Below are 135,182 nucleotides of genomic sequence, written 5' to 3'. Positions count from 1 at the left end.
TATAGTACAGTATCAAGAGGTCGTTATAGCATTCCAGCCCTACCTGGTAGTATATGTATAGAGTCAAAACAATGTGAAGCAGATGACGATACATGTATCAGTGACCAATGACGATACATGTATCAGTAACTAAAGAAATATATTAAAAGTCTCTATCAATATGATATTCGACACATTAATATTTGACAAAATCACAATTAAACTTTAAAGTATGCATTCTCTCTCTGCTTATAATGATTGCTGAGGATTATATAAACCAAATATTTCTTGTAACTAAATCTTTCCTAAAAAGATGAACAAAAATGTATATGCAAATCTAATTTATGATACATTAATTAAAGCAATAAGTATCTATAGTTAAAAGTCGCATAAAACATAGATCTGTCCATTGTTTACTACGGGATGCTCTCTATACGATGTGAGAGTCCCCCCTTCCGCCCAAGCAATGCTGGACTAGGCTGTCCATCAATGAGTGGGCATGTTGATGACAACCGGCCTACATATATATACCTGTATATTTACACCATCAGGGCTGTCCATGCTGTCACACGTGTACCGGTACATCTAATTAGTGTCAACCGACCGATTACAGCAGTATATTACAATAATTGATTGTAACATATACCTGGGGGGATATTTATCAGGGTAAATCAGCTGAGTAAACTAATTAGTGTGCCATAATACAGATGTATATGGTCAATACTTGTGAGATAAAACACTACATACTGAGATATACACTCTATAATATATATACAGTTAAAGATGTCAAGAACAGTAACTCTGATACTTGTAAGCAGTAAGAGTACAGGAGTTATCTACCTTGCAGTGTATTACTCACCTATCAACAGCAGATTGAAAGAAACCAAGAGAACCTTATAATAGACAGATACACGGGTAAATCAATGGTATAGTTTATCACTATGGTGTAATATTTTACCAGATCTATGATAGCAAACAAATAAAGTTATGGATCAGAAACTTTTAATTCTTAATTGGATGTGAAACTCTACATGAGTGAGATACGAACCAGAAAAGGACTAAAGGGGGTCAGCGAAGGTAAGAGTACTGTAATTTTGGAGAGGTCAACAAAGGTAAAAATATTATTGGAAAGATCACAATACAACCTATATACAATCAATTATAACTCAGAGACAAACATGTATGGTACAAGATGGTTTATCTTTCGACATCCCATAACAAAAAGTAATACACAAAATAGGATTGCTTTATAAGTGCAGTCCTTACACTTAACAGACACAATGACAGGTGCCCCCCCCCCCACCCCCCCCCCCCGAGTGATTGAAGATCCGTCCGGTCAGTCAAGGTACCGGTACATCTGTGATTGCTTCATGATGACTTTAGCAATATCAATTCAACAGGAGGATGGTAGGAATGGTGGAGGTATTCTACTGATTGCTACAGAATAACTTACCACCAATAATGGACCAAAAACCTCTTACATTGTAGACTACTATGAATGACTTAAATATCACCATGCAACTTTAAATATCTATGAGCAATGACTACAGTACAGCCAGTAGAGTGACTTTTTCTCAGGTGATGAACATTAGATCACTTACATTTACAGCGGAGACAATGTTTGTACAGTCCCCAGATGAAGTCTCCGCACTCGTCACACCACGTTGGATTGGACAGCTGCTGTAGTACGAAATCGTGTCCCTTCACCAATAGCTCCACGTGGCCGAAGTGAGCCATCTCAATGTCGTCCCCAAACTCCACCCCTGTGGCACTGATATCCACCGCCTCCGGAACCTCAACACTCTTCCGCTTAGCCCCACCGAACGGAATCACTTCCATGAAGCTGGAGAATACTCGGCCCCAGTTTCCCCACCCCCCACGGTTGAAGAACCCCTCTCCCCCGCCATCGCTGCCATAGGCTGGGTCGGGTTTCCCCGGGGCCTGCTGACTGCCTCGCGCTGATGCAGCCTGCTCCATCTCGAAATACAACAAAGACTCCAGAAAGTCTCGAGCCATACAACCTTACATGTTGGCAGACTGTTGCTGTTCCGTTATCTGTGAATAAACAATATATACATTTATAGTTATTATATTAATTTTTTAGCTATGAATTATGTCAAAATATGTGAAACCTTTATAAGAATTCGTCACGTTAGTGGGACACTGTGTGTATGTAAGAGCATGCCTGTTTATGCATACTCTGTTTGAACGAGTGAATTACTGCTCTGAATTATAAAACTGTAAATCAACTTTTATCAAATAAAATAAAATATCTTTGAATTTGCAAAATCCTCATTGTTGCTAACACTCGTGGCCACAAATTAGTCTTTTGAGATTTCTGTTTGTTTTCTTCACAATCTTTCATGGAAGTTGGTTGACACATAGTTCTTGATCACTAGTAATCATGGTATACACCTAATACACCTTGAACAATAATTCTCATAATTAAAATCACCATGTATTTTTTTTCTTATTTTTAATGTGTTAAAAACTAAGAAAGAACATTGCCACTAGACATCAACATATGAAGAATGTTCCCCGCTGGTCTACATCTTGGACTATTCTAAAAAGATTTCACACCAAGATACCAATGTCATGTAGGAATGGGCAGAGTTGTCTCTTAAAGTTGAAGTAGAAGGAAGAAATAAACAAGTAGATCGGGGGGCCTGGGGGTGTAGCTTATATTTAGATTGTGTTTGAAATGCAATAATAGCCGGGTAAGTAAGGCATTATAGGTGGGGGAATTCCTCACCAGGTCTTAGAGACAACCCTGAATGGGTATATACCAGAACGTAGTGCACATGTACGCACAACGCATGTAACACAACATGTACATACATGTGACATACATGTACCACATCTAATTCTATCAGATCTATACATGTATGTAAGCATTTCAATGCAGGTCACAGAACGTTATCACTAAAACCATGTATGCTGGTCACAAGCTCAAGATGTTATCATTATATCGTGTTCCTACATGTAATGCCTTGTTCAACAAAGCATCTCTGTTAAGCTATTCCAAACAGGAAATCTTGTCAATTTTTAGCACAACAGCACTTCAACATCCCTCCATTCGGTGTCAACAATATTTGACAATATCATAGTAGCCTGGCTTGTTGAAGTAGAGGATGGATAAACATATATAGTTTATGAGCAGTAAATCTTAGTTGAACTTCATTATCATGGATGAGGATGATAACTATGACTATATATATTTTACAAATGATTTTAAATTAATACTTGTGGAATAAAACATGAAATCAGCTAGCCTTTTCTCTAGTAACTTAATTTGCTCCATCTTCCTAGCCTTTTTAAAAACATAAGCTTACAATCTTACTAGTTGCAGAGTGAATATAGATAAAAATTCTTAATCATTAATAAATAATAACTAAGAAAATTCTTAATCATTTGATTGAAAATATAAGCTTCTTCAAATTTTTTCTGATTTGACTTTACCCCTTCCAAGCTAGCATATTTTGCTCTCTCACTACATTTTTGGGGCAGGGGCCATCAAAATTTGAAGAATTAGTGACAATTAATTCAGAAAAATTTGATAAAAATCATAATACATTAAACTTTAAAGTTTGGGTTTTGTTTATTTTTAAATCATATGAATGCTTTTTTTTTTTAATATGCTAGATATGACTAGTGTGTAGAAATTTTAGTTATCATTTCACATATATATTATGTGTTCTCAATTTTCGGGGACTACAGTAATTTGGAAAAATTATTTCAAGTTTTAAACATATTTAATTGTATATATAATATACAGTGGGATTGAACACAATACAGTTACCCATGCTTTCACCCTAATAGAAATAATTTACAATTGTCTAAAAACATGATATATAGAACAAGAAAGGTAACTAAAGGTAAAAATATGAGAACAATTAATATATGTTATACTCATGTATTATAAATTTGCAAGAACTGGTTATGAATTATCAGGGGTGTGCAATTACAAAAATTGGCTACTAGCCCAGGGGCTACTGGCAGTAGCAAAGTTACTAGCCCAAAGTTAAAACTTACTAGCCCAACATTTTCAAACATGTCAAATGGATAATGCAAACAATATATATATAGTTTTATCGACATCACGATCAGTAGTATCCAACTGCTGATTATTGTTGTCATCAAGGCGATCAAACGAATGTTTACGCTTACTTATCGTCAGGTACTTCTCCATGTTTGAAAACAAAGCGTCATTGTCATTGCAGACCAGCGATTAGTACGCACAAATGCACATACATTAAAGGGAATGAGAGATCTTGATTTTGCATAACAGTTATGTCGTACATAAAATCAGTCGACATTATAATGACATTTACGGCAGTCTGATTTCGTTTATCATCGTTATTATTTACAAGCCTGACGGGCTACCACAGTGAGGATTTCTGCTAGCCCGACCTCTAAAATCGGTAGCCCCGGGCGTCGGGCGATGGTCATTGCTCACCCCTGAATTATGAATTTTTGCACAGCGAAAAAATCTAATATTATACCCCAAAATAAAACATAGTACAATATCAGAAAATTAACATGTTCAGTTATATGAATATAGACATGGTGAACAATATTGTGACAGCTAGAGGTCTTTAATGACCAAACTTAAAAAAAGTTCAGGGCCCTGTAAACTCGAGGACATAAAAACTTGAAACTAAAATTTTCAGGCATTTGGTTTTAATCTTTTTGATAATGACACCAAGTAGGCTTCAATCGGTAATTCCTAGTTAATATACAGTTAAAGTTCGATATCTGGAACACCGATATTTCGAATACAATGGATATGTCGAAGTAATTCTTTAAGTCCCAACCACTTATATTTAAAATATTTTACCCTCGATATCTCGAATAATCGAATATCTCTAAGTTTTTTAACAGCCCCATCTAGTTCGAGATAACAAGGTATCTTTATAAGAAAATATATGATATCCCTAAATAAAATGTTTCATGAGATCCTGTGGCATCCATTAAACAGGTCCAGTACAATCTCCAGATTTAGCTATATAGCTTGAAAAAGCTATATTGCTTTATAAAGCTATTCAAAATAGCTTAATAATGCTATTTATATGCAGTTTTTGAAGAAAATATCAATTGTAAGAAATGGACGAAAAATCGCAATTAACGTGCTACTCATATTTGCGCCACTGACCATTATAAACTTGACCCAAATGTAAGATAGTTTTAACACTGCAGCTTTTAAACACTTTTAGGCAAAAAAATATATTTCCATTGTTTGGGTAACTGTTCACCCTTTGTGTGCAATGAGGCGTGGATATGTATGATTTCTTCTCATTGTGATAAATTATTACCAATCAATTATCTTGTTTACCATAACTGACCTCCTTTATATTTCATTCAAGAAGTAACTGTGTGGTCATGAATCAGTTGCCCCAAAACTTTTAGTGCAAAGTCTCTTAAGGAGACGCAAACTTTTGAGTAATCTTTACATGCATTGTTTACAGAACAGTTCAAAGTTGAAAATTATCACTGCACTAAAGTGCGATTTTTTATACATACTGAAAAAATTAAACATTTAAGAAAAATGTATGACAAAATAGCTAAATGAAGCTATTCTGAATAGCTTAATAAAGCTATTTAGCTTATTCAAGCTATATAGCCAAATCTGGAGATTGTGCTGGACCTGTTAAATACTATTTTTGTTACTGCGATATTACTTGCTTATATTCCAACATGCCCCTTCTTATGTCATTTTTGCTTAACTCCTTTTCTATAATGAACTTTATCAATCATATGGCATGAGTTTTAAGGAGACTGGGTTTTTTGTGTTTTGTGTGCCTCCATCATTTGGACTTTTTAGTGGCTGATTTTATATTTCAAAGATAAGCACAAGTCTTATTGCTTGTTCATTAGGTGGTTATTTTTCCAGTGTAATGAATATAATACTGATAACCTCTTGATATTAATAATTGCATTTTGGTTTTAAGTAAGTCACACATAGAAAATATTATAATATTATTATAATATTTTATCATAAAAAATGTCTTAATTAGGGTCTTCCGTTTCCAACGGAAGACCCTCTTGTTATTCTACGGTTTCTTTTTCTTTATTCTTATTATTCTTTTTTTTCTTTTTCTGACTTTTTTGGAGCGTTATTTCTCAAAAACTACCCAACCGATTTGCACGAAGTTTTTAGGAGTGATAGAACATCATCGTCGCTACATATTATTTAATTTTTGCATGATGACGTCACTTCCGGTTTCAGATATAGATGATTTTGTAAATTTTTAAGGGTCATTTTGTCCACGCATCTCCTCCGAAACTAAACAAGATGGAAGCTTGAAATTTTCAGGGGTTGTAGATGAATGTCTGTAGATGTACCCCCATGCTTCCAATTATGAAATTTCTCAAGGCCTCGAAGCTCGCCTGAACCTGAAAATTAGCACAAAATTTTTCCACGAAATTTTTGCACATTTTCTGTAATACCTTTCGATGTGCACATAATTTGTTAAAACATGTAATGCAAAAGTTGTTTCAATTTTCACGAGCTTGCCTTTGATATCAAGAAAAAGGGGCTGACCCCTCAAATTAGGGGCCAAGGGGGCTCTAAAGTCTTCTTACAATAACTCTTTACTGAACAATAATTTGTTATTATTATATAAGCAAAAATGTTTATTGTACAGCTGTTTATCTATACAGTATCATACTTAAGTCATATGTTACGTAATTAGGGGTTTTAAGGGGCCAGAAGTTCAAAACTTTGATCATTAATATCTGAAAAAGGAGAAATATTTTTAAAAGCATTGTAGAACAAAAGTTGCTTAAAATGGTGTTCTTGTCAATATGCTACCTTAAATGCTTTTGTTTATGACCCCATTTAGGAGTTAAAGGGTCGGCCCCTAAAACACATTCGTACAGATATCTCAAGAACGGTTAACATTTCATGAAAACTTGTTGAACAAAATATGTTTAAATTTGCAAAACCTTAAATTTGATATCAAGAAAAAGGGGCTGGCCTCTTAAATTAGGGGCCAAAAGGGCTCTAATTTCTTTTAACAATAACTCTTTACTGAACAATATTTTGTTATTAATTATAGAAGCAAAAATGTTCATTGTACAGCTGTTCATCTATACAATACCATACCGAAGTCATATATTACGTGAGTAGGGGTTTCAAGGGGCCAGAACTCAAAACTATGATCATTAATATCTGAAAAAGGATAAATATTTTAAAAAGCAATGTAGAACAAAAGTTGTTCAAAATAATGTTCTGAACAATATTAAACCAAAAGTTTTGTTGTTAGTGGCCCCGGTAAGGGGTTAAAGGGTCGGCCCCTAAAACACAGTAGTACAGATATCTCGAGAACGGTTTACAATTCATGAACACATGTAGAACAAAATATGTTTATATTAGCGAGACCTTTTATTTGATATTAAGAAAAAGGGGCTGGCCCCACAAATTAGGGTGTACAAGGGCTACTAAGTCTTTTTATGATAACTCTTTTCTGACCAATAATTTGATATTTATTATAATGCAACAAAGCAGCTTTTATTAAGCTTAATTAAAAACTGAAATCCGTTTTTAAATCAGACGATGCATTACAGAGATATCGGAGTTTAAAAGTTGATTTTTCCGGAAATTTTGTTTCCGTGTCCTTGGTTTAAAAATTAGCGTAATATTTATAGTAAAATTAACTCGTACCAAAAATAATTGTTAAGTCGTACTAAAACACAATCGGATTTTTTTTGTTAAGTCGTTCTTGAAATGAGGAAGGTTTTTGTTAAGTCGTACTTAAAATCATTTGGATTTTGTTAAGTCGTACTTAAAATCATTTGGATTTTGTTGATCGTACCAGGAATAATTCGATTTTTTTTATCTTTTTATTTTAGTGACACTTGTTATTGGTTTAAGAGCTCTGCTTCTTACAGGAACTTCCAGCTTTACTTCCGACATTAACGGAAGACCCACTCGTTGCTTTGCAACGAGCTTTGCTCTAGTTCTAGATAAAATTTTACTGCTTTTATATAGAAATGTTGTGAATTCTATGGTGCACCATATGCGCATAATTACACCCATGTAACAATTCATTTTATTATACTTTCATGTTAAATACTGAATTCTGATTGGTTTAGACTCAGTTGGTAATCTGTTTTATTACCCTCAAAGCTAGCAACACACCTGGCAACGGGTAACACAACAAATTGTTACATGCGCGTAAATTATGCGCGTACGGTTCGCCGTAGAATTCATGTCATTTCTATATAAAAGCAATTTAAAAATTCTCTAAAATTAAGACATTCAGGATAATAGAATAAATAGTGCCTGTTCCGGAGGGTATCAGTTGAAATTGACACCCTTCGAAAACCATTGTCAACCTCCGCTTGGCATCGGTTGACAATGGTTTCCTCGGGGTGTCAATTTCAACAGTTACCCTCCCAAACAGGCACTATTCAAATAGTGTTACCCGTTGCCAAGTGTGTTGCTAACACTGAAGGTGCTAGATTATCAACATCACCAATGTCATGTCATTTTACTGCCCCCTCCTTCTAACTTCATTTACCGGTAATTTCAATTTAGCTTATAACTGAGCAAATCTACAACTGTCTGCATTGAAAACTACAAGCAAGACTACCTCTTAGAAAGTTAGCCAACAATTAATGCTCCTGAGTAACTACCTTAAAGTGCAAAAAAATCAACTGTTCCTTTATTCTATGTGCCAGCTGGTACTTTATTGCCTTACATGGAAAGATTCAATGGTTTCTTTGCTAAATGACCCCCTTACTTAAGAACAGAGACTAAAATTAAAAAGTATATATGTGGTAATTTTCCATTGGAAATAACCTAAAAGTATCTTAATGATTATGTTGGGATTTAATGCAAATTGTGCTAAAAAGTTTCCAAATGTATCAAAAATGTCATTTTTAGCATGTTTAGAAACATATCAAATCTCTAAAATGTGACAAGAGTTTTCTTTCATTTTTGTCTGACATTGTCAATAACTAAAGCCAAAGGGGAATCTTTTTTTTTTAAAGAAATTTGTCATGAAGTGATGCAGAGATGTGCTGAGACTGGTACATATAATTTTTTTTAATTGTCAGCTTGTCAACTTGTGCTATCTCTAAACAACTGAATTTGTTGTGTAATTACATCAGTGCAGTAACATATTCAGTAAGTCCAATTCCTTTCTATAACCTTTTGCGTACTTACGTTGAATGTTTTATCATCGTTTCTGCTGTCAAGTTATCACATGGCGAAAAAATAACACAGGGGCGGTAACTCTAAAATAGAGCAGAAATTTGTGTCGTCATGTTGGTTATATTTAAATCATACATATTAATGTTATGGAGATTCATTTTGTCATTATTTAACAGAGAAAATGTAGACTTTGTGACAGAATCAGAAAATGAAACAAAGAACACGCCAGCAATATGACTCAAGTCAACTTCCGTTCTAAACAAGACGTGTCCATGGTCTTTATTTCGACTAAAACAGGAAATAAACTTCTTACTCTCAATTCTATTACAACAGTCATCTAATTCGTAAGGTTATGAGACATATCTAAATCAGGTTTCTTGAGTATTTTGCCAAACATTTGAAAAATACTTCGTACCTAAAAATTCCACTTCCTGTTCGCCATTTCTCCTTCCGAAAATCACACCTCCTTTTTGGAAGAGTTCCGCGCACCTGCTAATAGCGGCAAAATACGAATTTTTTAAGATGTTTGATTTGTTTGTATAAGAAACGTATTATCATAATGAAAGTATATGCATTTACTATCTCTTGATGTATTGAATTGTAGGTTCTGGTTAATAGCCTTGATGATGTAGATTTCCTTCGAATTTTTTTGATGAGGAAAAAGCAACTGGCAGTCGGAATACAAATTGAGATTTTTTTTAAAGAGGGTTGTTTAACCACAGACACCTGAATTTTTATCAATCAGTTGATTAATAAGTCATATATCGAAAAATTCTACCCCTACTATATATAAATACACACATTTGAATACTAATGTTATATATGAATATCATGTATCGGTGCATATTTTAAAGCATTTACATGTAAAAATACATGTATGCATATACAGATGTTCTTGTCTGTCTCCTTTCAAACATACAACTCTTTTCTTCTAGTAAATGTGTTTATTGTGCATATTGTTTATTTACATATCGTATAATCCCCCCTCTTCCCGAATGACCTTAATTGGTCAATGAACAAATTGTTCTTGAATATAAAATGATCCACGTCATCTAGACTTATTTTTTTCTATCGATGAATGTGTATTTTTTACACATATATTTATATGTTTATTTATTTTCACACGAAAGTCAGGTATATTTATCCTTATACATGCGTGGCTAGCGTGCATCTATAGTTATTCCGGTCCATACACCGTAAATACGTCACGCGTTACGTTTTTCAATCATGAACTGCCTGGCACAAATAAGATTTGCGATTAATCATTTGCAATAATATAACAGAGTTTTAATCCATTTATTTTATACGGTCTGTCAAAAAATTGTGTATTCATAATTTCATTTTTGCACACGATCTAGAGAAGTTCTAAACCTTGTTATTGGTCCTACTGATCAGCTCCCTACATATAGTAATTACATTACATGCGATAATTACATTATATGTAATAATGCTAAAACAGGAATCTTATATAAAAAGATTAAAAACGTATTTGTTGGTTACGTATTCAAATTATTTAAAGCCCAAATGAATTAGAACACAAGTAAGTAAAAACGAATAAAAGATTGTATACATCATGCTGATGACAGAAGTTCACCGGCATCTTTAAATTAGATTTTTTGTTTAGTTTTCTAAAATAAAATCGAATTTTACGCATAAAGTAAAGGTAAGGTAAAGTAGCATGGTGTTAAAACTCGTGTTTATATGCCCCAATTAATGTACAGAGCGAAAAAAATCGAACTTTTACACATTGATATTTCCACTTATCTTATTTCTCAATTAAAAAAAAAATACATTAAATTGTTACCAAGTAAATTTAGATTTTACAATACAGTCACGTAGCATTGGGGGGGGGGGGGGGGGTTATCATGGAGTTATACACCCTATTCCACTTTTATGGAACATGTAAAAAATTGAGTTGAAGCGAAACTAACGAAATTGATTTTAAGTTAAAGGTACCCCCCCCCCCTACACGCACACACACACGGATTAGGATTATGTCAGCATCCTCAGACTTTGTTGAATCAAAACTTACATTCAACTGCATGACATATCAGTTGAAAATGCAGATATTTAATACATGATGCGGTTGCAAATGGAACATATTCATTGAGGGAATTTTGTGTATCCGTTTAAGGAAAGAGGAAAAGGACAAATGACCAAAAAAAAAAAACAAAGATGGAAAAAGAAACAAGAGATATTGACCATGACCTTTAGCTTTTGACCTTAAGAAACATTCTTAAGTTATAGAAGTTTTACACCTCAGGTTAAATTCAAAATCTTTATGAAATAAATAAACAACTGAAAGCTATATGTAAATGGTATTCGGGGAATTTCTTACCTCCGCCTACATAGTACTCAGTATATTGCCTGTAATGTTAGACCCTTTGACCTCGAAATTAATATGAGACCTTTTAAAGAAGTTTTTATTTATATAAAAAGGTAAAAGAAAGCACAAAGGGGCATGGTCACGATTTTGGTCAAAAATTATTTTTCCGATTTTAATGTTTACAATTCTTCAGTCAGGCATTTCTAATAGTCAACCAAAATTTGAGTGTCATTCATTGAGTTATATAAGCGAGTTACAGAGCTTAAAATTCTTTGCTATGTAAACAAAGAGTTTGTTTACATTTTGAATGCTGAAGTGAAAATTCCAGTTTTAAACCAAAAATGAATGTGTTAAACATAAGGAACTGATTATCTATGATTAAAATGAATAAAAAGATAGACAATTCAGCTTAAAATATTTTTAACTAGCATATTGAAATTTTGTAAACAAAAACAGGATCGACACGAGGCTTGTTTACATGACAAAGAATTGTGAGCTCTGTATCTCTCTTATAACTCCATAAATTACTCTCAAATTTTATTTTTATCATTAAAAATGCATTTTTAAAGCATTGTAAATAATAAAATCAGAAAATTAGAATTTGGCCAAAATCGTGACCATGACCCTTTAAGTTAACGCATTGCGTTATCTTGAAAATGGTAACAGTGTCATGTTGTAAATTTTGTATTTACTGCCACCCGGTAAATTCAAAATTTACAACATGACAACAGGTTTGTGAAATTTATAACATTGCTTGCCTTGACATTTAAAGTTTTGACCTAAAAATCAATAAGTGTCGTCTTTTAAGGTACCTCACTACACCCAGACATATACTTTTTAAGACACTACGTCACAAGATGGCGATTTAAATGTTTTGTTAAACTGTTTATATCGTTTGATGCGGTTGTATATCGTCGTAGATCAGTGGTTATAGTATTGGGCTTCTGCGGATCAGGAGTACGAATCCGCTTGAAGCTTTTGTTCATGTTTACTGAATTGAATTTTCGAAATGTAATTTTTCATAAAAAATTGCACATTTTTTTGCCTATTTGACTAAAATCTTATCCATTATAATATCTATCATAATCAAGTAAATTTCTGCCGATTTGATAAAATATTTCAAGGTGTAGCGAGTCACCTTAAGCCATGGGGAGTTGTTCACTGGCACCTAACGTTATAATTTTGGTTTGTTCCCGTTTTGCACACATTTGAAAATTTGGTATCGAAAAAATGTGTGCGAAACGGGAATTTGACCAGGTGAGATAATTGCTTAATTGCTATAGTCTATATCACAATTCCTGCGAGGGCAATTGACAATAAAATAAATAAAACATATCCACTCGCAATTGATATTTACATGTATTTTATGTTACAATATAACTTGCATAAAAGCACATTTACATAATAATTTACACCCATATTCATGAATTTGATTTCAAACATCAATTTGGTCATGAACAATTTCATTATATTTTTTAAACAAGAAAGCTTAAGATTATTGCAAAAATGTTGAATATGTAGCGCCTTTGTTTAACTTACTGCCTATAGGAAGTACATGCTAAAGGTTTGAAGAGAAAATATCATATGTTAATATTTAATTATTGCTTTTGCTGACACAAATGGAAGAAATATGTCTCGTGAAAACGCTGCTAAATATTTTTCATTTATGTTGTGTTATATCTTCAATAATCGAAGAAAATAGACAAATTGTATGATGATAAATCGGCAATTTTATATGCTTCAAAATCTGTAAAGATTATTTCACAAAACCTATCAAATGTAGACCTAATTCATGCATTTTCAACCTTTTTCAGTTTGAGGCATATCGAATCAATATTAGAATATTATTTTTGTCAGATTGTTTATGTATTTAACCTCTGATTTGAAAAACTAGAAAGTGGCCCGCCATATACTAAAGCGGTGATGTCATAAGAACTACTGTCAAGGTCGCTACTTCAAAGATTCAAATATTTTGTGATAAGATCTGTTTTCTTTCATGATATTCTTTCTGTTGATACCAAACAATCAATTATAAACATGCGTTTTACATAATTTGCAACTCAATTGTAAAAAGAGACATGGAGTACCCCATATGACTGTCTCTGTAGTGTTCCCCTTCATCATATAATTATCCATTGAATCAGCTTCCAATTGGCTTTGGGCCATCAATTTTTCCTAATTCATTTGGTTTCATATTTAAATGAAAATAAATACCTAATAATTAGGAATATGGTATTTATTTTTATTATGAGAAAAAAAGAATATAACGTCGGGTGCCTTTGGAGTTGTGATATCTCTCACTATAAAAGTTCAAATGCCGAATAAGGTATCGAGTGACGTTTGGTCTCGTTGCAAATCAAAATGATTCCTTTCTATAATAAGTTCTGATATTTTACTATCTACATTTCACAGCTATAGTGATAAAAACGTTGTTCGCCGACATAAGCACTTACACATGTACAGCAACACGGGGAGGGGGTGGGTTACCTCCACATTTGTTCAAAATAGACATCTTTCTTTTTGCATATCTATAGGGAAATTAATTTTCAACGAACACTACCTTCCCCTCACTTTCTGGGGGAACGTGTAAAAATGTTTTGGTAAAATTAAGATACAGACCGATATTTTAAAGATAGGACGACCCCTACCCCCCGGATTAGGATTTTGAAGATAGGAGTAGTATTGGAGGTTGTTGTATGTTCTGTTTTGATTTTTTTTTTTAAATGTTTGCTTTTTATGCCGTGGTATATGTACCCCCCTCTTTATAAAAACAGTGCATGCGTCAGCTATTGAGTTAAAATACTTCAAGTTTTGCAATATAATTGCCGACTTTCGAAAACGAACATTAATTTAAAAAATCTAATTTTTCATTGTTACTGAATTTTGAACCTATGACACAATCCCTTTATATATCTTTCCCCACAAAAACCAAGCAACAATCACAAGTTTTGATTATGTCATTAAAGCTGTTTGTACGATCCACCCTCTTAAACCACAAAACGGCAGGTGTGGATTGGCCAACTCTTTACGGAATTTTTAAAAAATATTTGGATTATAGTATTGAAAATTCTAAAATTTTAAGGACATCTACATTTTCTATACACCTAAATATTTAGCTTTTAATGTAATCGTTAATGTAACCGTTCCTTTTGAACATACAAAAATACATAAACATCATTTTTTAGCATTTATTTATGCCAATTCTTTACTTGACATGAATTGTTCATAAAATATAAATATGTTACATTAAAAGTTTAGACTTTATCAAGTTAAATTTATCTATGACAGTCTAGTTTAACTTGATAAAGTCTAAACTTTTAATGTGACATATATTTAAAAGACCATTATCTTATTGTTTGAAGGAATTTTGGGTATTTTACGAAGGAAATTCGTTATTCAAATATTTTTATATGTTTGTTAAAAATTTTTGCCCCCACCTCAAAAAGAAAAAGAAAAAAATAACCCTAAACACTAGTCTATGTGTTCGTCAAAGCTAAAGCTAGTAATATGTTTTAAACTGAAATTTCCCTTCACTATACATAATTAATGCTTGTCAAACCGACTAGTTAATAATCTATAGATTTTTATTCTGCCACATTCATTGAATCTATTTGCAAACATATTTAAAAGTTATAATTTTTTGAAGCTCAGCAATAAAAACAACAAAACCATACTTCAATTCTTCATTTCTTTAAAGGGACCTAGTCACGATTTAAGATGAAAATTTGGTTTTTGATTTTTATGTGTAAAATAGATTCCTTTTGTATTTTGAATGATTCACAAAAATTTGAATGCTAGAAGTAATTTACAAGCGAGATACAGAGGAAAGAAGTCGTTGGTATGTAAACAAAGCTCGAGTCGTATAATTGTTTACAAATAATGTAAAGTAAAGAAATTTCCATTTCTTTGCCAAAATAACCTGTGAAAACAAGATAAACTGATTCAATGTGTTAATAAATAATTTCATCAACAACAAAAATAAACATTAGATTTAAACTTATGCCAGTACAACACATATGTAAACAATAAAAGGACCCGGGCTTTGTTTACAAAACAAAGAATTCGAACCTCTGTAACTCCCTTGTAGTCGATATTTGACTTTCAAATTTTGCCAAAGCAATAAAAAGCAATAAAAACATCCATATTGAGAATTCTAGAAATTCTTAACATTGAAAAAATAAATTTTGATTTTTTTTTTAGCTCAAATCGTGCCTAAGTCCCTTTCAGCTTTACAGCTTATCAGTATTATAACATATGTATAACATGAGGTGGTAGTGTATTTACGATACAACCATTTCTAGTTATTCGTCAACCACTAAATATTCCACCCCTACATCCATGCAACCCCCCCCCCCCCGAATTATAATCATCCCCACACCCTCTGTCCATTCATTGAATTGAACGTATTTTATTGATAAAATCAAATGGATTAGACACAATTTCTAAATTAATACCTTATAGGTAGTCTTCTCCTATATATAACAATGAATTTTATAAATATATAAAAATAATATATATAAATACATATATAAGATATACATGATTAAACAGTCTACTACACATAATGTATATAATATTACATTATAAATTTAACCATTTTTGAGAAGCGACCACATTCACTCAAGAAAATTTGTACAGTCTTGAAAATTTCATTGTTTTGTTTACTAGTCAACGAATCATCCCCTCATAACAGTAAATGTGCATCTATAATGTGAATAAAATGTAATGCCAATAGCTCATTCGTCATAGAAATCCGTGACTTTGCCCACCTTTTACAGACAAAAAATTCATTCATTCACCCATCCATGTTTACGTAGTACGTTTATATTCATATATACATGTACATTTATATATTTAGAAATAGTTCAAATAAAACGCTGGTCGTGTCAATGCTCTATGACATAATTTGTATTAAATTCTAAGAACAATATATCGTGTGATTTTTTTAAAAATTTTTTAGAGCTTCACCCCCACATTTCACAATTGGAAATACCAAGAAGGCATTTTTCAAGGCGGCGTGGGTGTTTAAAATTCAAAAGACAATATGAGATATGCCAGGGTTCTAAAATCCCAGATACATGGCTATGTGTGTAAATGTGACCCACCTTCCCTAAACTTGCCACCTTGCGGCTTCTTTGCAACGTGTGATATAATATCATCAGAACATTGACAATATACAATCTATTTATAGAAATTACCTAACGGCGACTCGGAAATGATTGGTTGAATTTAACCTTTGCAGAGTTCATTGGTAAACATAACTTTTTTATTCGAGCGAAACGTGACGTCAATATTGTGGGAGTTCCCCAAGTAAGAGTCTCGGCTTCCGGGTCAGGATGAGTCTGATTCACCTCACCGCATTCCGTGATACGCATGGTTGTCTGTGAGAAAAAGAGAAACTCTCCTGTTCTTAAAAAAAACTCTATTAATGGACTTATCGTATTTTAATTATCCATTATAGTAATCAACAGGCAGATCGATTCTCGAACCCGAACTGACCGAGTTATTTTGAGTGGGAAGACAGTTTGTCCGTAGTGCGGGGGGATTTGTTGATTTCTCCGTGGGAGGGGATTTGACCCTGTATCATATCACTGGACGTCTGGAGGTTAGTAACAGTGATGTTGAAATCTGAATTTACAAAACTGTTAACAATAACATCACGTGATACATCTTATGATTATATACAGTAGTACGTAGTTTTTGTGTATATTGTAAATTTCACATGGAGAGAGAGAGAGAGAGAGAGAGAGAGAGAGAGAGAGAGAGAGAGAGAGAGAGAGAGAGAGAGTAAGTATGTATTGTCCTTTACAAAAATTTAGATTTTTGAGAATCAAAATTTGTACAAGTTATAAGTCATGTTGTATATTTTATTTGATAAAATGAAATATATCGGAAAGGACAGTATGTACATGTACACATGCGGAAATAGTATATAATTCAGTTTAAGAAGGTTCCAATGACGAAGTTTTCCCCTTCATTTTCCCCGGGGTATGTACATGCTAGCCTCAGTGGCTTTATGTACACACTAGGGGGTCGGATTAACACGAGTGTGCCCTAAAATCAAACATTGGGCCTATTCAATATTCACGCTAATGTTTCCGGTTATCAAGTATTGTCAAGGTTTTTACTAGCTACCCGCTTTACAGTCTGTCCTCTGGAGTGTGAAATAGCGACCCGCCGGGAATTTCTCAAATATTTGAAATGTAGGTTTTAACTTAAGACATTTTATTCTGATTAAATCATCCAGTTATTTGTATGTAGACATCAGCAGGGGGCGTATGTAAGCTAGCTTCGTAGGTCACTAGGGTAGTACCCCAAACACAATATCGCATCAAAGGTATTGATTCGTACGTTCATTACATAAACTCACGCGCTTGTTGCTGTCAAACGTAAACAGACAGTCTTATCTTTTTTTGTATAAATATACAGAATGTGTCCGGGTTCTCTCAGACGCAACACACAACAATGGCGTGTTGGTGATGTTTAGACCTGTGCAGTGTCACTCAAAGAGGCGATATTACGCAATCCTTGCGATGTGTTATGTAGCGATTAAGACCTGCAGTTTCCTTTCTATTTAGTTTGGGTTTTTTGGTTAGTTCCTTATAGAAGTTAGAACTCCTACACATCGTGTTTTCATTGTTTTTATTGATGAGCCCGTACAGAGAGAGAGAGATAGAGAGAGAGAGAGAGAGAGAGAGAGTTGTTTAGGTTCCGGGAGCTATTTATACCTGTATTTACGTGTATAATATACCGTTATATACGACACACAACCCAACCCAAGATTGCAGGTACAAATGTAGTACAGTACTTGACAGCAAGTCTCTCTCTCTCTCTCTCTCTCTCTCTCTCTCTTTCTCTCTCTCGCGTATCTATGCTTGGAAAAGCCGTGTATATGAATATGTCTGAACATTGTAATGTTTATGTGTTTTCATCAAGTGGTATTTGACCTATTTTACTGTTTAATGAATGACAAATGACAGGCGTCGTATATAGTCAGCAATTACATTACACAAATTGATTTTGTTACATGAATAATGTAGAGCGTCAGTTTCTGTAAAGTATAGACTTTATTGGTTACATCACATCCCTATAGACTCTCCACGGCAGTCATTGCTGGGTTTTTTTTGTTCAGAAGAATCAGATAACTTCTGTCACCAGAGTGGGGTTAGCTCTCGTTGTACCAGCAATGAAATAGACAGAGCTAAAACAGGTCATAAAAAAGAAACCTTCTACACAATTCAAATAGATGTGCTGTTTTCTGAGCATTGACTCTGTGCCGACTCTACATGTACTAACTCATGTATTGGCATTGTACGGCATGATAAGGACTATATATATATATATATATATATATATATATATATATATATATATATATATATATATATATATATATATATATATATATATATATATATATATATCCATAACCCTTAAATTCATTTATGTTCCGTCATCTCTCTACACATTATAGATAAGGATACATTATAGTGATTTTTCCTGATATAAACATCGAACCAGTACATTTGATATGCTTTTAATATTTTAATATCATCAGATCTCATTTATTCAAGATATGGTCATTTCACTTTTATCGGATATTCATCGACTTAAAAGTTTTTTTTATATATATTTTTTTGGGGGTGGGGGGGGGGGGGTGTTGAGTAAAATAGGGAAACCTGGTATAAATATTATATAAAATGTAAATGAATTTAATAGTTAGAAGGGGAAATGGAGTTGCGTCATCTTAAAATCTAGAACAATTGATTTAGTGGCAACTGGCAAGAATATATATAAAAAAAATCCAGCAAGTCATATAATTGCATGTACACATACATACGAAGTGTTAGCACTTAGATAAAATAAGGAAGTATTCAACACCGGAAAAAGGGAAATCACCATTGCTAAATGAATACCATTCATAAAGTTGAAGATCCACACACAAGTGTGTGTCTATCCCACCAGCTGTGCGTTTTGTAAGTCTTTTGTTAGATTTAAAGGTCCTCAATGTATATTTTTTATCTTACGTATGTGTGCTAGTTTTTTTGTGCTGCGTATGAGGAAGATTATTCCGGGAAATTTCCGGCTACACTGAGCGGACCTCGCTCACACGCCGAGTTTAAAATCACGAGAATTCAAAGAAAAGATTAACTTCATTTTAATTGTGACTTCAGCGAGTGTTAGTTTAACAAAAATATATATTTATTCTTTTTAATTTTTTTTCTCCAGGAAAGCCAGTTTTAAAAAGAGCCAGCTCACCGTAGCATGGAAGGTATGTTGCATATATACATGGCTTATTTATATTTATCGATTTATTTATGTGATTTAGAATTATTTGCATCTCCCAAAATTATTTATTGCCATAAGAAGGAAATAATAATTGTCAAACATACTGAGATGATAGAAGTTTAATATTTTTAGTAACTACATGATATGAATTACTATATGTTGGTAAACTGATAATACAAGTTTTCTCTTAAAAAAAAAAAAAAAAAAGAGCAAGAAAAATTGTTTCCATGATCAAAACGGCGGCCTCCAGTTTTTAATGATTTCACCGACCTTATCATCTGAATTGATGTGAAACTATGCAGGAACGTTCAGCTTTCTGAGAGGGAAACAAAAAATTCTCCCAAGCGTTCTGCGTCATTTGAAGAAATCTGATACCGTCCTATACACTTCAAATAATCAAAGAAAAAAATCTAATAGCAATTTCAGGGAAAAATCTTTTTTTCTGGTCTCTGGTAAGATACGATTTCTCTTCCCTTACGATTGAGCACTTGAACTTGGATCAGCGGCTACAACAGCTACAAATAAAACGACGAATATACTCCCATGCTACTGAAACCCAATTGCAGATTTCATTAAAAATTTAGAGTGTTGTAAGACCGTTCCGTACGATTCTCCCTTGACCCCCTCCCCCGTCTTGGACCCCCAGGGTCCCCCATTCCCTCCTGGGTCCCCCATTTCCCGCACGACAGCCGAGATCCCCTTCCTGATAAGAAGAACATTTTTCGCAGTCCGCGGCGCTGAGTCGCTTTATTTCACCAGAGCCTATTCGATTTCAGCCTCTTCTCTCTCTCTCTTTCTCTGACTGCTATGAAATTATTTAAAGAATGTGTAAATTCTCAACAGATGCGGAATCGTAGATATGGGGGTTTTATTTTTACTACACCAATTTTTTTATTCAAATCACAAAGAAATTTGGTGATGTAACATCGATGACATATATTCGATTTTGGTTTGGATATTGTACATGTAGATCCTGAAATTGAGAGTTTATTCCTGAAGGTTAGTCCAGTGCTTACATAGAGTGCATGAAAACAATTGGGTCTTTGTCAACAATCTCACGTTCTTGTATGGTTTAATTTTTGAAAAAAAAATTGTATTTTGGTTTTCTTCTTGTGATTGATCATGGCAATTTCTCCCATTATTTTCCTGTATATTGCGCCAGGCGGTTACAACTCCATGAAATTAAAAAAAAAAACCGAAAGAGATTGAAATATTTATAAGCATACACTGAAAGAGAGGGCGTTCCTTTTATCTGATGATTATTACTTCCTAAAATACTTCACTGAAATTAAATCTAATTTAGCATCATTGATTTTTTTTCCTTCTCTCGAATGATCCTGCATCCTACAGGTACGTGATTTTGTGCCACGAATTAACATTTCATAAGGAAGGCTGAAATTACCAATAATTATGTAATTAGCTGACGTCAGAAAGGAGCAGCGTCACGTTGCATTATGTCGTAAGCTCGGTTATGACCCGCTGTAACAACAGGGCACGTAGAATATGACGTCACTACGTAATTATAACTGAACATCTTAAATATCAAAGGAGAAATCCCCCAGAGTGCTCAAAAAAGTTCCTTTATCTCTTGATCTCAATGTCTCTGCTTGTGGAAGTCTACTCCTCTCCCGCAACCGATACCTCAGACTTGCCAGTAAAGTGCATTGGGGGTGAGTGATGTGGCATCGTGGGTTATTTGGGGGGTGGGGTGGGGGTGAAGGTAATCTTACTGTTTCGGTCTGTGTGTAGGATATTGTTGTTTGTTTTTTTTTACATTGGGATATTCTGTGCTATTTATAGATGCCCGATCGTGGACGGCGTCCCCCGATCTCTCCGATTCGTCATCACGCCTGTCTTCAGACGCTGGGGAACCCCCTAACAAAAAACTCTGCGTAACTAAGCAACGAGGTGAGTGGCTTTTTTATTAAAGATTTTTACGTTTATTTGAATTCAACTCAAACTTTCTGGGATATTACGCTAAAATATATAAACAAAAGACGATGCATACTAGCGAATACAGTTGTTTACAATTATAACTTGTATGAATATTCAAGGGTCTGCAAGCGCTTGGCATAATCCCAAGTGTGGTACTAAACTGTTCCTCCATTTGGATGAATGATTTCCGGCTCATATATAGTTGGTATATGTTTAGCTTTCCGCTTGGTCGTCAAACTGGGTTCTCAAAATAAGTCTTCCGCCATTGCGAACTTCCGTATTTACTTGTCTCTATGAGGGAGGGGAAATTTGAACATGAAGGAAAGATAAATTTGTAAGTTTACCGGATAAGGCAGTATAACTCCCTATTCTAAATGCATCCATAGTGCACGATCGCTTATTATTAATTCTCACCATATCTGTAAGTTACGGGATTTTCCCAACAGCACTCTTCGTCATTATCGTCTGTTTGACTCAATCAAACCCAGAAAAGGGCCAAAAACAGCAAACAGAGACATATCCATGAAAAATTAATTCTAAAGTAAACATCGAGGAAAAATATGAACAATAATTAAAGGGGAAATCCCAATTTTAATAAATTGTTCTCTTGAGGGCAACATGTCCTTAAAAAGCCATCTCCATGGGTAACAAATTCTGTCGCGTGCATGTATCTCTGCCACGGTCGTGTCTGATTGCGTTAGAGAAATTGATGGAGCGGTCGTCGATGACATTTTAGACTTAATTATGCATAATAAACACATACAAGTTAATAGTACACGTATTGATATATCATTGGTGATCAATCGTCGTGGTGTAAGCGGCCCGTGAGTAACGGTGCAGAGTTTGAATTGAGTGAATTGTAGATGTCATGTGTGGGCTGTTCTGTATGATCGATGTCCGCTGATACAAACGGTTCTGTTAACAATGACGCCCAACACAGAACGATGATCTAACGTGATAGCAATAACGTTAATTTGTTTGATATCATGAATTATGATAATTATTGATTAAACTTCCTGGAAACTTCTTGCACTCTGAGTTTTTTTTAATTTATATGTATTACAATATTGATAAAACTCTCATCGTAACACCTTCTTTTTTGAGATTTTCGATTGATTTCATGCATTTTATGCATCGAATCAACTATATTGATTAACAAAATTAAACGTTTAATATTCTGTCTTTTGAGTTTTGGGTTTAAATCATGCATAAACTCATCTTCTGGGTTTTTTTTTAAATATTGATTTCTTGCAATTTGATATTGATAAAAATCCCCTTGTAACTTCATAATTATTTTGATTGGCAGGGTCCGTGATGGACACCAATGTGACGCTATGGCAGTTCCTACTGGAGCTGTTGGTCGGGAACCAACACTCAGACATCATCCAGTGGACCAACACGGAGGGAGAGTTCAAGCTCATCAACGCTGAGGAGGTGGCGAAACTGTGGGGACTGCGCAAAAACAAGCTCAACATGAACTACGACAAGCTCAGCCGAGCGCTGCGCTACTACTACGACAAAAACATCATCAAAAAAGTGATGGGACAAAAGTTTGTGTACAAATTTGTGTCTTTTCCAGAGATTGTTAAAACGGAAAACAAAATTTCTTTCCATGCGATGATGGAAAACATGGCTAAAGGGCAAGGGTGTGTGATGCCGCATTTTGCGTCATACGACGCTGCGCGGATTAAGTCGTCTGCTAATTTCGCGCTCAATCAGGGTACCACTGCAGTGTCTACAGTAAAAACTGAAGCATCTGCCCTCAGAAACTTCAGGTACGCAAGCGCGACCCCCACATCAACGATGGTGATGTCTACATCCGGGCCCCCGTCAGTAATTTTAATCAAATCTGAGCCACAGTCAATGCCATCGCCTCCTCTTCCCAAATCTTCATCTTCGCCGTCGTCTTCCTTACATCACCACAAGATGTCATCTTCATCGACGACGCGCCCCAAGCCCACCCCCCTCAGTCTCCCTATACACGACCCGTCTCCCTTGCCAACAAGCGTTCTCTCCAGCCTCGCAATTCCAAGTCCGAAAGTCTCCATGTCCACTGGCCTGTCTACCCCCCTGGTTCTGGCTAGCCCGGTGATCGGCCCTAGGACGCCTTTCCTCCATTTTTGGAGTTCTTTGAGCCCAATAACAACGATGAGTCCCCGCCTCGGCGGTTCCGCATCAGCTTTTCAGTTCCCCACATTCGCCACCAATCACATGACACTGTCTCCGATGACGGCGACGTTTTCTAACGTCGAATCGTTGGCTACACCCGCCTTGACATCACCAACGAGGTCCATTCCCTGTGTGTTATGACCATTACCGAAGTCCGAGCACGATTTCAAATTCTGATCGGGCTCGAAATATTCTACGGTGCTATGTTTGGGACCAATATTCCAAGTTTTGTTTTTGTTTTATTTTAAATCTTGAACAAACTACAAAGTGTTGAAGGTCAAAATGATTTGGAGAAATTTTTCTCTCTCTTTTTTTTTTATGTGATATAAGCATGATTTATTTTTGTACTGAAACAAAAGCAATGAGTTGATGTTTTGAGAAGTTCTATTATACTGTATTTGCCTGCACCCTGGCGGTGATTTTGTATGGAATTTAATAGTCGCTTGATTATCATAACACTGTACATATTGCTTAGATTTTTCTATGAACTTACTAATGGTCATCCATATCACTGAGTCCCATGGAGTTAAATTATGTACATTCTTTAATGAATTCTTTTGAATTGCAACCAATAACGTTTTATGTTGTTTTTACTACACCATACATGAACCTGCAATTAAGAAATAAACAGGAAAATAAAAGGTTCATCGGAATATGAACTTGGTTGGTCACGTGATCAAATCCTATGACACCCTGTTTTTACTATATCATACATGAACATGCACTCTGCTTTGAATATGCAGTGTAACATATTGAACCGACCGCTATCTTCCCATCCCTATACATGTATATTCTAAGTAGGGAAAGTGTTTTATCCATTTATAGGCAGTCTTTCTTTTGCATTGTAAATTTAAATTGTTTTGCGAGTTTCATTTTAAGAGTGTTCTATGATGGCGGACATTTATAGAGTATTTCAATTTCCTTACGAAGAAGAGCTTTATATAGAGGAACAGGAAAGTGATCAGGATTTCTAGATTTTTTTCTTTACTAAATGTTAGTGTGTAGCCAAAAATATCATATGTCAAAATTTGATAAAGATCTGATTGGTAAATTGTTGACACCCCCCACCTCCCTCACCCCCACACCCAACCTCCTAATTAACAATTTATACACAGTAAATATCTATGACAAGTAACGTTTATATTGATCCTCTTCTCTTTCCAATGAATAAGTAAAATTTCTTAGAAAAAATGCTAATTTTATATAATTAATGTAATAATCATATAAAAAAAAATTATGAAAACACTTTCACCGTTAAAAGGTTAAAGCATCAGGTGTGGCGTCAATTAGAATAACCACGGGTTTTTTTTGATTTATTTCTTCCTACTATTTTTTCCTCAAACGATAAAATCCATGGATAAATTTCTTCCACCTTTTAATTCAGACTTGGCCTTTATCTAAATTCTGTTGACACTTTGACGGTTTCGAAGAGCCAGAATCAGATCTATTCGAGTAGCTCTAAAGAATGATACAGGTATTTCAAACACGATGGACACTAATTTGTTAACATCAAAATACAGAACATAAAGACATCTTCCTAACTATATTTATGAAAATGAAACAGTGGTTGTCGTGTTCAATAAAACTGCGCGTAAAATGTGTATATATTTCCTGCATACGGAACATATTCGCTCTGTAAAGATACGTGTAGTCGTCTGCGTAATTTGTCTCTATTTAGAAACATTTACATCTACCAAGTATTATTCCCTCTATTTCTTACGAAAACTTAAGTTAATTCATAGCTCTATAGAAACAGCCAGACTGAAATCTACACGCCCCGTTTTTCGATTGGTCGAAATCTACAGCGGCTGAAACTGAGAAGAAATTGACATGTCGGAAATTGACACGCCCTGTTTATCGATTGGTCTAAACCTACAGCGACGGACTGCACAAAATAATCATGATGATGTCAGACTCAAAGTTTCACAGAAGACGATTTGGCTGTTTCTTTTAGCTAACGTACTTATGTATATTAAGAGTAATTTAGTGAATTAAACTTACTTTTTATAATCAATTTATTAATTAGTTAAAAGAAAGATGTTAATATAAACAACAAAATGCTTTCTTTGACGATTCATGCGGGTTATGAAGGTAGGGATCACTGCAGGAAAAATTACATAGACCGCTAACGCGGGTTATGTATTTTTTTCTGCAATGTCGCTACCTTCATATCCCGAATGAATCACCAAAGTAATCATTTTATTGTTAAATAACTCGAGTCTTCAAGCATTATAAGTTAATCGGTTTTTTCCGCGTTAAGGAATAATCTCGCTTCTCTGGAATATCGTCGTTCTTAAACAATTGATTAAATGCATGAATCTAATACTTTGTACGTGTATTGTGTTTTATAGTGTTTATTTAAGGAATGGATTCAATATTTATTTGTTTTATACGATATAAAATGGTTTGGGACACTTAACTCTTTATAAACCGCGAAGCGGTTTATAAAAAAGCGTAAACTGTTTCAAACCATTTTACATCGTACAAAACTAATAAATATTGAATTCATTGCTTATAATTCATTTTTTTTACACTTCACTGTAGATAAAAACGGTCATTTGACCTTTAAATGACTCAAAATTGTACAAAATTCAAACGTATCGTCGGGCTTATTGATACGTTATTGACGTAAATCTTACTATATGACGTAGGCAACATTCTTTATACGATAAAAAATAATTTTTTAGCCAATCAGAAAGCGCGTTACAGCCAGAAAATTAAATTATTTTAATATATGGGCTGGTTGTTAGTACTTTTATTACTTTGATTTTTTAGAACAATTTGAAAACGTGTTTGAATTGCTTTCTATAACGACACATGACTGAGCTGTTGGTCCTTAGAAAGTCCCTTGAAATTACGGATCTATAAAATTATACACTTTGATTCATCGATATTGAAAATGACATAAGAAAAAAAATTCACAGCACCGAATTAAGGTACAATGTAGGTGTAGGGCAACCTAATTGTTCACTTATTTACGTATCTAAAAAACTATAGATACACCTATAATATTAATTAACCTTATATTTTTCAACCTAAATTTAACCTTAATTTATTTTGCGCGTTCTTTGATGAATTAAAAAAGTATTTAGAGCGATTTAGAAAATGCTGGGTTAACATATTTGGTTGAATGCCTGTGTATGGCATGTGAACCGCAGATTACAAGTTCGAATCCGCTTGGGGTTTTTGTCCATATTTATTATTTTAAAATTTTGAAAATCATAATTACATCCAAAAATGGCACATTTGTTCGCCTATTTGACTTTTTCACTTTTATGCTTCACATCTTTAATAATCAGTAATTTTATGTTGATTTAAGAAAGTGTACAGTGAGATGTCGACTCACACCTATCTTCGCTAACCAGAGGTTTGCGATCTACTCTGCTCCTCTACAAGAGGCTAGCCAAGATGGGAGACAACTTAATAAAACCTTAACAAAATTTTAAAAACACAATAACTACACGTACGCCTTGTTTTTATAACAAATATTTTGAGCTCTGTTTCTTGCTTGTTGTACAACAATTCTAATGAAGAAAAGTAATACGAAATTAAAAAAAAAAATTACGTTTGACTCTGCGCACATGTGGCTTTGTGCTTCCTTCAAAATAAGATCTACATGTCATACTGATGACTCCATGATATATATTTTTTATACAAAAAAGGGAAACCTCCGCATGATAAGTATCGTTTAAAACTGTTAATATGTAATTTAAAATGAATTTTAAAAGAAGGAGGAAAACTGATGACTGCATAAAATCGAATTTATTCAAGAACAACCTAATAACTAAAAAAAAAAAAAGTTTAGCTGGTACCCTTTCTGCTGAAAAGAACCAACTAAAACAATATGGATGCCTAAGAAAATTATAATTTTCAATGCAAAATGTTTCGGGCATTATATAAATACTCGGCAAGTACGAAGAACTTTGACTTGTCTTTTGAGGCAGGCGACCAATTCACTGACCTAGAAAAACCGGAGAAGGGCTGGCTATTCGTGCAGAACGGTTTTGGCGAAATTGGCTATGTGCCTGCAAGTTACGTTGAAAGAGAAGATACAGTAAGTCATCTTTGCACGATACGATTCTTATGCGGCACATTTTATTTATAACCATATTTGAGACTTCAAATTATATATAAGGTCAGCTCATATAGTTTGTTATGATTTGCATCAGAAACGAACAGCATGCATTTGTCCTATTGACCCATAGAATGTTCTAGTAATGCCACCCGTAAATGTGTCAATAGGCAACCGTTCATAATCGCTTTAGATTTAGAGGAGGTGGTGTCTTTTTGCCACTTTGTTCTGCCCAGCTTTTGAAGAGACAGTAAAGTGAATAGGAACACACCTAGCTGCAATAATGTAGCCCTCTCCTGATTTTTTTTTTTTTATTGGGAGAGGGCTACAACTCCATAGGATCTCCGTATTGGTGGAAGTGTAGGAGTGATTCACTCTCGCAACGATTTTGGCTCAAATCTTATATAAATGACAATAACACTCGCATTTCTTACTTGAACTTAAACATTGTAGTTGTGTATGGCATAAATTAATCCAAAAATATCAAGTATATAAGTCCATGTATCGGTTATTTTACGTGTATGTCAACAACGCAAGTTGAATTTGTCCGCCATGTTAACTGACCTTGATTGGTTTTATTTTGGGACAGCCAATGAGAATTCAGGAGCGGATCTTGAACTGAATGTAGGAATTAAGTTAAAAGTATCCGGAAATAGACATGTAACACCCCCCAACCCCCACACATAAAATATAAAAGCTTCAGAAAATAATGTTAAATCATTTTATTTACTTACTCAAAGAAAGATTGAAATATATCAACTTGATAGTCTGTTAATGTCTAACATAACCAAGTTTCTTTGAAAACACATGATAATCTTTGAGTCAAAAGTTATACACTTCACCCATTTTCTCAATGTCAAAGGATGAAATCATAAGAGAGAGAGAGAGAGAGAGAGAGAGAGAGAGAGAGAGAGAGAGAGAGAGAGAGAGAGAGAGAGAGAGAGAGAGAGAGATCTTCTGAAATAAGCATATGAAAAGCTTAAAATGTGAACAAATTTTTGTTGTATTCTTTAGACAACTTTGGCTGAGATACTGAGTTCCATAGATAGAGCAATACAGAACATCCATTATCAAGCTGCTGCCTCAGGCACCTACACACACACACAGCGGGATAACCTCCAGTAAGTATGTACACCAGGATAACCTAATCTACACATGTACTCCAGAAATAAACTCAATATCTATCAAAGTTATACGAGTATAACCTGAGTTGGGGCAGTTTATGCTTGATAAAATACGAAGCCGATTATAAAAACGCATTTATTGCTCCAACCCAGGTTAAACTCGTATAACTTGGGTAGATATTGAGTTCATTCCTTATGATTTAATTTTCTGTAACTTACTATACACAAATTGAGTGCGTTTTACTTTTAAATATGATGTTAATCTGTTCAAAATTCAAATGTAATGTCAAGCGGATTAGTACGTTTTTGACATTGATGCATTGTGATGTGCAAACCAGGTTAAGCAAATTAAACTAAATTTTTCTATCCAATCAAATGTCGCGTTACAAACAGAATTATATTATGGTGGGATACCCCTCAGTAGTCATGTATCTCTATAAGCCGTACAGCAGGATTTAATGTATCCTTGTCTCTTAAGTTCAACTCCTCCTATTCCTTGCATCACTAAAATCAAAATTGTTTAAGGCTATTTAACCAAGAATCATGCAGTGGATAGAGTTTGACCTATTCTGTTTCCAGTAAACTAGGAGTGCACAGGGATCATGTTTTGAAGGAGCATGGACCCCAGGCCAACCCCGAGCATTACCTGTTAGAGACGGACAGTAGCTCGGAGACGTCGAGTCACCACAGCGAGCATAGTGAGCACAGCACTCCAGAAAAACATCACCACCTACTTGGTGAGTCAGACCCCAAGCTGTTAACTTGTAGAATGATGTGACCTTGTAGGCCAGTAGCTGTGAAGTTATTGAGTATGAAGCTGTAAACCTGTAGAAAGATGTGCACAACCCTTTTCACCCGTAACTTACTGATTGATGTGAGTTTCTTTAACGGCAGAAGAAGGTTAAAGAGTTATGTGACTTTGTCTACACTTTTAGCCGTAAACTTAGTTATAGTAATATGATTTGCTGCTGTAGACTAACAGTGCAATGTAGCTTTGAGCATAATTTTAGCTATTAATGAGTATATGTTTAAATTTATGTCTCATTAAGTAACAATCCCCACTGATCCAAGTTATTTGATTATTTTTGTGCTGTAGATTTTCATATCAAGAAGAAGCACAGACCAGCCCCCCCTCCCCCCTCAGTGCCTGTGGATCAGTCTCCCTGGACCCCCGAGGCTCAGGACCCCTGGCCCCACCACACGGGTAAATCTCACGCCTCACAGGAGTCCCTCAAACACAGGGGTTCTCACTCTACAGCAGACTCAGCCAAGCATTCCAGCCCACACTCTTCTTCAGACTCACTCAAGCATAAAGGTAGCCACTCCTCTCAAGATTCACTCAAGAAGAAAGCAGCTCACACCACAAAACACGCATCGCCGCATCACTCAACAAGTGTGGATGAGAAGGACAACGGTTGGGTGCATGTGGAGGACACAGAAACCAAGCACCTGCTTGAGCCAGGGCGACAGAACATAGGTGGTGAGGGTGCTTCCCTTGGGGTCCCCAGTGACAGTGCTGTGTCCTCTGACAACTCCAATCTGTTGTCGGTGTCAGACAACAAGATGTTGAAGTCAGAGAGTGTGATATCCCTGTCCTCCCGCCTCTCTCTGTCTAACAGTCCAGTCAAACAGCTGGACAGACCCACGATGATCAACATCAGCACCATTCCCCTCCCCTCCAACCTGGCCACTGAGCTGGTGGGGGAGGTGAGGCGCCACACCAAGCTAAGCTATGACAAGTCGTGCCTGGCAGTGGAGGTGGTGCTCACTCACATTGCCAACAAGATGCCACAAACTGCCGGATTGATGGAGAAAATCCTGTGTACATTCCAAGAGGTACGTGTACTAGGCTTGTCCGTTGATTGGACATAATCACATGAATCAGCGTCAACATAACAGCTTCATTGAAACCTCGACTTAATCTTTTTATCTCCCCTGTTGAGCAAAGGCCACTGTCATTTTTTTTCAATAAACAGTTTGGCTACTTAGAACCTTTCAAACCCTTTCTTTTTTTCAATTCTTTAATTCAGATTTCAAAGATACAATTACCGGTATCTTAATTTCACCATCAGATCAGTTTAAAAAATACAATCTTTATTTCATTTAAATTTTTCTATTATGTCAGGTTAACACAAGTTTTCCAGATTATAGTGTTATTTGATGGTGATTTCGCTGTTATTTCTCCGTTAGTGTTACCGGTATTTGATGGTGATTTCGCTGTTATTTCTCCATTAGGTCAGTACAGCATCAGAGGATGACCTGAGTCACGACCACGTGAGGATCAAGGAGCTACTTGACAAGATCACCGAGTGTAAAGAGGACTCGCAGCAGAGGAGCTGGGCCCTCCACGAGGACCAGCACACTATCTTATCAGTCCTCGAGGAGTTGTTATCCATCTTGGTATTGCAATGACTGTCCTCTTGATAAGCTACTGAAGAAACAGATAATATTCTGGGGTTATAGTGTCGTAGATTTTGTAATCAAAATGGTTTTAATTTTTGAGGGATTTTATTTCATTGTTCACAAAGTATCAATAATGAACAATACTATTTGCAAAAATAAATATACATTCAGAAAGACATATCAATTGACATTTTGTAAGAATTAAAATTTCATTGATAACATCAAAACTTATCCTTACAAAATGATGTCAAAATGATAATGAGGTTTAATCTTTACGTTAACTAAATTTTTTTGCTTTTACAGATTATCAGAGAAACTTTGATTGTGAAATAGATAGTGTTTTAAAGAATTTTTTATGCATCAGTCAAACTCTTATTACTGTAAATTCCTTATTTTACGCTAGTACTTAATTCTGCGATTCCGCTGTTTTGTATCAAATTGCGGGATAAAATCGCGATCTTTGATTTTTTGTTATTATTTCGTTTGCTTTAAAACTGTTTAAAAAATAAATTTGAGACTTTAAAATCGGTGAGGGTTGCTTCTTGCAATTTTACGCTGAAATTAATTCCTCGCATTTGATCAGGAATCTACAGTATTTTAAAAAAAATATATATATGTTTCCATGTTGGCTTATATAGATCATAATCTATGTATATTGTGTTTTTTTTTACAAAGGAAAATGCCAAGGCCTCGACCTGCCGCCATGCTGTAGCCTCGGATGGCTATGATTGTATCCATAGCTTGGTGCAGTATTATCAAATGGTGAGGTGAAAACAAGAATTATCAGTAACTTGCTTTAATTTCCTAGAATTAATGACTGAGCCAATCAAAAAAGAATATTGACAAACATGTCATTCAATATGTGCCTAAACTGCTCTCAGTTATTCTGACTTTGACCCGTCCATCACTTTGACCCGTCCATCACTTTGACCCGTCCATCACTTTGACCCGTCCATCACTTTGACCCGTCCATCACTAGACAACATAGTCTTACCTTATGGTTTTCGGGCATGTTAGTTCTGACTTGTTTTACTAACTCTACTATTTCTTTGTGTTAAGAACCTTAAACTTCTTCATTTGTTCTGTGTAATTACAGTATGAAGGTTTGACTGCAGTTACAGTTTTCTTATTAGACTAATAGTGCCAAGCTGTATCATTAACTTAAGTCATTCTCTCTGTTTAAGGAGGTTTCAACTGCCTTTAAGGTTGTCCCTCCTGAAGGTGTTTGGACTAATAGTACATTTACTAAGCTGTATTACTAACTTTACTCATTCTCTCTGTTTAAGGAGGTTCGCCTGCCTTTAAGGTTGTCTCTACTGAAGGTGTTTGGAGCTCTCTGTGGCCTGGAGTCCTCAGTTATCTCCCATCTCCTGTACTCCATCCTTCCACTGGAGCTGGTGTCTGAGATACGCCATCATAACGAGGGTACGGAGCAACCTTTGGCATTGTGGTCCTCACACTGTACTCGACCTTCTGATAATCTGTCCAACAAAAATGAGAATCTTGTATAATCTAAAGATAAAAAAAAAGATAAAGAATTCAATATAAATTTTTATTACCTTATCAAAAGGATTTTGTTGTTTTATTACAAATTAAATATTTGCGTCTATTTTGAACTGCCGGTCAATAGACTGCTATCTATTAGACCGCCGGTCAATAGACTGCGATCTACTGGACCGCCGGTCAATAGACTGCGATCTATTGGACCGGCAACGAATTTCAGAACGCGGGTATGTTAATGTTACATCCTTTCGATAGTTCTCAGGGAATGTATATTCTTTTACATAGACGCTGTTTTTAGTACTTCGTGAAACCAAATTCAATGTTATCAAAATGGAGTATCAAATAATCAACAGTTTTAAAGCCTCATATAAGGTAAAAAGACTACATGTATTTAAAATCTAATGGGTTGAAGACTCCCCCTTCTTTGTGTAAACTAATATTAAATTGAGATGTTGTAATGCATGCAACAGGTTTTGTGCATGTAAAAGATGAAAAAAATCTTAGTAAATTGCATAATGGCACGAAAACCATCTGCAATATGCAAATTGTAAACCCCGAAAACTAAAAAAGGAATTAGGTAATAAAACAATTATTTAATGCTTGAACAGTCAATAGACTAGAATTTTTTTCCCTTGGTGCAGAGAACAGCTCAATATGATCTATTGCCCTCGGCCGTTGGCCTCGGGCAATAGATCATACTGAGCTGTTCCCTGCACCTCGGAAAAAATATTCTGGTCTATTGACTGCTCAAGCATTAAATAATTGTATACTATTGCACTGCATGAGTTTCAACAGGGTGTGTGGTAATACATTGGATTCTAGTAGGAGTATTTAGAAATAAATTATTATTCAATATTTGATCGATTCCATGCTATCAATATTTTTCTGTAAAGGTCAAGGACTCCTGGATTTCTGTTGTGTTTTAAAACTTTTTTTATTTTTTTTAGAGGCTTGATATTAAATGTGGTATATACTTTTACTTGATAGCTCATGAACTTGAAAAAGTTTCGCCTTTGATTTGTTTTACAGAGCCTCAGAGACTGAGTTATGTAACTTTGGTCCTCACCATGATCTTCTGTACCGCAGAACCAATACCCTCCAATCTACAGGGTAAGACAGTTCATTAACAAATTATTTTGCCATAATAATTTCTTCCTAAATGGTGTGTGTTGATAATGATCTAGAAGGAGATAATTACCTGATTCAAAACCAAAATCAGCAATACAGATTGTCTGAGATGGTTTTAACAATTTAACCACTGTTAAAAAATTGAATTTGGAGAATTATCTAGTTTTTAATGTAAAATTAAGGTATTCTTCAACTCGCCTGTCATCTTCTTTACACCATATTTGTGGTGGCTAGTTTTTGTAAATTTGTTCAAGATTCAGTAGGATGTATTTTTTTTAAAGGATTTGCTTTTATTATGAATGAATACACCTTGTTTTATATACTGCCTTGGGGTGTTAATTTGGAATAAGAAGTTCTATGAAATCCACAAAAATTAAGCCCCCCTCCCCCTCCACTTATACTTATGATTTGCAGTAACCTAGACTGTCACTCATGTACAATATGTTAATTATTTGTATTAACAGAGACTGTTGATGAGGAATTTCTGGACAAGGTTCTGGATATGATAGAAAGCCCAGCCTCCATGGACCACGACGATCAGTGTACCGACCCCCTGGTGAACCTCTTACTGGCCTATAACCTTCACTTTCCTTTCCAGGAGAGCAACGACATCATGTCTGTCCTAGCAAAAAAGGGGACTGTAAAAGTCTTCACTGAAAAGTTACTGGAAATCTTCAATAAAGGAGGTAAGAGAAAGTAAGATTGAAAAGCTATTAGAAATCTTCAAGAAAGGAGGTGAGATAAATGAAAAGTAACCAGAAATCTTATTTAAGGAGGTAAGAAAAAGGAAAGACTAAAAATTTACTGAAAATCTTCAATAAAAGAGGTAAAAAAGTGATGTCTCAAAATAGAAAAATTCATCGACCAAATAAAATGCAAAAACTTCACTTGAATGATCTGCAAAAGAGGTAAAGGGCTAATTTGTAAAAATGGTTGATGCATGATATTTATTCAAAAGTACAAACAATGTAGGCTGTATTAGAATAATTTGGCTTTCAGAGGACCCAGTGAAGATGTTCGAGCACCAGTCCTATCCAGTTCAGTCCCAGGTCAAGTTTATGATTGACATGTTCAGTCACCCAGGCACCGCCTCCCTGCTGTACGTCAATGATGCCAAGGTGTTGATAGATATTCTGATCAGAAATCTGACGGACCTACAGCCTGGCGACAAGGTGAGACTTGTTCTTATTGGTCAATCAGGGGAACGAGGTGGGACCTCTCATTAGTCCACTTGTCCACTGCAAGTCAGAGAGAAGAGACACTGTTTGTACACTGTGTTAAGATTATTTATGATAACTGGTAGCTGCAGGTCTGTAGGTCTCAGTCTGAAAAAATTCGGATGGACGACCTGGGAGCTACAGTGCCTCCCGTAGTAAAAAACTGCAATTTATGGCACGCAAAAAAAATGCGCTAGTTTTGGACTGATTAGCCTTATTTTCACACAAATTCTGTGAAAACATTTAGAACCGTTAAATTCTTCAGACAATTTACTACTGATATTGTCACTTTACTAGCCTCAGACTTTCTCTGAAATATGCTAACCGACCTCGGAAAATAAAGTATATTAGTTCACATCGACATCGAGAGTCACCATTTTTACATGTAAACAAACTGCACCACTTCACTTTACGGGGCTGGTGATGGTGTTTAAAAGAATATCAGAGGCAAGTGAAGTGACGATATATGTAGTAAATTATTCGAGGAATTTTTTGGAATCAAATATTTGTATAGAATGTGTTTGCAAATGAGATTAATCACTCCAAAACTAGCGCAATTGCAGTTTTTTTTTACTATGGGAGGCACTGTAGCTACCAGGTCATGCATCTGCATTTTTTTAGACTGAGAGCTACAGACCTGCAGCTAGAGAACTGGGTGGTCTTGACCTTTCTGAAACCATTAAAACCTCTAGAAAAGGAAGAGTTCATGCTTAAAAGCAGGGACGAGAAGTCAAATAGATAAAATTTAAAAGTTTTTATCTTTGAATTTTTTTTGCTAAATAATGATCAAAGGTAGTAAAAGTGGAAGTTTATGGATGTGTTTTGTATGTTGTAGATGTAATTCAGGTCTCACATACCTGTTAACCTTTCAAAGCTGCTATGTGGGAGAATCTCCCCCTTACCAACTTGGCTAAGGGGGAGATTTTGCGTAAACGACGTTTTTTCACGTGAAATGCAAATATATATTAAAAATACTGTTAGATACCTTATTTTACCATTGTTATTAATGCATTTGCAATCATTTTAAATTTTATTATTTCTATGACTATACCAGTGTGCAATTACAACTTGTGTTGCTGTACATGTTCAGAAAACTATTATTTTGTTTGCATGGTACAATACAAGAAGTCAATAGTGCCACTTTTTATATTAAGTCTTCTTATTGTTCAGTATTGAACCATCACTGCATGCTGACATCTAGGGTAAACACAGAAAATTTATTTTGCGTATTTTGAATTTGCAGTGAAACCCAGTTAAGAAAATACCAGTAAATTATATTCATTAAAATTATTTTTTGCCTTATATATAGGATAGATTTTTAATTCACAAAACAACATTAAATTAAATTAATGCTTTTACATGCACTTTTTCCTCGAGCTTCACTTTTATCGGTAGCTTGTATAAACACTCAGTGTTCCAAACTCACTTTGAGTTTTACCGACTGTGCTGGCCAGACAGAATTAGTCACGCCTCACTGCACGTAGCTTGGGTGCTTTACCTGTGCACCTGTTAAGTGACACCACTGGCTGTGTATTGTTTTCTTTGGTGTTACAGAGTAAAATCAAGATGTTTTAAGCTTTTACTTATTTTTTATAAGGCCTATGCATAACTAAATACGTAACTGATTTAAGTCAAAACCGGAAGTATAATCGTAAAAAGTAAACTGGACTATAACATGTCATACTATGATCGCGGTAGACAGTACTTGGATGGATTTTGATATATTCAAGCTACACAGCAGCTTTTGAGCTCAAAATCAGAGAAAAACCCACAGTGGTTGTTGAAATTTGCATGTAAAGATTAAGAATTGGGGGGGGGGGGGGTATGGGGGAGACAAATACGATTGCGGGAGAAATTTGTCTCCCGTGCGGGAGATAGGTTGGATGCGGGAGATCTTAGATTTTTAGGCCGTTTTGCGGGAGTCTCCCGCGCAATGCGGGAGGGTTAACAGGTATGGTCTCAGTTATGACTTTGTTTGTTTTAGATGCGTTCCTCCATCTTGATCCTGGTGAAGCTTCTTCTACAGAACTCAGACTACTTTGAACACCAGCACAGAATGACAGAACTGTGTGAGTGTGTGCTGACCATTAATAAAGAGGAAGAGGAAGTGACGGTCCAGGACAGGAAGGAAGCAGAGGTCATACTGAAGGAACTCAACAAAAACATGTAGACTAAAGAGGAAGTTAACTACTTATGTAAGTGAAATAGAAAGTGTAGAAGAATGTATAAGTACACAGAAGAAGAAAAAGGAAGTTTAAAATAACAGAAGAGGAAGGAAGTTTACCAGACAGATGAAGAGGGAAAACAGACATATGAACATCAAGGAATTTTAAATTCATGTGTAAAATTAAGTATGAATTTAGGAAAGTATGAACAGGTTTATAAGTAAGGGCATTCATGAGGAATAAATGTCAACTTAATAAGCAATAAAGAAACAACCTGACACACATCTAAAGAGGAAGTTACTTTGTATTCACATGAAGAATGAAGATTAAAAAAATTTAAAGCTGCATGCATGGTTAATTTTCAAGATACTAGATGAAGTTGTTGTATTTATTACTGGTTTTTATGTTTTGCATCTAAATCATTGTCAGCACATATTTACTTAATCAAAGAGAAAGGGGACAGAGAGGAAAATTGAACACCTAGTGTTAATTGTGAATTTTGGCTCTATTTTATTACCTTGATATTTTTTGCAAGAAATGTATTGACGAATTGTTGTGGCCTTTTAAGGCAGTATTATAAGAAACTTGTACATTTGTTTGTGAAGTGCCATATCTATCTTTGCTAGTGTTTGGGGAACATTCAATGTTGTCAGTAGTTTTTAGGATTATTTTTTTCTGCTTTATTTGCTTGTGTGAAAGTACATTCGACTGTGGCTTTCTGAAAACACTCTGTGAAATTTCCAAGAACTTTGACTTATTCACTAAATATACACACTTTTGTTAGACACAAAACATGGTACCTTGTGACTATGCAGTATACTCTTTAAGAAAAAGCAGAAATTGCAGGCATGTAAAAATTTTTTGATTATTTGTACAGTATTAGCAAGTTAGCTAATTAGCAGGGTGCTTAGGTTAACCCATAGTTGTAATAGGGCAGTTGCTTGCTAAAATTTTAACCACTGAATTTTTACCATGTAAAGTTATGGAACATGTCTTTTAATAAAATTCTGCCAAAAGTTTTTTATTCTGTATCAAAAGATGCAAGTAACAGTTTACATTAATGTTACATATTCATTAAACAGTATTCAGAAACTACATGTAGTGGATATTTTGGATATAGTTTCTGGTTATGGTTAGTTCAAGAATGGATAATAGACCAAGAAGGTTCAATGTTTTATTAAGAGAGTTTCCATTTTACAACTTGTGGGCTTTAGATGTGTTTTACGATTTTAGGTGTGATATCAAGACAGTGACAATCCTTACTGATGCATTTTTGAGCATTGAAATGATATGAGCCCATGTTTTATGTGTGTGTGTGTGTGTGTGTGTGTGTGAGAGAGAGAGAGAGAGAGCACGAGAGATTTAAAAAAAAAATCAAGAATTTTAATGGCCTTTTGTTGAAGAATATATATATATATTTATGCATAGATGTTTAGGAAAAATCAGATTAATCCAAAAAAGTCAGAGAAAAGGGTAAGCTTTGATATTTTAATCTTGTACAAAGTTGTATTTTAATCTTCTAGAGATGCTGTAGTTTTGTTACTCTCATAAGATGTGAAACGGTAATCATCCACTATTGCATGATTTTTGTCCTGAGCCAGAACCAGTGAATCACAAATCAAAAGTCTGATGTACTTGTTGTCTATGGTTATAAATAATTGTGAAAATATTCACAAAGTTCATTGGTATAAAATACCTAATACATTATAGATACTGTGGAATAAGTAAAACTCATTGGGGTTCAATTTTTGTGGTATTTATTGGTAGCCATCCCCCACAAAGTTACGTCATAGACGAAAACAAATCTAGAAAGATTTATCATTTTTACTGAAATTAAAAACTGACACATTCACAAAATTGCATTCCCATGAATTATAGGAATGAAACTTATTTTTTGGATAAGCAAAAATACCCACAAACCAGGAAAACTAGCCCCCATGAATTTAAAAGATTCTACAGTATAAGATACGATTCAGTATACTTTTGAAGTTGTACCACTATTTTGTCTTTTAAGAAATACTGTTTACTTTTAATTTATAATTTTCTCATAGAATAGCCACTAAAGTAATACTCTAAGTATATGTATGTATAAAAACATGTCAAAAATGATGGATTCAGTGAAGTGTCCCTTTAGAACAGAAACACAAGTCGCCGAGAAGGACATCTCCGTGACTGGGTGCTATAATGTCTAGTTAGGACACAGAGAGGGGGAAGCCAGAGTCTATTTACCCGGTAAATGTATGTGAAGAGTGATCCTAATATGAAGTCAGGAACATGTAACATTTAGCCAGAGTTGTGTTTTGTTTGTTTTGATGTAAACAGATGTTCGCCTAGTTCTTTTTTTCTTAATATTTTGAAGGCATTGGAAATGCCACAGTGATATTATCAACATGGTCTGTTTTGTAAATCTGGGGTTATGGTTTTATCACCAATGTGTTTTTGCAGTGATAAGGTTTTAGCTTTAATTCCTATTTGCGATGCTCTTTTACAATTTTGTTTGTTGTCTTCTCTTTTTTTTGATTCATATTCATTAAGTTTTCATTGCATTAATTTTGATATCTGTTTTAGGTTTGCAGCTGTCTGTTTACAAATAACATCTGTCTTGTTAACTTTACAAACTCTGATCTAATTTTTTTCAAAAAGAGACCAGAGGTCATTGTCAGCTTAAAGGTCATGGACACTGATAGAGGTCAGAGGGCCAATTTGTTTTCTTAAGCTTTTGTTTTTGTATGGACATAGTGTTTTAAAAACACTTCCTCTTCCTCTTGCACTAAGTAGACGGAAGTGATAAATTGTCTTGATCACCCAGATGTTTGTTACAGACAGGTATTGTCTGTCAAGAACACATTTAACTTTATAACGCAATTGATTTATGTGGACCACAATAACTATATGTCACTGCATATTATATTGTATTTAACTGGTGATTATACAGAGGCAGATGTAATTAATCTGTGTGCTTTAATTTATATGATAAATATTCTCAAATTATCTGTCGTTGTTGTTATATGTCAGTGTGGATTTAAAAAAAAAAATAATGAGGCCAAGTAAAGTTTGATTGCATTTGAGCAGCTTTGTTTTAATTTTTGCAAGTGTTAGTCCTTAGTTTTCATGTGTAACTCAGGAAGCTGAGGAAAAAAGTATGGTTCGCATGCAAATTTGAGGCAACCATGGAATTTGTTTTTACTCTATGTATAAAGAATTTGTCTGCAGAACATAAACAATCAAAATAATTTCTTTGCAGAGGATGAACATATTGGAATGAAATTTAGTATACAGGTTTATCATGATAATATCTAGGTCAAGTTCGATATTGGGTACGATCGAGCAATTTTCAACAGAGTTATGGCCCTTGGACATAGAAACAATTCCAGTTAATTGCAGTTTCCGCTCATTTTCTTCGCAGAGGATGAACATATTGGAATGAAATTTAGTATACAGGTTTATCATGATAATATCTAGGTCAAGTTCGATATTGGGTACGATCGAGCAATTTTCAACAGAGTTATGGCCCTTGGACATAGAAAAAATTCCAGTTAATTGCAGTTTCCGCTGATTTTCTTCGCAGAGGATGAACATATTGGAATGAAATTTGGTATACAGGTTTATCATGATAATATCTAGGTCAAGTTCGATATTGGGTACGATCGAGAAATTTTCGACAGAGTTATGGCCCTTGGACTTAGAAAAATTCCAGTTATTTGCAGTGTCCGCTCATTTTCTTCGCAGAGGATGAACATATTGGAATGAAATTTGGTAAACAGGTTTATCATGATAATATCTAGGTCAAGTATGATACTTGGTACGATCGAGAAATTTTCGACAGAGTTATGGTCCTTGGACTTAGAAAAATTCCAGTTATTTGCAGTTTCCGCTCATTTTGATATGAAATTTAGTATAAATGTTTATCTAAATAATATCTAGGTCAAGTTTGATTTTGGGCATGATAGAGCAATTTTCGACAGAGTTATAACCTTTGGACTTAGAAAAATTCCAGTTAATTGCAGTTTACGTTCATTTTCTTTGTGGATGTTTCCAAGGGAGGGGGGCATAAGTGTTTCACAAACATCTCTTGTTAAACTTTACACTACACCGTTAATCATTCTGTAGCCTATTTGTCTACAACATTGTAACACTCTACAGTGCACTGTTAATCATTCTGTAGCCTATTTGTCTACAATGTTATTACACTTTACACTGCACTGTTGATCATTCTGCCGCTTATTTGTCTACAATATTGTTATACTTTACAGGGCTTTGTCTACCATTCTATTGTTTATTTGTCATGCAACAACATTGTTTCACTTTATAGAACTGTCTACCATCCTGCATGGAATAAGCGAGGTATTGTTGTGTTCAATTTATATATCTTTTGCATTAGACATCTTTAGCAATAATATTTTTATCAACAACTTTTCCCAGAATTAAAAACTATGTAAGAAGATAGAGAAATCAACACAACCCTTTCTGTGTATGGAGCAATCACAAGAACAGCGGGGAGTTACCCTTGTGTCACCTGATCAATTAAAACCTTGTTTACTATAATCAATCAACATTTAGTGTGGTCAGTTGTTCGAAACAATATGTTGATTAAAATCAAATGGTCAAATTAAGATGTTCCATATACTGTACGTCCATGTTGTAACAACGTAAGTTTTGGTAACACGTCGGGACGCGCGAACAATTGCGTTTCTTATGACGAATTGTTCCAAGCACCTTAATTAAAAGCACCGTGAATGTGGATTGATCATGGTCATACAAAGTTTAAATCGGTAATAATATTTGATTTATAGTCATCTGTGCGAAAAATGGACAATTTCATATTAAGTTTTCCATGATAGAAATGTTATAAGTAAACATTATTTCAATTTGTAGCTGGTTTGAAAATTTTAATGTTCTGGTATGTACGCGGTGCAATATGGGTGAATTAAAAACGTAAACAATATATAAATCATAATTCATTTTATACCACGTTTTTATCACCCAAGCTTGTCAATTGTCTCTCCAATAGAGCCATTGACACCCCATTCATCGACGTTTCTCCAACATTCTGCAGGTCTTTTTTTTTCGATTGCACTAGAACCGAAATGAAGATATCTGAAGGAGCTCCCTATCCTTCTTGACGCCCGTCCAAGTTGAGCAATAAATGACCAAATTATCTCAAATCAAACAGCCAGTGATCTTAAATCAGGTGATTACCGCGGGCAAAAACAAGCGGGCAGGTAAATAAATCCCATTGTGGGACTTCGATCGTTTTTGGTTTCATGCCGATAAAGAACAAGGGAGTTTCTGGGGCCATTGTTCACGTGGACCCGAAAGTAGAGCCCTAACCAATTTACAGGCAGAAGGCAACTAGAATGAGGTAAGTGCAGAATGAACTCATGGATGTCTGAGGACATCTTTCTCTTTGGTACTTACTTATATTCTGCGGTCAATCGCTATGAAATACAAGTAATTCTGTTTTTGTATTGGAAAAATCTTTTTTGAGTTGTTAATTTTTTCCTTGATTTGACGCTGTTACCTGTATGTTCACAGTGAGAGAACAATTAATACAGTACAAGAATATATATTTTATTTTTCATATTGAGCTATATTATTCTGATTGTATTATATGTATGATTTTTGTTTTTTTGCTTTTTTGTTTAGTTTTTTTTTATTAAATCTTTTAAAAAGATCGAAATCGATGCTTAACAACCGTAAATTTATGGGTATTATGTTTGAATTCAAAGTGAGGAATTTAGTTATCTTAGTTCTGTACACACTGTATAGAGAAAGGACGCCTTATCCACGTATTATTTATTTGTCTGATCAAACCAAAAGAACAAAAAACGAAATCAGCCAACATCTGTTCCGCAGATTGAAAATGAAGTTTTTAAATTCGCTACACGGTATAATGAATTAACATTTCAAAAGCTTCTTATCTCGTAAGTTCATTTGATGTCGGTTTTTATGTCTTTTTACTTGTTAAATGAACTAACAGACCCCTCACCCCCCCCCTCTCTCTCTCTAGCATCACCATTTTTGTTTTCAATTTTAAAGCTGAATGGCGTCGTACGGGTACCATGGTTACAAGGATGACGAGGCCCACAGCGTCTCTAGAAACGGAACTCCTCGTATGTGTTTTATTCCTTGAATTGTCTTTTGAGGTCATTGGTGCATGTATGATTTTCAGTATATAATGCGATAGCAGCTATGAAATTGAAGAGTTGAATTGAAAAAAAAATCATTCTCTGAAAACTAAAAATCTTTTAAAATATTGGAATTTGCGAAACGTGACCCAGTTTCAATTTATGTAAATACATGTATATTCGAATTTCATTTTCCTTTTTTTTAAAGACCGAGTTTCCCATGCAATCAACGAGCTATCTCAAGATGAAGGGAGAGAATTCCAGGAATTTAGGAGAAGCATGGGGTAATTTATTAGTCAGTCTAAGTATATATATATTTATTGAATGAATAAAAATCAAGGGAATTGGAAAAAGTACCTACAACTAGTTTCTCTCTTAATTATTTCAAACTTAAATATTGAAGTTTATCATGCAGTCATTATTGAGATAAACATTTTTTATTAGTCAGCATTCTAGTAGTTTTTATTCCTAATTCCAGTTCTGGTTTTACTGATAGGATTGTTGGGAGTTTCACAAAACAAATGGTCAAACTAGCGGTGGAGCAACTGAAGCCGGAGTTTGAAAGAATGGCGCTGGAGGCCGCGGGAAAAGCGCTGGAAAACAAGATGGTTACCATCAAAGAAATGCAGAACGAGCTCAACAGAAAAGAGCAAGAGTTAAAGAGATTGCAGCTGGAGAAGAAATTACTGCAGGCGAAATTTGAGAAGGAGAAAATCAATCGCGACTTGGCGTCCATTGTTGATAACAAGGAAAAGGAGATTAAAAAACTTGAGGCGGATATCGGAGGCCTGCGCGGGAAGTTGCGCAGAAAGGCGGAAGAATTGAAGAAAGAAAAGGACAGGGCAACGGAAGAGGAACAAAGACGTGTAGAGATAGAAACCAAATTCCAGACGGAAATTGAGAAACTGAAAAGGGAATTGGATCGAGTGAAAGGTCAGCTCGGACAAATAAGGTCCGCCAAAAATGTCGGAGATGAAGAAACCCGGAAGTTGCGTGATCGTGAGCGCGAACTGTTGCAGGAACTGGAAGACATCAAGAAACAACAGTCGCTTAGATTCCTCAGGAAAAAGATAGGAAACTAGTGTGAAGCCATATGCTGATGCAGGGCAAAACATTCAAACACAATCGTCTAAATGGATAATTGTTAAACATAAAAAATAAATGCATTTCTTTTTGAAATTCGATATGTGATCATCAGACATGTTTTGATCAGGTGGGCTGCGTGTATGTTAAGGATATTCTGCTATTGTTCTGGCTGTGTGTGGCTTAGGTGGCTACTTTGTTATGTGTTGTTTTTTCTGTGGATAACTTTAAATTATTGCTTTAACTGTTAACGTTGGTGATCTTTTTTTTTTAATTTTCACAGGTCATTTAATTGTATGATTATCACATTTACTTTATGACATATTACATGTATAAAATAAATGTAAAATTCAAAATTGCCTTTCTTCTGGTTTACCTTTTAATTAAACTAATGAAAATCCCTTTCTTTGTTTAAATCACTTATTTACACAAACACGAAGATAGCGTAGAGATATCCTCATTTATCCGAGCGGATTGAGATACCAAAGTCAATTAATTCGGAAAAAAGTTATTTATTTTGACGGATTTGTTTGTCTGCACTGATAAAGTATCAACAGAGACTTTGTTTATTACATGACAATAACCATGGAATATTACTTTTTGATTCAAACTGATATTTATCTGTCTTTTTCATAACTAAAACTGCTATTATCATATTGAAGGAAAACTTCATGAACCTCTTCCGTGTCTAAAGACAGGAAAGTATTATAAAATGACCACTAATATTAAGCCTCATTAATGGACCCCGCAGCTCTGGACCCTGTGTGTTTGGTCCTGACAACATGTGGTATTAATTACTTGTAAATACAGCACCGCGAGGGATTAATTCAATGTGTTGTCATTACTTTTCATACATGTACCTGTTAATTAATCTATTCTTCCGCTGAGCTTTTACTGTACCTTACTACACTTGTAAATGTATTTTTGTTAAATTGTTTGTATCAATCTATTTGGTTGAATATCGTTATAGCTCAGTGGTTAAGGTACATGTATCGGTAACGAGTTCGAATCGAAATGGGGGTTTGTTCATATCAAAATATAATTTTTTTTTATCCCACTTTATCCAAAATTGCATATTTTTCCTCTATTTGACTGATATCCTTATCATTTATGCTATCTACCACAATCAAGTAATTTTTTGCTTATTTAAGAAAGTATTTCAAGGTGTAATGAGCCATCTTAATGACGCTCACCGGAATAACAGATGATTGTGTAAACTAATAAGTGAAACAAAAATTCGACGGATACTTTTTAAAAATGGATGCATCTCCATAACTTTTATTGAACACGACGGTTTATGATACAATTGACTGAATTTTATTTCTTAGAAATTTAAATACAGAAAAAATATTCATTCTAGAAATACTCCAATGAATCTCCCATTGTTTTTCCAATCTGCACCTCAACCACGTGAGCCTCACCCGTGAGATCGGCGTGAATTCTCACGTGAATGAATCGAAGTGGTCCAGTCTCTACCTGCAATTCAATTTGTAATTTACAGTTTTTCCACTATTTAAACTATAATTGATCTTGCATCTAATATAATTGGGAACACATTTATTGCTTTACATCATAAAAAAGCAGAACATATGAAATTATTTGTGTAATTTGATACAGGAAAAAAAATCAAAGACCCTCTTTTTAAATAAAAAAAATTAAAATATATATATATATATATATATATATATATATATATATATATATATATATATATATATATATATATATATATATATATATATATATATATATGCGCGTGCATTTGATTCTTTAAAATTGAATGTCTTACTCATGAATATTAGTTGATTTCTGAATGTACTCACCTTAACAAAGAAGTTTGTTCCCGCGACGACCTGTTCCCTGTATAAGCGCGCGGTGAATTCTGGGAGAGGTTTCTCCTGGTCGTACCCCAGGGGGAGCTCGCTAATAATTTCTTCTCGAAGCTGTGAGTTGAAATATATTATAATTGATATTTTGTCTATTTAGCAGGCAAAGTGAATACAATAAATAAAACATAGATTTTTAGACCGATTAAATAAAATTATTTGAAAAATAAAACTTGTAGAGAAAAACATATCTCAGCAGTGGGTGTATCAATTTGTTGCATATTTCAACAACTGTCCAAGCAATACATTTCTAATTAGTAAATCAATTAAATTAAACGCACACATGCAGATCTACATGTTGTTCTTGAAAATTAATTTAAAAAGAGAATGAAAAATAGGATGAAAGTGAGGATACGTAAAAGAAAACAAAAGAAAGAGAGAGAGAGAGAGAGAGAGAGAGAGAGAGAGAAAGGAAAATACCAAGTCGACAAGGTCCTGGACCTCCTCGGTGGCAAACTTGGTGGGACCAAGCCCGCCAACTACGTATGTGTCGTCTGCTCGTACAGACACACAGACAGACATCCCAGCAATCAGTAGAACCACGGCGTTCATTGTGTAAAGGTCGGTGTGCACTTGAAACAAACCGCTCTTCTATTTATAGTAAGGTATTAAACGTAACACCTTTGATATACATGGATAGAGCATATGTTGCAAAATGACCGCGCCATCTGCCCAGTAATGAATGAAAAACTGATTGATGCTTATATTACAGAAAATGATCGTAAACCTAATAAGTGTGGTTATGCATCATTTCAATAGAAAATAGCAAAATTATTGTCAAAAATGACACGTGACAAGAATTCTATGTGGGTAGGGTCCACTAATGCATTTTCCATAGGCGGTAATGTTAACGTAAGGATTCATTCGAGGGACCTCTTGAATGAAAGCTCATCAAATTGTCTCTTTCATGTTAAAATTTCGTGGTTTGAAGTCAGATTCGTTTTCCGGCAAAATGCGTCTGTATTGAAAAACTCTGAAAATGAAAGAAAAATTAGGGAATTTCTCAGTTTTGGAAAGGGTGTACATCAAACTATTTCAATTCTTTTTTTTCAAATCATAATTCAATTTTGACACTTGTTTTTAAAATTGCAAATCCCCTTTTCTGACATGTGTCAAGCATTCTGGTTTAAAATGTCCAAATAAATGTACATACTCTCTGCAAGTATAGCTTAAAGGCACTACTTTGTTGTCCTATCGATTCTAAAAATAGTAAGAGGGATATACCCATGTGTATTAGTGCATTACTGGCAGTTCGCATCGAACATCATCAGATATTTGATATAAAACCATGGATTATATCGTCTCTGAATATCGATTTTAAAAAATATATATAAAATTGTATCTTTTGTTAAAGAATGATACGCTCGTTGTAGATCGTTGAGTTATATAATTATTCATTGCCTTAAAGTGTTTATATTTATGATGTTATCAAATAACTATAACTGCACTCGTCAAGTCTCGGTTATTAAGAGACCTGCTGTGTGGTCTGCAAATTAGCAATCACACGTACCTTATGAATGCTTAGGTATGATTTTATAAGAATTAAAGTAGTCCGAGTATCGCACTACGTCATAATACGGATTTTACAATATTGGTTCGACTTTTACAAAGCGTTTTAGATACCCGGTATTGATTTTGCTCTACATCGCTGTTGTAAACTATGGCAATAATAAGCGATTAGAACGGTAATATAATATATTCTATGAGAGATAGAAATGATTAATGTTGAGAAACTCGATTGTGTTAAAGTAAAATGAAAAACGAAGTTTCTGATTAACCAGGATCTCAGGTTTGCTTATATCTTCTTTGTTTTGATGCCCCCCCCCCCCCCCCCGAAATTTTCTTTTTCTTTTACTAAAACCGGTTTAAATTAAGAGACAGACGCTATTTCGAATTTAATCAATCGTCAATTAATTAATGTTTAAATGATATCTAACATTGTTGACAGATCTAGGCAGAAAACTGTGGCAAAATGTGATTTTTACGGATTTTTTCGTCAGGGTCTACTTGGTTTAGAGCTTATAGCGTGAAAAGTAATCCGTCAACATATAATTTATTTTACCAAATCTTTGTTCTACGATGTCAATCTATAGAATAAACACCATGAATTAAAGTTTGAGTCCATAAAATAGTAAAAAAATTACCAAACGCGATACTAGCATTGCATTTTTTGTATTCTATTTTGATACATCAGGTCCATAAAGCGTACTTACTTACAAAAATTTGCGCAAAATTATTGATGAGATATGGCTTAAATAAATATTTATACTCTATTTTGTATGTTCAGTTCTAATTTTCCCAAAATTGGTAACTATTTTTAGGAAAAACGGACGGGGTACACCCGTCTGAGAGGTGATAACAAACAAACTAGCATGTAAACATGCGTATTTTCTTTTGTATATGTATTGCTAGAATGTATATTTATCATTTAAAGCTAAGCTTTTAATGATTGAGCCCATTCAGTGCCGAGTATAGGACTACCATAAACTGTTATCAAGTAAAGAAAAAATATATATATCTTTAGCTTTAAAATCTTACATCTTTTATTTAGAGCTCTTTCTCGTTAGAATATGAATATAGTCTGAAAATGGCCATAGCAATCCAGCCATCTTAAACGGATATAGTCAGCAATTTGGATTTAAAATATATACATGTAGAATGAATATCTGTATGTATAAATTAAGGATAGGACAATCTTATAGCCTTATAACCATTATAACTTGTGTTTGTGGTAATGTATTGATATGACTTTTAGCAATTTAAGTTATGAAAACCACGTACTGTAATATTTTATATACCACAAAAAAAGCGAACATAAAGAAATGTTGTTGTTTTTTTGCAAAGAAAATAAACATATATTCAATACGCCTACAAGCATTTGCACATTTACATGTATTATCAATCAATAAGCATGTACAATGGTTAAAAGTTTAAAAATTGATATGTTTATGTATTAAATATGACCACACACTCATTTTTTAAATATTTAAAACGATTGAAGATTAAGAAAAAAGACTACTTCAATGCATGTTTTTTTTATTTACTTTTCTAGATTCCACAAAACATATCTTCAGAATCGTTAAATACATTCGATAAAAATTCACAACACCAGATCATTGGTTTTAAGTTTTATGTTCATCATATATGGAACGCCATAGCTGACTTATGGTCAATTTCATATTATATGAACTGGTATTTCATTTATATGCAATAGTGATATCATTATATGCAGTGGTAATATCATTACATGCAGTTGTAACATCATTATATACAGTGGTAACATCATTATATACCTTTATTTTGCCATTATATTCAGAGGTAAAATCTTTATATGAAGTGGTAAGATCATTACGTTATGTCGTAAGATCATTATGTGCAGTAGTTTATTCATTATTTATGCTATTAATAAATCTTTATATGATATATGATAGACTCATTTCATAAAGAGCTAAACTCAATCGTTATGTTATATGGTACACTCTTCATGTGCAGTTGCAATTTTTATTTTTTTTTTACTAAATTGGCTTCTATTACGAATTAAAGATATCGATGAATTGAAATATATTATTTTAAGGTGGCATGGGACACCTGTCGATATCAATATGTTTTAAAGTTAATCATAATCAAATTACTTTCACTGCACCGGTTTAGCATTTTTAATTTTTGCGATATTTGACCAATCTGTTTTGAAATTGTTTTGACATGTTTAGATTTTAAAAGTTTTGGAGAGGTTAAGATTTTAAAAGCCCAAGCAGGATTCGAACTCATGACTTACAGAATCGTAATAACGCTCTCACCTATTGCGCTACGCAGTTATGCAAATTTATTGGTAAAAAAAGAAATTATAGAATTATACATGTTTTCATTGTTAAACTTTACTTCGATAGGAAGTACGTCACAAAATGGAGGTGTCCCGTACCAACTTTATCAGTAAGGTTATTCATTAACGGCTGCATATTTTGAATTTTCAAAATTGCTTGTCATAGTCATATTTTATTTCGGAGTTAAAGTCACCCATACATATCAAAATTACGAGGCATTAAAAAATAGATGTTCCAGCGATGATGAAGATGACATTCAAACTTTTTTTGAGATTTATTATGATATTTGTTGTAAAAACAACATGGGATTTTAGATATACCGTATATATAACTGCGTTTCACTAAATTCGCGAAAATGGGGGAAACTATGTAGCATTTTTAATTTGCGTCCGTCATTTTTTTGCGATTTTTATAGTTTCTTATAGAAATAAATACAGAAAATAGATAATCGCCAGAAATACCGGATATACGGTACATCAAATGAACACCAGGCTCGAAAAGACTATCCGCTTTTGCTGCGATTATAGGACTTTATGGAACATTGAATTCCTAGATCCTTAATGCAATATGTCATTTTTGTTTCATTTTTTTCAAAACGTCTGTAGCTGAACTTGTATTTTATCTCCCCTTCTAATAAAATGTGAACAATAAAGCATTGTGATGGTATTAAGCTTGATTACATATTAGAAATCAAGTCCTCTTATTCACATAGTTGGAAACTCGCTTTTTCAGATAAAATTATGATAGACCTAACAATTTTTTTTTTTTACAAAATATGTTGATTAAAATATAACGATAAAAGCATCTTTTTTAAAGATATTTATTTTGAGTTAAGATGATTTCTGCATATACAAAAATAAAAGCGAAATGAGCCACACATTTTGTTTAGAAGTATTCAATAGGGTCAGAGAGAGTCTTCTCTAACTGGACACTGGTGACGGAAGCACCACCTCTCAGGTCTTTGTAGATCCTGACGTGGATGTATCTGTTGAATCCGGTCTCAACCTGAAATACATTGGAATTGATGACGTATGTAGGTGGATTAGCGAACAATTGTTTCATTTAACTTTACACATTTACATTCTTTAACGACGAAAGCTGTTTTTCAGTGTGAGTTTAGGTCTTTTTCATTTGTTTTAAGTAATGAACAGATTACTAAATATGAAACGCCAAAAAAAAATGTTTTGGCCAACCTTGATGAAGTAGTTCATTCCGGCGACGACCTGTTCTCTGTATGACACAGCGGTAAGCTGTAGTGGCTGCTCTCTGTCGTACCCCAGAGGAAGCTGACCAATAATCTCATCTCGCAACTGTCGGCAGCAATACAGGGAATTCATTACAATATATTCACAGAAATAAGATGTAAAGAAATTTAAACTTTCCAAATGTAATACTCACTGAGTCCACGAGTCGCTGGGTTTGTGGGGTGGCGTGTTTTGTTCTACCTAGTCCTCCAGCGAGTCCATCCCTCCTGCTTTCGGCCAAACAGACAACGGACAAGGCAACAGCAACAAATACGAAGGTCTGCATGTTTTACAATGTTGAAGACTTTGTGCAGACTCGATGAAATAACGACGCTTATATAGAAGTGTTGAAACAATGGATGTATTGTTTGCCACTGGCCACCTGTTGTGTGTGATTTCTAAATGTATAGAGCACCAAATGTGTGTCCATAGAAAAACGTGTTACAGTTTATGATGATACCAAATTAACAGTACAGTACAAGTATATTTATAATAATGTCTCAAAGCGTACATGTAGCTGGAACTAAATGTAACATTTTACTTCTGTGAACTCGATGTATTTGTAAACATGCATAAATTAAATGCATTCTTATTGTTTTGTAACTTAACTTATAATCAAAAAAAGTTAAATAAGAAAAGTTACACACGCAAAATAAAAATAAATCTACTAGTATATAAATAGCGATGAAATAAAACATGTAGTTTAACCAGTAAGAATAAGAAATGAAGATAATAGTTTTTCTATTGATCGACGTATCAAAGAAAAAACTGACCGGAAAACTTCATCAATGCATTGATGTTTTCCGGTCAATTATTTCTTTGATACGTCGATCAATAGAAAAATTATTATCTTCATTTCTTATCATTTATTAAAACATTTTCAAATAAAAAAATGTGAAGTGTCATTGATCAAAAATGTAAATAATGTAAATGAAGCGGCGCGTATGAATACAAAACAACAACAGCAACAATATTCAAAATGGATGCGCCTTCAGCTGATGCAGAGGCATTGAGCTGAATTTATTGGATTAAACACAAATAGTGAGTTAAAATTTGAACCGGCTGAATTGAAAACGAAAGGAAAATACATCCGATAGCTTGTGATATTATTCACTGTGCAGAAAAACTCGTATTAAAACTAGTTTTCGTGTGAGATTGCTGGAATATGCATCTGGACTTTGCCATCTACGGAGTGGCGATCGTAGACGAAGATAGTTGATATGTCGACAAAGAATAGTATGTATAAGCGACTTTTGTAAACGTTGTGATAACTAGATAGCCAGTGATGTACTTAAATGGTATATCTGCCCCTTGGAATGCGCCGAAGGAGTTGATGCATTGATCATAGCTTTTCTTTACGATGCTTATTCTGATGACCGATCATGTACGTGTGTAAATTTAAAAATTATCGTTACCAAATTTAAACAGCAGTGTTACCGTGAAAGTGTTTAGGCCTATATGTTCGTTTTAATATTCATGGAAAAGGAACAGCCAGCCTCGCTGTAAATGTTGATTGAACTCAAGCAGACGAAATCGTTAGAAGATGCTTAATTTTCTATTTCGTGAATCAAATAATGTGTTTTGTTTATTTTTGAAGGTTAAACTTTGAAGTTTTTATGTTTATAAAGTTGTATTTTGTTTGCTGACAATAAAACAGACACAACTTTACATTTTGATGACAGTGTTTATTTTGGAAATTCCCGTTCTATAAATAGTGTTAAATCAGAACATATGAGAAAAATAGATCCGGCTAAAATTTTATTGATACAGGTATCAAAGAAATTTTTCGACCAATCAGAAGCGCCGATATCTCATCAAACGAATAAAACTTAAATGATTACTATTTGAAGGTAACTTTTTAAGAAATTTTTGATTTATACATAAATCTTTGTGTTTTATTTAAAAATTAATCTAACTTCACATAATTTCGAAGAGAAAGATTTTTTTCAGAATATAATGACCAATTCTAATAAATCCTCATTTTTAATTAAAGTAACTTCTTAGTGCAAATACGTATGTTTAACATTAACAGATACAAATATTGAATAGAGAGAAATTTTATTTCATCTAATTAGCTTCCCGACAGTCAACACTTTTAAGAGATGATTAAGCAATTGAAGAATGATTTTTGTATTTTTCTGATAAACTTATTAAGAATAATATACAATGTATGTAATATAAAGGTGTCCGACCCATCAATCTGGATGCATAACAGACATGTATGGGCTTAATATAGTATACTCAGTATACTTGACACGTGACAAGAATTCTATGTGAAATACATGTAGTGCATTGCTGGCAGTTCGTATCGAACATCATCAGATATTTGATATAAAACTATAGATTATATCGTCTCTGAATATCGATTTTAAAAAATATATATAAAGTTTGCATCTTTTGTTAAAGAATGATCCGCTCGTGTTTGTGTTAATGTATTGATATGACTTTTAGCAATTTAAGTTATGAAAAGCACGTAATATTTTATATACAAAAAAGGGAACATATAGAATTTTTTTTGGTTAAGAAAATAAACATATATTCAATACGCCTACTAGCATTTGCACATTTGCATGTATTATCAATCAATAAACATTAAACGCATATAAATGTACAATGGTTAAAAATTTAAAAATTGACATGTTTATGTATTAGATATGACCACACACTCATTTTTTAAATATTTAAAACGATTGGAAATTAATTAAGAAAAAAGACTACTTCCATGCATGGTGTTTTAATTTACTTTTTAAGATTCCTCAAAACTTATCTTCATGATCATTAAATACATTCGATAAAAATTCACAACACCAGATCATTGGTTTTAAGTTTTATGTTCATCATACAATTTCTGTTTTTATCATTTGACAAAAAATTCTGTTAGTATTCTAGGTAAACGAAAAAGCCACATGATATTTTCCCTTTTTTTATTTACTAAATTGGCTTCTATTACGAATTAAAGATATCGATGAATTGAAATACATTATTTTAAGGTGGCATGGGACACCTGTCGATATCAATATGTTTTAAAGTTAATCATAATCAAATTACTCCCACCCTACCAGTTTAGCATTTTCAAATTTTGCGATAATTGACCAATCTGTTTTTAAATTGTTTTGACATCATGATGTTAAGATTTTAAAAGTTTTGGACAGGTTAAGATTTTAAAAGCCCAAGCAGGATTCGAACTCATGACTTACAGAATCGCAATAACGCTCTCACCTATTGCGCTACGCAGTTATGCAAATATATCGGTAAAAATAGAAATTAAAGAAATATACATGTTTTCATTGTTTATTTCGATAGGAAGAACGCCACAATATGGAGGTGTCCCGTACCAACTTAATTTAAAACTCTGTGTCATAAAATCATGAAACTATTTAGTATTGACATATTTTCCACTAAACTAGCATGCTCTTGATAGCTTCAGTACAGATCCCATTTTTTTTTTCTAAAATAGACACCTAACGAAGAAAGCTCAATACAGGAATGCAACGTGTTGGGCTTATGTAACGAAACCTAAAGACATTTTTTTTTTAATTTTAACACGTCAAAATATTTATGTTGAATGTTGACATATCTATGTTTCATGTTAACATATTTATCTTGCATGTCGACATATTTAATGAAAAAATAACTTGCACACAAGGGGCAGAAGTATGCCACCATAATGTTATACATTAACGTCTGCATATTTTGAAGTCTCAAAATTGCTTGTCATAGTCATATTTTATTTCGGAGTCACCCATACATATAAATATTACGAGGCATTAAAAAAAGATGTTCCAGCAATGATGAAGATGACATTCAAACCCTTTTTGAGATTTATTATGTAATTTGTTGTGCAAACAACATGGGATTTTAAATATACCGTATATATAAACGTTTTTTTTTCGCGTGTCACTAAATTCACGAAAATGGGGGAAATTATGTAGCATTTTTAATTTGCGTCAGTCATTTTTGCGATTTTAAAAGTTTCTTATGGAAAATAATACAGAAAATAAATAATCGCCAGAAATACCGGATATACGGTACATCAAATGAACACCAGGCTCGAAAAGACTGTCCGCTTTTGCTGCGATTACAAGACTTTATGGAACATTGGTTTCCTATAGATCCTTAATGCAACATGTCATTTTTGTTTCATTTATTTCAAAATGTATGTAACTGAACTTGTATTTTATCTCCCTTCCTAAAAAAATGTGAACAATAAAGCACTGTGACAGTATTAATCTTGATTACTTATAGATATCAAGTTCTCTTATTCTAACAGATGGAAACTCGCTTTTTCAGATAAAAATATGATAGACCTAACACTGATTTTTTTTTTTTTACCAAAATATGTTGATTAAAATATCACGATTAAAGCATCTTTTTTTTGTAAAAGATATTTATTTTGAGTTAAGATGATTTCCGCATATACAAAAATAAAAGCATAACGAGCCACACATTTTGTTTAGAAGTATTCAATAGGGTCAGAGAGAGTCTTCTCTAACTGTACTCTGGTGACGGAAGGATCGCCTCTCAGGTCTTTGTAGATCCTGACATGGATGTATCTGTTGAATCCGGTCTCAACCTAAAAAAACATTGGAATTGATGACGTATATAGGTGGATTAGCGAACAATTGTTTCATTTAACTTTACACATATACATTCTTTAACGACGAAAGCTGATTTTCAGTGTGAGTTTAGGTCTTTTTCATTTGTTTAAAGTAATATACAGATTACTTAATATAAAACGCCAAAATATCTAAGTTTTCCAATTCAAAGTTATTAATATGCAGAATATTATGGTTGAAAATGTTTTGGCCAACCTTGATGAAGTAGTTCACTCCGGCGACGACCTGTTCTTTGTATGACACGGCGGTTAGCTGTAAGGGTTGCTCCCTGTCGTACCCCAGAGGGAGCTGACCAATAATCTCATCTTGCACCTGTCGGCATCAATACAGGGATCTCATTATAACATATTCACAGAAATAAGATGTAAAGAAATTTAAACTTTCCAAATGTAATACTCACGGAGTTCACGAGTCGCTGGGTTTGTGGGGTGGCGTTTTTAGTTCTCCCCAGTCCTCCAGCAAGACCGTAGTTCCTGCTTTGGACTAAACAGGCAACGGAGAAGGCAACAGCAACAAATACGAAGGTCTGCATGTTTACAATGTTGAAGACTTTGTGCAGACTCAATGAAATAATGACGCTTATATACAAGTGTTGAAACAATGGATGTATTGTTTGCCACTGGCCACCTGTTGTGTGTGATTTCTAAATGTAAAGAGCACCAAATGTGTGTCCATAGAAAAACGTGTTACAGTCTGTATCCGTAGTTTATGATGATAACAAATTAACAGTACAAGTATATTTATAATAGTGTCTTAAAGCGTACATGTAGTTGGAACTAAATGTAACATTGTACTTCTGTGAACTCGATGTATTTGCAAACATGCATACATTAAATGCATTCTTATTGTTTTGTAACTTAACTTCAAATCAAAAAAAGTTAATTAAGAAAAGTTACACACGCAAAATAAAAAAAATCTACTAGTATATAAAGAGCGGTGAAATAAAACTTGTAGTTTAACCAGTAAGAATTAAGAAATGAAGATAATAATTTTTCTATTGATCGACGTATCAAAGAAAAAACTGACCGGAAAACTTCATCAATGCGCTACGTGCATTGATGTTTCCGGTCAATTATTTCTTTGATACGTCGATCAATAGAAAAATGATTATCTTCATTTCTTATCATTTATTAAAACATTTTCAAATAAAAAAATGTGAAGTGTCATTGATCAAAAATGTAAATAATGTAAATGAAGCGGCGCGTATGAATACAAAGCAACAACAGCAACAATATTCAAAATGGATGCGCCTTCAGCTGATGCAGAGGTATTGAGCTGAATTTATTGGATTAAACACAAATAGTGAGTTAAAATTTGAACCGGCTGAATTGAAAACGAAAGGAAAATACATGCGATAGCTTATGATATTATTCACTGTGCAGAAAAACTCGTAATAAAACTAGTTTTCGTGTGAGATCGCTGGAATATGCATCTGGACTTTGCCATCTACGGAGTGGCGATCGTAGACGAAGATAGTTGATATGTCGACAAAGAATAGTATGTATAAGCGACTTTTGTAAACGTTATGATAACTAGATAGCCAGTGATGTACTTAAATGGTATATCTGCCCCTTGGAATGCGCCGAAGGAGTTGATGCATTGATCATAGTTTTTCTTTACGATGCTTATTCTGATGACCGATCATGTACGTGTGTAAATTTAAAAATTATCGTTACCAAATTTAAACAGCAGTGTTACCGTGAAAGTGTTTAGGCCTTTATGTTCGTTTTAATATTCCTGGAAAAGGAACAGCCAGCCTCGCTGTAAATGTTGATTGAACTCAAGCAGACGAAATCGTGAGAAGACGCTTAATTTTCTATTTCGTGAATCAAATAATGTGTTTTGTTTATTTTTGAAGGTTAAACTTTCAAGTTTTTATGTTTATAAAGTTGTATTTTGTTTGCTGACAATAAAACAGACACAACTTTACATTTTGATGACAGTGTTTATTTGTGAAATTCCCGAACTATAAATAGTGTTAAATCAGAACATATGAGAAAAATAGATCCGGCTAAAATTTTATTGATACAGGTATTAAAGAAATGTTTCGACCAATCAGAAGCGCCGATATCTCATCAAACGAATAAAACTTAAATGATTACGATTTGAAGGTAACTTTTAAAGAAATTTTTGATTTATACATAAATCTTTGTGTTTTATTTAAGAATTAATCTAACTTCACATAAATTCAAAGAGAAATATTTTTTTTAGAATATAATGACCAATTCTAATAAATCCTCATTTTTAATTAAAGTAACTTCTTAGTGCAAATACGTATGTTTAACATTAACAGATACAAATATTGAATAGAGAGAAATTTTATTTCATCTAATTAGCTTCCCGACAGTCAACACTTTTAAGAGATGATTAAGCAATTGAAGAATGATTTCTGTACTTTTCTGATAAACTTATTAAGAATAATATACAATGTATGTAATATAAAGGTGTCCGACCCATCAATCTGGATGCATAACAGACATGTATGGGCTTAATACTCAGTATACTTGACACGTGACAAGAATTCTATGTGAAATACATTTAGTGCATTGCTGGCAGTTAGCATCGAACATCATCACATATTTGATATAAAACTATAGATTATATCATCTCTGAATATCGATTCTAAAGAAAATATATAAAAATTGTATAATTTGTTAAAGAATGATCCGCTCGTGTTTGTGTTAATGTATTGATATGACTTTAAGCAATTTAAGTTATGAAAACCACGTAATATTTTATATCCAAAAAAGCGAACATATAGAATTTTTTTTTGTAAAGAAAACAATCATTTATTCAATACGCCTACAAGCATTTGCACATTTACATGTATTATCAATCAATAAGCATGACACGCATATAAATTTACAATACTTAAAAATTTAAAAAATTGACATGTTTATGCATTAGATATGACCACACACTCATTTCTTAGATATTTAAAACGATTGGAGATTAAGAAAAAAGACTACTTCTATGTATTTTTTATTATTTACTTTTTAGATTCCACAAGACATATCTTCAGGATCGTTAAATACATTCGATAAAAATTTACAACACCAGATCATTGGTTTTAAGTTTTATGTTCATCATACAATTTCTGTTTTTATCATTTGACAAAAAATTCCTTTTGTATCATAGGTAAACGAAAAAGCAACATGATATTTTCAACTTTTTGGTTTTTTTTTTTTTTATACTAAATTGGCTTCTATTACAAATTAAAGATATCGATGAATTGAAATACATTATTTTAAGGTGGCATGGGACACCTGTCGATATCAATATGTTTTAAAGTTAATCATAATCAAATTACTTTCACTGCAGCGGTGTAGCATTTTCAAATTTTGCGATATTTGACAAATCTGTTTTTAGATTGTTTTGACATGTTAAGATTTTTAAAGTTTTGGACAGGTTTAGAATTCAAAAACCCAAGCGGGATTCGAACTCATGACTTACAGAATCGTAATAACGCTTTCACCTTTTGCGCTACGCAGTTATGCAAATTTATTGGTAAAAAAAGAAATTATAGAATTATAGATGTTTTCATTGTTTATTTCGATAGGAAGTACGTCACAACATGGAGATGTCCCGTACCAACTTACTTTAAAACTCTGTGTCATAAAATCATGAAACTATTTAGTATTTCACCTATTTTCCACTAAACTAGTATGCTCTCAATAGCTTTAGAACAAATCGCATTTGTTTCTAAAATAGACACCTAACAAAGAAAGCTCAATACAGAAATGCAACGTATTGGGCCTATGTAACGAAGCCTAAAGACAGTTTTTAAAAAAAAATTATAACATATGTCGAAATATTTATGTTGCATGTTGACATATTTATGTTTCATGTTAACATATTTATCTTGCATGTCGACATATTTAATGAAAAAAAAAACTTGCACACAAGGGGCAGAAGTATGCCACCATAAGGTTATACATTAACGTCCGTATATTTTGAAGTCTCAAAATTGCTTGTCATAGTCATATATTATTTCGGAGTTAAAGTTATCCATACATATATAAATTACGAGGCATTAAAAATATAGATGTTCCAGCAATGATGGAGATGACATTCAAACCTTTTTTGAGATTTAATATGTAAACGGTGGGACCGTTGGACCGAGCGCAGATTTAACACAGTGCAGTTTGATTTTTGTAATATAAAATCTATTTAAAACACACACAGTAGGATCCACCTGCATGGTTGCCTACTCATACCATTCGTCAAAGTTAAACTAAACGTCGCGTGCTCAGTCTACATTATGACGTCATATTTCAGACGTAAAACGTTCAAGTTTTGTCTTCGGAAATAGCCGAAGACAATTACGTGATTCCAATTTGTTTTATTTCTTCTTTTATTGTTCATCAATTTAATTCATATGAATGCCGCTGTAATAAAATTGCATACTTTGTTCAGTATCTAAAAGATCAGTTCCTTGACGTAAATGTTTTTATTTTTCATCTGATAATTTGATAAGACATACAAAGAACAAGTCGTGTTTCTTGACTGAAGCACTATTGAAACTTATCTGGTTTCCGTTTTAATTTCTTTTAATTCAAATTCACTTCTATTGAAACACTGGAACTTATTTAAACGAGTTTAGGGGCAATAAACATCGAAAAATACCAGTCAATCAATGATCGAACTAACTTTTTAAAAACAAAATGGCTGCCAATATGGCGGCACCCAGGGCTGGAAGAAACTTCTTTTTGGCCTTAGTACCCCTGATTCAACATTCATTTTTCACTGATTTTCCTATATATACGTGTTACCATTAATCCTCGTTTCGCGAGGCAGGCTTCGCCCGCCTCTCGCTGCGCTCGGTATTATATTTGTTGTGAAAACAACATGGGATTTTAGATATACTGTATATATAACCGTTTTTTTCGCGTGTCACAAAATTCGCGAAAATGGGGGAAACTATGTAGCATTTTTTATTTGCGTCAGTCAATTTTTGCGATTTTAAAAGTTTCTTATAGAAAATAATACAAAAAATAGATAATCTTCAAAAATACCGGATATACGGTACATCAAATGAACACTAGTCTCGAAAAGACTCTCCGCTTTTGCTGCGATTACAAGACTTTATGGAATATATGTTTCCGATGATTCTTAATGCAACATGTCATTTTCGTTTCATTTTATTTCAAAATGTATGTAGCTGAGCTTGTATTTTATCTCCCCTCCTAATAAAATGTGAACAATAAAGCACTGTGATGGTATTAATCTTGATTACATATTAGATATCAAGTCCTCTTATTCAAACAGATGGAAACTAGCTTTTTCAAATAAAAATATGATAGACCTAACACTGATTTTTTTTTACCAAAATATGTTGATTAAAATATCACGATTAAAGCATCTTTTTTTTTTTAAAGATATTTATTTTGAGTTAAGATGATTTCTGCATATACAAAAATAAAAGCGAAATGAGCCACACATTTGGTTTAGAAGTATTCAATAGGGTCAGAGAGAGTCTTTTCTAACTGTACTCTGGTGACGGAAGCATCGCCTCTCAGGTCTTTGTAGATTCTGACATGGATGTATCTGTTGAATCCGGTCTCAACCTAAAATACATTGGAATTGATGACGTATGTAGGTGGATTAGCGAACAATTGTTTCATTTAACTTTACACATTTACACAGATTGCTAAATATAAAACGCCAAAAAAAAACAAAACAAAAAAAAAACAAAAAAAAAAAAATCCACAAAGTTTTCTAATTCAATATGCAGAGTATTATGGTTGAAAATGTTTTGGCCAACCTTGATGAAGTAGTTCATTCCGGCGACGACCTGATCTCTGTATGACACGGCGGTAAGCTGTAAGGGCTGCTCCCTGTCGTAGCCCAGAGGAAGCTGACCAATTATCTCATCTTGCACCTGTCGGTAACAATTAAATACAGGGAATTCATTATAACATATTCACAGAAATAAGATGTAAATAAATTTAAACTTTCCAAATGTAATACTCACGGAATCCACGAGTCGCTGGGTTTGTGGGGTGGCGTTTTTTGTTCTACCTAGTCCTCCAGCAAGACCCCTGCTTTCGGCCAAACAGACAACGGACAAGGCAACAGCAACAAATACGAAGGTCTGCATGTTTTACAATGTTGAAGACTTTGTGCAGACTCAATGAAATAATGACGCTTATATACAAGTGTTGAAACAATGGATGTATTGTTTGCCACTGGCCACCTGTTGTGTGTGATTTCTAAATGTATAGAGCACCAAATGTGTGTCCATAGAAAAGCATGTTACAGTTTGTATCAGTAGTTTATGATGATAACCCAATTAATAGTACATTTATAATAATGTCCTAAAGCGTAGTTGGAACTAAATGTAACATTTTACTTCTGTGAACTCGATGTATTTGTAAACATGCATACATTAAATGCATTCTTATTGTTTTGTAACTTAACTTATAATCAAAAGGGGTTAATTAAGAAAAGTTATACACTCAAAATAAAAATAAATCTACTAGTATATAAATAGCAGTGAAAAGAAATTGTAGTTTATCCAGTAAGAATACGATTTGAAGTTTACTTTTTAAGAAACTTTTGATTTATACATAAATCTTTGTGTTTTTTTTAAATTAATCTAACCACATAATTTCAAAGAGAAAGATTTTTTTCAGAATATAATGACCAATTCTAATGAATCCTCAGTTTTAATTAAAGTAACTTCTTAGTGCAAATACGTATGTTTAGCATAAACAGATACAGATATTGAAGAGAGAAATTTTATTTCATCTTATTAGCTTCCCGGCAGTCAACACTTTTAAGAGATGATTTAGCAATTGAAGAATGATTTCTGTACTTTTCTGATAAACTTATTAAGAATAATATACGATGTATGTAATATAAAGGTGTCCGACCCATCAATCTGGATGCATAACAGACATGTATGGGCTTAATACTCAGTATACTTGGACAACATTTTCACGTTTAAGTCCCAATATGTAAGAGCGGAATGTGTCCTAATAAATGACCTTTTCTTTTTCCTGAAGGGTTCCCTTCCTTTGTTTTTATTCTATAAAAATTAATTCTTAAAAATTTAAGACGGTATAAAATTTATTTTCAATAGTTCCTGTATTTTTAATGATAAAATACACCTTTCCACCAGAGTATTTATCGGTAATTTTAGTATTCACTTTTTATTTTAAAAAGAATTCTTGTCCTCATAGACCTAATTGCAATCTTTATTAATTAATGACTGCTTAGTCAATAATATTTTTGAAAATTGGTAAATCCTTTTCTTCTCTAAATGCTTTAGATTAATATCAGAGTATTAAATACATGATGGATATCTAAGGTTAGAAAAATTAGGTCCTCATATGTTTGTTTGCGTTCTTTATTTTTGTAAAAAAAATCGAATGTTATCATTTCAATATTTTTTTGGAAAGCCTACCTTGTCTTTGCGTCTTGAAATCCTGCGTTAGTTAATCGAGATAATTGTGGTTATTATAATGAATATGTAAATAAGTGATCCATTTTGAATTATTAAGAATCCATAATTTCATAAAGAAAAGAATGCCATATCACAGCATCACAAGATAAAGACTAAGCCTTTTTAAAACAATCTATATTTATATATTTTAATTTTTACTTAATTAATTAATGTAAATAAGTGATCCATTTTGAATAATTAAGAATCCATAATTTCATAAAGAAAAGAATGCCATATCACAGCATCACAAGACAAAGACTAAGCCTTTTTAAAACAATCTATATTTATATATTTTTATTTTTACTTAATTAATTGCTTCAATATTAATGTAAGAGTTGTAATTTTTGTTTAATTCTAAAGACTGGACGGTTAACAGGTTAATCATCAGATCTTCTTAAAATTTTCAGATATGTAGAATTTTAATGTTATAAACTAAAATGTGATAAAGGAAAAAAAATCCATAGTTTCGTTTTACCTTCGTAAATTTGGGTATTTTTATTATTTTTTGATATGTGGATCTCCTTTCAAAAGAGATCAATACGGTCTAAAAATGGCCACGACCATCAAATCCTCTTGAACATTAATTAGCTTTTGTATTGTTTATCTGCAATGATTGCTACATGTTCCTTAATAGCCTAGATAATAAAAGAAAACAATTTATTTTTTGTATTTACATGCATCATTTATGAAATAAACGATAATAAATTATTTATAAAGCGGTTGTGAAGGTCATTAAACTGCTAGAATTGTTATTGTACATCAGTATTTTGGATAGAAGAAATAAAAAAAAATATTCATATATGTCCGGATTTCTTTAGTTTGTCGACATTTTCGTGCAATTCCCAAATTTAAGGTGCTGCAAATTTCTATCTATCAATAAAATAGTTGGAATTGAATCATTTAGATTCGAGATTGACAGTTTTAATAAAGCTATGGATCAAGAAATAGAGGATGTTAATATTAGCAAAATAAATGCTTTTTGACAAATGTTTGCAGCATCCTTTGTAATCAAGATATTTGATGTTCCATTGTGGTTGAGTTAATTAAAAACCTTATCAATGATTTTATTAAATTCTTGGTCTGTTATTTAAGCATTGAATCATTATTGTTTGAAAGATGTGGTCTCATAACTGCAAAGGCATGTGCATACAAATTGAATAACTCGCGCTAGCGCGTTTTGAAAATCTGATTGCACTCACCGTTTCAGTTATGAGCCCATATCTTTAAAAAAATAGTGATTTAATACTTATATTTACGTTTTCTAAAATTCAATCCCTTTCGGCAAATTATAATTATTTTTAAAAACCTCTGCCTTATTTAACAAATAATGCGCAATTTACGGAAGAGCCATTGGAACAGCCGATTTACGGGGACAAGAATAGTGCACAACGCTTTAAATTCAAATGATACGATATTGTTTTTCATTCTTTAATTTGATAAATATACCGTTGATATACTTTGAAATTAATCAATTGAATTCTTTTAACTGTTCATTTTTTTTTTCATCAATGAAATGTCAATCAGCGTAAGTATTACATTAGACCGTGGTCCTGTTTGAAGTCACGAGGAGAGTCAGTCATGTTCTCCGAGAAATATTGAAGGAAGATTGAATGTATTCATACGCACCAGATTTGGTGATTAGGTCTTCTGTGTTATGCGTTAATATCACTCAAATCATTCAATGCAAATTAATAGGGAGAAGGAAAGTCAATGTAAATATTGGCACTTAACATTTTGTTTGCTGACGTCATATAAATTATCAAACTATAGTTCTGATGTTTTTTGGTAGTATTTTAAACAATGTTAATTAGAGATATCAAAAACTGTTTTAATTTAGTACAATATTAATAACAATTTGATTTGGAATGATTTGTTTTGGATTATCATTATCTTAACCATCTTCGCTAGCCAAAGGTTTTCTGACCCGCACCGCTTCTCACAAACCCTTGGCATATCATGCTATTAAAATTCGGGACTTTTTTTCGTCATGTGATCTCCTATCCTTTTTTCAAATAAGTCAAATAATGAAAGATGCCGTACTATAACGTATCTGATGCAGTTATGGCAGCCTCTATAGACATTGATATCGACAAATTGGAAGAAAGTTTTAATGCACAGTGTATTCATGTGGAATTTTCTATATATTTCGAATTCATTCGAAGGGTGCAAGACTGGGGGAGGTAAATTCTCAATCTACGAGTACCTGTCTATGTTGATACACAATCAGGCGCTCTTATATAGTATATCACCATTGAATGATTCATGCATCATGGAGACTCAAACAGAAAGACTATAAAAATAACGGTTTTGAACTATTCGTGTTAGAGACACTAGTGAATAAACAGTGCGAAAAACACTGTCGATTAAATCAGATATGTTTTGCATTTTTTGATTGGTCTAATGGTTTCAATAAACCCCAATTAAAATCCAGGAAAAAAATCCCGACTTTTGATAGCACGATATGCTAACAGTTCATGAGGAGCGAGACGGGTCAGAAACCCTTGGCTAGAGAAGATATATTTTTAAAATGTTTCCTTGTACGTAATAAAAATGGCTTCATGGTCGTTATCATTTTTAGACTAATTTGATCAACATTTATTTCGTACAAAGATAAAGGAATATGATCAAATCTTAAAGCTTAAATATTTGGATATTTTCTTACTTATTTGTTAGCTTATTACCAAAAACATCACAGGTAAACGTATAAAAATGTTTTAAAGTGGTCAGCATATCTTTCTTATGTTATTACTTTCAATTCTGTTAATATTAACCAATGTAGCAATCATTTTAGGTTGAGTATTTTACGATGTTTTATAGTAAACTTTAACCGCCACCTTCAATTCAATTTTCAATTCAGTTCAGTTTATTTTCTCAAACCATGAAAGGGTACCTGAGGTCAATCAGTATATATAGAGTTCAAAAGTCAGAGGTACATTTTATAAATTAATAGATAAGTAGTAGATAAATAGTAAATTAGCATACAAATACAATATACACAATGAAAATAGGAAAAAGAACAATAATGGAGGACACACTATTATATCAGACTGTATATTTTGATAATAAAATAACATAATTTTTCAGATAAGATTTGTAACATTTGTACAAGACATAAGTTCACAATGATTATAATTAGGTAAACGTTTCTTTTAGATCCCGTCACCCACTAATCCTAGTTGTTTTACGTTTTTTATATAACAAAATAACGCCAATATCTCGAGAAATTTTAAAATTTGTAGTTTTATTCAGTTATAATACAAGTCGCATATCCAAAAGAGTAATACTGTATAAAAATATGTTTGCATTTGTATTTCAAATGTTATTTATTTACTTTTATCGAACTTTTTTGTATTAATAATTATTGCCGAAATATTGAGGTATCAAAATCGACGTTTAAACTGAAATATTCAATGGGGTCAGACAGGGATTTCCCTAGCTGCATGCCTGTTAGTAGAGTATTGCTGCGGAAGTCTTCGTAAATTATTACGTGGATGTATCTGTCCTGGCTTGTCTCGATCTAAAGAATGGATTGAAAAAAAAATCATATTTTAAAAACTGCTTCTACAATCAGATCTACAAAAATATATTCATTAAAGAGAATATCCGTAGCAAATATATGCCAATTTATATAGAAAACAACAAAGTAATGCTAAAAGATAAGTTTAAGAAAATTAAAATACAACATTTTACTTAAGTATATTTAGACGTATGTCACATACAGTGATTCTATCTGGATTTGAAAACAATATAGTTTTTAGTTATTTACTGTTTTAAGGTTTTAATATGTTAATATGTTAGTTATTTTAACTCCATGTTCTGAATTTTCATTCACGCATATTTCATTAAATGAACAGGTTAAAAGACATTCTATTTTCCTAAAATTAACTTCGGTCAAATCAATTTGCTTAATTCATTAACTGTTCTTGTCCAGTCATTCTGTTACATTCCTTTTGAAGGCACTTAATAAAAGCCAAAGCATTGCTAAATGTGTGTGTATATATGTTAATGTACATAGGTCTGTGTGCAAGATAGTACAAATAAAAACAAATTAATTGGCACTTACTACAAAAAAATACGATCTAGTTTAGAGGTACAGACACAACACGTAAGCTGTGTAAAAAACAACTCTGTTTTAGTACACCTTGTATTGTGTTGCCTACCTTTTTATAGTAATTATACCCTGAAACTAATTGCTTTCTGTACGAGACGGCTTTTAGCTGCAAAGACTGCTCTCTATCGTATCCCAAGGGGAGCTCATCAATGATATCATCCCGCACCTGTTGGTAATATAAAAGCTATAACTATGCTATCACTTTCTCACAATAAATTAAATAAAATAATTGGTAAGCCCGCCCCCCCCCCCCCCAACCCCCAAAATACCTATACTTACGGAATCCACGAGTCGCTGGGTTTTTGAAGTAGCGTCCATGGGGTCACCCAGTCCTCCATATCTAAAGCTAATATTGTCCGCTAAACAAGTACAAGAGAATGCAAGGAATACAAAAACAATGGTATACATGTTGTTTTTATAAAGTTGAAAACTTTTTGCGAAGATTAAATTAGATATTGGACGTTTAAATACGCGGGAACACAATGATAGAATCGTTAGTAATGTACCAGCTGTTGTTTATGATACATAAATTAATGTCCAACGTGTTTCATTTATCAAAAGTAAAGCAGTACAAAATCGTATTGGCATTAGGAAGGCCAGTAACTTTTAATCAATTTTCATTATTTTAAAGTTTGTTTAAAGTATTCAAAGTTTTACAACCACATTTTGTACCTAATAAACGAATGGTCCGATATTCTTCACCATGATATCATTTCAAAGTTTTTATCACTTAAATATACTCCACCAAAGAAATTTTCAAAATTTTGATAATTTTCCAATTAATTGCAACTGACGTTTAAATTGAAATCTACGGACAATGCATGCATTATTCAGATAATGTAGATAGTAAGTTGAAATTTTTACAAATTTCTTGATAAATATATATATATATATATAATACTTTCTTTTTATTGAAATATGAAATAAAATGAAACATTTACCACTGATGGTTTGACAAAATTAAAATTTTTCTTGATTTCATCTAGGGAAGAGTAACTCATAAAACAGTTTAAAGTGCTAAATGACCGACTTTTTATATGTTGTCAGTACTGTGAGTTCATGGTTATCTAGCAATACATATTTAATTATTTGAAATTGATTCAAAATTGTTCAGTATCCCTTCATTATACATTGAATACCATAAGGTCAGACGACACGTTTCTCAATTTTATTTAACACTTTCCAGGAATTTGTTAATGTTTTACTAAAACTTTGACAAGCTTTCTTGCAAAAAATTAGGATACCTTACCAGGCATTTCTGCAAAAACTAGTAAATACAATTTCTTATATAATCTTCTTGAAAATACACTCGAATTGCTGATATAAAAATAGATAAATAATACAGCACAGCGAAATTCATTATATTGGGCCGGGCTTTGAACTCACAACCTCTAAAACTTACGCTCCTGGCAGAGAGCGGCCACGGCTCTAACCACTCGGCCATCTAGGTATATATACATATACAAGTAAATTTCAATCATTTTAAAATCATTATAAAAATGATAATTTTTTTATTAGAACTCTTTATTACGAGGAGATACAAAAAAGATGCCCAAGGAAGGTGTCGTCTGACCTTAAAAAGGTATTTTTGCAAATAAAGTTCAATCGTAAAACTGAATATTCATTTGCCCGTTTATTGTCAATCTTAACATAAATAATGTATTTCATTATCAAAAATACGACAGAATTAAAATGATGTACATGTATATGTAGTCAGTTTCTTAAAGCCTGGACATGTCTAAATCGTTAAATGCAACTTTTTCTAATTTTCAAATCGCTCCAATAAGGAATTCATCTCGATATGAATTTATTCATGTGTTAATCCATTATGTTAAAAGATAATAACGTGAATTTATCAAACTGATATATTTACATTTTCCGATACATTCTATGCAATTTGATAGCTCCTTTTCTAAATGTACTTTATTATCAGCTGTTGAAGAAAGACAAAACATCAATTGGTAAGAGATAAAATAATGAAATTATTTACAATATACTGTGTATAAATGTAAGTTTTATGCATTCATAGTGTTCTCATATCTATGTTTTTATTTCATTCTCTAGAAAAGTGCTTTAAAATAAAATAAATATTCATTCTCACATTAGAAATAAAGGTTTGATATTTATATGAAAATATGATTAATGCTTTTAACACTTTTTTGGTAAACGGTCATTTGCTGGAATAGTGGATCTATCTCACCAATAACTGTAAATTAATTTATACAAAATAATTTTGCAATGTTATTGATAGCTGTCATTCAGTGGCCACATGATCTAAGCTTATTTTTCCTTTTTAACCGGGTTTTCCAACGGAAAAATCCGGTTATTAAAATGGTGAAAATGGCGGGCGGGCGGCTGCCAAAAGGGTACCCTCTTTGTACGGATAACTCCTCCTACAGTTCTCAAGATAGTAGGTTGTTCTTTTGTAGATCAATTGTACATATATCAGAGGTTGCAAATTGCTAGAATTTTGATTTCTGATCATTTATCGCAAAAATACCAGCTTTTGAACTTAGTCATTTTTTGGAAAAATATTGCATATAGGGTACCTTCATTGTACGGATTACATCCTCTCACAGTTCTCAAGATAGGAAGTTGTTCTTTTGCAGATCAATTGTACACATATTAGAGGTGTGCATTTTGCTAGAATTTTGATTTCTGATTATCTATCGAAAAAATACCAGCTTTTGAACTTAGTCATTTTTGGCAAAATATTGCATATAGGGTACCCTCATTGTACGGATAACTCCTCCTACAGTTTTCAAGATAGGAAGTTGTTCTTTTGCAGATCAATTTTACCTATATCATAGGTGAGCACATCGCTAGGATTTTGATTTCTGATTATTTCTGAAAAAAAAATACTAGCTTTTGAACTAAGTCATTTTTTGGCAAAATGTTGCATATAGAGTACTCCATTTCACTGGATATGGGTTGACATGGATTATGGATACAGTTTACATAAAAGAAATCCCGGTTTGCTGTCACATTGACAGCTTTTCACTTGTTGATTATTCTTACAACAGCAGTTTTTGGGAGTTGATTTTAATCAACTCTCCTATGCAGTCACTTAGACAAACCGAAAGTGAAACAGTGTTTGGACCTCAGCACAAATCATCGCTGCTGACAAGACTTAGTTCTTGAAAATGATTGATGAATTCGATGTAATGTATGCTAAAGAATTGTTTTTCAAGGAAACTTATTTATAAATACCTTGAAAATAGTCAGATTTTAAATGGTACGAACAATTTAAATATTTTTGTAGTCGTATGTATTCCTACGCCAGAGTTCAATATTAATAGTCTCGTTCAACTCGACGCTCGGCTGTCTCTGTAAATGCTTGTCGGAGATTTACGGTGTCAGCCGAGTGTTTGGTTGAACGAGACTAGAGTTCAATATTGCTTGCATCCATACAATTTTAGAGAAATATTTTGTATTACTGATACGTACATAGTTTGATTGAATTAATTTTACTATGAATATTATTTACCATGATTCATTTGGGGGTTTCTTGACATTCTTGTCGAAAAAGTCCAAACAATCATATTATAAAAATGTGTGTAATTCAAATACAAATTAGAAACTACATGTGCTTGTCATTCAAAATAACATATCATTGATTTTAAGATAAACAAACATCGACAAAATCAACTCCCGTCAGTTCTTCAGTACTTTGATTCATAATAGTTTTTGTATACAAATTAGAAAATAATGTAACGTTAAGACTACTATTCATGACTTGTAGTATATATCCCCAGGGTAACCTACTACTACATTTGTTGAGATGGAAATGACTGGAATAGATAAATAAGAACAAATTACTCTCAGGCAAAATTCATGCACGCGCGCAAATTTGTAAAAGAAAAATGAAAGAATTTGTGTTTAGGGTTTTAATGATTTTAATTGTTACGTTTTAAGTGTTATACTTTGACTATGGATAAAAAAGCATTGATTATATAAGATAAAAGTTTATTAAATTAACCAGCCAGCCGGTTACATTTGCTAAAATATGCCACACACACATTTTTGTATGACAAATTAAAATAGTACATGTACTTTCAAATCAACGTCATGTAATTTTATGATACTCTAATATCAAATACTGAAATCTGATTGGTTTAGACGCAGTTTGTGATCCGTTCTATTACCCTCGGCGCTAGCAAAATACTTGGCAACGGGTATTACGACGAATTGTTACATGTCCGTAAATTATGTGCGTACGGTTCGCCGAAGAATTCACGTCAATCCTAAAGAAGTCAGTTATGAGTTTGAAATAATGCAAATAAATGATTAAAAATACACACAGTAAAGTTTACTTTAAAATTAACACATTCGGTATAATCATACGAATAGTGCCTATTTGGAAGGGTAACAGTTGAAATTGACCCTATTCAAAAACCATATTGTCAATGGTTTCTGTCTATTTCAAATGTTACCCTCCCAAACAGGCAGTGTTTATTTATTTTTACTGAATGTCTTAAAGAGAATGATAACGAGTAATTAATAGATAGATGTAGATGTAAATAATAAATTGCTTTCTTGAATGAAGTCTTCGACTTTTAGTTTTAATGTTTATATAATATGCCGTCTAAATGTGTTTTCACATTATTTAGTTGCAATATTTTTAATACATTTTAAAAACATTCTAGAACAACTGGTCAAAATCAAACTGCTGATAAATGTTTGACCAAGAGCACTTATGGCTTAAAGTCCTTATAAACAAATAGAGGCTGTAACTGTAGTTGTCTAATTTTATTTACGGTATAGATAATCAAGGGTATAATTTTTAATCCACGTTTTTTTAGAAGTATTCAATAGGGTCAGAGAGAGTCTTCTCTAACTGGACAGTGGTGACGGAAGCACCACCTCTCAGGTCTTTGTAGATCCTGACATGGATGTATCTGTTGAATCCGGTCTCAACCTGAAATATATTGGACGGAAATGAGGCAAGACGACAAAATGGTGTACTGAGTATGATGAGGTGTTTTGTTTAATATATCATTAGCTTAATTTATACAGTTTATACATCTAGAAAGAGTGAACGTGTGAAATTTTATAATTTGAGTTTTGGCTTTTGATTTAATCTATAAATCATATATTTGTTGAAAAAAAAAAATCTATAATATATATCTATCTGGCAACTTGCAGAAAAATATATAAAACACGTTTGAAAACCTTGATGAAGTAGTTCTTTCCAGCGACAACCTGTTCTCTGTATGACACGGCGGTAAGCTGTAAGGGCTGCTACCTGTCGTAGCCCAGAGGAAGCTGACCGATGATCTCATCTCGCACCTGTCGGTAACAATACAGGAAATTCATTTTTATCTATCAGTTGGAATTTACATCAATAATATTACAACAAACCTCGTTTATAGAACTTTCAAGGAACCATAGGAAATACAAAATTTTAGCACTAATTTGTCATACGTATATAGCAAAAATATCAGCTGGCAGTACTTTAAACTATCGTAAGTTATAAAAGTCAATATTGCCGTCATATACAAAAAGTGTCTATAACTTTTTTCTTTTCAAATTTTGTATAATATTTAAATTTGAATATTTTATATATACATCTTCAAATTCCATTTATCATCAATGAAATTAGCAATGAAAAATATTTATTATATCAATGATAAAATGCGTTAAAGTTTTGCCAACCGGGGTCTCAAAATTACTTCGGAATAGCAGTAAATTCTTAATTACCTTGTTCGTTGTATGTGGGCAAGAGGTTTAAATAAGAACTTTGTCGGGATTTGAATACGAATTCATATTTTATCCATATGTACTACTCACGGAGTCCACGAGTCGCTGGGTTTCTGGGGTGGCGTTTTTGGTTCTCCCCAGTCCTCCAGCAAGACCGTAGTTCCTGCTTTCGGCCAAACAGACAACGGACAAGGCAACAGCAACAAATACGAAAGTTTGCATGTTTGTTAAGCAATGTTGAAAACTTTGTGCAGACTCGATGAAATAACGTATCTTATATACAGAGTCTTGGACGTATTGTCGCCATTGACCATCTGTTGTGTGAGATTAGCACATGTAGGAAGCGCTGCAGATGTGTCATTAGAAAAACATGTCGCAGTTAAGAACAGTTGTGTGTGATATTATCCCAATTAATAGGACATTTTTAATGCTGTCTTTGTTCTAAAGCATGGCTGGAACTTACTGAAACATTTTACTTCTCATCTCTGAACTGTATTTATTTCTAAGCATATCGGTGAATTCGTATTATTATGTAGCACAAATTGAAATCAACAGTGAACTGCGAAAAGTTACGAAAAGTTCATTTTGTAGAAAAAAATCTATATGAATAAATAAGTAAAACGTTTATGTACAGTCATTTCATGCATATCTTTTGCAATGCATGCTATGGCATACAATTTTAATGATATGCTGAGAGATCATAATGCAATGATATTCGATTTTAATGCTATGACTAGGGGAAATGACATGAACGGCTTGATAATATGGTATGGTATGCTACGCTATGGTATGCTATGAGATTTGAACAAAAATTCACCGCCGTTTAGAGAAATGTTCCAAACATTTTGAATTAAAATTAGAAAAAGCCAAAGTTTACCACTAATCTGCCATTTGAACATTTACTCTTTTTTAAAATAAAAGCATTTAAACCAAGTTAAAATCATGTATGGTATGCTATGATATGTATTGACAAATGAGAATTCATGCTTTGGTTCGAGATTCCAGTGCTATTGTATGGGATTCTAATGCTGTGGTATGAGGTTTCAATGCTATGCTATTGCATGGTGTGTGTTGTAAAAGATATGCATAAACTGACTCTAGACCATTTAGGAATTGATTTGTTATAAATATTTTGTGAGTGATTATTAATTTACAATTACAATTAAAATTACAATTCTTGTGTATTTTTTAAAATCATATCTGAACAAAAGAGAAGTTTAACGAGACATAGCCACTGTCATATGAATACCAATATTGAAAAACCTGAATCACAAGAAAAGTAATTTCTAGTGCTATTAAGTATAAATTCAAACAAAGTTAAAAAAAATTGAAAAGTTGAAAAAATATCCATTAAATTTTTTCACAAGACTGTCGTCATTTAAAGTTCTAAAAAACGATCGAGCAATCACAAAAATGTACCTCATTTTTCTGTTAAACTTTAAATAAATTAATATATGGAAACTTATAACATATGGTTTGAAAGTAGACGTAAAATATTAATTTTTGTGAATTGTTTGCATGCGTCCTAAATATATATCAGAAAAAATGTTATCTTTATGTCTTGAAAACCTGCATTAATCGAAATGATATTGGTTGTAATAATAATACGGCATATCTTGGCTTGTCAAAGATATGCAAATTTATCCAAGGACCTATAAATAGTGTTTATGTTTTTCCGGAATTTTTCCGGTTGAATATACTCGCTTTAAAATTAGGCCTCTTTTTGCATCATTTCTGGATTCTTCTTGAAACTGGTAAGACATGTTTTAATTCTCCGTAATAAAGTATACTCTTTAGATTAATTTAGTCGTTCAAATACTTCTATCAATTTTAGAAAGTCGAGAAAAGGCATATCTGCCACCGATTTCCGCTCGATGGCCACTGAGGTCCTTTGATTGTATGGATTTAGATGCAACAATCTCTCGAGTGCAATCTTCAATGGCGCACATTATTTTAGCTTCATCTTAAATTTACTGCTTTTTTCGGCTTAGCTACCAATATACCAATAGAATTTTATGAAATTGATTAACATTAATTTATTTACAAATTAATTAGGTAACAATTTTCGCTTTTGTTTTAAAATACCACGAGATCAACGGGGTCAATGCCAAGGCCGAAGAGACAACTTAAACGGGCGGCTGCCCGTGATACTCAAGACCCAGGACAAGCACGCAGGCCAGGCCGGCGCAGGGCTCAACGCCAACAGACCAACAATAATGAACAAGATGTCCAGGCTCAACTGGCACCCCCTCAGCCCCAGGCAGTCCAACTACCCCAGGCAGCCCCACAGCATCAGGCGGCACTGTTACAACAGGCAGCCCCACCACAGCAAGCCCAGGATCAGGCGGGTAATGAGATCTTTAACCCCCCTGTAGCAACATTACAACAATCCACCACTCTAATGCCCGGCCTCATTTCGCCTGTCAATTCTAGTCTCACATCTACATGTACAGATACAGGGATAACTTCCATTATCACCTCAACCCATCAGCCTACTCCTGAACCAATCAATTCTATTACAGTTCCCATTGGGTATCATGTAAACCAACCAATTAAGCAAAAAATCATCAAGGGCGAATTTGTCAATCTGGGAACATTATTGGTAAGGGACCCCACTAATGCCCATGCAACATCTACTCTCACAATTGATGTGCAGGGTAACATCATATCACAACCAAAACCCACAACCAGAATAACATCTATCGAAAAATGGACAGATGCATTTCTCATTTATTTTAGCATTTACACTGCAGTGCACCCACTTAGGTCGCAACAGCTCATTAAATATATGCACGACGTTCGATTAGGGGCACAGAATTCTAATGGGTGGGTTTCGTACGATGAACAATTTAGGCTAAGGATCGCACACAACCCGTCACAGAACTGGGGAATCATAGATAATGAGCTTTGGTTATTATACATGACTGCCAATTCAAATAAATCTTCTAGTACCCAACACCACAAGTGCTTTGATTACAATCTCAAAGCAAACTGTTACAAGCCCCATTGTCCGTACATACACCGATGCCTTAAATGCAATGGCACCCATCCATCTATGTTGTGCAACAGTGCTAACCCTTCCCCGGGTCATGCAAATAATTCCTTTCGAGCATCCACTCCAGTCCGCAACAACTCTTATGCCACATTCAGGTATCAGACACCAGCACACCAAACACGCACCAACCAACATTGGGCAGGAAACCCTCGTCAACCCCAGAGACATTTGGGTCCTAGGGTATTCTCCCATAATCATTAGCGCAATTAACAATTATTTGAGTCAATACCCAGATAGGGTCTCGGCAAGGTATTTAGAGGATGGTCTAAAACATGGCTTTAAATTGCAATACTCTGGACCACGCATTTCAGTTTTCTCAAAAAACTTGAGTTCAGCTTCCGACAGCGAGGAGATTCTCTTGGAAAAAATATATAGTGAAGTTACGGCAGGTCGAATGTCTGGCCCATACTTACTCCCACCCATGCCTAATTTACATGTATCTCCCATAGGTGTTGTACCCAAAGCTGACGGTGGATGGCGTATGATAACACACTTATCCTACCCACCCTCTTTCAGTATTAATGAACACATAGACCCACAGTTCACTACAGTTACCTATACATCTTTTGACACAGTGGTCCAAACCATAAGCACACTAGGTCCTATGGCTCTATTAGCTAAGGTGGACATTAAAAATGCTTTTCGTCTTCTGCCAATTTACCCAGGGGACTTTGAACTTCTAGGAATTTACATTAATGGGGCTTATTACATCGACAAATGCCTCCCCTTTGGGTGTTCAATATCATGCAAAATATTTGAAACTTTTTCCACTTTCTTAGAATGGGCTGTCAAATTTAAAACACAACTCGATACAGTTCACCACTACTTGGATGACTTTATTTTTATTGGCAAGTCCAATTCAGACAATTGTTCAGCTCTCATGCACACTTTTCAGGACATTTGTTCAGAAATAGGGGTCCCCCTGAACCAAGACAAAACTATTGAGCCAACCACTAAGCTTACATTTCTTGGTTTAGAAATCGACACTGTGAATATGCTGGTCCAAATTCCCGTTAGTAAGGTTCAAGAACTTAAACTTTTGTTGCAGCATTGGGTCACACAAAAAAAAATTCTTCTTTCCCAGTTAGAATCTTTAGTGGGCAAGCTCAATTTCGTTAGTAAAGCCATCCCAGGTAGCCGTGCATTCAATAGGAGATTTTACAATGTTATGTCCGGGGTGCCCTCTCCCTATCATCACATCAGAATTACGAACCCTATCCGTGAAGACATGTTCACATGGCTACAATTTTTAGACAACTTTAACGGCGTTGTATACTTCCCAGACACTGAATGGGTTACACTAGATACTTTGCAACTTTACACGGATAGTGCAGGTTCTGGCCACCTTGGTTGCGGCAGTTTCTTTCAGGGTCAGTGGGTTCATTTTACCTGGCCATCTTCATGGTTAAACAAGCCAATTTTGCGGGACATAACTTTTCTCGAATTAGTACCTATTGTATTAGCCTTCATGATATGGGGATTGCGTTTGCAAAACAAAAAAGTCATCCTCCATGTAGATAATATTTCCCTTGTACATATTCTCAACAAACAGTCAGCCAAGTCCCCAAGAGTAATGGTACTTGTCAGATCGTTAGTCTTAATGGCTTTAAAACACAACATACAATTTAAAGCACAACATATTCCGGGAAAATCAAACATTATTGCTGATTCTATATCTCGCAAACAGTGGGAAGTATTTCGAGCAGCAGCACCTTATGCAGACCTTCATCCGCAGGCCATTCCAGCCCTATTCCAGACATTACTCTCACAGGTCACATCCAATCATTGTTCAACGCTTCAGTTGCTGTAAACACTAGGCAAACACACACAGCAGGCATCAATTCATTTGAAACATTTCGCCGGTCTCATAACCTACCCAGTCTGTGGCCACCTCTCGACACTCACATTACAAGGTTTATCGCTTACCTGTCACTTTCAGGTTACAAATACTCCACAGCTCAGTCATACATTGCAGCCATCAGTTTTTACAGCAAAGCAATTTACAATGTAGATCCTACTAATCATTTTATTATAAGAAAGCTACTTCAGGGCATGCAAAGAACAACACTACACAAGGACACTCGTTTGCCTATTACATTACAGCTCTTAAACAAAATTATACCAACATTGCAAACCGTATGCAACACCATATACGAAACCAAACTATTCACTGCAGCTTTCACTTTAGCATTTCACGCCCTCTTGCGCATAGGGGAATTCACAGTGTCTAAAGGCAACACACCAGCAACTATCATCCAATTTCAGGACATAACAATGCAGCAGACCAACATTCAATTGACAATTTGTCATTCAAAAACAGACCAATTAGGTGTGGGGGCAAACTTGCAGATTCCTGCTTCAAATGGTGTTGCTTGTCCTTTTGCCGCCATGCATGCCTACTTACACATGCGCACATCTCAATCTGGCCCATTGTTTATTCATTTTGAAGGTCAACCATTGACCCGTTATCAATTTATTACCATATTGAAGCGTTGTCTTAATGCAATAGGGGTTGATAGCTCCAATTATAATTCCCACTCATTTAGAATAGGTGCAGCTACAACCCTTGCTATTCAAGGCGTTCACAGTGACGTCATCCAAGGGTCAGGACGATGGCGCTCTAATGCATTTCGTACATACATTCGGTAACCTTATCATTCCAACAGTATCTATCTTACTAACCATAAACAAGATAATTCTAGGTCCTGTCAGAGTTTGGATTGTCGGATCTTCTATCATCAAACGAGCAGCTATGAGTGCAGTATCAAGACAGGGGGGGGGGCTTAATCTTAATCTCGAGAATACTTCAGTCTTATGGCAGGGATATAGTGGCATGAAGCTACAAGACCTTAATACTAGGCTATCAACGTTGCTAAGGTTAGAAGATCGTCCTGAGTTTCTCATCATTCATTGCGGAGCAAACAATGTTGGCCAGAAAACCACTGAAGAGCTGCTGGAGCTCCTTTTCACAACCTTGTCACGAATTTGTGACATGTTCCCTACCACAACGATAGTTTGGTCCTCTGCCCTGCCTAGATTAGCTTGGCGCTTTTCAGACAATGTTAAAGCAATGAATGAAATAAGGGGTCGAATGAATAGAGAAGCGATAAAATTTGTAACATCGAGGGGCGGTCATTACATCAAATACCCTCAGTTTTCCCAAAAACCACCTACGTTGTTTGACCCTGATGGAGTTCACCTGTCCCAGCTGGGTAATGATATCCTTCTAAATACCATTCAAGGTGCGTTGCAAGATTTATTAAATTGTGGCGGTGTTGGCCTTCCGGACTAACCACATCACAATTAACTACTACTGGCTCGTGGTGACCATTGGAGTTGCGGTCCTGCCGCCGTCACCAATGTTACTTTTGGAAAGTGGCGCACTCCATTGGTGGCGGTTGCAGTGTCATAAACAAACGTTCATGACCCTTGCAAGTGGCGCTATCGTCGCACCCCAACTCCAATGGAAGAGTGCAATCATTCAAATTATCGTAGGATACAGTTTTTTACTGTCAATATAATGTGTTTATAATGCTGTTAATGTGTTTAAAATGCTGTGTATTCATGCTTGTGCATTCGCGCACATACTTGCTGCACAAGAACTTTGACAATTTTAATGTGTTTTGAACTTTGAAACTTGTGCATTTGCGTTTACCCATTCGCACAAACCTTGTGTATAACTTTGTCATTTGTATGTCTGTGCATTTGCACTTACCCACTGTACAGAATATTATATTTTGTGACGTTTGTGCATTTGTGCTCACCCACTGCGCAATGAGCCTATTGATGGGCCGTCACGTATTGTTGTATTGTTTGAATTGTTGTGAGGCAGCCCATTGGTAGCCTAAAGTCACTGCGGCCAGTAACGCCAAACCATAATAAAGTATTTAGTCCTAATCAATCTCTCTTAGTTTATTCATCAGGTATCTTGGATAATTCGGCATATCTTGGCTTGTCAAAGATATGCAAATTTATCCAAGGACCTATAAATAGTGTTTATGTTTTTCCGGAATTTTTCCGGTTGAATATACTCGCTTTAAAATTAGGCCTCTTTTTGCATCATTTCTGGATTCTTCTTGAAACTGGTAAGACATGTTTTAATTCTCCGTTTCTTTTAAAGATAACTAAACTACTGTTAATATACATTTACATTTATCGGTAGATAATAGAAAAAGTGTTTATATATATATATATATATATATATATATATATATATATATATATATATATATATATATATATATATATATATATATATATATATATATATATATATATATATCACTATGCAGTCCATGATTATGTTTAGATGGTACACGTTTCTACAGATCAATAAACTGGTTTTAGCAGAATCAAGTATATATCAACCTGTTAGTTTCTTTAAGACACTGAATCACAACCAGTTTCCTAAAAACATAATAGAGGCGAAAATACTCAAACAATTCTCAAACTATGTAAATTTTAGCAAAATAATGCGTATGTTTTCCCGACATTTATCAGCAACATCATAAGTAAAATATTTGATTTTATAAAGTGGTTGATCATAGGAAGCATTCCTAACTAATGAATTTATTACTGGAACTATTTTTAACCATTATAGAAATCTTTTTTACACTTCTACGTTCTCAATTTCCTTAACATAATAAAAACTGTTATGAGTGTATGAATCGATATATCAACAACACAAAAATGGTTTAATCAATTATTTCATTAAATCTTCAAATTCAAATTACGCACTCAATTATTTGACATAAACTCATTATTAGCTAAGTTTGGCTTCTTTCGATTGCGTAAGACAGGTGGCCGCTTAAATGAGTTAAAATATAGTGGAAATCTAAACGGACGGGATTGAAACTGGTCGCTCGTGGCGAGTGGCCGTTGATTAAAGGTGGCCGTAACAGCAGGTGCGACTGTATTTTATGTTTACTTTGTAAATTTTTAGAAACGGGGATTTAAATGTAAAACCTTTTGCAGTAGTTGGCTGAAAATGTTTCATATTTATTTTCTTTCGTTACTGTTAATATCAACCATTGTGAAAATAACTTCAGTTCTTTTATTAAGCTTCTTACGTTGAATTAGCCGTATTTAAAGAAATGGAGTCGTTTAGCCATTATGAACATAGAATAAACATTTGATATAAACATCCATCTCCTGCTGCCCACAAGAATAAAAAGTACAGTTAGTAAAATTAATTTTCAAATGAAAAGTTTTTTCACTTTTAATTTAATATGCGTTTGTGTGTGTTTTTTGAACATAAAATAGTAAAACAAAAATGATTTGATAATTCATATTAGTTCAGATTTATTGCAATTATGAATAATCATCGTGAATAAAATGTGGTATCAAAATTGACGTTTGTATCGAAGACTTCAATGGGGTCAGACAGAGATTTCTGTAGCTCTATGCCCGTTAGTACAGTCTTCCCGCGAAGGTCCTCATAGATTATAACGTGAATGTATCGGTTCCATCCTGTCTCAATCTAAAACGATGAACAATAAATTATAGAAAAATTAGGTCTTAAAGCTTGCTTCTGCAATTAGAAATTTAAAAATATATTTATCAAATGTCTTTTCATATAAATGTTCTAACGATGTGAAATATATAACTTTATTTTAATACACCATGTATAATATTGCCTACCTTTATAAAGTAATTAAACCCCGCAACTATTTGTTCTCTGTACGAGATAGATTTCAGCTTCAATGGCTGCTCTCTGTCGTATCCCAAAGGAAGCTGTCCAATGATATCATCTCGCACCTGTTGGTTATATAAAAAATTACATATGTCTTATCACTTTTGCATAGGAAATTGAAGAAACTAATTTGTCTAAAATTAAAAGATAAAAAAGAATACTCACTGAGTCTACGAGCTGCTGGGTTTTTGGGGTTGCATCTTGAAGTTCACTTAGACCTCCAACCTTAAAGCCTATTGTGTTATCCGCCAAATAAGCACAAAAGAACGCAAGCATCGCGAATGTTATAGTATACATGTTGCTTTTGTATTGTGAAATACTTTGTGAAGTTTTAATGAGATATTGGACCTTATATATAGCCCATGAAACAATGATTAGATCGTTAGTAATGAAGCAGCTGTTGGTTTTGATAAGTGAATTAATTTACGAAGTATATCATTTGCCGAAAGCGTAACAGTCCAAATAATATTGCGAAAGATCTTACTAATAAAGTTCTATTGTAAGACTGAATATCATTTTGCGTGTTACTGTCAATCTTAATATATATAATGTATTGTGGTATTGAAACTAGATATACACTTACTAAAACGATGCAATTTGATGTAAATGTATTAATGACTTCATTCAGTAGGTAAGAAGATAACAACCTAATTTACTTGAGGAAATATGTCTCATAACTTTACGATTTCGGCATAGATTTGTATGTAATATAAAAGGTTTTCAAATGTACCTTATAATTTGCTATTAAAGATACACACATAATTAAATAATCAGAGGTTAATTTTTTTCAAGATTTTGTGTATACCACTAAATTGTCTTCATTCTTTGTTTATTCATGTTAATTCGACATACTCTGGATATTTTTCGAAAATCAATAATCGTATTTGATTCGTTCTCAGAATAGAAAATAGTAGATACTAATATAATGAATAAAATCATTGGTTTAACGTTTATTTTTTAAATAGTTTAAAAAGTTTTGAACACTTTTTGGTAAACGGTAATTTGCTGCCTATAACAATAAAACAGTTTATATTAATATTATTTTGACATTGTTAGTGATAACTGTGTGATAATTGTTATAAAAAGGTTCCATTACCTAAGCTAATTTTATTTTCGGTTGGATTATTCGAACAGCATCAATTTTGAACATATTCATATGTTTTCAAAAATGTGTTTGTATGCAAAACAGAAAATAATGAGACATAAAACCTCTATATTAGCACATGACTTGTATTGTATGCCTTCAGGGTTACTGTATTCATTCGCGATGTTAACAATAGCTGTAGGTCATAAGTAGGGACAAATTACATACCGGCAAAATTGTTGGTTATTTTGAAGAAAATGTGTGAATATATTTTTGATTTTTGGGATAGTTACAATACAAATTTTCATATTTTGACCATATATAACTTGACATTGATAAAAATATATTGAGAACGAAGCAGATTTTTTCAACATTAATTTTTTTGGGAGGAACATCTATTTCGCTAGATAAAAAAGTAAGGTTCATTTCCATAAGCAGCCCACCGTACTTAAACCATGTTATACAGATAATTTTGTATGTAATTTAAAACAGTACAATGTTATTTTTACTGACGTAATGGCTATTATCAATTCAACGTCATTTGTTTTATATCATCTAAAACTTTGCCAGAAGATATTCGTAGAATAGTTGATTTTATTTTTATTTTATTATTATGGTTTACCTTTTTAAGGTCTTCCGTTGGAAACGGAAGACCTTATTGTTTTTGCTTTGTTTCTTTTCCTCTATTATTATTATTATGAATTTTTTTTTCTGTCACGTTTTCTCAAAAGTGCTTCAGCCGATTTTGATGAAACTTTCAGTTCTTATTCATAACAAAATTTGTAAAAAAATTACACGAGAATTTTATGGTCGTCACTTCCGGTACCGAGATATTAAAGATTTTATGTTTTTGCTTGTTCACGATTTTTCTCAAAAAGTATTCAAGATAGGACTTTCAAATTTTCAGAGAAGGTAGAGAGTGAACGGCCGCAGTGCCCTTTGCATATCCGAACGTCCGCCGTCACTTCCGGTCGTCACCGGAAGGAAATGAAAAACCTTAATTTTTTTAATTTTTTTATTTGAATTTTTTTTATTTTTTCATTCGATAGAGACGCTCTCAAAACTTCTGAATATGAAATTTGTTTAAAATCGATCCACGCATTCTTGAGATTTTGGACTCCAATGTTCTGAAGCGAGAGGCTGCGTAGCTCAGTCGTTAGAGTGGTGGACCTGTGCTCAGGCGACCCGGGTTCAGTTCCTGAGTGCCGAATCTTTTTTCTCTCTTATTTGTTGTTTGATTACTGGTTTTATCTTTAAAATGATGGATTTGAATGGGTTCCGTTTTATTTTTGTCATGATTAAAAAAAATACCGGCTTTTTTCAGTACAAATATAGAGCTCTTTTATGTCAGCAGCTCTCTAAATTTCGAAGCTCGTCGCATCGCCGACATCAAAGACATGCCGCCGAAGTGCCCATGCAGTTCGACCGCATTAGAGTTCGCTGGGTCGCTTTGCCGGCATCAAAGAAATGCCGCAATCTCAATGACTGTATGCACACAACATTTAGCAATGCACCCACGTTATTCTACTCGGCTTAAAAAGGAGGACTGCTTAGTATTTAATCCCATATATAGATACACACATGCATGTATAAATGCGTTTATTGACCTAGGTTGCTTATATATTGATTTCCTGAACATTATAAAACACTATGTAATCTCTCTCTCTCTCTCTCTCTCTCTCTCTCTCTCTCTCTCTCTCTCTCTCTCTCTCTCTCTCTCTCTCTCAAGTACAAATGTTTTAGCATTTGAATAAGAACTAGTACAGGTAACATGGAGTAAAGTGGATAGAAGCTAAATGTACATTGGCGTCCAAAAATTATACATATTTTATATCAAGTTACGGGATAATGTCTATGGATTCAAATAATTTTAAATGCACTGTTTAATGATTGTCTTCTTACTGATTGGAAGTCAACGCTAAAAAGTCATTGTTATTAAAGATGGTGTACGTTTTCCTTTTTTGTGCATGTCTAAATACTGATACAAATCTGTTGCCTGTCGGAACTAAGAAAAACCTCCGAAGTTAATACACGTAACTATACAAACGAACGGGTGACTGCGACAAGGTTTAAAAACTGACCACCCGTTTATGAGTGTTTGAGCCTAAGAATAAATAGATGTAAAAAATCAATAGTTACATCTTTCAAACAACGCTTATACATTGTTCTAACATATGTATTTTATTTAGAAATTGTGTAATATGTGATATTTAGAATTTAATATTCTACGTTTAACATAGAACTCACCGACCGACCCCCCCCCTCCCAATTCATAAAATCATTTAGTTTTTCTGGCCCGATTTTACTTGATCTTTGATCTTGTGTCTTTAATTTCAACTAATTACCATTCTAGATTACTGTACTAATTACCAGACCAATTCGTTCATTAACAACAGAGTTATAAAGTTTTTGGCATTTGAGTTTCAGTTGTGTTTGACATGTACTATAAACAAAATTTCTAACTCCCAAGCCCTTCACTCAATCCTAATGAAAATTCGTGAAAATGAACCTCGGACCCCATTCTTATTGTCTGTGAAATATGCAGCGGATTGAACAATTAAGACGAAATTCCTGAGATTAAACGGCGCTTATTGCCTATACGTGGAAATTAAATTTACACAGTACACCCAACGACCCCCCCCCCTTTCCTATTCACAAAATCATTTAGTTTTTCTGTCCTGATTTTACTGGATCTGTCATCTTGAACCTTTATTTTCAACCTAGTTCAAGTCTAGATTACTGTACTAATGACCAGACCTATTCGTTCATTTTTAAGAGAGATATGAATTTTTGGGCATTCGAGTTTCGATTGGCGTGCTTGACATGTACTGTAGAAAAAAATTCTAACTCCCGAGCCCCTTATTCAATCCTAATGAAATTTTGTGTAAATGTACCTCGGACCCCATTCTTATTGTCTGTGAAATATGCAGCGGATTGAACAATTAAGAAGAAATTCCTGAGATCAAACGGCGAGTATAGCCTGTACGGGGACTTAAAATTTACACAGTACAAGGGATGTAAGCAGCCGCGTAATATTTCTGTTGCATGTATATTTCTTGTTTTCCGTTTAATCTGTATCTACGATAGCGTGTGAACTACTTATGAATGTTGGAACTGTGGAAATTACTGTCATCAAATTTTTACCGAATAAATTTACGTGTTACTGATTTCGTTATTTCTACATTTATAAAGATTTTATCAATCCTGCTGAAATAAAACAGTCAAACATAATAGTAAACGACACGAAAAAACATTCTCAACACTGAAATACATGGGTAAAATGCATCAGTCATTGTCTTAGGACTTCCCCTATTTGTTGTTAACCGAATCCGAGATCCACATCTCAAAATTCTATTTTCGATTTATTTACGACGAAAATCAAGCTCGGGTCTTTTCACCCCCCCCCCCACTCCAGACACAAACACGCATCAATATTTCAAATGACCTCGCACTGTTACCAAACCTGAATAGTCAGACATCTTACACGTTGTTTTTCATCTCATACAAAAACTCAGCTCCTCTCCCGGGCGGAAACTCCCAAAATTCAAAGACAAATTCGGGAATTATTTCGCGTCAGCCATGTTTTGAGACACCTGCAAAGTCTGTGTGTTCTAATCTCGCCGGAGCCAAGATTTGTTCTTTCTCTCTATTTCTTTCTCTCCTTTTTATCTAATTTTCTAGCTAAAATATTCAACATAAAGAGGTGTTGGACTGTAGTACAAGTTGAAAAACACTCTTTAAGTAAGATTTAGACAAAAACAGTCTTTTATTATTAGGGTCTTCCGTCTTCAGCGGACGGAAGACCTCCTCGTTGCTCGCAACGAGATCGTGTCTAGTTATATCTATATTTTATTAAAAACATAAAAATCCATTTGCCGATCAATGTAGAAAACCCACAGGTTCGTGTTTCTTAAATTCATTATAAACAAATAGATACTGAGATTGTATATCTTTATGTTTTGCATATATAAGCACAGCTGTGTTTTTTTTTTTAAATATTCAATAGGGTCTTGGAGAAACATCTGCAACTGTTCACTGGTAGAGGAAGTATTACCTTCCAGATTCTGAAGTAGATGTTCTAGTATCTGTCAAATCCGGTCTCAACCTGAAACAAAATGGACGGAAATGATGTAAGAAGATGGAATGGCGAACATTAATTTCAGTATATTTATGATTTGTACATCAACATTCGGTATTTAAATTTGTGAACAACGAAAAAAAAAAATTTGATATGAGTTTTCTCTTTTTCATTTGTTTAAAGTCATAGGCAGATCATTTTATTGTTTAAAAAATCTTGTATCATATAAGTGTTCCTACCATGATGAAGCGATAACCAGTGCTCTGTAAAAGATTGCGGTGATCTGTAGGGGCCGCTACCTGTCGTAGCCCAGAGGAAGCTGACCAATGATTTCCCCTTGCACCTATCGGTAACAACACAGGGAAATCGCCTTTAATGTCTCCACTAAAATCTACAACCATGAAATTATTTATTAACCCAATTTTATTCTTATGCTACCCATGGATTCCACAAGTCGTTGGGCTGCTGGGGTGAGATATTTGGTTCTCACTAGTCTTCCAGCAAGTCCGTAATGTCTGCTTTCCACCAAACAGGAAAAAGACATGCAGCACAACCACAACAAATATAGAGGTATACATGCTTGTGTACATAATAAACTTTTGTGTAGACTTGATCGATGAAAAAATGATGCTTATTTTATATATTCAAGTTCTAAAACAATGGACGTATTCCAACCGACCAACAGTGATTATTGGATGTACTTGGCGCCACCTTAAGGTGCTTAATTGTTAATTAAAAATGGAGGATATAAATTGTTTAAGTTGTAAAAAACTAAACTCATTTACTAAAAAATATCAATTCTTAAAAAGTGTAAACATAAATGTGAAAAATTCCATATTAGTTGTTTGTTACTGTATAGAAGTAGTTTTACTGACGCGTTCTTCGTTTTCTTATTATGAACATGAAGTACTAAATAGAATATGACATTCTTGAAATGTTCCAGCTGTAGTGAAGAGTGAATTAATAAAGTTAATAAAAGAGCATTAAAAATCATTCAAACATCAGAATATTGATTATATGAAACGTAATGTTGTGTAAACAATTTTTTACCTAATATTTATCATATAATATATATCATTGGTATGGGAGAAACGATAATTTTAACTCTGATTATAGACATACGGTAGCGAAAAGGTCAATCGGTTTGTCGTAAGAACAAGAAAGACTATTTAAAATGTTTTCCCGTGTTTCTAAATATGCGCGTAAAGTCTAGCTGGCACAATATGTCCCTCAATTGCGATATTGAAGAAAAAATACCCAGTTATCAGTTTTGGGTGTTTTTTTGCTGCGATGAAAATTAAGAAGCAATACTATATCATTACACTTATTTCAATGAATTCTGTTAGACATACTCGTATATTTATAGCTATAAACAAATAAAAACGATTTTTATTTCCGTAATGTCTAAATCAGTCTTAGGATTTGGTTTCTCTTCAATATTTCGAAGAAATTTACTTTCGTTCTAAAGCTTGTCAAGTGAGGTAGCCCGTGTATGCGTTATCAGGACGGAGATCGATCACAAACTACGGTCGCCGTGGTTTGACTAAAATCACTTTTGTCTGACTATAATGAAACCTCGGTCATAGTTCAAACAGCCGGGGGACTCTGGTCAAGTTAGTTTAAAGGTGGCGGAGGAAACCGTAACATCCAAGTTTTGCTATTATAAATTAAAACAACATGTTTAATTTTTATTTTGTGCACACACAATGGTTTACTGCGTTAAAATTGTTGTTCGTCAATGACGTTCAATCAATGAGTAGCAATTGACATCTTTCTCATTATTTAAACCATACATCTAATGTGCGTTCTAGAATGGGAAAGCGCACCATAAGTTTACCTAACTACGCCCCTAACCAGGAAGTGTAAAACAGGGACTTTGTCGTCATTTTTAGTGGAAGATGTAAAGGTTCGTATTTTTTTTTAACTGTGCGTAACAATACAATACAGCTTTTATTTGATAAGTTGGATATTTAAATTTTATCTCTATTGTTAATTCAGATTTCACATGCAATTGTTCCTTACATGAAAATCACGCTCATTTCATGTGAAATTCGTGTGGTAAGAGCACTCGCAATTTTTCAGGTGAATTTCTCGTAAACTTAACGTTAAGCCCCATAGCTTCATTCAGTCTTTTTATTAGTTACTCACACTCAAATAAACACACCTCAGTTGTTTTGTCTTGTTTTAAGCATTTGCAGTTTCATATTTAATTTCATCATAACGAATTAAGAACATTTTAATATTTTAAATATAATTTCTTAATTTATTTTGCATAAACAAGTATTTTCCATTTGTTTTGATATATAAAACTGGTCAATTGATTTTTGAATAAATGCAACTTTATGAATCTTTATTTTGCATAAACAAGTATTTTCCATTTGTTTTGATATATAAAACTGGTCAATTGATTTTTGAATAAATGCAACTTTATGAATCCAAGATATACATCAGTCATATCACAAACACTCACAAACCCCGGCAGCCACATTTTAATAAAGAGAAAATTTGATCAAATTTATTTAGTTTTATTTTTATCGATGTTCAAATACATGAAAGGTATAATCAAGTTTTATTTCATTAAGACAAATTAAGAGGTGGGTTAGCAAATAAAAAAAAAAGTTAAACAGACCTAAAGGATAGGCAACGTCCTGGAGCACCTTGCACGGCTTCAACGGATGCAATACTTGCAAAAATAACCGATATTTTTTACTAAAGATGGTCGATTAACCATTAAACAAATATCAAATTTAGTATGCATTTCATCTGGGACAGTATTTTAAAGAAACATCTTTGTTTCCAAAAGGTTCGTGCAAGATGGATACCTCACTCATTAACAGAAAAACAAAAACAATTGCGGGTTGAAATGTGTGAAAAAACTACTTAAAGTCTAAAATAATTGCAATGGACGACGTTTATCAAAAACGGTTACAGCCGATGAAACATAGCTACATTATTATAAACCTCAGAGGAAAATTGATAACAAGATGTGGTTGTCTAAAAAGACAAGACGCCCTGTTATAGCAAAACGATTCCAAAGTAGACAGGAAGTATTTTACGAATATAGTTTATCATTGTTAAGAGGTAGAGCGCAGAACAAGTGTATATCACCACCACCGCGGTTACTTTGGAAGCATTACATGTAGTTTTACATTTTGCCTTTTCTACAAATTTATCATGAACAACAATATCACAGCAAATTATTGAAATGATATGTCATTTGATGCAGGTTAAAAAAAATTAAAGAAACATTTTTCAGTGATATTTTGCGAAATAATATAGATATTAAAGATTTCGGTATATGAATAATGATCAACTTTAAAAGCATATCCTTATATCTGAACCCACGGTAGTGTCAATCTCACTCAAATCGTAAACAGAACGAGTAGGGCTGATTTAAATTTCCCCCGTATTTCTTACTTCGTTAGCAAACTCTATGGTAGGTTATTGACAAAACGTTTCCCTTAAAACATAGACAGATAAAACCAAACAAGTTTTCAGTATTGAATCAGTTTAAAATCGATAATATCCTTACATTTTGCTTTCTTGATTTTAATTTGTTTCTTGTACCATATCTATTAGTACACACAGAGTAAAAAAGGCAGAAAATACTTAAACTTAATGATATATATATATAACACATTCAGAAAAAATTACTCAAGGGATGCATTATTCGTAACTACTTTTGAAACTTTTCTTTTTTTTGTTTTCACATGAAAAGGAAACAAAATGTCCATGACCATATTTGTAAAGACGTTAACAGGAAAGTCCAAAACCTTGAACGTAAAAAAGGTATTACTTATTTACAATACGTCAAAGTACTACACTTAGTGATTTCAGATTTTTTGTTTGAAAGGCATCTTCAAAGAAAATCGATAATTTTTATAAATAATGTTCTTTTTGTACATTTAGACGGACACAATGACGCATGTTTTAGAGACTATATCAGAAAGATTGGGTATGGAACTAAGGCAAGTTCGACTTACGTGTAGTGGCAAAGAATATAGACAGGATATGCCAGAGACATATACACGGTTAGAGGAATTAGGAATCAAGGATTGGCAAACTTTATTCATGGTGTTACTTAACAGCGGACCATGCTCTTCCCACCACAGTTAAATTGTTGTTTGAAATTGATTATCTTGTAGATATGCGTTTTAAAACAATTAGTGTTTAATAAATGCAATGAACATTAGAAATCAATTATTATTTGAGTATACGGTTAAGATGCTTTACAGAAAACTACTTTCTGTTTAAAGCTTATCAAGGATCCTTGTTAAACGTTCGACATTATTTAGAGGTTTATTTATGAACCAAAACAATTATCAGAGTATGCGTTACAATTGTCTATGATAAAATTTTTCAAAACTAAAGCACAGGTGCTGTTTTACTTTATTTTTAATACGAGAATTGAAGCGAATCAAAATGTAATAGAATTAGTGCACTGGCTCAAATTCTGTAAACTATTAACCTATGCAAATGGTTATAATAACTTGAACTATCAAATATAAAACTCACTACATTACTTGAGATCCCTTAAAGATATTTGACCACATCAAAAAATGATGAAAAGCATCTTTTAACATGCTAAATTAAAGCAAGGTCAGCCACTACTCGCTTCATGAAATGTGTATTGATGACGTTGAACAGCTATATACTGTAAAGGTATTATATTTGGCGTGTACGATATTTTGCGGAAATTAGTTTTTGAACAAGTTGGCGTAGATTTGAATTAGCGCATTCTTGAATGTGACTATTCTTATTCATACATGAATGGCATTTAGCGATGTACTTGGTTTAGCGAAAGTCGCATTCCGTCAAAAGCGCAAAATAGAATACACAGCCAAATGTAGTACGTTTACAGTATTGCGTCATAAGTGAGTTTTTGTATTTGTGACGTAATATTAAAATTTCGATGTTCGTAACGAACGATCCCTTTAGCTGCGCGATATATCTGCGCAAATGAAATTGGTCCGTCGTCCTTAAGTGTCTTTTTTTTTTTCATTTTGCTTTAAAAAAAAACCTTTTAATTCAATTTTTTTCAAGATACATGTAGGATCTATTGATGTATATTTGCAGTTAAAGTCGGTGGGCCCAATTAACTTCTATAAGTAAGTAAGTAAGTAAGTAAATAATTTATTATAGTGACATGTGTTATAACAATTACAAAATGTTATACAAAATACATAATGAAACACCCGGCCCATTGGGCCTATATGTCACTGCAAATACAATTATAACATAAATATACACATATTACATTGCGTTTTTTTATACAATAATGATTGTCTGTAAAGGTAAGATTCAATTAAATATTTAGAGGTTTGTCTAGGAAAATTTGACAGTAGAAAAAAAATACAGTCTAAATTTGACATTACCAGTGTTGGATTATATCCTATATTATTGAATAATTCCCTTCTAAAATCAGAAAAGATTGTACAATTCAGCAGAAAATGACTCTCATCTTCTATTTCATTTAATACACAAAAATTACATATTCTTTCATCGAGAGGTTCCCCCTTATATCGCCCCGTTTCAATTCTAATTGGGAGTATCCCACATCTGAATTGTGCCAAAATAGATCTTTGAGATTTTGAGATGTTCATTTCAAGGTAATTTTCAGTTTTAAAATTTGTTTTAATGCTTTTATACAATCGCAATTTTGGTAGTTGATTTATCTTTCCTAACCATTCATTTTCATAAGTAAGAAACAGCTTGTTTTCAAATTCATTAACATCACAGATTGATAAATTATCGTAAATATATAACAGATTCATGGATTCAAATAGTGAATTAATACGTTATGTCCATCTAGATAAACCAGTTTGATTAAAGTCCCACAGGAAAACACGCTTTGCTCTATAATAGTGATTTTTATGAAACTTTTATATGATAAAAGCTATATGTGCGTATTTTTTCATGCAAAAAATATTTGATTGATTGATTTATTTTAATAAGTTATAAAAAGATATATCTTCACAATAAACTACGCAGTTTGTAGCATTTGGGTTAAAAAGATATACAAATAAATAAATAATTTTTATAATTATTATGGAGTCGATAGTAAATCCAGCACTTGAATAAACCTGCCTTAAATCGGTCAGGTGATACCACGCTCAGTCTATCACAACAACAATGGCGACGACAAAAAAGATAGATATACCGTTAGGTTTGACAGATATGCAAAAAAACGAAAAAAGAGACAGACTGACAAGGATAGGACCAAAGAAAAGATTGTCATCGGAGACCATGTAGAATGATGGAATAGGAATTAAAGCCGAATTAAACTTAAGTTTATCACAAGACATCATCTTGACGCAAGCGTCAAATGGGCCGCAAAAATATAATTGTTGTATGAATCATTGGTTGTTTACATAAAAACACATCACAAAGAAAAAAATTAAAGTTGGTTGTACTAATTTTTAAGGTAAATTTAAATATACTTTCAGCAACTTGTTTTGAAGTTTAACATTTTACTATTATCACAAAAAATCGAGTTCGTGACTGTAAGCATTTCTAACGGTAATTGTATGATCATTGCCATAGTATGAAGTAATGTAAAACACATTGATTTGTACAATACATGCAAAGTTCAACTCATCGATCATTTTTCTCTTGGAGATAATGTATTTCAAACCATTTCTTTTTTGTTGCATTGTATTGAATAAAAACTTAATGCATTAGTATATATGATTTCAAGGGACCACATGATAAAATAGAAATTGATTAGTTCAAATTGTCCAGTCAATTCAAATTTTCAGATCTGTCATATATTTGCGTAAATTATTGATATGGATGTCATTTCATGATATTTTCTACCTAATTTTACATGGAAATATAAAAAATACAAACTCAAAGTCATATTTTTTACACGGCACATAGAAATTCAAATATATCATTTATATCAAATTTAATGACATTCAGGTCTGTAGTATTTTAGGTCTTTAGTATATCCCGCATACCGGAATTTTCCGAATAGATTATAGTCTCGATAAAAACGCAGCAAACACGACAATCTACTAAGTATGACCTATTTTTCATTTACGAGTAAAACAAAAAATATGTGATATTTTTTAAAAGGCATAAAACATTTCAACATGCAAATTTACTTTTAATTCATAAAAATATTCATAATATTAGTTCTATTAAAAAAGAACTATCCCGCAGAAACGCAGTAACAATACTTAAATGTGTATCAAATAACGGACCACCTTCCGGCGGTCTGTAATAATGTTGTAGGGGTTTTGCTAGTCAGGTTCGTACGTACTCCATGTGTTTACTTTATAAGTTATAAACCACAAGTAGAGGAATTTTTTTAAATAAAGAATAAATAAACACTCTCAGTACATGCATCCGTCAGGGAGGGGGTTGGTATTTACTCATATTACCGTGTCGTTGATGATAAAATCGTGTTTCATCTTTATTACACATAATTAGCAATTTATATCGTTCTACATTAATGAATAACGGAATAATAATGCTTTCGGTATCATCTGATATAAGAATTATCTAATTTAAGACATGAAAAACGTGATTCGCAATCTAACAGTGTGTATTTATGACGTTGAACAGCTATAAATGTCGTCATAAGCGATTTTACATTGAGTTTTTGTGATTGTGACGTAATATTGAGAATTCGATGTTCGTAACAGTCATTCCTTTTAGGTGTGAGGTATATCTACGCAGGCAATGTAAGTCCGTCGTTTTTAAATATTAAAAGAAAATCCACGGAGGTAAGTGATGTTAATCTTAAGAAATAGGGCTTTCATGGATAACATTTTTTTGCAAAAGTTGCAAAATGTTTTATACGTAATTGATTTAAGCACAGTCTAGACCAATGAATGAATGATTCAAGTTTAATAAGATCAATATGTTATGCTATAACTGCCACATATGAAGAATTCGAATAGGTTAGTCCTGATTCTAATAAATTAAACATTAATTAGACATTGTTTTTTACTATTTGCTGCAATAATGTATTAAGAAAAAACATGCAGTACGTGCAAAATGTTTTAGATTAGATGTTTTATTCGGTATTGATGCATGTCACGTATCCAATGAAAAATCTCCCCAATTAAAGGCTATTCGCGTTTATTTTTCAAATATAAAACACCAAATGGAAAATAACAATTAAATAATATATGTTAATTAATCTGCATTGCTAGCATGAATTATAATAATGAAAATGTTGAGATATCAAAATCAACGATACATTTGAAGACTTCATTGGGGTCAGATAGAACTTTCTATAGTTGTATGCCTAATAGTAGAGTACTCCCACGAAACCCTTCGTGGATTATAACGTGGATGAACCTGTCCCAATCTGAAACGTTGAAAAATATATTATAAATGTTTTTTATAAACTGCTACTCCAAGCTGAAATTCAAATATATATTCATGTGGGTGACCATAAAACTTATGAAAAATACTTCAATCGAGACTATTGATAGTCCTGTTTTATCAACTTGTTTGTCAGTAGCTTGCTTCCTCTTAGAAACTGTTCATACGTAGAGCATGCCCTTACGTACCGAATCAACCGAGAGACAAAAACTTCATATGCAGGCGATAAAGATATATTGGTACATAAGTAAGGAAAATTGACAATAGACAAATTAAAGTCATTGCGTTTGTCAAACAGTTTTGCTGTTAGGTTAACATCAATGTCCCTTAACGGTAAAATTTCCAAATATGAAACAGATGGCGCATAAATATTGTGTTGCTTACCTTTACAGAGTAGTTGTACCCTCCAACAATCTGCGCCCTCTACGCGATAGCTGTCAGCTTTAATGGCCGCATCCTGTCGTATCCCAAGGGGATATCATCTCGCACCTGTTGGTAATATTAAAAAATAAATACAAATATACTACCACTTTTGCATATAAAATAAAAAACGATAATTTGTTAAGCTCGGAACAGTATTTATAGAATCCACGAGATGCTGGGTTTTTGGAGTGGCGTCTCTGAGTTCACCAAGTCCTCCAACCCTAAAGTCTGTGTTGTTAGCCAAACATACACCAGCGAATGCAAGCAGAACACATTCTATGGTATACATGTGGCTTTATGATTTTATATACTAAATAACAATTTAAGGATATATTAGAGCTTTAATATATATGTGTGTGGAAACAATGGTTGAATTGTTAGAAATAAACCAGCTGTTGTCTGTGATAAGTAAATTTATGTCCTGCAAAATCAAATATTATTGCCATTGGGAAATCCTGTAAGTCCATTAATGCCATTATTTCAAAATTTGCGTTTAAAAGGGACGCTATTGCTAGTAAAGTTCAAGTGATAGCAATGAATATCAATTTATGTGTTTATTTTCAATTTAAATCCAAATTTTGTGTTTTACTATCAAATACCAACATTCTAAAATGAAAGCTGGATAAGTTCATATTCAAATGTTGTTGAGGTTAACTTCTCTGAATTGTCAAAATACTTATTTGAAGGATTATATTTAATATATGTGTTTTTATACAAGTGCTTGAGTAAATTATAACCTGATTGAATTAACTAATATATCTTACTAAGATATTTACATTTTCAATATAACATATTCTTTGCTTTTAGGAAAAAAAAGATATCGTGTATTTTAGTACATTTTCTATTTTCTTTGTTCATATTTATTCAACATTCTTAAAAACGCGTTTTAAAATTAAAGTCACAGGGTTACTGAAAAATGATGTTTAACGTTTTGCTAATGACAGCGGATCACAGAGGAGGTTTCACGCGTTCATAAGTCAACATTTATCAGTTTACAAGTCGTTGAAACTCATTCCGACCAGAATTACAAATGTAAACAATCCGAGTTGTATTTGAAATTGATAATGAGTGTCATGTGATTATATCTATATATAGTTACTGTGAGATTGACGCACTGGGAAAGAAACCAGAAAATGAAGTTATTTGATGTCTGAAATATGCATTCATAGAGAGTGCATTTTAAAAGTAATATTTGTTCTTGAAGACATCTGGTTTCACTAAGAGGTCGCTTGTTCATGATATATGCAGTATTTACATTTCCCTGGCTTGCTTGGCTATGAAGCGGAAGAGATTCTATCTTTTTTCAGATTTGATCACCTCATACTGTTAAAAAACTAATTCTTTATTCCTTATATATTTCATGGTTAAATGGCAGGTGAACTTGTTACTGTAACTTTTTTAAAGATAATTTGATGATATAGATGAATATAGAATAATAAATAATATGTTTAACGTTTTTGATGTTGTGCTTTTACACAGGTAGAAAAGCATGAAAAATGCAAGTTCGATTCCAGTCTTTTTTTCACACTTCTGTACATGGGTGTGTGACTGAAACTAACAATCATCATAGAAACACGTTAAAAATATTTGTGCAAAGTATAAATAGTATTATTTAATATTTGTTACAATCTTAAGATTGGCTTCTTGGATTATCTATATATTCAGTAGAAAGTTTTACAAGTATGCATATAACATACACATGCTCTCCTAAATGTTTTTGTATACAAACAGAAAAATATGAAAGGTTTAAATTACTTTCTACGCATGGTTTGTAGTATATGCCCTCAAGGATTCAGAAACATTTATGGGGAGGATAATGGTTGTAACAGATAATTAGGTACAAATGACACACCAGCAATAGACATGCACATGATCGTGTCGTTTATAAAATAATTTGTGTTTACATATTTTGATTATTTAGATAATGATTATATAGAGAAAAATAAATCGACCATTACAAATGCTGATGTTGGGCTTTTGCATAGAAGTAGAGAAGCAGAAAAAAATGTCATATGTTTTTAAACTAATGTAAACGCGTGTGTGACTGAATATAAATATCATCACAGTAACGCGTAAAAATGCGTGTGCAAACTCTTTGTATTGATATATGTTTTCATACTGTTTTCATACTAATTGTTAGACCATATTTAATCACCTAATTGTCTACCTTATTGTCTACAGACTTTTCCGTTGTTTTCTCGGTTACGACAAAGAGCACACAGCGGTTGTAAACGGTCAGCAGATGATGCTCACTCCTCCTAGGCACCTGATCCCACTATAATGTAATAGAGGTCCGTGTCGGCTCAAGGTTTATATTTTGACCATCACAAACAGACCAAATCATCCAATTTTAATTTTTTTCCCCTATTATGACATTTCCTCAATTTTGACTTCTACCTCAATTATGACATGTCAAATTGTGACAAAAAGCACACAGTGGTTGCGACCGGTCAGTAGAGGATGCTTACTCTTCCTAGGCACCTGATCCTACTGTATCTTTTTGGAGGTCCGTGTTGCTCTGCTTTGAATTTGTATTTTGTTTTATGGATTTTTTGACGGTTTGTAACTGTCATTTTCTCTTGTTATCGGTCACGACATTAAGCTGGGCATCAATGCATTGTCACCCATTTTCCCAACATTGCAGAGTGTGATGATTTATATCAGTAAAGAAGCAAAACTATTATTAAAATCTTGTCAACTATTCGTTAGGATTGTAGCAATATTTAATATTTAAGTCAAAGGTGCATATAAACAACATATGAACTTTTCAAAATATTGAAAAATGGTTGAGAGCTAATACTCATAGATTAGCATGATGGTTTCGTTACAATACCTTTGCGAATAGGTGGCTAATAATTATCCTCAGTGAATAAAATTCGACGGAGTCTTACATAGATCGTTCATTCATCATTCATCTGAAGCATTAATTCATATACTTCATTATATAATATAATATACGCATTTGGATATCATATTTTTATCTTCTATAATAAAAGTTGATACCTCTTCCGATCGAAATTGGAATCTATGTTCTCCAGATGTGCTAATTTGAACATTTTCCAATAACAGATTTCATGAAAGTCAAGGAATACTGTTTGCAGTGCAAATGGATATAGTATAGTTAAGCATGACGCAACGTAAAACTTTTAATTATCATTATTTCATTATAAATCAATTTAAACTTTATAGATTTGCAAACAAAATAATTGCAATCATCGTTAAATAGTTGTTTTTTTTTAATACAAAAGGTTTATAGTTGCATTATGATTTATTTCATCTTTGAGAACATGATGTAGTCAACTAGTTAAAACTCATTTATTGAGATATTTTAATGAAGGTAGTGATACCGATGATATCCAAACAGAAAAAAGAATACTGTTACCGCCTTTCTTTATTTTAAGCATTTACAGCTCTAAATTTTATGACAGGTTTGTTTAGAAGTATTCAATAGGATCTGCAAGAGACTTCTGTAACTGAACACTGGAGACTGAAGCATTGCCGCTAAGGTCTTTGTAAATTCTGACGTGGATGTATCGACCGAATCCGGTCTCGACCTGAAATACCAAAAATACATTTTTTTAATGAGATCATTGGATCAAATTGCAAGCAAACGGTTAAAAGTTCATAATGTTGTTAGGTATATTTTTTGATGAAATTAGAGTTAAACTTCCGTCAGTAAATTCAGATCCTTTTTGTCCAGATTGTTTTGTTTTGTTTTCGAATTTTTACACTGAGACATTTAAAAAAAATACAGTATCTTACTTATAGAGCTTAAAGAATAAAAATACGGACCTTGATGAAGTAATTCCTTCCAGCGACTATCTGGTCCCTGTATGTGACAGCGTGCAGCTGTAATGGCTGCTCCCTGTCGTACCCCAGAGGAAGCTGACCGATAATCTCATCTTGAACCTGTCATCAATAAAAAAAATCCTATGTATTTTTTCTGTTCAGTTTCCTTAAAAATTTACAAAAAATTTAAAAGTACTCACGGAATCGACGAGTTGCTGTATCTCTGGGGTAGCGTTTTTGGTTCTCCCTAGCCCCCCAACAGGTCTATCTCTCCTGCTTTCCGCCAAACAGGCAACGGACAACACAACCACAGCAAATACAAAGGTCTGCATGTTTCTATTCTGATGTAGAATGATTTGTGAAGATCTGGTCAGCTACTGGTCCTTATATACATACGCACAACGACACAGTCACTACTGTTAATGAACCAGCTGTCGTGTGGGATAATGAGATATCTGCGAGGACATTACGTTAGGAAAGGCTGTTTGAGTTTAACTATTGTTTCATTATTGAAATCACAAATTGAATAATACAATGATTATGATTTTTAATGAATTTTTTTTAGCTCCCTTATAAACCTACAACTCAGTAATGTTTTGTTTTTATTACGTAGGTATTTTTTTTTGGTTAAAAAGTACTTAAAATATATAAGTATACAAACAAAAATTAGCTGGATAATTACATCAATGTTTTATTTTATCTGGTTCATGGAATATAAATATAAAACTGTAGATAGAATTTTACAACATGTTTCATATTAAAAAGATATAATTAGATCAGCTATATATCCATATCTAACATGAAAGACATATTCTAACAAAAATGAATTAACTAAAAGTTAAGATTAACGTTGAATTATAATGAAATTGTATATCAGAGATACTTCATTCAGGAAAATAATTTAGCGAGTACTTATTATTGTCTTCTCGTGCAGCCTAAATTCAGAGGCTTTTCGACCTATTTTTTTTTTTTACAATATTTGAATGTGTTATTGTATTGCAAAAAGAAATTATTTCACCAAAAAAGTTAAAAATTCATATTTTTAATATTACAAAATCTATTTTCAATAGATGATTGAATTTTAATACAAAAACCCTATTTTTTTTTATATCTCTATTGTTAAATATATGTTTCACTTTTACTGTACTCAGTGGAAAATGCTTTCCATGTTTAAACTTTTTATCCTCTCTTACGCTGATGACACAGTTATATCTTTGAGAACCCAGCCGATTGACAAAAATCGCTGACCTTTTTTTTTTAATATTGTGACCTGTGGAAACATCATGTAAACGTTGAAAAGACTAGAGTATTAAGTTTTTTTTAAAAGGTTGCAATCCAAAAAGAACGTTTTATTAGAGAGATTAACCTCTTGAAATTGTGAACAAGTATAAATATCTGAGTGTTATAATGTCTCGTAGTTGTTTCTCATAAAAGTACGACAAAATACTTGAGTGACCAACCCCTTAAAGCTTAGCATTTAGAAAGATATTTTGAGATACCAATCGACTGTCAATTTGGTCTGTTTAGTACTGTCATTTGCCAATTCTCATTTTAAGACTGTGAAGTGCGAGACTACGAAAACGCAGATATTTTTGAGAAAATTCATTAAAAAAAAAATATTACAATGTACATATCAAGTATGGTATCACAGATTGTATGGTTTATGAGGAAATTTGGCGTATCCTTAAAATATGTATCAAGGCACGAATAATTTCTTATTTGGCTAATTTTTAGTAGCATATGATTGTAAACTTATATTAGTAATACATCGCTATTTTTTTTAAATGTTTTCCTGAGTTTCGTTTATACACCCATGGTTGAACTATGTGAGATATATATACATCCTATATGGTCTTTCTTATATCAGGATATCAAGACTCATTTACACAAATTAAAAACCTACAATCACAAATTACCTATTCAAACAGGAAGATGGATTAAAATAGAAAGAATTTTGTTCATTATGTAATAAAAACACAGATGACGAATACCAATTCTGATAGGTACATATGTTACAAATAGTATTTGTTTAGGATCTAATCGCCCACTGTGATACTAGTAAAGGCAGTGAACATAACGTTTACTACGATGATAGTAATGATAGTGTTGGTCCTTGTTTCAATGGTGGTGCTGATTGAAGAAACCTGTTACTCCGCGCAAACGCAATGCAATTAATATTTACATTAATTATGACAACAACAGAAACATCGGATTACGTATAAATCTCGATGACCGTAACATATGGCTAAGCAGTGGAGTAAATAAAAAGTCCGCTCCACTTTACCCAGATCACTACCGAACCTTGCCGCCATAATGAACGCACTTACAATAGTAACGCTCGGTCTCATTCTCGCAGTTGTTGCAGAGTCACGTGGTATCACTGGGGGTCTTGGTCCTCAGCAGTTTGCAGGTCCAGGGGAGCAGGCATTAGTACAAACGGTAGTACAACCATTGTTTTTTCTGATTAATTTTAAAATTTGACATCCTACAAACTAGTGCGATGGTGAACCGACATTGTTGTGGATAAGCATATACCATGTTTACTTTACCTCCATCTAAATTCTAAGAAAATTATTATTCAACAGCAGTCACGTGGAGACCATGTGTATCCCATACATAGTCAGTACCAAATATAACTTTCTCTGAGCATAATAACGTCTTTGATTATCATGACATCATGTTTTCTACACAAATTAAAACTTACAAAAACATAACTTTTTAAGGTCTTCCGTTTTCCAACGGAAGACCTTATTGTTTTCGTTCGGTTTCTTTTTCCCTATTATTATTATTTTTCTTTTTTTTTCCAACCAATTTTGTGTACGCGATTTCTCTAAAACTACTCCACCGATTAACATGAAACTTTCAGGTCTGATAGATAATGATCTGAACCTTATTGAAAATTTTTTTTATGATGACGTCACTTCCAGTTTTTGAGTTATTCACAATTTAACGATTTTCAGAGGGTCAGCTTGTCCAGGGGTAAACTCCTAAACGATTTAAGATATTGAGTTCAAAATTTCAGGGATTGTAGACAAAAGGGTGTAGATCTGACATGTGGTATATATATTTTCCTGTGACCAAAAGCGCCGAAGCTCGCCCGAGCTCGAAAATTACAGTTGAAAAAGCGTCGTGATTTTTCGTGGTTTTCTTTCAATATCTCTTTCCTCGATTGTATTTTGTTATAACATGTAGAACAAAATATCTTTATAAAGTCAAGAGCTTTCAGGTGACACCAAGAAAAAGGGGCTGGCCCTTCAAATAAGGGGCTGAGGGGGCTCTAAAGTCTTTTAATGATAACTTTTCACTGTGAAATATTTTGTGATACATTATAGAAGCAATTATGTTCGATCTAACGTTATCCACCTACACATGGCAATCATTTTCCTCTATGTTACGTAATTAGGAATTTTAAGGGGCCAGAAGTCCAAAAATTTGATGCTCAATATCTCAAAATGGAGAAAAATTTTGAAAAGCAATATTGAACAAAAGATGCTCAAAATATTGAGCTTAACAATCTGCAACCATAATTTCTTTGTTATGCAGTCCTTAAAAGGAGTTACAGGGTCGGCCCCGAAAACGACCCTCTCAAGATATCTCGAGAACGGTACAAAATTTGTAAACACTTGTTGAACAAAATGTGTTTGAATTGATAAGAGCTTTCATTTGAAATCATGAAAAAGGGGCTGGCCCTTCAAATAAGGGGCAGAGGGATCTCTAAAGTCTTTTAATGATAACTTTTTACTGTGAAATATTTTTTGATACGTTATAGAAGCGATTCTGTTCATTCTAAGGTTATTTACCTATACATGGTAATCATTTCCTCCTATGTTATGTAATTAGGGATTTTAAGAGGCCAGAAGTCCAACACTTTGATCTTCAATATCTCGAAATAGAGGAAAATTCTGGAAAGCAGTATTCAACAAAAGATGCTCAAAATAATATGCTTAACAATGTACAACCATATATTGTTATTATCTGGACACCAAACAGAGTTCTAGGACCGGATATCTAAACGATTTTTTCCCAGATATCTCAAAAACGGTAACCAATTTCTAAACACTTATTAGCGGTACACAAAAATACCTTTTAACTTAAATGAATGAAAAGGACCTGATCCCTCAAATAAGGGTCACCAAAGGGATAGATAGTCTTTCACCCATTACACTCATAGATTCCGCCTCCTTTTCCGGATAAGTTTCGTTGACGAAGATTAAGAGTAAGTTCATTCCTTATTCTAAAAATTGGACGGAAGACCTCCTCGTTGCTCGCAACGAGATCGTGTCTAGTTTTTGTTATTATTGATAATTAGCCATTTATACAAAGGTAAATATTTAGGTACGATATAAAAGTAAAATGGTTTGTAGAGGACCTAATATGGGGTTTACGTGGTCAGTAAATTCCATAAGACATTTACTTAAACCATATCAGGTCATCTACAAACTATGTGACTAATAATATAGATCTAGAACATAATGATGATGTTCTGATTGTAGAACCGTGATGCTATCCTGAGAAAGCTGCCGTCATTCATGTCAGGACCATTTGGACCTCTGAAAGCTTTGGTTTACCGAAAACAAGTCGTCAAGGGAACTAATTATTTCATTAAGGTAACACTCGAGTTCACAATCATTGTTGCTTAAAACGCTATGATTTAACGTTCATTCTATAGTTTTTACCAAACCGTAAATTTCGTACGTTTGATAAATTGCATTTTGGATGATTTGATATTTATATTAAAAAAAAAATTAATAAGCATTGAATCATTTTTTTTGTAAGGTAAGTTAGCGCGTTATGAAAATTTGTATGCAAACATCGCTGCAGTTACGAGAATGTATCTTTTGAAAAGTAATGATTAAATGCTCATATTTTCATTTTTTAAACTTCTTGCCTTGTCTGAAAAAGTAATTTACACCTCAAAATTCCCATTTTTCATAAAGGTAAGTTCATATTAATAGAAAAGCCTCTGTAACAGCCACATACATGTACTTTGATTTTCGCTTGTGATGTTGCGTTTTACAGTGCATGTTTAACGTATATATGACGTCATAATAAAACTCGTCATTTTAACCTTTGGGTACCCTGCGTGTATTACAGTGGTAAAACTACTTTAGCTTTCAACACACTTTACAAACAAAAAATATTTGGAATGTAAATATTATTATGTATGACTTTCATGTCATAGCATTTAAAAAATAACCAAATCCCAGTCTGATTTCAAGGTACATCTTGAAATAAGATAAATTCTTACGGAGTCTAAAACATTTTTGTAAAAATTAGATATCATCTCAATTTTCCTGACTGAGTGTGTGTCGGACTTTATTACAAAAACCAACCTGAAAATTAACAGTACAAAATGGTGTTGGTCTTTTTCTAGAAATGTGAGTAATATGAAGTTTCAATAATTTAGATATATACTTTTTTTAATTTTAGGTAAAAATGATGGGCGTGCAGCCGCGATTTTTACACGTTAAGATCTACACTGGCCTGAATAACAGAAGTCATATCAAGGACGTCGAGGTGCGAGCCCAGTATGATCCAATCGAATTCTTCTGATCTCATTGTTCAGCAGAACGGGATCTCAGTGTAACAAGAAACGATATTAAACAACTTGTTCTTTCGATGTGCTATTCTCTTTTGAGGATAAAGTTCATTAATTTTTGTTCTCTTTTCTCGGCATCTGAGTAAATTTTAAGCATACTCTTCTTAGTCTTTTATTTTTGCAAGCATGCACCTTCTCAAATATTCCTTAATTTGTGATTTACATGAATCAAATAAAAGAATTGTTTCATTATTTTAATAATGAATCCTAAATATTTCAAAAGATTTGAAATATTGCTTAAAATTATGTAAAACAAATCTTATAGAATAGGATGTAAAGGCAGAAATTAAAAAAAAAAAAACGCTATTTCAAAGAAAAGTAAAATAATTTTAAGAAATCAATAAGTGTTCAAGATCAAACGATAGCGGTCTTTCCTAGATTTAAATATATACATGCAATATCATATTCGCTAGCCAAGAGTTTTGGGTCCACTTTGCTGCCCATAAATGGGGAGCAAATTGGACCGAAAACACTTGGCAAGCGAAGATGATGCAATGTATCCATGAAATTTAATCAAACTGACGTTTTGATTTAATTTCTTTTTTATAAACAATTATAGTGCCTTATATATTTCTTCCTAAAAGGACACATCTCTTGAAATTATTTTAAAAAAATCATTTTCCGTGGTCCCCTTTTTTTAAAGCTAATAATTGATTAAGCAGAAATTATATTTTAAAGTTTTATATTAGTAACTTTTGAAAACGCGAAAATGACTTATTCAAATTAGAACTGTTAATCCTTTTTGCAAATTTTGTAACATCGGGAAAAAAACTTGTAGTACACGGTACATTATGGAAATTTCCCATGGTGGCTCATTGTTTATTTAGTTTTTAGAATTCATGACCTTTGAATTTAGATAATGCTTTATACCTGGTAATACTCATTTAAACATTTGAATGCACTTTTTATTCGGTTTACAACTAAAAAAAACCCATCTATCTAAAAAACATAAATAAAATGAGATTTTCACTTGGACATACCTACAGCGCATTGAACACCATACACGTGCACATTTTTATTAATTATGCAACATTTTAACTCCGCAGTAAAGCAACACTATTACCTATAAAACGTAAAAGAAATGTTTATCAAAAAATCTCCTGGTAGTTGGTCACAACAAGCTTAATGCTGTATATATATCAGGTCAAAGAGGACGATCCTCTTGAAACGTGACTGTTTGAATAAAAATTAATTTAAACACAATTATTTTATTTCAAGATGTGGTCAGTTTAAAGGATTGAAAATTGAAATAACAAGCATTCACAATTGCAGAATGCTTATACTATCCTCAAATATAGTTGGTTGAGCTATTAGACTTTTGGAAGTAAGGGCTTTTTATAGTTACAAATTACAAAGTATCCAACGGCGGCAGGGTTTGATGAAAAAAGAAACAAATGCAATGTTTTATTCCTTTAAATGAATAATAAACATAATTATAAAACCATTAATCAAATTCTGATGTTGGTGATACGGAGTTGTTGGATAGGTCTTTTAAAATGTTGACAAAAATGAAGCGGTTATAGTCGGTGTTCACCTGAATTGTAGATATCAATATCATTTTTTCTAAAAGGATGAGAATTTTTATACCCAAATTCCATAAAAAGAAAAAAAACCCCAAGAAAACGTAACAAGATTATGTAAATTCAAAAACTTAATAGTATCAATATTATCTAATTAAAGTACTTTTTAAATTTCTGTTTGTAATAAGTGATTTCGCCTAATGTTGTTAATCCCCCATGCTTGGAAATATGCGTTTTTCCTTCATCCATTGAAATTTAATGTAGCATGTAACAGATTTCATTCATGTTTTCATGTGTAAAGAAACAAAATCAATAATGTATCTCATGTTGTTTAAGCCCTCTAAAATTCCCTATACATACGTTATACCTTGATGAGGAATAAGATTTTATAAAATATGTTTGATGTTTTAACATTATATGACTTTGAAGAGAAATCAGACTTTTTGAAGTTTGATTGATATTGTAACCATATATGATGCGTCAGACTTTGACCTACCTAGACAAGAAATCAAACTTTTCAAAGATTGTTTAATATTTCAACCCTCTATGATGACCTTGACATACTTTGATAAGGTAGTTACTCGATTGTGATAATGCTAATGATAATTTTTCATCTCATGTCTGAAACAAAAAGATATGTTGATTGAAACAAGTCTTAAATTATCATATAATTAATGAATCGATATGTGGCTATCTTGACCTTGTTGACCAATGCCTGAATATTTGGTGAAGCTAGGATTTCCGGTCCATATCCGCCGTACACCTCTGCTGGTGAGAAATGGATCACTGAGAGAATCACAATTAAAGGAATTGAGAGGAACTTCATTGGATTGGTTCTAACTGACCGCTGTATGGGATTTGAATGTTCAGCCACGGAGATAACAACCCAATTAAGACAATGTGTTACTTATTGTCATTGCTAATAATGTGTAATGAATCAAAAGGTGTGTACAGTTATACTACTTTAGTTATATGTTGCTGGTTTATCTGATGGTGACCTGATGGTGATGGTGACCGGTTTGAATGATGAGTCTTAAGCTTTTTATATACAAACTTTAAGCAAATTGTGTTTCTGCCTTTATTTCAAATATACAATCAAACGATTGCTGCATACATCAAACCAAAATTACAGTTTACTAACGAACAGTGCATGGATTAAAAAATAATTGAAGTGGGGGCTGGCATCAAGTGAGAGAGGAACTAGATATATATTACGTTTACACAGCTAATAATTAATGACTTTATACAGCCTTTGTAAAAAAATCATGCTGTTTGACACAAATGTACATTCTAATGCAAAAACGAAGTTTCAATATTATTGTATTAAATTCACTTTAGAATTTTGGTGAATATTCAAGTCCTTTGAAAAACTAAAAAAAATTTCTTACAGCTCACAAAATCTATTAAATGCAAATGTTATTTGAATGAATGCTGAAGAAAACGTACCCAGGAGAAAACGTACCCAATTCCTAGGGTACGTTTTCTCTGAGAGAGAACATAACCAGGTACTCTTTTGGAGAAAACGTACCCTGTAAAAATCATAAATTACAGTTGTAATAAATATTGTGGGATGAAATAAAATAAATTATACAATAACATTTGTATCATTTGTTGCTTTTGTTTTTATATACATAATCACGTAAATTACTGATTTAATTAGACAATAATTGTGTTATATACAAATAAACAGACTTTGCTTGATGAGCAGTTTAATTAGTCGCGGCAATTAATCCATCAATATATTTATTTAATGAAATCGTTAAAAAAATATATTTCGACATAATAGTTTTGATTGCAATATATAGGATAACTTCATCACTGTTAATTATGAGTATCTAAAGAAAACGATAACGCGTTTTTTTTTTCGATTAATAATCCGTCATCTATATGAATAGATTAGTTTTTTATTGCTAAATTGTCCCTAGAAAGTTTCTAAGGTCTAATAACATTGAAATTACTAATACTTTAAGAAGAATACTCATAGCAAACATGGTAAATTTATTAACTATTTCAAAATTATTCATGAAAATAAAGTTAAAAAATTTGAACTCAAAAAATGTCCAAGTCCTTTCAATATTCACTCGATACAAATATTTAAAAAAAAAAAAACCTTACGGGATCTACATTTTTATAAAACTTATATTTTTTTCCATATTTATGCATTAAAATATGCAGTAAAGTAGTATGACATTTTCAGATCCTTAAAATATTCAACCTATAGATATAAATGTATTACTATTCTTTAATTCATATTTGTATCAAATTTATTTATGCCTCTGTATTAATGCAATAAAATAGTATTCATAACTTTTTAAAATTGTTTTTATGATTTTATAGGGTACGTTTTCTCCAAGAGAAAGAGGGTACGTTTTCTCTTTTGGAGAAAACGTACTCTAGGAATTGGGTACCTTTCCTCCTGGGTACGTTTTCACCTGGGTACGTTTTCTACAGGGTACGTTTTCACTTTGGTACGTTTTCTCCTGATACCATTTGAATCACGTCTTAAAACTCGGGTATTATAATTTGTAATTAAATTATCAAGACAGATTTTTGTTGAGCTGAGAGTAATTTAGAGTAATATTTATTTCTATAAGCGTATAATTATGATAGTAAAGTTATGGAAATCAAAGGTAATCAAGTCTAAACACTAAAGAAATGAGCAATATCTAATCATTTATGTGACATCGTCACCCCGATCTGCCAAAGAATGAATGCGAAATTGATAAATGTAAAAATAACTTGCTCCTTACATGTAGAACATTCCTGATGAGACCAGTAACTGCCTTTTACGTATCTTCTAATGGAAATGATAATTTGATGTCTATGACGAACATTTATTGAGCTTAGAGAATGTTATGATTCACAAAATTTAATTTGACTATAGTCTGTCGTAATATATTTTTGCTACAAATTTTCTTAAATTATTCGATATCTATAAATTCCTCTTGGCTCAGACGATAATTTTTCATTAGTATGAAAAAAAAAATCTCAAGATTTCCCCGTTCAAACGCCCCCTCTAGTTTGTCAGATTTCAATAAACGCCTAAAAATAAAAAAAAGATGCGGATTTTTCATTGCTAAAGATATGAAGGTACCTTGATGATAACGTTGTGCGAGGTATTCCGAGTGACTTCCGAAGGGTGAAAAGATGTCAACATTCCTTATTATAAATCTCCCTACAAAATCTGGTTTTGTTTCTGTGAATTGTTACGATGTAAACATGATAATGTTTGAATAAGGTTATCTTGGAAATGTTCCCCTTCATCAATTTCAATTGAGTTTCAGGGGTATATGTATTCTAAAAAGTCATAAATGACCAAATTGATCGATGATAATTTGCATGATGCAGCTGGTAGATGTATTATCGTTATATGTATCCAGGGTATGATGATCCTCATTGTATTAAAACGTTTATAACTTAAGGGTGTTGTTTACTCAGGGTTTGAGTTCTGAAATTCGGATTGTTATAAAGTTCAAAGTCATGAGTAAAATTTGTTCTAAATACAAAAAGTTCTTGTGAAATGAATTATTATTGACATAACATTCGATATTTCTACTATATTATGGAATTATGCCCAAACAATAATAGACTTTTAGCCAAACAGAGGAAATTCGGACTAAATTTTGCAGATTTTGTTTTCCGCTAAAACATTTTTGGCAGTACTCTAATTTTAAAAGTTAAGATTTTATGTTTTGGTCTTTAACATTTTGCATATTTTCTGTTAGTTTTACCTCACTCATTCATTATAATAATCGTATGGCATGAATTTCACAAATATGGAAAAATGCTTAAAATCGAGAAAAGAGACCATATCTCAAAATTTTGATCATTGTCCTCATATAAATTATATATATGCCAACAGAATAAGATCAATATAATTAGTTTAATACTATAAACCTTTTTGTATTATCATCATTCAATTTTTTGTAAAATTGGATCAAAAAATGGGTTTGGATTTGAAAAGTGATAGAGGAAATTCGGACTGGAATATTTATAAAAATTGTGAACGAAAACTTTATGCTTTGTATGTATTTACTGTCACTGCCATTCATAAACTGTATTTCTTTTTTAAAAGTATTGAGCAATTTGTATTATTTTCACAATGAAGAAAATATCAAGCATAATGTAAAATTTTAAGGGATTTTCCTTTAATTTTCCAAAAATATACAATGGCCATTAACTCAAAAAGTAGGTCATTGACCTACTTTTTTGAAAATGAAAAATAACACTACAATAAAAGGTTTATAACATCATCGGTGGAATTTTTTTTTCATTCTGAGTAAACGTCATCCTTAAGACAATGACGTCTGCCAGAAAGAGAAACACTTTGCCATATCTAACCAATAAACCTCGCTAATATGACCTCTTGACCAACAACTTATGCTACCACTGTTAATGTTAAACTGCCAGCTTGATAAATGTATCAAATGACTTGCTGATTACTTATAGAGCACACTTGATTAGACTATTAATTTAACACTGGTTATAAAAGGGAAGCTTGATGCGACTGAAACTTATCTCAGCATTCTCCGTTGACCACTAAACAGTAACGATGAACGGACAAGGAGTGATCGCTTTGGCTTTTCTATTGGCCGTTGTTTCCCAGGCACAAGGCCAAGGAAGAGGTGTTCCCGGGGGTCTGAGTGAACAACGCATGGCGGGGCCCGGTGAACAGGCTCTTGTAGCAAAGGTCAGAATTTATTTATATCCTTAGCTTTGAGTAAAAATTTGCGTTAAAGAAGTTTTATTCTATCCTTAAACATTTGGTACAAGAAGTGAACAGGCTTTTGTAATTCACCAATTATGTTGTGAACAGAAACATTTTCACTGATATATTCAAATTAATATTTCTTTCTTTAATTGTATTTATTAACAGTATTAAAACTGATAACACACACCAAATGTATGTCTAAATGATATATTTAGAGTCGCAAAGAAATTATTAGACGGCTACCTTCATGGTTCGATAGACCAGTTGGACCATTCAAGGCATTAACATACAGAACCCAAACAGTTGCAGGGACCAACTATTTCATAAAGGTACGTAACTCTATATTGTATGCTGATGATGAAATCAAAATTGTAATAATTTGTATTTTGGTTTGTGCATATTGTTTTAAGAAAATGAATGACATGTAAAATTCATCTTACCAAATAACTTTCACATTCACTTGTTAATATGAAAGTCACAAATAATTACTTTATCGCTGAGACTTGAATTGCTACATTGTTAGATTCGCCAGATTTTTAATGAAAGCGACATCGATACTATAACATCAAAACGTTTAACCGAGTTTCTAGTCCGTTTTGAGAAGTAAAGAAGGTGCATAGATGAAAAAAGAAACTTGAGTTAAAAGGACGAGTGCACTTATGGGCCCCGGTAAAAATTGAAAAAGAAAATGAAGATTCAAATTAAGCACAATTTTTTACCTTACATCACCTATTGATATCTAATCCCTAGGAATCAGCAAGTTGTAGCGCTGAATTTACTGCTGTATATAAAAAGCACGAAGCTTTACAACATAGTAAGGGTAAGCCGACATTCGCTGTTTTGTATTGTAAATCGAGGTTGGGCATTCATTTCGAAGCCTTTGTTTACTGTTAGCCTAACCGAGTACAAACTTGTGGAAAAGACAATCTATGCATTTTGCAATTAGAAAACCCCCGTGAAAATTAGAAGTTTGTACTACATTAGGCTGGTACCTAAAAATGGAAAACGTATGAAAATTTCAAGATTTTTCCTTTAGCAAGCGAAAGCTATTACCTGCGTGACTCATGTTTGAACCCACGCATGGGATAAATTATTTCAAACAGCTGTTAATATGAACTTACCCTTAGGATAAGAAAGGAATTTTAAGGTATAAATCACATTTGCAGACAAGGCATGAAGTTAGAAAAAAAATGTAAATATAAACTTTTTAAGTAAACAATCTCATAACTGCTGCGATGTGTGGATGCAAATTTTCATAACGCACTCAATTTGTATGCACACACCACTGCAGTAATAAGACTGTATATTTCAAAAAATCATGATTCAATATAGCATTGGATCATGATTTTCTAAAGTCCATGAAAAGGTCAAACCTTTACATGAAAAAAGAAACAGTTTTATATTCAAAAACATATTAGAAATATTTAACGCAATTGCATCATGCACACGGGTGTATAACTTACAGAAAATGTATACGCTTATTTAAATAGGTGAAGATCCAGGAACCCCGCCCGCGTTTTATCCACGTCAGAATCTACGCAACTCTTAACAACAGGAGCAAAGTGGCCGGAGTCAAGGTCGCCAGACAGTACGACCCCATTCTCTATTTCTAAAGCAGCCTTAACACCAAAACTGATCGTTTTCTAGAAATACAAGAAATAAAATCTAATATTCAGCTTAATAGCATGTTTTCAATTGAGTCATAAAACGGTACCTGTTCACAAGCAATATAAATACTTTATCAGTTAATGAATAATTGGTAAGTAATCAAATACTAGTATTTTCATCGGGCATCCAAGTCATACTAATTTATTGATATAACACGTGATATTTGTAATGTATTCGGCTAAGGAAACGTTTGGTGACATTTATTGATATCCCGAACATACAAGACGCAATGTACCATGGTTTATTCACGAATGTAGATCCGCACGAATAAAATTCCACATGGACACACAGAGTTATTCTAATTGTAAATCAGCCAAATAGAAAGAAAATGTAAAAAGCGAATAAAAGATATATTAAAACATAATTGATAATTGTATTAAAAACATCAGTCGAAGTTGACAAAAAAATACGGAATTTGCATTCCAATGATTCCAAAGATTAAAGCAAAAACATAATGCAGGAAACACTAAGTAGAAAGAAAAAATATTTTGTGCTTTTCTTGACTTTTAACGAGCATTTGACTAGATAATAGAGGCATTACCGCTGACGATCTACAGAAAGCATTAGATTGAAGATTTCATGTGTATTGTTCTCAATTGAAACTAAATGTAAATGTAGAAAAAAATCCCAAAGATATTAGTTTTTCAAATGGTCCTGTGCCTATAAATATTTTTTATTACAATACATACATTGTTTAATAGCGTTGTTGAAATTGTAAATGAAATCAAATATTTGAGTACTGTATTTTCCAGAAGTGAATCATTTTATAAATCCATAAAGCACTAAGTTGTCGAGCAAACATAGAAATCTATGTATATTATGATTAGAAATATAATACTCTTTAATCTACCTATAGAACTGGTCTGTGATTTAATCCCGGTATTGCTCTGTGGTTGTGATAATTGGGGTTACAAAGATATAGGTATAATTGAAAAAATCCCTTTGAAGTTATTAGAATATGTTTTGTGTTTGAAAAGTACTACGCCGTCTTACCTAATCTATGGTAAATCAAGTCGATATTCAATTTATGTTAGTGTATATTTAAGCATTGAATCATTATTTTTTGAAAGATGTGGTCTCATAACTGCAACGGTGTGTGCATACAAATTGAATAACGCGCGCTAGCGCGTTATGAAAATTTGTTTGCACACACCGTTGCAGTTAAATAGAATCGTTAAATAGAATCCTTTAATAGAATTGGCAAAATGAGGTATACTTTTTCTCAGAATTGCATAAGCTTTGTAAGTTTAAGACAATATGACTTTTTAGAGAATGTTAGTGTAAGTTTCAAGACTACATGGTATTTTCAGATTTCTCATTTAACTGTAATTTTGAGTGGATTTTGTACCAAAAGTAGTCTATTTTGGGAAAATGGATGATTTTGTTGGTTATATATGTCATTACATGATTTATTAGCTATAATATACAAGGGAAGTAAATCCCTTTTAAATGTGTAGAATGACCACCACTAGAGTAAATTGGCTAAGAAAGTAGGTATTTCCTATCCTGATGACAATTAATAGGCTTAAGTTAATTACCGAGATAAGAATTAATACTGCACAGTAAAAGAGTTTTGATCAATTGAATTATTTAAATTATAAATTTGCAGCAATTTTGCTGTCTGATTTCATGAAATAACATTAAGCAACCTGACTTATATAACTCAATTTTTTTAAAACAGCATATTTTTCTTTCAAATAAAATTCACATGTAGACAAATGCAGTTATCAAAGTATACAATATGTCAAAAAACTCAAGTTTTTGCTCCTTCCTATCCAAAAGTGATATTTTAGATATATTTACAGAATTCAAAAAGCTACCCCCTCTTTCCAATTGTCTCCATTACCATTACATGTTGGATATGTAAATGTACATTTGACCTTGAAATAACATCTGCTATAATAATTACTCTCGAAATGACCAAAAAACAACAAATGTTTACCCTTTTATTGTATATATGCATCAAAAATGTAGGAAAACATGTAAAATTTGAACATTTATCATGGAATTCTCATCCGTCCCCAGGTACCCGGTTGTATTTGAATTTCATTTTAATTAAGAGCAGACATCACACTTGTAGGTCTTACTATTTTAGCAAAGTTAAAAGGAGACTAGAAACCAGAATAAATAAGATAATCACTAAAAATGATTATAAGCTTACTGTTTCATGAAAACAAGAAATCACATGTATGGCTGCATGTCTTTTTGTGAAAAAAAATGTTACATTTCATCCATTTATCAAGAAAAGATCAATTTTCAATATCAGTGATGGTTGTTTTTAAATATGTGTGAGAAATGACTCAAGGGAATTGCCACAAGTTTCATAATATTAGGTTAAAGTGTTCAAACTAATGCTTCTTAGGAAAATCAAAAAATAGGGGGAGGGTATACATGTAAGGGTATTTCTAAGTGATGTGATGCTTTTGTCATGATAATATCATGTATATGTATGTAGTTTTGAATAAGGTTTCTTATTTAGGGAGGTTGAACAACAATTGACCACTATAAGATTAGGTAAAGATGCTTTATTTATGGAGAGCCCTATGAATCTGTGTTAAATAGAAGAAAGTGGAAATGCTGGGTTCACTTAAATGGCCATATTTTTCTTAATCCTTAATGGAATTGGCAAAATGAGGTATACTTTTTCTCAGAATAGCATAAGCTTTGTAAGTTTAAGACAAGATGACTTTTCAGAGAATGTTAGTGTAAGTTAAAGGCAGCAAGGGACAGTTTACGGATAAAGTACCCGTCAAAATTTTTGTAAAATTGAGAGTTGGTGTACTTGAAGGCTTATGAGTGTTGCTAAAATTCATGAAATGATTTTTAATGATTATCATTAGTTAGAGGGATGTCTCTTGTTGAAATTGATATTCAATATGTAGGCCCCATATGTTAGGTACATGAAATTCAAAAGTAAAATGCGAAACCTGCGGCTATGACTGTTGTGTTGACTTTAGACAGTGAAAATGCAAGTTACAGACGGGAGAGTAAATAACATGAAAAGTAGATGGACGGGGCATTATAAACTATACACCGGTAAGTTTCTGACATGTGATGGTGCAACATGCCCATGGTACGGAAGGTCAACCCTTTGCAGGGAATTGGCTGGGGGAGGTCTAAAAAGCTGAAAAATCATGAAAAATTAGCAAAATATGGAAGGGTCAAAATCTCGTAAAAACCAGTATGTAGAAAATTTTACAGGTTAATTGACTAGTAATTTTCTTCAGAAATTGGTGATTGGCCTTATAAAGAGTGAATTAAAGGTATTTGTGGTGAATGGGAACTGAGGAAATTCTAGTTACAGGGTTCCGAAGACACACGCCCCCAGGCTACAATGAAATGTATCAAAAAAAGTGTCCTGTGCCATCTAATATCACGTATCGGGATATGTCACACTAATTACACTGCTTGGTCAGTGTATTTTTTTTTCAGAAATACTATGCATATGTTAATGTAAACACAGCTATTATTAGTACCGGTACATGTATTAACACAGCTTATTAATTTTTTTAATTTCAGCTATTGGTGGCCACATGGTTTTTACCTGTTCATTCTTTTCAGCTCTTGAGGTTAACCTGTCACCTCTACCCACATGCATATTCCTTAATGTGTTCTACAGACTATTTACCAGTAATTCAAATTAAATCTGATAATTCATGAACAGTTACTGTAATGGAACTTTAAGAAAACATCATGCCTTGTTGTGGTTTGTGTTTGATAAGAAATTATAACAAACAAAATTATGGCTGTTTAAAGTAATTTACAATTGTTAGCTGTGAAAAATTGTTTTTCAATAAAAGTATGCAATTATGTTTCCTTTATTTTGTTTTTAGCTCACCTGAGCCAAAGGCTCAAGTGAGCTTTTCTGATCACAATTTGTCGTTGTCGTTGTTGTAAACTTTTCATATTTTCATCTTCTTCTCAAGAACCACTGGGCAGATTTCAACCAAATTTGGCACTAAGCACCACCACTAGGTGAAGGGGATTCAAGTTTGTTTAGATGAAGGACCACGCCCTCTTTAAAGGGGAGGTAATTGAGAATTATTGAAAATTTGTTGGTATTTTTCAAAAATCTTCTTCTCAAAAACTATTCGGCCTGAAAAGCTCAAACTTGTGTGGAGGCATCTTCAGGTAGTGTAGATTCAAGTTTGTTCAAATCATGGTCCCCGTGGGTAGGGAGGGGCCACAAGAGGGGGATCAAGTTTTACATAGGAATATATAGAGAAAATCTTTGAAAAATCTTCTTCCCAAAAACCATTAGGCCTGAAAAGCTCAAATTAAAGTGGACACATCCTCAGGTAGTGTAGATTCAAGTTTGTTCAAATCATAGTCCCAGGTGGTATGGTGGGGTCACAATGGGGGGAATGGATTTTTACATATTAGGAATATATAGAGAAAATCTTTAAAAATCTTTTTCTCAGAAACTAATCAGCCAGGAAAGCTGAAACTTACATGTATGTGGAAACATCCTCAGGTACATGTAGTGTTAGATACAAAGTTGTGAAAATCATGACCCCGGGGATAGGTTTGGGCCACAATGGGTGGGGGGGGGGGGGGGTCAAAGTTTAACATAGGAATATATAGAGTAAATATTTAAAAATCTTCTTCTCCGAAACTAATCAGCCAGATGATTCTTTATAATTGTTAAGACTTTGGCCCAAGGACAGTTCTTTGGCCTCACAAGAAGGTTCAGAGTATATGAATATAATAATTTTTATAATAATACATATATAAACTATTGTTAAGGATCTTTTTGAGAACTGCAATACTCAACATGCGATATGACTATAAAATCAATATAAAATCATCCTTTTAGAAAAGGAACTTATGATTATAAACATAAAAATATTTAGGGGGGAAAATGGATTTTATTTATACAGGATCTACATGTATTATTGTACATTGTCCAGGTAGTTTGCATTGTGACCCCATTAAGGTAGCTCCGTACCGATAAAATCATGGGTTCAAAGTTAAAAACTGAACTTTTCTTTAACTTATTGGACTTGAATTTCATCAAAAAATAAATAAAATATATATGTATCCATACTATTTAAGATGTAAGGGAATAAAAACCAAAGGCTGAAATTATCATCTGAAAATCACACTTATTTGTTTAAAAATTAAATATAAGTGGATGGATACTAGTTTGTCTATTTAATTTTTATTGCTTACTATGCCAGAAAACTAAAATTAATTTAAAAAAAAGAAAAAATTGTTTACTTTAGAAAAATTATAGCATTTAGATATATCACTTAGAGAAAAGTAGAGAAGAGTTATTTCCCTTTGTCATTTTTGAATTATGTCGAATATAAGGATGAAAAACCCTTATCAAATATCTCCAAGTAAACAATTATTTGAGTTTTTGATGTGCACCTATGAAAACATAGAAATTACAAATCTACTTGCAAGAATTTTAATGAATTCATGGTTTATGTAAAATGTATGACGTCACAGGAGGGTGGATTTACTTTAAGCTGATTTTATCATACCTATTGTTCCTCAGGTGAGAGATGTGGCCCATTTGCCTCTTGTTTTAGTTTTTCATTGTTTTTCAATATTAAAAATTAAACATATGTAACCTACGGTAATTTTCATGAGTACAAAACTAAAATCCGTTTTTAAATCGGACGATGCATAACAGATATCGGGGTTTAAAAATTGATTTTTCAGAAATTTTGATTCTGCGTTTTTGGTTTCAAAAATAGCGTAAAATTCAAACTCGTACCAAAAATAATTCGAATTTTGTTAAGTACTTTGACACCTTCGGAATTATATTTTTGTTAAGTCGTTCTTAGAATCGTTAAGGTTTTTGTTAATTCGTACATAGTATCATTCGTATTTATTTTTATCTTTTACTTTAAGTTGCTCTTGTTATTGATTTAAACACTCTGCTTCTTGCAGGAACATCAAGCTTTACTCTTGACATTAACGGAAGACCCACTCGTTGCTTTGCAACGAGCTTTGCTCTAGTTCTTTTTATTATTCTTGTTATTGGTTTAAGAGCTCTGCTTCTTACAGGAACTTCCAGCTTTACTTCTGACATTAACGGAAGACCTACTCGTTGCTTTGCAACGAGCTTTGCTCTAGTTATTATTATTATTTTTTTTCCCCAGTTTTTGTCCACAAGATATCTCGGAGATGGCTATATAGATTTACTTGAAATTTTCAGGATTGATAGAAAATGATCATATCTCTAGGCGATTTTTTCATTTTTTGAAAATTCATTTCCTGTCGTCCGTTTCCTGTCCCGCGACAAAAAGCTTGTCACATCGAGATCTCAGAAACGATAAAGATTTGAACACCCAAACTTTGAGGGATAATAGACCTATAGTTGTAGATGTGTTTAAACATTTTTGTTTTGTTGGGCGTAACTTCCGGTCGTCACCGGAAGCTCTTCAATTTTTTTTTGTTTTTACGTATTTAATTTATTTTCCATAGAATAAAGATATTAGTATAGATCCTTACATATGCCATCTATACAATGTTGAATAAACAAAAAAATTCTACTTCCGGTGAGATATCTCGATTATCTCAGGAAGCTTTTTTAAAACATATTTTGTACCCGCAAGTTCTCAGGTACTGTACGTGATCAAGACACGAAACTTTTACTAAACATAGACATTTGATTGAAGATGTGTTTAAACAGTTTCATTTTGTCTTCCGTCACTTCCGGTCCACTGCGGAAGAGTTCAAACAAATCAAACTGTTTATCCGTTAAACTGTTTTAATTTGATAGTTTTAGCTACTTCAATGAATAATAATGTAAAAGAGGAAAGTAACAAGATATAAAAAATTTAAATTTCATTAAGCACTTCCGTTTGTCCGTTTCCTGTCCCGAGACAAAAAACCTTATATCGACGAGATCTCAAAAACGGTAACGACTTCAACAACCAAACTTTGTAGGATTATAGACCTGTGTATGGACACGTGTTAACACTATTTTATTTCATCCGGCGTAACTTCCGGTCTTCACAGGAAGTACACCCAATTTTGATATTTTTAAAAATATTTTGGTTATTTAGCGTATAAGTAACATTTTATCTATAGAAATACAAAAAGTCATCTACACATGGTAAAAAAATGTTCTACTTCCGGTGAAACATCTCATATATCTCAGATAGCCTTCTTTTTTAAAAACAAAGAATAAATAAGATCTCAGAAACTATGATAGATCAAGACACAAAACTTATATATATCATATTCATTTTCTGTTTACAAGATAACTGGATTTCTTGTGCAGATTAATACATGAGGAACGGAAGACCTTTTTTAAGGTCTTCCGTTACAACGGAAGACCTTCTAGTGATTGTAATGTTTTTTATTAAGGTCTTCCGTTTCCAACGGAAGACCTTATTGTTTTCGTTCGGTTTCTTTTTCCCTATTATTAAGGTCTTCCGTTTCCAACGGAAGACCTTATTGTTTTTCTTCGGTTTTTTTTTCTCATTCTTCTCCTTTTTTTTTCTTACCGATTTTGTGTCAGCGATTACTCAGAAACTCTTTGATCAATTTTGATAAAATTTTCAGATCTTATTGATATTAATTTAAACTTGATCGGAAATTTTTTTGGTTGATGACGTCATTTCCGTTTTTGAAATATCGACGTTTTCTTGATTTTCAGAGGGACGGCTTGTCCAAGAGAGTTATGAAAAACTATAAAAGATATCTAGTTCAAATTTTCAGGAATGATAGACAAAAGATTGTAGATATGTAATAAGGCATTAATCACTTTCAGGCACAAAAGGCGCTAAAGCTCGGTAGGGCTCGAAAAATGAGATTAAAAAAGTGTTGTGATTTTGCCTGGTTTTCTTAGATTATCTTTTTTCTCACAAATATTTTGTTAAGACATGTAGAAGAAAAAAAATTTATATTTACAAGATCTTTTCTTTGACATCTAGAAAAAGGGGCTGGTCCCTCAAATTAAGGGCCTAGAACCCTTCAAAGTTTTCACTTTATAACTCAAAATTGGTTAAGATTTCAATATGGCTGTCCCTGCAAAAGTTGTTCATTATGATCTTATTAATGTCGTAACAATACTATTTTGTTCGGGTATTGCGTAATATGAGTGTAAAAAGCCAGACTTGTTACCGTGTTTTATTTGGCAAGTAAACGGGGTATTTGTGCGTATAACTGACATAAAGGATACCAGTTTATATACGGAAAGTGTTTAAACATTTTAGTTATTTTCAAGTGAAACACATTATGGATGAAAGAACTGTTTCTATGCAATTCATTTGAGTCGCATTTTAAATCTAGCTGTATTCCGAGCTGTGTATGTGAACAGTTACGTATCCACCCTTGCCCGCAGCCGAGGAAGTAGGTCACGACTGGACAAGCGAGCGGGTCTGCCGTTATCAAATACACAAGATTTGTGTCTTGCTGTAATGCACACATGAATTTTTATATGTAGCTGCAAACACAAAACTTCCGATTTTAGTGATTTTAATAGAAAATAAAAAAAGATTATACCTTTACCTACTACCATAGACAGTGTACTAGCTTGCATTCGGAAAGTGTTGAAACATTTTAATTTTTTTCAGGGGAAACACATTATGGGTAAAAGAATGCAATGTATTTGAGTCGCATTTAAAATCTAGCTAGCTGTTTTCCGAGCTTCATGTATGTAAACAATTATACGTATCCGATCCTTGCCCGCGGCCGAGGAAATGGGTAGCGGCTGGACTAGCGAGCGGTCTACCGTTATCCAATACACAAGATATGCGCCTTACTGTAATACACACACGGGTTTATTTATTTTGCTGCAAACACAAATAATTCAGATTTAAACGATATTAAAGAGTGAATGGAAAAAGATTATACCATTACCTACGAAGTATTGCTTTTTTGCTCTCGTAATAAAAAAAAATAGATTGTATGACTGTCATTGAACAAGGGGCGTTCTTTGTGATCTTGTCTATGTCATGAAATAGTTTTATTGTTGGAAAATAAAATTTAGTTACCAAACTGCAAACATTTCAAACCCACCACGTTGAGTGTACATTTTCATCACACGGGCCAAGGAGAAGCCGCGCTAGTGGACAGCCGATTCGCTGTAGAACACATGCTTCTCGTGTTTATACGTTATCACACATTTCAATGCTCTTTGATTCGTTGTTATTTTCATTTCCAATGATATCGGTTAACGATGCATCAAACCATTGATTTAAATCATAGTTCGTAAAATAAAGGAAAAAATCTGCCATCAATTAATATAATACGTTTTACAGTCGTACGATTTGAAATGTAAATGAATTCACCTGTTTCTATTTGTGACATTTTGCTGCTGAGAATTAAATGCATTACACTACCAATTTCAACAAAATATTGGCGATATTCACATAAGTATCTGTAATCTATGATAATGTGATTCTTCATTTGTCTAACAAAGTATTAGAATTTTTTATGAGTTGAGAGAGAGAGAGAGTTAAGCAGGATGTAGTAAGTAAAAGTTAAAATATATTTAAAAAGCGTTCGAGATAAGGCAGCTTAAGAAGTACAATTTTACATGCTTGCGGTAGGTGCGGGCACGATAAAACTAACCATTTTATAGAAGTTGAAAAATTATTTACATTCAGGCCGTAAAATAATAAGGGTCACAATATTGGTATAATAACCTCTTCTCAATGGTGGTCAGATTCATTAAAAAGCATACTCATTGCTGATTTTATTAATTTATTATTAATCAAATTTTTTTTTTTTTTATTCTGAAAGAATATGTGAGTTATAAAAAGTTTATGTACATGTGCATTCATTGTAAATATTTTGATTGTATTCGGATTGTTAAAAATCGAGTAGAGAACACATGGTTAAAAATACTACTTAGTAGATTAATTATCTAATACAAATCGAATTGGCTTTAAAATTTGCATATTCAAGCACACTTAAATAGTTAATACATAAATTATATATATATATATATATTAATAAAACCGTCTGTATGCTGTATTATGTATTTGCTGTCTGATTAGGACTATTTTTCCCAAAAAAGAAGCGCTCGGCAATCGCGTAATTTTTTAAACGTTCTGTAAAGTACAACACCTGATTGGAGTACATGCTTATATATGTTTTTTTTTAAAAATGTTATCGTTTAACTAAGCGAAATTGTAGATGTCATGGAGTCAATAGGCAAATCAAATTCGCCAACCAGGCAATAGCAGTTATCTAATGCCTATGATTGATAATTTTACACGGTAAATTAATACATGTCAAAATGAATTTTAAAGCACTCCCTGCTCCCCTGTTAAAAGCTCCCGTTACCTGCATTCTTTTAATATACGATTTTTGTGCACACAGTTATTCGGAAATGGCTCAAATTTTGTTACACGAGCCCGATAAAAAGATGAAAGGATGACCCCTATAATTTCTTTCCCAAATATTTCAAGAACGGTCTTAAATTTCAAACACTGGTTGAATAACATATAACTTATTTTGTACAAATTTATGTGCATGAATGACAATGTTCCTGTAACTTAACAAAAAATGACACTTTTTGAAATCTATAAGTTTCTGAATTCATCATTAAAATTAATAATGTTAGACGGCCCATGCAGCAAGTTTTTCTAGTCGAGTCTTTCGTTCAACAGCGAATCGATTGTAATCATTTCAGCGGGGTTTACAACAAGACGGTGAAACGACCACGAATTTTTACAGGTTTGGCTACAAAGAGTTTAAAAGAGATGGATACAAAACACAGGTGCGATTATATCTTGTAAGAGATAAAAAATGATTAATCTATGTTTGCCAAAAATACAATTTTTTATCATAAGAATACTTTAACGTTTATATCCGCCGAATATTTCCATTTCCCTTTATTGTTTGGTGCCTGATTTGAAATAACGTTTCGAGGTATAAAATGTTGAGAAATTTCTTTAAGCTGCATGTTCCGATTTGTCGGCCATTACAGTATCAAATAATTTTCCTTGCAAATCAAATGAATGATCTTACAAAGTTATAGATGTATTTACACGGAATTGCTCTCCCTTCAACGTTAGAAATATTCAAAGTAAATAAAAATAAATTTTGGGCATACAAAAAAACCCTCAAAATACATCATTGGAATGTTTAAAAAAGGAAACCGTTGGGTTTCATCCTTCGAGTGATTGTGTTTATTCATCCTGCATGTTTTGCAATGATTATAAACAATGTAAACATAAAACCTATTAATGAACAAATGTACACTGCTTTATTTTTGTTTAAATAGTCATGCTGTATATTTCATATGTTATAATAGATTATATAAAAAAGACAGATGTCAAAGTCGTAATACAATCATGTCAGCTTCAACGTAAGGGGCCAGTTTAAACACGAGGCGAAATAACGCAAAACCCTTTTATGTCGATTATTTTGTGGATATACACCAAAAATTGTCTAATCCGGCGGAGGGTGGTTCTGAAAAAAAATGGCCGGATTAGGCAACATCCGGTTTAGAGGACATTGTTTGAAATTAATTTTAGTATTTAATGCAGTAGCTCCTGATCGTGTATTCTTGTAAAATTTTCAATTGTTCTGAAATATATTAGATTTCATCGATCTTATCTATACGGTACCAATTTTCATTTTAAATTATTTTTTTGAAACAATAAATCCATAACGGAATACATACGATGGAAATACTTTTTGAATCAAATCATCGTTATTGATTATTTTTCAAACATCCGATCTACCTGTAAAGTGCATGCTTAACCGTAAATTGTTAAACAAAACATTCACAAGTCAACAGGTGGCTGAAACACCTGATGGCGAGAACTGTTATGATACAGGGAAACAATGGATGAATATTAATATAATGAGATTTTTATTTTAAAAAAATAACATTTTGACAGATCTAGAATAATATGCAACTCTGTACGTGTAGCCATACAACGGGGATAACAGACAATATCGGCAGTCTTACTCTCACAGTATCCTGAATCACGGCCTGAAAAAATGGGGTGAATTATAATCTAATTATCTAATTTTTACAATTCATAACAAGACTTTATGGTATTAACTGAAATGAGTTGCTAGTTTGGATCTATATTTACAGTTATTTAAATCAATAGCAACGACAGTAAAATTGGTCGATAATTGAGCATTTAAAATATCTCGCAGAAGGCCGACCGATCGATAAGTAGACGGACTACGGGAGATAACTCTCACTAATTATAAGCAGTATGTTTTTTCATTTCGCCGGTTTACAGAATAGACAGGATCGGGATTGCACAATTTTTTTAAAACAAAAATGATGGGAAAATGTCAAGGGGCTGAATAATGTCGCCGGATTGGGCAGCATGCCGTAATACACAACATCCGGATTCAACGAGTTTCAACATGTACATAATTTTTTTTATTTAAATATGGCTTAATTGACCGGGAAAACTACTGCAACGTATATTATTGCACACATACTTAGCATAACCATCGTTTAAAAGCATACAATTATTTTATTGAAAATTGGACCAAGCAGCTTTTACATTAAGATTTACATGTGTAAGACACTTTATTTGTCATGTGCATGATCATGTGCATTAATTATGTTCAATACCCGCTTATTCTCCAAAATGATCTACAATTCCATTCACAACTATGGTCATTCAAAATCACATGAATTAATCAAAATTTTGAATTTTGTGTCGATCTCAACTGTTATGTATCCATGAAATCTATTGATTTTATCATGTGTTACGTAATTAGGTATTAACGTTTTTTAGGGGGTCAAACTTCATTCAGATATTACTATTTTTCCTTCGTAAACATTCACAGGATCAAAAACAGATTTCCTACGGAGATTTATAATGGGGAATGTTTACATCTTTTCTCAATTCGGAAGTCTCACGGAATATCTAGCACAATTTTTCAACGTTTTCATCCGGGCTTTATAATGGCCGATGCAATGCAAAATCCCCGTAGACATTCTTTTTTTAGCCGTGTATTGAAACCTGACAAGCTAGAGGGGACGTTACAAAAGGGAAATCTTGGGATTTTTTCATACTATCGAATGAACCTCGTCTGAATCAAGAGATATTTACAAATATCGAATAATTTGAGAAAATGTGTGGCAAAAATATCTTGGGACAGACTTTATGTATAATACGTTTTTATATCCCAACAATATAATGATTTTCTCATGCGTTACCTAACTAGGGATATTAGGGGCCAGAGGTAAAATAGTTTAATCTTTTCTATTTCAATTGGAAGCATTTTTTCTATTTAAAAAGGAAACGTAAAAGAACTTATAAAAAGCATTACAGGAAAGCATTAGTTCTTCGCCCCTATTTCCATATCATGTTTTGTTGTCGATAATTAAAGTCGGTGACGTCATTTCACCTTCTAAAAATCGGACGGAAGACCTCCTCGTTGCTCGCAACGAGATCGTGTCTAGTTATTATTATTTTTCTTTTTTTTTCTTACAAATTTTGTGCACGCGATTTCTCAGAAACGGCTTGACCGATTTTCATGAAACTTTCAGATCTAATAGATACTGATCTGAACCTTATAGGTTTTTGATTTTATTGATGACGTCACTTCCGTTTTTGAGAAACTGACGTTTTAGCGATTTTCGGAGGGGTGGCTTGTCCCTCTAAGTTCTCCTAAACTATAAAAGATATTGAGTTCAAACTTTCAGGGATAGTAGACGAAAGATTGTAGATTTGCAATTTTATTTTCATTTTGATCTAGCTTTAAAGGCGCCGAAGCTCGCCTGGACCCAAAAATTGAGATGGAAAAAATGTCGTAATTTTTCGTGGTTTTTTTAAATTATCTCTTTTCTGAAAAATATTTTGATAAGACATGTAATGTAAAAATAGTTTCTACTGACATGACCTTTCTTTTAAAATCAAGAAAAAGGGGCTGGCCCCTCAAATAAGGGGACCAAAGGGTTGGAAAGTCTTTAATCTGTAGCCCTTTACTGAACGATATTTTGTGAAATGTTATAGAAGCAAATATGTTCATCTTACAGTTATGTATTCAAGCAATGTATTGATTTTTCCATGTGTTACGTAATTAAGGGTTTTTAGGGGCCGAAAGTCCAAAATTTCGATCACCCATATCTCGGAAAGGAAAAATATTTTCAAATGCAGTATAGAAGAAAAGTTGTTCAAAATGATGTTCTTAACAATATGCAACCTTCAAAATTTCGTTAAAGGGCCCCTATAAGGAGATAAGGGATCGGCCCTTAAAACCTTCTTTCTCATATATCTCCAGAACGGTTACAGATTTCTAAACACTTGTTGAACAAAATGTGTTTAGAATTCAATGACCTTTTATTTGATATCAAGAAAAAGGGGCTGGCCCCTTAAATAAGGGAACCAAAGGGCTCGAAAGTCTTTTATCTATAGCCCTTTACTGAGAGATATTTTGTAAAATATTATAAAAGCAAATGTGTTTATCTTACAGTAATGTATCCAAGCAATGTAATAATTTTCTCATGTGTTACGTAATTAAGGGTTTTTAGGGGCCGAAAGTCCCAAATTTCGATCACCCATATCTCAGAAAGGAAAAATATATTGAAATGCAAGTTGTTCAAATTAATGTTCTTTACAATATGCAACCTTTAAATTTTCGTTAAACGGCCCCAATAAGGAAATAAGGGATCGGCCCCTAAAACCTTCTTTCTAATATATCTCCAGAACGGTAACGATTTTCTGAACACTTGTTGAACAAAAATTGTTTAGAATTAAATAACCCTTCATATAAAAACAAGAAAAAGGGGCTGGCCCCTAAAATTAGGGGACCAAAGGGCTCTAAAGTCTTTAATCTGTAGCCCTTTACTGTAACATATTATGTGAAAGGTTATAGAAGCAAATATTTTTATCTCACAGTTATGTATCCAAGCAATGTAATGATTTTATTATGTGTTACGTAATGAAGGGTTTTTAGGGGCCAAACGTCCAAAATTTCTGTCCCCCTTATCTCAGAAAGGAAAAATATTTTGTAATGCAATACAGAAGAAAGTTGTTTAAATTAATGTTTTAAACAATATGCAACCTTCAAAATTTCGTTAAACGGCCCCTATAAGGAGATAAGGGATCGGCCCCTAAAACCTTCTTTCTCATATATCTCCAGAACGGTATCGGTTTTCTAAACACTTGTTGAACAAAATTTGTTAAGAATTAAATGACCTGTCATTTAATATCAAGAAAAAAGGGGCTGGCCCCTAAAATAAGGGGACCAAAGGGCTATAAGTCTTTAATCTGTAGCCCTTTTCTGAGAGTTATTTTGTGAAAGGTTATAGAAGCAAATATGTTTATCTCACAGTTATGTATTCAAGCAATGTAATGATTTTATCATGTGTTACATATTTATGGGTTTTTAGGGGCCAAAAATCCAAAATTTCAATCACCCATATCTCAGAAAGGAAAAATATTTTGAAATGCAGTATAGAAGAAAAGTTGTTCAAAATGATGTTCATAACAATATGCAACCTTCAAATTTTCGTAAACGGTCCCTATAAGGAGATAAAGAATCAGCCCCTTAAAACTTCTTTCTCATGTATCTCCAGAACGGTAACGAATTTTTAAACACTTGTTGACTAAATGTGTTCAGAATTAAATGACCTTTCATTTAATATCAGGAAACTTTTTTCTTGATATTAAATGAAAGGTCCCTTAAATTAGGGGATCGAAGGGCTCTAAAAAATTATCTATAGCCCTTTAAAGAGAGCCATCTTGTGAAAGGTTATTAAAGCTAGATTAGGTATAATACGTTTATATATCCTAAAAATATAATGATTTTCTCTTGCGTTACCAAATTAGGGTTTTTTGGGACCAGATGTCAACAAGTTTAATCTTTTCAATCTTCATTGGAAGAAATGCAAGTATTTTAAAAAGCAATGTAATAGAACCTTTAAAAAGCGATACAATAAAGCTTTAGTAGTTCACTCCTTTTTCAATATCATGTTTTGTTGTCAAAAATCATAGTTGATGATGTCATATTTTCTTCTAAAAATCGGACGGAAGACCTCCTCGTTGCTCGCAACGAGATCGTATCTAGTTATTATTATTATTATTATTTTTTTCCCAGTTTTTGTCCACAAGATATCTCAGAGATGGCTGGATAGATTTACTTGAAATGTTCAGGATTGATAGAAAATGATCATATCTCTAGGCGATTTTTTCATTTTTTAAAAATTCATTTCCTGTCGTCCGTTTCCTGTCCCGCGACAAAAAGCTTGTCACATCGAGATCTCAGAAACGATAAAGATTTGAACATCCAAACTTTGAGGGATGATAGACCTATAGTTGTAGATGTGTTTAAACATTTTTGTTTTGTTCGGCGTAACTTCCGGTCGTCACCGGAAGCTCTTCAAATTTTTTTGTTTTTACGTATTTAATTTATTTTCCATAGAATTAAGATATTAGTATAGATCCTTTTATATGCCATCTATACAATGTTGAATAAACAAAAAAATTCTACTTCCGGTGAGATATCTCGATTATCTCAGGAAGCTTTTTAAAACATATTTTGTACCCGCAAGTTCTCAGGTACTGTACGTGATCAAGACACGAAACTTTTACTAAACATAGACATTTGATTGAAGATGTGTTTAAACAGTTTCATTTTGTCTTCCGTCACTTCCGGTCCACAGCGGAAGAGTTCAAACAAATCAAACTGTTTATCCGTTAAACTGTTTTAATTTGATAGTTTTAGCTACTTCGATGAATAATAATGTAAAAGAGGAAAGTAACAAGATATAAAAAATTTAAATTTCATTAAGCACTTCCGTTTGTCCGTTTCCTGTCCCGAGACAAAAAAGCTTATATCGACGAGATCTCAAAAACGGTAACGACTTCAACAACCAAACTTTGTAGGATTATAGACCTGTGTATGGACACGTGTTAACACTATTTTATTTCATCCGGCGTAACTTCCGGTCTTCACAGGAAGTACACCCAATTTTGATATTTTTAAAAATATTTTGGTTATTTAGCGTATAAGTAACATTTTAGCTATAGAAATACAAAAAGTCATCTACACATGGTAAAAAAATGTTCTACTTCCGGTGAGACATCTCATATATCTCAGATAGCCTTCTTTTTTAAAAACAAAGAATAAATAAGATCTCAGAAACTATGATAGATCAAGACACAAAACTTATATATATTATATTCATTTTCTGTTTACAATATAACTGGATTTCTTGTGCATATTAATACATGAGGAACGGAAGACCTTTTTGTTGCTATAGCAACAAGAGTCTAGTTATTAAGGTCTTCCGTTTCCAACGGAAGACCTTATAGTGATTGTAATGTTTCTTATTATTATTTTTTTTTTTCCTTTTTTTTGTCCACAAGATTTCTCAGAGATGGCTGAATAGATTTTTATGAAATTTTCTGAAATGAAAGAGAATGTCAATATCTCGAGGCGTTTTTTTCATTTTGTCAAAAATCATTTCCGGTCGTCCGTTTCCTGTCCCGCGTTGAAAAAGCTTGTATCAACGAGATCTCAAAAACGGTAAGGACTTGAACATCAAAACTTTGTGGGATGATAGACCTATAGCTGTAGATGTGTTTAAACTATTTTGTTTTGTTCGTCGTAACTTCCGGTCGTCACCGGAAGCACTTAAAAAATAACTACTTTTTTGCATAAAATTCCTTTTCCATAAAATAAATATATAAGTATAAATCTATGCATAAGTTATCTATGCCATGTTATATCAACAACAAAATTCTACTTCCGGTGAGATATCTCAAATATCTCAGGCAACTTTTTTCAAACATATTTTGTACAAACGAGATCTCAGAAACTATAAGTGATCAAAGCACAAAACTTTCATGGATGATAGACATTTGATTGAAGATGTGTTTAACCGGTTTCGTTTTGTCTTCCGTCACTTCCGGTCCACACAGAAAGAGTTCAAACAAATAGAGCCGTTTATCAGTATAACTGTTTTTGTTTTATATTTGTAGTGAAGTCGATGAACAATTAAGTAGAAAAGGCAAGTACAAAAGAAATATTAAATACAATTTACATTGAGCACTTCCGTTCGTCCGTTTCCTGTCCCGAGACAAAAAACCTTGTTTCGACGAGATCTCAAAAACGGTAACGACTTTAACGATCAAACTAAGTGGGATGATAGACCAATGTATGTAGATGTGTTCACACTATTTTGTTTTGCTCGGCGTAACTTCCGGTTTTTACCGGAAGCACATAAAAAATAACTACTTTTACGCATTTAATTCCTTTTTCATAAAATAAATTTATAAGTATAAATTTTATGCATAAATTATCTATGCGATGTTATATCAACAACAAAATTCTACTTCCGGTGAGAGATCTCAAATATCTCAGGTAGCTTTTTTCAAACACATTTTGTACAAACGAGATCTCAGAAACTATAAGTGATCAAAGCACAAAACTTTCATGGATGATAGACATTTGATTGAAGATGTGTTTAACCGGTTTCGTTTTGTCTTCCGTCATTTCCGGTCTACACAGAAAGAGTTCAAACAAATAGAGCGCTTTATCCGTTAAACTGTTTTTCTTTTATATTTGTAGTAAAGTCGATGAACAATTAAGTAGAAAAGGCAAGCACAAAAGAAAAATTAAATACAATTTACATTTAGCACTTCCGTTCGTCCGTTTCCTGTCCCGAGACAAAAAACCTTTTTTTGACGAGATCTCAAAAACGGTAACGACTTAAACGATCAAACTTAGTGGGATGATAGACCAATGTATGTAGATGTGTTCACACTATTTTGTTTTGCTCGGCGTAACTTCCGGTTTTTACCGGAAGCACATAAAAAATAACTACTTTTACGCATTTAATTCCTTTTCCATAAAATAAATATATAAGTATGCATAAATTATCTATGCGATTTTATATCAACAACAAAAATCTACTTCCGGTGAGAGATCTCAAATATCTCAGGTAGCTTTTTTGAAACACATTTTGTACAAACGAGATCTCAGAAACTAAATTCAATTGTGATGCCCGCGAAGTTTTTGTCACTGTAAGTGATTACGACACGAAGCTTTCATGAATGATAGACATTTAATTGAAAATGTGTTTTACGGGTTTTATTTTGTCAACTGTCACTCCCGGTTCCCACCGTAAGGGTTCAAACAAATCATGTTTTTAACAAGATTAACTAACCTTCTTGTGTATTTTATCTAGCCTCATTAACAGTGATGCACGCTAAGCAAATGTACGAGAAATACGAGCCTTTTTTTAACAACTTCCGTTCGTCCGTTTCCGGTCCAGAGACAGAAAACATTGTTTCAAAAAGATCTCAAATTTGGCAGAGATGTGAACAACCAAACTTTGACGAAAGATTGACTTATGATAGTAAAAATGGTTAACATGTTTTGTTTAGTTCGTCGCTTCTTCCGATCGTCACAGAAAGTACTTCAAAAATTGATTTCTTTTTTATTCCGGTTGTTTTACATAGAAGTAACGTCTGGATATATCATTCACAATAATTATCACATCCACTATTTTTTCTATGTGAGAGAAGCAATGTCTTACAGTTAAATTGATACATGTATATCAAAACGGAAGACCTTTTTGTTGCTTTTGCAACAAGAGTCTAGTTATTATTATTTTTTTTTTCCTTTTTTTGTCCACAAGATTTCTCGGAGATGGCTGGATAGATATTATTGAAATTTTCTGGAATGAAAGAAAATGATGATATCTCTAGGCGTTTTTTTCATTTTGTCAAAATTCATTTCCGGTCGTGCGTTTCCTGTCCCGCGTTGAAAAAGCTTGTCACCTCGAGATCTCAAAAACGGTAAAGTTTTGAACACCCAAACTTTGATGGATGATGGACCTATAGCTGTAGATGTGTTTAAACTATTTTTTTTTGTTCGTCGTAACTTCCGGTCGTCACCGGAAGCACTTCAAAAATTATTATTTCTACGCATTAAATTTCTTTTCCATAGAATAAACATAAAACTATAATTCTATACATAAGTTACCTATGCGATGTTATATCAACAAAAAAATTCTACTTCCGGTGAGATATCTCAATTATCTCAGGTAGCTTTTTTAAAACACATTTTGTACCCGCGAGATCTCAAAAACTATAAGTGATCAAATCATGAAACTTTCATGAATGATAGACATTTGATTGAAGATGTGTTTAACCGGTTTCATTTGGTCTTCCGTCACTTCCGGTCCACACAGGAAGAGTTCAAACAAATCGAGCTGTTTATCAGTTTAACTGTTTTCCTTAGATATTTTAAGTATTTTTAATTATTAATTACGTACAAAAGGCAAGTATACAAGAAATATTGAATACAATTTACACTGAGCACTTCCGTTTGTCCGTTTCCTGTCCCGAGACAAAAAACCTTATTTCGTCGAGATCTTAAAAACGGTATCAATTTGAACAACCGAACATTGTGGGATGATAGATCTATGTATGTACATAGGTTCACATTAGTTTGTTTTATCCGGCGTAACTTCCGGTCGTCACAGGAAGTACACCCAATTTTGATTTTTTTGAAATATATTTGGTTAATTAGCATGGAAGTAACATTTAAGCTATAGAAATACAAAAGGTCATATACACATTATAAATAAACAACAAAAAGTTCTACTTCCGGTGAGACATCTCAAATATCTCAGGTAGCCTTCTTTTTAAAAAACAAAGTACCCACAAGATCTCAGAAACTGCGAGAGATCAAGAGACAAAATTTATATGTATAATTAACATTTGATTGAACATGTGTTTAACGGGTTTCATTTGGTCGTACGTCATTTCCGGTTCTCACTTGAAGCGTTCAAAGAATATAAGGTTTTTTTTATCTTTAGATTTGTTTTAATATTGTTTTATTATTTTTTAATGTTTTAATATTGTTTTAATATAAACTTACCGTAGGTAAATGTACTAAAACATCTTCTTTTAATTTCTTAAATCACTTCCGTTTGTTCGTTTCCGGTACCGAGACTAAAAACCTTTTTTCAAAGAGATATTATAACTTACAAAAACTTGAACATCAAAACTTCGAGAAAAGACAAAACAATGTATGAACATATGTTCACTATGTTCTAAATGATCCGGCGTAACTTCCGGTCGTCACAGAAAGTACTCAAAAATTGACATTTTGTCTTTTGTTTTTTTTTATTTCTTTGGAATTCCTTTACAGTATATGTTATATCCATTTTCTGTTTACAAAAGAAATGGACTTTTTGTACAGATTAATACATAAGGAACGGAAGACCTTTTTGTTGCTATAGCAACAAGAGTCTAGTTTATTATTATTTTTTTTCCCCCTTTTTGTCTTGTGAATTTTTCAGAGATGTCTTAATGGATTTTTATAAAATTTTCTGGAATGACTGAAAATAAAAAGATCTAGAGGATTTTATTTAAACATTTTCTAAATTCACTTCCGTTTGTCCGTTTCCTGTACCGCGACAAAAAGCTTGTCACCTCGAGATCTAAAAAACGGTAAAGACTTGAACATTCAAACTTTGTGGGATTATAGACATATAGCCGTAGATGTGTTTAAACACTTTTGTTTTGTTCGTCATAACTTCCGGTTGTCACGGGAAGCACTCCAAAAATAATTATTTTTACGCATTAAATTTTTTGTCCATAGAATAAATATATAAGAATAAATCTATACGTAGGGAATCTCTGCGATGTAATATTAAAAAAAAATTCTACTTCCGGTGAGATATCTCAATTATCTCAGGTAGCTTTTTTAAAACACATTTTGTACCCGCGAGATCTCACGAACTATAAACGATCAAGACACGAAACTTTCATGGATGATAGACAATTGATTGAAGATGTGTTTAACCGG

At 33.1% G+C, this 135,182-nt stretch overlaps 11 protein-coding genes, 2 long non-coding RNA genes and 2 other non-coding genes across 18 annotated transcripts; 7 read left to right on the top strand and 8 right to left on the bottom strand.

The window, feature by feature from the left end:
* The first annotated feature begins 16,762 nt into the window (after positions 1-16,762).
* Positions 16,763-24,423, top strand: LOC105323817 (ETS domain-containing protein Elk-3). Of its 3 annotated transcripts, none has more exons than XM_011422893.4 (4): positions 16,763-17,067; positions 19,692-19,734; positions 21,552-21,659; positions 22,993-24,423. In XM_011422893.4, the coding sequence occupies exons 2-4, from the start codon at positions 19,728-19,730 to the stop codon at positions 23,994-23,996; spliced, it is 1,119 nt and encodes a 372-aa protein (XP_011421195.1). In that variant the 5' UTR covers positions 16,763-17,067; positions 19,692-19,727; the 3' UTR covers positions 23,997-24,423. The 3 variants fall into 3 exon arrangements, with proteins under 3 accessions (XP_011421195.1, XP_034307000.1, XP_065939066.1); XM_034451109.2 differs by lacking the exon at positions 16,763-17,067 and adding an exon at positions 19,346-19,438; XM_066082994.1 differs by lacking the exons at positions 16,763-17,067; positions 19,692-19,734 and adding an exon at positions 20,835-21,421.
* Positions 24,424-27,663: 3,240 nt separating this feature from the next.
* Positions 27,664-37,585, top strand: LOC105323816 (NCK-interacting protein with SH3 domain). The gene is made up of 11 exons (XM_011422892.4): positions 27,664-27,909; positions 28,942-29,048; positions 29,631-29,788; positions 30,148-30,887; positions 31,287-31,451; positions 32,130-32,216; positions 32,741-32,879; positions 33,987-34,067; positions 34,550-34,771; positions 35,085-35,257; positions 37,287-37,585. The coding sequence occupies exons 1-11, from the start codon at positions 27,736-27,738 to the stop codon at positions 37,470-37,472; spliced, it is 2,232 nt and encodes a 743-aa protein (XP_011421194.3). The 5' UTR covers positions 27,664-27,735; the 3' UTR covers positions 37,473-37,585.
* A 4,925-nt stretch (positions 37,586-42,510) lies between these two features.
* On the top strand, positions 42,511-44,986 carry LOC105323815 (uncharacterized). Of its 2 annotated transcripts, none has more exons than XM_011422889.4 (4): positions 42,511-42,829; positions 43,507-43,580; positions 43,804-43,879; positions 44,074-44,986. In XM_011422889.4, the coding sequence occupies exons 2-4, from the start codon at positions 43,511-43,513 to the stop codon at positions 44,675-44,677; spliced, it is 750 nt and encodes a 249-aa protein (XP_011421191.3). In that variant the 5' UTR covers positions 42,511-42,829; positions 43,507-43,510; the 3' UTR covers positions 44,678-44,986. The 2 variants fall into 2 exon arrangements, with proteins under 2 accessions (XP_011421191.3, XP_011421193.3); XM_011422891.4 differs by having other exon boundaries at positions 42,514-42,829; positions 44,092-44,985.
* Positions 44,987-45,926: 940 nt separating this feature from the next.
* On the bottom strand, positions 45,927-47,145 carry LOC105323814 (cystatin-A2). The gene is made up of 3 exons (XM_011422888.4): positions 46,985-47,145; positions 46,502-46,621; positions 45,927-46,154 (listed from the first exon to the last, which is right to left on the bottom strand). The coding sequence occupies exons 1-3, from the start codon at positions 47,114-47,116 to the stop codon at positions 46,035-46,037; spliced, it is 372 nt and encodes a 123-aa protein (XP_011421190.2). The 5' UTR covers positions 47,117-47,145; the 3' UTR covers positions 45,927-46,034.
* Positions 47,146-51,189: 4,044 nt separating this feature from the next.
* On the bottom strand, positions 51,190-51,952 carry LOC136269680 (cystatin-A3-like). The gene is made up of 3 exons (XM_066082992.1): positions 51,784-51,952; positions 51,579-51,695; positions 51,190-51,390 (listed from the first exon to the last, which is right to left on the bottom strand). Exons 1-3 carry the CDS (start codon positions 51,913-51,915, stop codon positions 51,271-51,273), a joined length of 369 nt encoding a protein of 122 aa, XP_065939064.1. The 5' UTR covers positions 51,916-51,952; the 3' UTR covers positions 51,190-51,270.
* A 4,068-nt stretch (positions 51,953-56,020) lies between these two features.
* On the bottom strand, positions 56,021-56,806 carry LOC117682764 (cystatin-A3-like). The gene is made up of 3 exons (XM_066082991.1): positions 56,646-56,806; positions 56,441-56,557; positions 56,021-56,202 (listed from the first exon to the last, which is right to left on the bottom strand). The coding sequence occupies exons 1-3, from the start codon at positions 56,775-56,777 to the stop codon at positions 56,083-56,085; spliced, it is 369 nt and encodes a 122-aa protein (XP_065939063.1). The 5' UTR covers positions 56,778-56,806; the 3' UTR covers positions 56,021-56,082.
* A 4,814-nt stretch (positions 56,807-61,620) lies between these two features.
* LOC109619761 (cystatin-A3-like) lies at positions 61,621-62,369 on the bottom strand. Its single transcript, XM_066082990.1, has 3 exons — positions 62,220-62,369; positions 62,010-62,126; positions 61,621-61,812 (listed from the first exon to the last, which is right to left on the bottom strand). The coding sequence occupies exons 1-3, from the start codon at positions 62,343-62,345 to the stop codon at positions 61,693-61,695; spliced, it is 363 nt and encodes a 120-aa protein (XP_065939062.1). The 5' UTR covers positions 62,346-62,369; the 3' UTR covers positions 61,621-61,692.
* Positions 62,370-66,722: 4,353 nt separating this feature from the next.
* LOC105336287 (uncharacterized) lies at positions 66,723-68,230 on the bottom strand. Its single transcript, XR_010713399.1, has 3 exons — positions 68,083-68,230; positions 67,853-67,969; positions 66,723-67,209 (listed from the first exon to the last, which is right to left on the bottom strand). It is a non-coding gene; the product is annotated as an uncharacterized protein (transcript).
* A 4,324-nt stretch (positions 68,231-72,554) lies between these two features.
* LOC105340652 (uncharacterized) lies at positions 72,555-73,729 on the bottom strand. Its single transcript, XR_010713398.1, has 3 exons — positions 73,594-73,729; positions 72,976-73,092; positions 72,555-72,721 (listed from the first exon to the last, which is right to left on the bottom strand). It is a non-coding gene; the product is annotated as an uncharacterized lncRNA (long non-coding RNA).
* Positions 73,730-75,110: 1,381 nt separating this feature from the next.
* On the top strand, positions 75,111-80,459 carry LOC136274944 (uncharacterized). Its single transcript, XM_066082988.1, has 2 exons — positions 75,111-75,257; positions 75,559-80,459. The coding sequence occupies exon 2, from the start codon at positions 75,608-75,610 to the stop codon at positions 76,757-76,759; it is 1,152 nt and encodes a 383-aa protein (XP_065939060.1). The 5' UTR covers positions 75,111-75,257; positions 75,559-75,607; the 3' UTR covers positions 76,760-80,459.
* A 1,383-nt stretch (positions 80,460-81,842) lies between these two features.
* Positions 81,843-82,581, bottom strand: LOC105336288 (uncharacterized). Its single transcript, XR_010713397.1, has 3 exons — positions 82,416-82,581; positions 82,199-82,315; positions 81,843-82,037 (listed from the first exon to the last, which is right to left on the bottom strand). It is a non-coding gene; the product is annotated as an uncharacterized protein (transcript).
* Positions 82,582-89,225: 6,644 nt separating this feature from the next.
* LOC117682766 (uncharacterized) lies at positions 89,226-91,721 on the top strand. The gene is made up of 3 exons (XR_004597046.2): positions 89,226-89,318; positions 91,131-91,201; positions 91,322-91,721. It is a non-coding gene; the product is annotated as an uncharacterized lncRNA (long non-coding RNA).
* A 7,824-nt stretch (positions 91,722-99,545) lies between these two features.
* On the bottom strand, positions 99,546-100,328 carry LOC105340650 (cystatin-A3). The gene is made up of 3 exons (XM_011446819.4): positions 100,162-100,328; positions 99,965-100,081; positions 99,546-99,726 (listed from the first exon to the last, which is right to left on the bottom strand). The coding sequence occupies exons 1-3, from the start codon at positions 100,291-100,293 to the stop codon at positions 99,607-99,609; spliced, it is 369 nt and encodes a 122-aa protein (XP_011445121.3). The 5' UTR covers positions 100,294-100,328; the 3' UTR covers positions 99,546-99,606.
* A 1,911-nt stretch (positions 100,329-102,239) lies between these two features.
* On the top strand, positions 102,240-105,658 carry LOC105340651 (cystatin-A2). The gene is made up of 3 exons (XM_011446820.4): positions 102,240-102,400; positions 104,455-104,568; positions 105,392-105,658. The coding sequence occupies exons 1-3, from the start codon at positions 102,275-102,277 to the stop codon at positions 105,512-105,514; spliced, it is 363 nt and encodes a 120-aa protein (XP_011445122.3). The 5' UTR covers positions 102,240-102,274; the 3' UTR covers positions 105,515-105,658.
* A 5,962-nt stretch (positions 105,659-111,620) lies between these two features.
* On the top strand, positions 111,621-113,472 carry LOC105340648 (cystatin-A). The gene is made up of 3 exons (XM_011446815.4): positions 111,621-111,770; positions 112,007-112,120; positions 113,282-113,472. The coding sequence occupies exons 1-3, from the start codon at positions 111,633-111,635 to the stop codon at positions 113,402-113,404; spliced, it is 375 nt and encodes a 124-aa protein (XP_011445117.3). The 5' UTR covers positions 111,621-111,632; the 3' UTR covers positions 113,405-113,472.
* Positions 113,473-135,182: the final 21,710 nt, after the last annotated feature.

Source organism: Magallana gigas, chromosome 4 (assembly GCF_963853765.1).
Source record: "Magallana gigas chromosome 4, xbMagGiga1.1, whole genome shotgun sequence".
In the NCBI taxonomy this organism is placed as follows: domain Eukaryota; kingdom Metazoa; phylum Mollusca; class Bivalvia; order Ostreida; family Ostreidae; genus Magallana; species Magallana gigas.
This window is presented reverse-complemented; position numbering and strand designations above follow the sequence as displayed.

Bases quoted from the DNA above. Each gene is read 5' to 3' on its own strand.
- LOC105323817 (XM_066082994.1), top strand. From the start codon at position 21,349: ATGTCTCTGCTTGTGGAAGTCTACTCCTCTCCCGCAACCGATACCTCA. The intron at 21,422-21,551 runs GTGAGTGATGTG...TGCTATTTATAG, and splicing joins GCCAGTAAAGTGCATTGGGG to ATGCCCGATCGTGGACGGCG. The intron at 21,660-22,992 runs GTGAGTGGCTTT...TTTGATTGGCAG, and splicing joins CTGCGTAACTAAGCAACGAG to GGTCCGTGATGGACACCAAT.
- LOC105323816 (XM_011422892.4), top strand. From the start codon at position 27,736: ATGTTTCGGGCATTATATAAATACTCGGCAAGTACGAAGAACTTTGAC. The intron at 27,910-28,941 runs GTAAGTCATCTT...TGTATTCTTTAG, and splicing joins ACGTTGAAAGAGAAGATACA to ACAACTTTGGCTGAGATACT. The intron at 35,258-37,286 runs GTGAGACTTGTT...TGTTTGTTTTAG, and splicing joins ACCTACAGCCTGGCGACAAG to ATGCGTTCCTCCATCTTGAT.
- LOC105323815 (XM_011422889.4), top strand. From the start codon at position 43,511: ATGGCGTCGTACGGGTACCATGGTTACAAGGATGACGAGGCCCACAGC. The intron at 43,581-43,803 runs GTATGTGTTTTA...TTTTTTTTAAAG, and splicing joins CTCTAGAAACGGAACTCCTC to ACCGAGTTTCCCATGCAATC. The intron at 43,880-44,073 runs GTAATTTATTAG...TCCTAATTCCAG, and splicing joins GAATTTAGGAGAAGCATGGG to TTCTGGTTTTACTGATAGGA.
- LOC105323814 (XM_011422888.4), bottom strand. From the start codon at position 47,116: ATGAACGCCGTGGTTCTACTGATTGCTGGGATGTCTGTCTGTGTGTCT. The intron at 46,622-46,984 runs GTATTTTCCTTT...TTCAACTCACAG, and splicing joins TCCAGGACCTTGTCGACTTG to CTTCGAGAAGAAATTATTAG. The intron at 46,155-46,501 runs GTGAGTACATTC...ATTGAATTGCAG, and splicing joins GAACAAACTTCTTTGTTAAG to GTAGAGACTGGACCACTTCG.
- LOC136269680 (XM_066082992.1), bottom strand. From the start codon at position 51,915: ATGCAGACCTTCGTATTTGTTGCTGTTGCCTTGTCCGTTGTCTGTTTG. The intron at 51,696-51,783 runs GTGAGTATTACA...TGCTGCCGACAG, and splicing joins CCCAGCGACTCGTGGACTCA to TTGCGAGATGAGATTATTGG. The intron at 51,391-51,578 runs GTTGGCCAAAAC...AATGTATTTCAG, and splicing joins GAATGAACTACTTCATCAAG to GTTGAGACCGGATTCAACAG.
- LOC117682764 (XM_066082991.1), bottom strand. From the start codon at position 56,777: ATGCAGACCTTCGTATTTGTTGCTGTTGCCTTCTCCGTTGCCTGTTTA. The intron at 56,558-56,645 runs GTGAGTATTACA...TGATGCCGACAG, and splicing joins CCCAGCGACTCGTGAACTCC to GTGCAAGATGAGATTATTGG. The intron at 56,203-56,440 runs GTTGGCCAAAAC...ATGTTTTTTTAG, and splicing joins GAGTGAACTACTTCATCAAG to GTTGAGACCGGATTCAACAG.
- LOC109619761 (XM_066082990.1), bottom strand. From the start codon at position 62,345: ATGCAGACCTTCGTATTTGTTGCTGTTGCCTTGTCCGTTGTCTGTTTG. The intron at 62,127-62,219 runs GTGAGTATTACA...TGTTACCGACAG, and splicing joins CCCAGCGACTCGTGGATTCC to GTGCAAGATGAGATAATTGG. The intron at 61,813-62,009 runs GTTGGCCAAAAC...AATGTATTTTAG, and splicing joins GAATGAACTACTTCATCAAG to GTTGAGACCGGATTCAACAG.
- LOC136274944 (XM_066082988.1), top strand. From the start codon at position 75,608: ATGCCAAGGCCGAAGAGACAACTTAAACGGGCGGCTGCCCGTGATACT.
- LOC105340650 (XM_011446819.4), bottom strand. From the start codon at position 100,293: ATGCAGACCTTTGTATTTGCTGTGGTTGTGTTGTCCGTTGCCTGTTTG. The intron at 100,082-100,161 runs GTGAGTACTTTT...TATTGATGACAG, and splicing joins TACAGCAACTCGTCGATTCC to GTTCAAGATGAGATTATCGG. The intron at 99,727-99,964 runs GTCCGTATTTTT...TTGGTATTTCAG, and splicing joins GAAGGAATTACTTCATCAAG to GTCGAGACCGGATTCGGTCG.
- LOC105340651 (XM_011446820.4), top strand. From the start codon at position 102,275: ATGAACGCACTTACAATAGTAACGCTCGGTCTCATTCTCGCAGTTGTT. The intron at 102,401-104,454 runs GTAGTACAACCA...TTCTGATTGTAG, and splicing joins AGCAGGCATTAGTACAAACG to AACCGTGATGCTATCCTGAG. The intron at 104,569-105,391 runs GTAACACTCGAG...TTTTAATTTTAG, and splicing joins GAACTAATTATTTCATTAAG to GTAAAAATGATGGGCGTGCA.
- LOC105340648 (XM_011446815.4), top strand. From the start codon at position 111,633: ATGAACGGACAAGGAGTGATCGCTTTGGCTTTTCTATTGGCCGTTGTT. The intron at 111,771-112,006 runs GTCAGAATTTAT...TGATATATTTAG, and splicing joins AACAGGCTCTTGTAGCAAAG to AGTCGCAAAGAAATTATTAG. The intron at 112,121-113,281 runs GTACGTAACTCT...TTATTTAAATAG, and splicing joins GGACCAACTATTTCATAAAG to GTGAAGATCCAGGAACCCCG.